At 44.9% G+C, this 144,179-nt stretch overlaps 1 protein-coding gene across 1 annotated transcript; it reads right to left on the bottom strand.

The window, feature by feature from the left end:
- Positions 1-44,946: 44,946 nt before the first annotated feature.
- Positions 44,947-139,263, bottom strand: LOC146786073 (dehydrogenase/reductase SDR family member 4-like). The gene is made up of 11 exons (XM_085635504.1): positions 139,158-139,263; positions 128,372-128,544; positions 112,006-112,183; positions 103,009-103,110; positions 84,256-84,326; positions 83,572-83,623; positions 67,642-67,776; positions 66,858-66,920; positions 64,691-64,746; positions 49,093-49,554; positions 44,947-48,411 (listed from the first exon to the last, which is right to left on the bottom strand). The coding sequence occupies exons 2-10, from the start codon at positions 128,515-128,517 to the stop codon at positions 49,440-49,442; spliced, it is 918 nt and encodes a 305-aa protein (XP_085491630.1). The 5' UTR covers positions 128,518-128,544; positions 139,158-139,263; the 3' UTR covers positions 44,947-48,411; positions 49,093-49,439.
- Positions 139,264-144,179: the final 4,916 nt, after the last annotated feature.

Raw genomic sequence — 144,179 nt, 5'->3', positions numbered from 1 at the left:
CACTCCCCCTGGCATTTTGGTGAATTGACGTTCATGGGTGACTTTGCAACAGGCCACAAAAGGTAGAAGGTTTAGTTGCTTCAGTGCAACGCAATGGGGCAGGGTCAAAGTAGCTTTTGGATAAGACAGAGTAAAAGACAGGCTGTCATTTTTAAAAGGTTTATTGCACAGCTTTCTCTTTTAATTTCAGTAGATTTTTATTAAAATGTTGTTTTTTTCTCCCCAAAACCCATGACATATAAAATATAACATAAACCATACATAAAACAATTAACGATTAACATGCACTCTGCATCGCTTGTTGTTACAGGGTCGCCACCCACTGCACTCTTATGGTTCATAGAAAGCACAGAGAGGGACAGGGGGCCAGAGCAAGAGAGAGAGAGGATGGCATAGAATGAGAGTTAGCGTATTCGCTATTGTCTAATGTGGGTTGCTATCCGGATAGTACTACTGGTCCTATTCAGGACGGATCATACGGGTCTAGGTGTTTGTCCAGGGTTGCCCACATTTTCCTGTCGGGCTGTCTCCATGGTGAATCTCGTAGGGCCACTGTATCCGCTTTCCTAAGGTATGTCACCCAGTTGAGCCATCCTTTAAACTTTGCCTTGGAGGTGTCTTTCCAGTTATTGAGTACCATTTTTAGGTCTCGCCTGAGACAGCACTTAAGCGCTGCACTCGCGAGAGCTTTTGTAAATGGGGGATCTGGAAGTGCAAACAAGTGCTTTCAGGCCTCCAAATACCAGTGCATGTGCGCCGTGCGCGCGCACCATTTGGCAGCCTGCGTGTACATTTCGCGGGCGCTTTGATGTTCTCAGTGAGCCGCGCGGCCACTGCGAACATCAAAGCGCCCGCGAACTGTACACGCCATTTGCCACCCCCTCCCTTATCCCACTTCCTGCTTGTTCTTCAACGAGCCCGTGTACGTCTAACGCAGCCATGGCTCTGGCAAAAGGCAAGAGGGTGTTTGTCGTGGGAGTTGGAATGACAAAGGTACCTTTTCATCCACGCATAGCTACCAAGTTTTCACTTTGCTAACGTGTGACGTTTACATGTTTTCAGGGTACTAATGTGTGGCACTTAAATGCATAACACGAGACGCTTTGAGTGAGAATCTCACGTAATGATATAAATATCGGAAATGACCCCCTTTACCAATTTTTCGGAGGCAACTTGGATACGATTGTAATGTTCCTGAAGTGTTTATGGCAGGCCTTTTACATGCATTTTTTTATCATGCTTTCGGCAGTTTCGGTACTAAAATGTACTTCCAGCTGTGTATTCTAGCACTGACCGAGTTAATGATTTCGGACCAGTAATGTGAGTGACATATCCTGTCCAAAATAAACATGCACACACTCAGCAAATGACTGCCCATCATAATGGACCCTGACATTTGCACATGTACAGCACTCCAAATGAAACTTTCAATTGCTCAGACTATCTTAGGTTCCACAGGTTTACAAAACATGTTAAGGAAGTAAAGGAGTCTTGTTTTGTCTCTGGATGTGGCAGGCCTAGGATTTGATTTAGAACTGAAAAAAACGACCGCTTTTGATTGAAGTGCCAAAACCGGAGGAGAATGCACCATTGGCACACATCCTCCCATACTATCCTTAGAAAAAGAATTTTCAACAGGTATCCCTTCCATCATCGCAGACTGAGCACCTCAGCTAGGAACTGTAGGATTACCTCCTCCAGCCCCAGCTTCAAACAAGTCCCCAGATTGCAGGACCACAGCAGCACTTAGACAACGTGCTGAAGTGACAAATGTAACATCTCTGGGATCGATACATCTCTGTAAAAATGAATTGACTAATTTGTATGTGAGGCCATATCCGCCCTCTTCCTGTTATTGCAGACCAGGGAACTCCTGACACCTTCTGTCCAGCTTTTCTTCATACTTTATGAACTTATCTCCTCCTTTTGTTTCCCACTTTCCTCTCTTTAAACACTCCCTCTCCCTTTCTGCTTCTTCTTCCCCTGCACTCACTACATTTTCACTCATCAGTCTTTTCACTGTTGTGTTTTCTTCGCCCCTTCATTACTCCATCTCTCTGCTTCTTTATATCTCTTCTCCCCCTCTTATCTTTGCAGCTCTCTCCTTGAATCATTTCCCACTTATCACTTTGCAACGTTCTCTGTCCTGATTTTGTATTTCTTTCTCTTCCCCTCACCATTTGTCTTTTTTCTCTCTTCTCTCTTTTTTTTCTTCATACTTCCAGCTCACCATACTCTCCCCCCCTTTATCTCTCCACCTCAATGTTCCCAATGTTCAATTTTTGTTTTTTGAACATAAATAAAAGGCATTGTCATTTACATTGCCAATTGCTTAAACTCGTGTAAATGAGAGACCTATTGCATTGCAAATGCTTGTTATTCCTGCTGTTAGAAGGAGGTCGAGTATGTCTCTGTCTTGTTGGGTGTCTGCATCTCTCCTAATAAAAGCAGTTACCAGGGTGGCGAACTCAGGGGCATATCAACAAGAGCTTTATCTCTGCTTTTTTGGCAGTTACAGTTCCAGCACTGGTCATTGGGGTTCAGTCCCAGGGCCGCCAAACGCGCTGGGGTCCAGTAGATTTTGTGTAGTGTCCAGAGCTTTGTCTGTGCTAGTACCAGGGTATTGCCCAGCTTTCTCAAAGTTAAAATATTGGATAAACATTTTGAGGCAATCGAGCGGCGAGAGAGGATGTGGTGTTGCCCCAGTGCTGCCGACTTTGAAACTAGTGAACGAGGTTCTGAATCCCAGCGTCGGGATTGTGATTTTGGGTAAATCACTTAATCGCCCCGTACCCCCAAAAAATAAGTTGACCATGTGTAGTATAACTGGTGCTCATTTAAAACGTGCCAATGCCATTGCGACGAGCCGCTATGTATGGAACTGCAAAAAAAAGTTGAAAGAGATATTGTTGCGATTAATGTGCAGGAGGTAAGTATATATTCTGCAGTGGTGCAAGACGGCCTTCTAAGATTCAGCAGACTAAAATCAGATGTGTGTAATATATAGATACTCTTGAAATAAAACGAATTGAATTGAATTTGCGAGTGAACAAGGCATTTTCAAACAAAGCGAAAGTCCAAGGTTACGTAGGAATACAATATACGGGAAACAGTCACTTTGTCGAACGTTGATGAAATTACATTTTGCCCTAGGACTATTTTTGTGGATGAAATAACTTTTCTATTATTGGAATATTTCCGAAGGCTATTGTTGCAAAAAAAAGAAAAAAAAAAGTTCCACCCCCTTGGTACTGACAAACTCTCCGACTTCATTTATACGACACTGCCACCTAGTGTTCAAATATTAAAGGTCAGTCGTAAATCAATGAAGGGGAATATTTTCTATTATCTTCTAGAATCTAGATCATCTCCGTCAGAATAAAAACTATGGGTAAAATAATACCATGACTAATTACTTCAGAATGGGGTGTTTCTTAAGTTTTCTGCGGGTTTATTCCAACCCCAGAGCGACTTCAATATCTTGCTTTATCGTGGTTGCCAATTTGCATGCAAATAAATCAGCCCACACCTCCTGGTTGCAAGGTAAACACGCATTTGCAAAGCCAATAGGGCTAGCCTATGGGGAGCTAATGGCATCGGCAATTTGTTTTGCCGATGCTTGGGGGGAAAAAAGACAGATCTGAAACAATAAGAACAAGCATTGGCAAAGCCAATAGGTCTCGCTTTTGGGACCTAATTGTTTAGGCTGATGTCTCAAGAAATCTGTGACTCATATCTAAATGCGTGTGTCGAGCGAATTGTGTCCATAGTAGGGTGACCAACTGGCATGAGGGGAAATTCAGGACGGTGAGTGTAAAAATTCAGGACAAAGGGTCAAAATTCAGGACAAAAATTCAGGACAGATGGTCAAAATTCAGGACATAAATTTGCAACAAAAGGTACATTTTACAGACACATCAGAAGAGATCGTGCAATGGTATATAAGTAAATAGACAACCAACATAAGTACAAGTCAAAATAAGTTTATATTAGTTTGAGACAATCATGCACTTCACGTTTTTTCAGTATGCGTGTAGTTTTGAGCAACTCTACAGGTCTTTTTGTGTTATTTTATATGATCATAATCTATATGGTTAGTGCACTGGGTTGTTCAGTCTAATATATTTTGTTTACAGTTCATGGTCCTGAGCAAGCATTTGTGGTTAGAGAAGTGGTCTGGAAGATTTGTTCGGATGGACTTTATTACTAGCATCTCATATCTGAGTGCCACTGTGAGATATAAAGCAGCACGCATGGGAAGTAGCTAAATGGGTCTTGCACTGCTGGACTAGAGTGCAGTCCGAGTGAGCAGCTTTGTGTCAGATGTCACTGGATTCAAGCTACCCTGGGTGATGAGGGGTTTTACCCCGAAACCGGTACCAGGATGCTTGTTTCTGGTCCAGTGAGGACCTGGCTTGGCAGTTCAGGCTGGACTGTTCCCATGAGGCAGAGGGTTAAGACTGATTTGCATATAGCTGGATCTGAACTGGGGTGGCGAAGTGAGCTAAAGAATGATGATGGATTCAACCCAGGTCTGTGACTGGGGGTGAGTGTCGAAAAGTTTCAGCTCTCCATCGATCATTTCCTTGTGTTTGCTTTGTTCTCCCTAAGTTGGCAGGGTATGCCCAGACGTGGGTCCCTTGCTTACTTTGCCACTGGATTCACGCTAGCCTGGCTAATGAGGGGTGTTACCCCGAAACCAGTCCCAGGATGCTTGTTTCCGGTTCAGGGAAGACCTGGCTTGGCAGTTCGGGCTGGACTGTTCCCATGAGGCACAGGGTCAAGACTGATTTTCATATGGCTGGGTCTGAACTGGGGTGGCGAAGTGAGCTAAAAAATGATGATGGATTCAACCCACTGTGACTGGGGGTGAGTGTCTGAAAAGTCCATCATCTCCTTGTGTTTGCACTGTGAGATGTAAAGCAGCACACATAGGATGTAGCTTAATGTGTCCTGCACTGCTGGATTAGAGTGCAATCCTCCGAGTAGACAGCTTTGTGTCATATTATACATATAATTTTAGCAAAACCAAAAGGTCTTGGCTAATGTGAGACCTAATAAATTGAGCCAACGTCCATGGGCAAGTACATTTGCCGTTAATGATGATGACATTGCACCCTAGTCTGAAATATGAAAATTGCACCAAGTCACTGAACTGCTGTTGTTCGCATATACAGGAGAAGAGAGCACAAGGATAGTACCACATCTCTCCTTCCCCGTGCGTTCCTATTTCCAGAGCACTGGAAGTATGCTTTGTCTTAAATCCATACATTGTGCATGAGAAAATGAAAGCAGACTCTGGGAAAAATAAAACAGGCACAGTCTCTTTGTAAAATATCTAGCAAGGCAGTTTATTTTCTTTTTTTCAGTTGTGCAGACTCCACTCAAACCGGCTTGAGGGATCTGTAAAAGGAATATGGAAGGGTAGGGGGAGCACATGATGAAACTATTACAGCGCACTACACAATAGATTTCACATAGCAGGAGTGTAGAGAAACTATTTGCGGAGCGCCATATAAAGTGTTGTCATAACAGGAGTAAGAATCGCATTAGCATAGAAACAATAATCATTGTAGCATGTCCACATAGATGTGCAGAAGGTGTATGACATGAAAGCATGAAAAGGGAATTGCCGATCAATGCTAACCTTGAGATATTGAAATGTCGACAGTATAAAAAAATCCAGCCCAAAAAGATGCCAGCAAGATATACACTAGTAAATCTGAACGTAAGCAAGAAGAGTGGACGAAAGCAGGGTAAAGGTAGAAGAGCAGTATAGTTATACCAAGAAGTTGAGGATCACAGGTGGGGCAGTATAACCTTAAATGTCAGGCCCCCTTCTTTGTAGCTTGTTTTATGTGTCAGAAGCTGTACTGAGGTGATATCATGCAAACCCCTAAGGTTTACGTCTCCACCGCCTCTAGCTTGCAGGACACAAATGACCTCAAATGGTGCATGATATGTTTCTGCTGACTGGTGTAGTAAAATGATGAAGAAGAGCTACAGGACAGCCATATGTAACTAGTACAGGGCTTTAAGTGGGGTGAAAAAACTGGGGGGTCTGTCAAAGGGGCTTGGCCGATGTAACTAAGGGTGTGGCTTAAAAACACATAAGCTAAGAAATCTGTGCTTAGCATATTTTGCACCCGACTGGTAAATTTGCTGCTTCTGTCAGTGCATCCAGATAAATAACACCATAATTAACAATCCACCTAGAAGAAGCCAGGACTTTTGGCTTTGTCAATGGTTGTTAGTTGCATAAGACAAATAAGCAACAACGTTGGCTTCATTGTAAATAATATTGAAAATGCTTCAGTTCTAAAATTATGAGACTGTGAAAGAACTGTAACCAGTCTCTTTAGAGTTACATCAAAGGCAGGGAAGGGTGGAAGTGCAGCACAGTTAAGATTTTGTTTCCACCCTGAGGATTAGGGCAAAAATAGAGAGCCCAATAGGGACCCATCTCAGCACCTGCTTTTTAGAACTGTACCCGGCACTGAGCACAGGCAGGACCCGGCCCACTTAAAGCCCTGACCAATATCACATCCCATCTGTGATTATTTTGATGTTAGTTGCAAAGGTGACATTGATATATGTATTTTACTGCAGCTAATACACTATCACTATCCAGAGCCTGCATTTCCACAGTTAAAAGCGCAAGAAGGAAAAAATCATGTTTAATGCAAGGAGAATACGACAGGTCAATCCACCAGGGGCCGCATGTCATAAAGATTTTTTTTTTAGTAGCAAAGTCTTTGAATCACGCTTCCATAGCGAAACAAAAAACCTGTTTTAAGAGTGGGGAAAGAGGTTCTGAATTCTGAAAGGGGGTTTGCGACACCTTACGAATTGTAAACATGAGACGGTATGAAATAGCAATGTAATGTAATAGTGGTTTGTGACCTCAGTTGTAGTTGCAAAGTACACACTTCACAGTTCAGCTTGGAACACCTTAACAATACCATGGAGAAAGAAGAAATCTTTCACCTCAGGCAGTTTAGGTCAATTAACACCTATTTATTTCTCATTCAAGCATCCTTTACATCCCCAGATTAACCAGTCCCCACATTTACATTCTTTGAAGCAGCCCGGCACCCTGGCTGCCCCTCCCTCTGAATCACTGCACGGGAGATCCCCATTCTGCGTGAGCTGAGCCATCTCAACAGCTGAACATTTGCCTTTTGGCCCCAAGGCTAAAATTACGGACAAATGCCGTCCGTGGAAACTTCCTTCACGGACAACGGACACAACAGTAAATTCACGGACTGTCCGTGAAATTTACGGACGGTTGGTCACCCTAGTCCATAGGTACCGTTGAATAGGGCTAATGATAATTAATCCTTCATGTATTGTGTACAGTTGCCAGTGTGTCCAGTTGTGGAGATGCCAAAGTAGGCGCCACGGATGGTGGGTGTGATCGCAAATAAGTGCACACTGTAGGACAACCGCGGTGTGAGGCGTTCAAGAGAAAATATATAGAAATTGGAGTGTCTGTGCACAAACCAGGGCGTACTGGGCCTCACGCCATGGGATGAAACTATAGTCATTTGAGGCAGGAACTATGTACATGGATGTGAGGGATAAGGGAGCACGTTAACCATCTGGGGCCATTACGGTAGTATTCAAGAGGTGTATGGGGGAAAAAACATAAACAATACATTGTGAAGTAGGTGGTGTCTCAGAGCTGGATGCTACATACCGTGTCTATCGTATCAAATGTTTGCGTGGAACTCCAAAGTATGCAGGTCTCCTAGTGGGAATAGACCGTGTCCACGATCGGGCGAAATCACGTGTGTGATGGCGCATCCATGGCCTCCTTGATAAGGGCCCAAAGATGTGTGTCTGGCATGGGGGAAAGACATAGGGGCATATCAGCAACGAGGCGATAAAAAATTATCGCCGCTTTTGCGTCCGTTTTCGGGCGAAAAGCGGCGATAATTTTATCGCCTAATTAGCAAGGTCACGCTATCGCGTGAAACCTTGCCTTAGCGCCCAAATTCTTAACGCCCAGCTTTGCATCTCTAATGATATGCAAAGTGGGCGTTCCTGCCCTGACATGACTGGAGAAATGTCGCTAAGCGACATTTCTCCTATCATCAAGCCCCACGCTATGAAGCATAGCGGCAAGAAAAGTAGCGATAACCCCTGTTATTGCTACTTTCCTTACGCCTGCTTCAGGACTGACTTAGCCATGATATCCTATGGAAGGTGGATATCATAGCTAAGTATGTGAGGCCCTATCATCAAGCTAATGCCAAACTTCGTGAGATTATCGTTGGGTTTCCAGCGATAATCTCACGTTTGGCAGTTAGTGCTAGGATTTTTATCGCTTTTGAGATAAGCGTTGCTAATCGCACGCTATCTCAGCGATAAAAATACACGTTAGCCAGCGATAATTATCCTAGCGCTAAGTGCGCTTAGCGATAATTATCGCCGGTCCTTGATGATATGCCCCATAATGAGCAAAATCCCACCAAGATTCATGGGACAGAGTCTGGTAAAAGCTGGTGCGAAGGTTAGGAACACAGTGGGCAATAGCGATCTGTATTCAAAGATACTTCAGAAGTTGTTGGTGGGAGCAGAGGTCAAGAAGTAGACTAGGTCGCCCTGACGGAAATAAGGCTGGCGAGTACAAGGGTCGTGGGTAGCCCAAAGAATGGTCCTCAGTGTGTCAGGCACATATCAAGGGTGAAAGCAAGGAGTCAATTGAAACAAACACAGACCCACATGTGATTATCAGAGACAATGGGGGGTGGGTTGCCGTGTGGGAGTGTAATCAGAAAAAGGCGTCAAATCACAACCCGCTGTATCCACGTTGGATCTGAGACATGCGGGTATTGAAGAAATAGGAGACCCAGTTAAGGCCCGGTGCGCCTAAAGCAAGTAATGGTCTGGGATACAAGTGCACAGAAATTGCACGGGACAACAGGGGGCTAGTTTGAGACTAACGGCGATGTGGGCCGTCATGCTGGGGTGTATAACCACTGTGTCAATAATGAGTCTTACACGTGCAAGCGCAAAGGGAATGGGAGACCCGGCCACGGCCTCAGTACGCCTATAGGGTGCCGTGGTCTAGAAGTACGGTGAAAAACCACCGCACGGGGACATAAGAGGCTAGTAAAGGCCCTACGGGGTATGGGCTGCCGTGTAGGGGTATGAACTCAGACAAGGGACAGCAGGGAGGTAAACGTGGGAAGATGGCATGCAGGACACAGACTGCAAAAAATGTCCAAACGTGGAAGTCTTGGGTGACAGAGAGGAAAGCCCAGATTCAGTCCCCCAAGGCGGAAACTACCAGATAAGGTGTAGTGACCAATTGGAGATTGGAGAAGGGCAGAAAGGTAAAAAGGTGGAAGGGGGCAACGGTAGGAGGCCTGAAAACAATAAGGACGGACAGGCGTGGGTAGCGGAAAAGCGTGATGGTAGGCATGCACAAGAACGCAGGCAGAGGAAAGCGACTACTAGGAAAGAGTGTCGCATATAGGTGGGGAGGCATCCTGCTTACCTGGAGCCGTGAGCGACCTTAGCTCCTTTCTGGAACCGCCTTAGGGTAGAGTGGAATCCACTGGCAGTGAGGTGGGCCGGTATATATAGCGCATACAATCCCTGATACTCCTGAGGCGAAAAGCCGGGAGCCGCTTGTTACTCTATTTTAATCTTTGTGTGTCACTTATTTGCATAATTGACGATTTTATCAGCACTCTTTACCTGTGTTATTAACTTGTGACTGCCATCCCGACCGCTTGGTGGGCTCAGCGCTGCCTCCGCGCTGACAGCCGATTCCAGGGAAGGTAACTCGGCGCCATTGTCGGCGTGCGACTTAACCACGCCCCCTTGGTGGCCACGCCCCCCCCACGGTGTACTTAAGCTGAATGCTTAGCTTTACCTGCCAGAACCCCTGATACTCCTGAGGCGAAAAGCCGGGAGCCGCTTGTTACTCTATTTTAATCTTTGTGTGTCACTTATTTGCATAATTGCCGATTTTATCAGCACTCTTTACCTGTGCTATTAACTTGTGACTGCCATCCCGACCGCTTGGTGGGCTCAGCGCTGCCTCCGCGCTGACAGCCGATTCCAGGGAAGGTAACTCGGCGCCATTGCCGGCGTGCGACTTAACCACGCCCCCTTGGTGGCCACGCCCCCCCCCACGGTGTACTTAAGCTGAATGCTTAGCTTTACCTGCCAGAACCCCTGATACTCCTGAGGCGAAAAGCCGGGAGCCGCTTGTTACTCTATTTTAATCTTTGTGTGTCACTTATTTGCATAATTGCCGATTTTATCAGCACTCTTTACCTGTGTTATTAACTTGTGACTGCCATCCCGACCGCTTGGTGGGCTCAGCGCTGCCTCAGCGCTGACAGCCGATTCCAGGGAAGGTAACTCGGCGCCATTGCCGGCGTGCGACTTAACCACGCCCCCTTGGTGGCCACGCCCCACCCCACTCCTACATAAATCATGTGTCACTTCCGTACGCGCAGCGGACGGGCGCAGCGGGCGCGCCGTTTGCGCGCCGAAGGCGCGCCTAAGGCAAGCCCGTCTGCGCCCGTCCGCGCCTGGACCGTGCCCAGGGCCAGACCCCCTGCCAGTTCCGCTGATTCTACCCGCACGTGCTGGACCAACACCCAACTACATCTATTAAATTCCTCCCCCTGCTCGGCCACTATCCTCTGCAACCCTGACCATTTGGAAAATGTTCCTTTCCGTTGCCCTCAATGTAACTTCACTCTCCCGTCCTACCTACCTCGTTTGCCTTTTTATCCCACATCGCAGCTCTCTTCGTCTCACCATCGGACGCTGAAAGCAGGCCTGGTCAACTGCCGGTCACTCCCCCGTCATGCCAACGATATCTGGATGTCAATTTCCTCTGACGAGTGGGATATTTTATTTCTCACCGAGTCCTGGATCACTGATTCCTCCTCTCCGGATATCTATCTGGCCATCCCCCCAGGCTACGACATAAAATGCATCAACCGGGCTGGAGGAAAATCTGGAGGCGGACTAGCCGTCATCCTCAAATCCCATCTTCAGCTGACCATTACCAAACTTACCAACATCGGTATAATTGAAGCCATGTACTTCTCTGTATCTGACTCCGCGGCAGTTATACTGGCTGGCACCTTAGTCTACAACCCCCCAACTGCCGCCTCCCCTTCTCTTACTGCACTTACCCACCAGCTGGCTGACCTATCCCTTAAACACCAATATTTTCTAGTCCTAGGTGACTTTAACCTCCACGTAGACAACCCTCTCTGCGTGAAGGCGAACAATCTGTTGGAAACCATGGATAGTCTGAACCTCACACAATTAGTCACCGGTCCCACTCATGTGGCTGGTCACACCTTGGACCTTATTTTCGCCAACTTTTCGACTATCACAGTCTTCCCCCCCCTCCCCCTTACTTGGTCCGACCACTATCTTATCCCCTTCTCTCTTGCCCTAGGCCGGAAATCTGCCCCCCTGGCCCCCAGGAAGGAGTTGGGAAGAAAGTGGCATAAGGTCACATGTGCCACCTTGGACTCGGTATTCCACTTCCAGACGGAATACCTCTCCACTGATATTGACGGTAATGTCTCTAGGCTAAATACTGCCCTTATCAAAGCTATTGACACCATTGCTCCCCAGAAAATCATTGCCTCCACTAGATCTCGCCCCTCCGCCCCCTGGTTCTCCACCTCCCTCCGTGAGGAAAAAAGCAGATGCAAAGCACTCGAACGTAAGTGGAGACTAAACTATGACCCTGAAGCTAAACTTACTTACAAATCTGCTCTGAAAAAATTCCTCAAACAAAAAAAAATCACTATGAAAGACCATTTCTCTCTTCAAATTGCTAATGCCAAAAACTCGTCAAAAACCCTCTTCACCATTGTCAAAGACTTCATTAATCCTCCGGCTAGGGCCACTCAGAACTCTGCGAGTCAGGCCCTATGCGAGGGACTCTCTGACTACTTCCTTGAAAAAATAAACAAACTCTGTATCTCCTTCCCTAAAGGGCTAGCCTCCCTGCCTCCTTCCACAAGTCCCCCTGCTTCTCCGTCCTTCCTCTCCTTCAATAAACTCACTCTGGACGATGCTATTAGGTTACTCACCCACTGCAAATCTGGCGCCCCCTCGGACCCTGTCCCTGCTAAACTTATGGGAGAGCTGGCTCCCTCGTTAGCCTGCTCCTTCCTTTCCATCTGGAACGCCTCCCTCCTCCATGGCTTTTTCCCTACCACTTGGAAGGAGGCTTTGGTGATTCCCATCCTAAAAAAGGCTGATGCTGATCCCACTATCTTCGCCAACTACCGCCCCATTTCCCTTCTCCCCAAACCCGCAAAGGTCCTGGAAAAAGCCATACAGCTGCAACTCACGGAGTATTTGGAAAGCAACTCTCTACTGCACGACTCACAATCCGGATTCCGGGCGGGATTCAGCACAGAGACGGCATTGCTGGAAGTATCGGAAACGATCCGGGAATGCGTGGACAGGGGCGAGGAGGCTATGCTGGTCCTCCTCGACCTGTCCGCTGCATTTGATACTGTCTCCCACCTCATCCTCCTTGACCGACTCAAACAGATAGGCATTGGCGGCACTGCCTTTAGCTGGATCGAGTCCTTCCTTTCAGGAAGAAGTCAGAGGGTGTTGTTGCGGCCTTTCAAATCGGAGGATAAACCCTTGTCATGCGGTGTGCCACAGGGCTCCGCCCTCAGCCCTCTATTTTTTAACATCTATCTTGCCCCACTGGCCGACGTTGTGGAGTCCTACGGAGTCAGGGTGGTCTCTTATGCTGACGATACTCAGCTGATGTTTTCCTTCAGAGACCACTCGGACTCCGCGTTCACCAACTTCCGCCAGTGCCTCAACAACATCAGTGTCTGGATGACTGATAACCACCTTAGACTCAATGCAGACAAGACAGAGGTGCTGTTTTTTAACCAGAAAATTCCCATCCCTTCCTCTTGGTGGTGGCCCACGGCACTTGATCCTGCTCCCTCTCCCGTTCACTCTGCTCGTAACCTGGGATTTCAGTTTGACGACTCCCTCTCATGCAAAACTCAGGTCAATAAAGTGACCTTTGCCTGCTTCCTGAAGCTGCGCATGATCAAAAAGATACTTCCCTATCTCCCACTGGACTCCCGCCGTACAGTTACCCATGCCCTCATCACGTCTCACCTGGACTATGCCAACAGCCTTTATGCTGGTGCCCCCCAATATCTGATAGACCGGCTTCAGATTGTCCAGAATGCGGCGGCCAGATTGATTGGTAATATCCCCTACCGTCAATCAGTCTCCGCTTATCGTAAGGAACTTCACTGGCTACCGGTGGCCAGCCGTATCCAGTTCAAGGTCCTTACCCTCGCCTACCGAGCCATCAACGACCTCGGACCCAACTACTTGAAAAAACGTGTCTCAATATCCCGTTCCATCAGATCCCTGAGATCCAATGACCTCCGCCTTCTGATCTCTCCCCGTTTTAGACTCACTAGAATGGGTGGCAGAGGGTTCAGTGTTATCGCGGCAAAATTGTGGAACGCTTTGCCAATCGATCTTAGATTCTGTCCTTCTGAATCCATCTTCCGGGCCAGACTCAAAACTTGGCTCTTTTCTGGACTCTGATTCTTATCCTGCTGTTTCCCTCCCTGCCCCTTTCTTCTCACCTGGAGGTTCAGGTTCTAGCGCCGGGACACCCCCTCGGGGGTAGCTGTGCGCTCTACAAACTACATAAATAAATAAATAAATAAATAAATAAATACAATCGCGCGCTCACCGGAAAAAGTGAAAGAAGAGACACTCTGGGGGCGTGTCATTCCCGGGATGTTATCGCTGTCTGCTAGTAACACTGCATGTAAGGAACGTCAGGAATGTGGCAAAAAACCTGATCCTGCGTGGTGTCTGTTGTTGTCATGGAAACCGGGCCAGAGAAAAAGTCAGGGAAGAGAGACTGCCGGAAATGGCAATAAGTCTAATACCGCGCCTTCGCTGGGGGTCGCGTAACTAGTTAGCATGGAGGGGTCTCGTTCGTTATTGGAATTAACCAGACAAATCGCTCCACCAACTAAGAACGGCCATGCACCACCACCCACATGTCTGGTTAATTCCGATAACGAACAAGACTCCTCCATGCTAACTAGTTACGCGACCCCCAGCGAACCTCACTCCTGGGAGTTTCACAGATTGACTCTCGGTTGTTTTATATTCATGTTGATGCGCATTGTTCATAGTAATCGCATTGTGAGTAATCATAGAGCTTTTATATTTAAATCCCGCTGCACGGCTGCTCGCCGTGCACGGACTTGCATGTGTTCCATCCACTTCATCCCTACCATTAGTGATACTCACGTTTGTTTATACGTTACACTTCTTTTTACCAACACACGTTTACCGTGACGCACAACTACCATTAAGTCGCATCACTCGAGCTTGTGGTTTAACGTTTTGAGGTCCACCTGTTCACTCTGATTTCACTACGCCCGCACGTGCACCGTTTTTCTTAACAGACTTAGAACTTCTTTTTCGACACGTACACATTCATGGTTTCAACCACTTGTTTAGATGTTTCAGACTATTTGTTATTTCTTTTTGCAGATGTGGGAGATAAGGTTTTACATTCTCATTGTATTGTCATACACCCCCTTGGGGTGTTTTCTTCATGTAAGCGCTGTTTATTTGTTTCATTACAGATGTTTCCCCCTGATGAAGGGCACTGGGTTGCCCGAAATGCATCGGGATTGATGTATTAAAAAGTGTATGGGCTTTCGCCCCAAAAAAGCCACAAATTTGATATGAAGAAATATCGTATATTTGTTTGTGTAAATGAACATCACAGAAAAGAGCAAATTGTTTAATTGGAGGACTATTTATCTTGATCAAAGCTTTACCCATTCATTTGGGATTAAAAGTTGTGCACAGGGGGACATCTCCTAACCAGGACATGCAACTTGGTTGTTTACATGTTAAACACTTTTTAGAAAGGGAATCCCCAGTAGCACACTACACCCTTTCAAAATTTGAAGTATCCTGGTAGTGCGTGTCATAAACTTTTTTGCTCTCTACAGAGTACACAAAACGATGGTAAACCCTTCCTTTAAGGTAATCCATGTCAGTTATGCAGTCCAGGTTTACATTTCCTTTGCTTACGTTCCTAAGGGTACATGCTTTTTCCATATTTTTTTCCTGCACCCTGTTATTCTTGTATAGTGCATAGTCTGTGAACTGAGTCGTCTCTATGTGTCTGGATAAGTTCAAGTTTGGGTGGGTGTACATGAAAGGGCTTGACTGAGTGGGCTGGATTTGAGGCAGAAGTCAATTAAAGTTTCTCATAGTGCCTGTCGATGGATCAAAGTTGTTTCGACTACATGCTCATCCATTCTGTAGCCTCTCCTCACAGCTCATAAAGTCACATGTGCCAATTGTAATTGAAGGAGTAAGCAGGTGGTACACAGCTGTGGAAATATTGACAGCACCAAACTAAAAGAAAATGCTGTCCTTACAGATGAGGAGCGAGAGAGAGAGACTGTGAAGAGAGAGAGTGTGGAGAGGTAGTGTGTATGTGTGTGTGTGTGTGTGTGTGTGTGTGAGAGAGAGATAGAGCAAGAGAGAGAGAACATAGGCAAAAGGGTGGCACAGGGAAGTACATGCAGAGTGAAAAGAACCTGAAGAAGTGGAAGGAGATGCAGTGTGAGATATGCAGATGGTGGATTTCAGAAAGATCTGAGGTGAAAAATGGCATTAGTGGCTAACAGAGTGAGAAACTGCAGAGGAGTGAAAGTGATGTGAAATAAGAACATGAATGACTGAGACACTCTGAAGACAACAGACCCTTCCACAGGTCTAGTACTGTTGAATTCACAATTTAATTTTCTCAGAACTGAAACATTTTCAGTATGAATTACTCACAACTGCATATTTAATATTACTCATTTATCTGATACTGCTAAGGAGCACTAGCAACGCCTATAGGCCTAGCTTGTTTTAAGCGCATGTTCAGTGTTGTGTGATATGTCTGAATATATGGTAACAAATCCCTCAAAGAGGTACTCAAATACTGGCCATTGGTTTGATTTACTTGCGAGAAAGTGCCATTCGAAGTGTCACACCTTTGACAGTAGACTCTGGCCCTGGATTCCACCTTTTATGGAGGCCCCCTCTTTTAATGATGGGAAAAAGGCTTGCACTTACTTTAGTTTTGCTTACCCTCCAGCTCATGATCTCATGCCTCAGTTATCCTTGCTTATGTGTGCAGCATGGGTTAAAGATGACACTGTGATAGAAACAGTCGTTTTGTGGTAAGGCCTGGGCATGCATACTGGTACACTACTGTGCCAATGTCTAGGACAGTCTCATGGCTGTCTTTGTGGAGCGTGGAGTGCCTGGCTATGCTGAAGTGACATCCCTTTCAGTGTCAATCTAGTATTTATGGAGTGATCCAACTAAAAAGTGGGTATTCCTAGACTATTCTAGTAGTAGGGATGTACTGCCATTTCCAGACACTGCTTGACTTCCCTACATGTCAATGCCTCTGGGGCTGGAGCAGTCATTTTTGTGCCAGTCTAAAGTTATTTGATTGGCCTTGCTTCATACCTTTGGGGTCTTTCAGCTGCACCAGTCTACTGGGAAAGTACTCAAGAGCTAATTTACGAGAATGTCATGGAGCGCAGTGCAGTAAGTAACCTTGCTGCGCTGCGTGGCTGGGAAAAGGCAGGAACGCACCATATTTAAGGCAATGCGGCACAATCCAGCCTTTTGGCTCAAGGGTGCCTGCATTGCATGCAGGATTGTTTTTGTGCAGGAAGAGGCACCCACCTGCACAATAATTATCCTCTGAGGCATATTCCTCTTTCTATGTGTGCCTCAGAATGAAGTGAGGAGAATTAAAGATATTTCTCCTCATTACGCCTCGCCTGAGAAGGCATGTCTTTTTGGTGCATTCCCATGTCTATCAGTTCTGGTAAATCTGGGGATGTGTCAAAAACTGTTGGAGTTGCATGGGAACACCCATGCAACGTCCATGGAAGGTCTTGCCAGGGCAGAGTAAGGCAAGACAGGGATTTGCGCTGCGTTTCCTTACTTCAGATTTATAGAGCCACTCAAGGCCACACAAAGTGACCTTGGAGGCTTCATAAATCACTGGGTCATAAATTGACCCCCGCTGACCTCATGGGCAAATCCACTTCTGCATGCCCACGGAATCAAATATTGGATTGCGAGGTCAGACCCATGCTAGTATTTTCAGCATTAAGTATGTCAATGATTCACCTTTGAAATGACTGAGTATCAATCGGTTCCAGTGATAGCTGGATAGTTAAAACATTTGGCTGCAGCCGTAGTCCACTATTAGACTCCCCTGCAAGAAATACCAAAATGTAAGACACATAATAAGCAATACTTTAAAGCTCTAAATGAATGACAACTCAATAAGTAATACAGCGTTTCATACCACACTTTGTTTCTAAGCACTCATATGTTCCTGTTATCCACCGTAATGATGCTCACTTTATTGACCTAAGGAGGATGGACAGCTGCATCGGCCTTGTTGGGAGTCAAACGTATTGCCAGCAGAACATGGCAGGTATCCACGTTTTTCCTACAGTAGAACAAAGAGCTCTCAGTCGAAGACTAATGACCTGTTTTTTATTTCGCAAATCGAATTAAGTATTTAAGACCTCTGTTTTTAAAATTTGGTACTCTCCATAGGGGGAAAGCTACAGAGTTGTTTTCAGAAATGCGCTATTTAGATGGGGTTGTCAGGTAGTACGATGTGACCTTTTTATTGATGTTTATTGTGCTTTTTAGAATGTTATATGGACAATTGTCTAAATTAACCCTTTTTTCTACCTACCTACCTAAGACTTATGACCTGGGGTTGAGTGGACTAATCTACTCACTGCATGAATCCATCACTGTCACAGATTCCAATTCTGGGAGTACGGTCACCCTTTGCTCTTTCTGAAGTAATATTGAGTTAAGTAGCATTACATATATGTTATTTATCATCAAGGTGTATACATGTGCTTTGCACATGTAATATTACCTAATGCAGCTACAATACAATACACCTGACATGCGTATGCCCCAATTGGTCACTGTGCTTAAGCTCCTGCTGCTAGTGACATCTAATCTGCATCATGCTGTTGGCTTTTCCTATTTCCAGCTGCTGTGACATCTAGTACTGGGGGAACCGCGATGCTGGTCATACAAACCTAAATCTTGACAAAAAGAGTGAATTTTGGAGTGTTTACAAATGTATTAGCACCAGTCAAGATCTGTGTAAACAAGTCTCTGCTGCATACTAATGCTACGTTTGCAAATGGGCTAAAGGAAGTGTACCTATACATAGCTATGAACATCACCTTATTTCTTGCTGTATTGTTATCTAAATAATTATGTAAATGCTTTTTTTTAAAACTGTTGCTGGATAATAGGAAAAAAAACATTAATGCCCAGGAAAAAATTAACCATACTGCTAACACTTGTCTAGTGTTAAAGGGCCGAGCTGGGAGTGGGACTTTAATGGCCGGTATAGCCGTGGGCTCTCGGGCTATTACAAAATTCTGCCCCTAGAGGGTAGAATGTTCTAATATTAAAATAAAGGCCTCACGGAGCTCGAGGGGGTTGAAATCCCTTCAGGCTCTGTGAGGCCTTTGTTTACAGCAAAAGCTGTGAATGGAAAACATTGGAATGTCGAGGCTTCAGGCTTCTACCAGTCATTAGCAGCCCAGAGCACTCCATTCTGTTCAATGTAGTGCTCAACATTCCAATGTTCTAATTGGTCTTAAAACCTTTGTAATACACTATGGTGCTGCTGACGGTCTGAATGGGAGACATTGGAATTGGTACAACTGTTTCTCAAATTTATCATTGGTCTCCACCGTTTGTCTTTTTTCCACTAGAAACAATTTACTTACAAATTTCTTATCTTCCTTTCTTATCTTTACTATTGCATCCTTCTCTATCTCCTGTCCCTCAGGCTGAGTGGTCGCTCCCCAGTGTCCCCTCGTGACACTCGGTATCGTTGTGCTGCTTTTGCCCTTGATTTCTGCCTAATTGCATTTACCTGCTGTGTGCCTGCCTGCCGAGTTGCTCTTTTTGTTAATTAATTAATTATACGTGCCGCTTTCACTGTACTCGGTATCGTTGTACCGCTTTTGCCCCTGATTTCTGCCTAATTGCATTTACCTGCTGTGTGCCTGCCTGCCGAGTTGCTCTTTTTGGTATTTAATTAATTATACGTGCCGCTTTCACTTTCACTATATTTGCGCGTTCTGACTAGCGCGACGCTGTGCTCCCCCATCCGCCTCCATTTTGTTGTTGTTGTGATCCCTGGAGCCCGCCCCGCCTCCCAGCTGAGCCGCCCTCCCACTGACCTGATCAGCGCTGCAGAACCTTAGAGCGCCGTGACTCGCTCCTGTCCCTCAGGCTGAGTGGTCGCTCCCCAGTGTCCCCTCGTGACACTCGGTATCGTTGTGCTGCTTTTGCCCTTGATTTCTGCCTAATTGCATTTACCTGCTGTGTGCCTGCCTGCCGAGTTGCTCTTTTTGGTATTTAATTAATTATACGTGCCGCTTTCACTTTCACTATATTTGCGCGTTCTGACTAGCGCGACGCTGTGCTCCCCCCTCCGCCTCCATTTTGTTGTTGTTGTGATCCCTGGAGCCCGCCCCGCCTCCCAGCTGAGCCGCCCTCGCCCCTCCCCCACCACTATCCATATATGACAGTAGTTACCGCGCGCAGCGTTCACGCGCAGCGACCGCGCCCCAGCCGCGCCGAAGGTGCGCCAAAGGTAAGCCCGTCTACGCCCGTCCGCGCCTGGACCGCGCCCAGCGCCAGACCCCCTGTCCCTCGCGCTGCCCAGCTCTCCCGCATTACTTACGATGCCGCCACCCTCCAAGCCCTTAACCCCGGTCGCGCCCCCAACTGCGTCCAAGCCGCTCCTGGACACACCCATGGTCCTTTCTCCTGCTACTCCTGCAAATTCAGCGGCACTTACAACATCTCCGCTACGACTACACCACAGATTCCCGACCCTAACCACCTACAATGCATCCTTCTCAACACCCGATCGGTGCACAGGCACGCCATTGACCTATGGAACCTACTAGACACCTTCTCTCCAGACGTCGCCTTCCTTACGGAAACATGGATGAATGCTTCCTCCGCACCAGACATCACCATTGCCATCCCTGAAGACTATAAGATCACTCGCAAAGACCGTACCAGCCACACAGGAGGAGGAATCGCTATCGTCCATAAGAAATCAATCCGCATCTCAACCAGCTCTGACACCAACCTCGCCAACTCCGAACACCTTCACTTCCAGATCCACATCGACCCCAAAACCACACTCAGAGGCACTCTCCTCTACAGACCACCAGGACCCCGCGCAAAATTCAGTGAAGACCTCACGGACTTCATCTCTCCACACGCGCTCCCCTCCAAAGACTATATTCTTCTGGGAGACCTCAACTTTCACCTCGAAAAGATAAACGACCACAACACTGCCACCCTCGTGGACAACCTCGCCAACCTCGGACTTAAACAACTAGTCACTTCCCCCACCCATATCGCAGGTCACACACTCGACCCCATCTTCACTTCCAGCAATCATGTCTCCTTCAGCCACACTACGGATCTCCTCTGGACTGACCACAGCTGCGTTCACTTCACCTACAACAAGCCAAAACCCATCAACCACTCCCAACCTACCCTGCAAAGAAACTGGAACAAAATCACCACGGACCAAATCTCCGCATCGCTCCTTCGAAGCTCCCCAGCCCTCTCCTCTAACGCCAACGAAGCCGCCGCCAACCTCACCCTATGGTTATCCAACACCGCCGACACCTTAGCACCACTGAAAAAACGTCAAAGCAAACCTGGCAGCAAGAAGGCCTCATGGTTCAACGATGATCTCAAGAAGTCCAAGAAACTCTGCCGCTCCCTTGAAAAGGCCTGGAAAAAAGACCCCACCACCAGCACCAAGGACACCTTCAAAAGCGCCACCCGCACTCACCACCAACTGATCCGAAAAGCCAAGAAAACAGCATTCAAGGATCGACTTGACAACAACGCCCACAACAGCAAGGAACTTTTCAACATCGTCAAGGATTTTTCCAACCCCTCGGCCAACTCCAATGACATCACCCCCTCTCAAACCCTCTGCGACTCCCTAGCCTCTTTTTTCCACAACAAGATTGCAGACATCCACAACAGCTTTGACAACCAACCCGGAAACCAACCCACCCTACCATCTGCTGACCATCTTCCCCCCGTAAACACCCTTAACGCCTGGAACCCAATCTCCACTGAGGACACCATCCGCCTGATGAATTCCATCCACTCCGGATCCCCCACAGACCCATGCCCTCACCACATCTTCAACAAAGCAGACTCCGTCATTGCACCGCACCTCCGAGACATCATCAACTGCTCCTTCAACTCCGCTACCTTCCCAGAAGACTGGAAACACGCTGAACTCACCGCCCTCCTGAAAAAACCAACAGCGGACCCCACCGAACTCAAAAATTACCGCCCCATCTCGCTTCTTCCATTCCCGGCCAAAGTCATCGAGAAAGCCGTCAACAACCAGCTCGCCGCCTTCCTCGAAGCCAACAAATCCCTCGACCCCTCACAATCTGGCTTCCGAGCAAAACACAGCACTGAGACCGCCCTCATCGCAGCAACAGACGACATTCGAACTCTACTGGACAATGGAGACACAGTCGCCCTCATCCTCCTCGACCTCTCTGCTGCATTTGACACAGTCTGCCACAGCACCCTTCTACAACGCCTCAATAACATCGGAATCCAAGGAAAAGCTCTTGAATGGATCACCTCGTTCCTCACCGGAAGAACCCAGAGAGTCCGCCTTCCTCCATTCAAGTCCGAGGCCTCTGAAGTCATCTGCGGCGTACCTCAAGGATCCTCACTCAGTCCCACCCTCTTCAACGTATACATGAGCCCCCTCGCGGCCATCGCCCGCCAACACAACCTCAACATCATCTCTTACGCGGATGACACTCAAATGATCCTTTCTCTCACCAAGGACCCCAGCACCGCCAAAACTAACCTACACGAAGGAATGAAAGAAGTCGCCGAATGGATGAAACAAAGCCGTCTGAAACTGAACTCAGACAAAACAGAAGTCCTCATCTTAGGTACATCACCCTCTGCTTGGGACGACTCCTGGTGGCCGGAAGCCCTCGGAAAAGCACCCATCCCGACAGACCACGCACGGAACCTTGGCGTCATCCTGGACTCTTCACTCTCAATGAACAGACAAGTCAGCGCCGTATCCTCTTCCTGCTTCAACATTCTTCGCATGCTCAGAAAAACATTTCGCTGGATCCCCTCCGAAACAAGGAAAACAGTCACCCACGCTCTGGCCACGAGCCGACTGGACTACGGAAACACCCTCTACGCAGGTACCACCGCTAAACTCCAGAAGAAACTCCAACGAATCCAAAACGCCTCAGCCAGGCTCATACTAGACATCCCACGCAACAAACACATCTCTGGTCACCTTAAAGACCTCCACTGGCTACCCGTCAATAAGAGGATCACTTTCCGACTGCTTACCCACGCACACAAATCACTCTACGACATCGGACCAGATTGCCTCAACTCTCGACTGTCCTTCTACACCCCCTCCCGCCAACTACGTTCTTCCAGCCAAGCCTTCGCCACTGTACCTCGCATCAACAAGACCACCATGGGAGGCAGATCCTTTTCATACCTGGCTGCTAAAACATGGAACTCACTCCCCGCTTACCTTCGCCTCACCCAGAACCACCTAGCGTTCAGAAAGCAGCTTAAAACGTGGATATTTGACAAATAACCCTCCTCCCCTTCCTAAGCGCCTTGAAACCCTCTGGGTATGTAGTGCGCTATACAAATTCTATGACTTGACTTGACTTGACTTCCTGTACAACCTGTTCTAAATCTTTTTGAAAGACTAATTCATTTTGGTTCTTTCAACTGGTATGGTTCTGTATCAAACTCTATTTGATAACCTTCTGTTGCCTGTAATACCCATGTATCCTTTGTTATTTCTCTCCATTGTTCTTTAAAAACCTTCCTCCTTTTTTGTTGGGATAGAACCGGAAACAGTTAGTATACTCACCTTGATTCAGATTGGTACTCTGTCCTCTTCCTGTACCAGTACAACCTCATCCTCTCCCCTTCTGAGGATAAAAATGGGACCCTGCTTTGTTCCCTCCATAATTTCCATATCCCTGGTATCCAGTTTTCTGATATTGGGACTTAATATTTGTCTGGCTGGAAGGGTGATCTCTCCTTCCAGCCCTGCCATAAAAGCTGTTACTCTATTCATGGAATATTGCGCCTCATCTAAACTTGCGAAAGTTTGAATGTATTTTCTCAGGGATTTAACCATCCCATCTCTGAAAAGCAGTCCCTCTGCCTCGTCACTAGATTCCTTCCTGGTTAAATCACCTTTATTTAGGATTAATGTGCATAAGTACAGTCCTGCATCTTTCCACCAGAAGGCCTGCGTTTGCAATGCCCAAAACACAAATGTCACATTGACAACATCCTTTCAATAAATGAATATCTAAATCGATTCCCATCAAATAGGCATCTTCCATTGCATCAAAAACTCTTGCCATTACCAATGGATCCCAGCTATCCAGAACTCTTTCCTGGTATTGTTTAAGTGATCTCTCCAATCCTGGGCCTCTCCCCATCTTAAAGAGATATGTAACCAGTTCAGGATCTATGTTTGGAGTCATTGTCACTTTTCGTTCTATCAATGGTCAACGACATGTTCCTCTCCTCTCCTCTTTTTCTAAGCGTCTTGCTAATCTCGCTTTAATATAATTAGAAACGTGGTCTAAAGGCCATCAACCCTGACCTCTTGGGTGTCTAATATCCCTATGGTCAAATAACCTCTTACTCAGTATCTAATACTGTAGTTAGCTACTTATGTTTAATTTTATTGCTATCATTTGTCACTTCTAGAACTTCCTTATAGTCCAAAACTAGGCTATACTAATCCATAGTGGACCTTTCTTCTGTCACTTCCATCTCCTCTTTGCGATCAAAATCACTCTCAGTGTAAAATTGACTTTTTCGTGTGCCGCCGTGGACACCAACTCTTATTGAGCCACTTTGGGCTCCTTTCTAACTGGATATTCCTTCCATATAGCAAAAACCAAAGGAAATGATGGACGGAGTGTTGAACATTGCAAGCACTCACCCCCAGTCAACTGATCTGGGTTTAATCCATCACCGTTCTTTAGCCCACTCTGCCACCCCAGTTCAGACATGGCCATATGCAAATCAGTCTGACCCTGTGCCTCCTGGGAACAGTCCAGCCCGAACTGCCAAGCCATATTTTCCCTGGACCGGAAACAAGCATCCTAGGACCGGTTTCTGGCATTTCAGCCGTCTTCAGCCAGGCTTGCTTGAATCCAGTGGCAAAGTGAGCAAGGGACTCACGTCTGAGCATACCCTGCCAACTTAAGGCGAATAAAGCAAAAACCACTGGATTCAAGCAAGCCTGGCTGAAGACGGCTGAAATGCCAGAAACCGGTCCTAGGAAGCTTGTTTCCGGTCCAGGGAAGACATGGCTTGGCAGTTCGGGCTGGACTGTTCCCATGAGGAACAGGGTCAGACTGATTTGCATATGGCCATGTCTGAACTGGGGTGGCAGAGTGGGCTAAAGAACAGTGATGGATTAAACCCAGATCAGTTGACTGGGGGTGAGTGTTTGCAATGTTCAACACTCCGTCCATCATTTCCTTTGGTTTTTGCTTTGTTCGCCATAAGTTGGCAGGGTATGCTCAGACGTGAGTCCCTTGCTCACTTTGCCACTGGATTCAAGCAAGCCTGGCTGAAGACGGCTGAAATGCCAGAAACCGGTCCTAGGAAGCTTGTTTCCGGTCCAGGGAAGACATGGCTTGGCAGTTCGGGCTGGACTGTTCCCATGAGGAACAGGGTCAGACTGATTTGCATATGGCCATGTCTGAACTGGGGTGGCAGAGTGGGCTAAAGAACAGTGATGGATTAAACCCAGATCAGTTGACTGGGGGTGAGTGTTTGCAATGTTCAACACTCCGTCCATCATTTCCTTTGGTTTTTGCTTTGTTCGCCATAAGTTGGCAGGGTATGCTCAGACGTGAGTCCCTTGCTCACTTTGCCACTGGATTCAAGCAAGCCTGGCTGAAGACGGCTGAAATGCCAGAAACCGGTCCTAGGAAGCTTGTTTCCGGTCCAGGGAAGACATGGCTTGGCAGTTCGGGCTGGACTGTTCCCATGAGGAACAGGGTCAGACTGATTTGCATATGGCCATGTCTGAACTGGGGTGGCAGAGTGGGCTAAAGAACAGTGATGGATTAAACCCAGATCAGTTGACTGGGGGTGAGTGTTTGCAATGTTCAACACTCCGTCCATCATTTCCTTTGGTTTTTGCTTTGTTCGCCATAAGTTGGCAGGGTATGCTCAGACGTGAGTCCCTTGCTCACTTTGCCACTGGATTCAAGCAAGCCTGGCTGAAGACGGCTGAAATGCCAGAAACCGGTCCTAGGAAGCTTGTTTCCGGTCCAGGGAAGACATGGCTTGGCAGTTCGGGCTGGACTGTTCCCATGAGGAACAGGGTCAGACTGATTTGCATATGGCCATGTCTGAACTGGGGTGGCAGAGTGGGCTAAAGAACAGTGATGGATTAAACCCAGATCAGTTGACTGGGGGTGAGTGTTTGCAATGTTCAACACTCCGTCCATCATTTCCTTTGGTTTTTGCTTTATTCCTTCCATATGCCTTCTTATTTTCTTCATACCCTTACCCCAGCACCTCTATTCTGATCATCCTCATCTGATATTGAGAAATATTCTTTCTAATCTCTATTTCTAACTTTCCTTTTCCCTACTCAAAACCTGTTTCATTGTTTCTTGCACAACATCATGAAATACCTTGCTTTTAACTTTTCTGCTCAAGTCTTCCTGATTTGGTTCTCATACTTTAGTCTCAGTTATTTTAACTTATTTTTTTATATTTTTAATTAAAATATTAGATCTTTTGTTATTTATTCTCTTTCTTTTCCTATTTTTCCTTCCTCTCGCTAAAAAACGCTTCCCACTCTTTGAAAATTGCAGTAGTAAACCGTTTCCGACAACGAACGCTGTTCGGAAGCATTACGTTGTCATGGTCCCCGTATACCTATCGGCTGTAGAAAAGAGCTTTATTGCTCTTATGTGCCCAACATCTTTTAGAACAAGCATTTGTATTTGCAATCGGTCTCGTATTTGTTTGAGTTAGAGCTATTGGCATTGTAAATTGTAAATAATCTGTGTGTTATGGAGTGTTTGAATGTTGTGCATACTGGAATTATGTGGGTTGGATTGGATTAGTTAGTTGTGTAATTGTGTGGCGTGGAATTGTATGGTGGATTTGTTCAGTGAAATTATGTGGCATGGTATGCTGCGAAATTATGTGGATAGTAATTATTTGGAATGGAGTGTTCTGGAATTATGTGAAGTAGGACTTTTATGTATGTATTTATGTGGAATGGAATTTTGTGTTGTGGAGTGGTATGTAGTGGAGTTTAATTATGTGGTGTGCTGTTAAAATGTTGTTGCTCGATGTGGAATTGTGTGGTGTGGTTTGGATGTATGTGGTGTGTTGTGTAATTGTGTTGTTGACTTATATTGTGTGGTTTGGTGTGGATTAGAAATGTGTGGAGTTGAATTGTGTGGCGTGGAAGTGCTTGGATAGCTATGTGTTTTTGGTGATGAAAAAGAACATATAGGTAGGAGCTAAGCTCCAGATGAATGAATGAATGAGTATATTTATAAAGCGCGGCGTTCACTCCAAGGATCATCTTGGCGCTAGCGGAAAAGACCGACGGAGATTTGTGGTAGGGAAAAGTTGAGGTTAACAATTGGAATATGTGTCAGATGAGAGATAGCACAGTATTATTTGGGGCAGCAAAGATCCATGTTTTCAGCAATTTTTTTAACATAGGTTCAGATTGTGCAAGTCTCAGCTGGGAGGGCAAGGTATTCCAGGCTTTTGTTCCCAGGATCAGCCATTGCCTTCCCCCCTCTAGATTTCAGACGGAAGGTAGGGGGTGCAAAAAAGTTTCCAGAAGATGACCACAAGAGGCGTTGTGTGGTATAGGGACTGATTCTGGAACTTAGATATTTCGGTCCCATTGCCCTGGTGGCCTTGTAGATGATTATTAAAATTTTGAAAAGAATCCTTGTATGAATCAGTAGCCAGTGCAGGGTTTTGAGTGCTGCTGCTGAAGAAGAACCCTTAGGTAGCTTGAGTACTAACCCAGCTGCCGCGTTCTGGACCACCTGTAATCTTTTAAGAACAGTCTTATTCGCTCCTGCATACAGGCTGTTGCATTAGTCCAGACGACTTCATAGGAAGTACATCGAGGAATTTTCTCAGGATCTTTACAGTGCGGAAACACACACCTGCCACAGCAAGAGCTTGCTTGTGGAAAGATAGTGTGGGATCGAACTTGATCCCTAAATTCCTTACAGTGTCTACTGTGTTTGGAGGTGGAGCCGTATTTGGTGGCCACCATGGTTTGGGCATTAAGAGATTACATTTTCCAAACAGCAGGATTTCCGTTTTTGGGCTGTTACATTTAAGATGGTTGAGTTTCATCCAGTCCATGACTGCAGTAAGACAGTGATGACATTTCTCTTCAGCCGCTGTGTAATTCTTGTCCAGGGTAAGAATTAGCGGTGTATCATCCGCGTATGAAATGGATTCAATGTCGAAGGTGTCCATCAAGGTAAGCAGCGGTGTCATATAAAGATTGAATAAAGTTGGGCTCAGGGACGAGCCCTGAGGGCCCCCTGATGATAGTTGTTTTTCTGTGGATTCGTAACTACCAAGTGTTACTATATTACGCCTGTTTTATAGAAAAGATGATTGCCAGACCTTTTTGGTAATGCCACTAAAAAGGCGCTTGCCTGGCTATCATCCTGTGCTTAGGTGTTTAAAAAAATGAGTTTGAGCTATTGGCGTTATAAATGTTTTTTATCTATGTGTTATGAATTGGAGTGGATGTATGTGGTGTGTAGTGGAATTATGTGGGTTGGATTGGAATTGTTAGTTGTGGCATTGTGTGGTGTGGAATTGTGTAGAGTGGATTTGTGGTGTTGAATTATGTGGCATGGTGTGCAGTTGTATTATATGGATAGCAATTATGTGTTTTTGGGTGTTTTGGAATAATGTGGAGTGGGATTATGTGTAAAGGAGTGTAATTATGTGGAATGGTATTTTGTGTTATGGAGGGTTATGTAGTGGAGTATATGTGGTGTCCAGGCCTCTCTTCTTCCATAACCAGCAAATCATAGGTCTGCTTCCACCTCCATGAAAGGCCCATCCTCTTACCCCCAAGGTAAGAGTGTTGCTTTCACACAAACATTTCAAAAGTCAACTATGAGTAAACCAATAAGGATCTTCTTTTAAGCAACTTGTCTGATTTGAACTCCAAATGATTGCTGCTAAGTCCCAAAGCAATTAATGATGGCAACTGTTGGACTTGGCCCTTCTGGCAGGTTCACCCCTGAACTTTTTTGATTTTTACTGGTGACTTGGTGTGGTGATTGTTTGGTTTCTGCGCACTTTCCCTGTGTCCCAGGGTAAAGTGCGTGCGTGCTCTGAGTGCATGGGGTGAGATAGGCCTGCCCTCCCATAGGAATGCATGGGGAATGTATGTGTCCCTAGTAGTTCCTGATGCGTGGGGTGTGCAGGCCCGAGTTTGGTATGTGCGGACTCGTGGGAGTGAATGCTGCGCGATGATGTGTGCGGCGTGTGTGTACCTAGTGTGGAAGTGCCACTTCTAGAAGTGGGCACTTCTGTGTGCAGTGTGTCTGTCGCGTGATTGGCTGGTCATGTCATGTGACGGGCTAGGGATTCCCCAGTGTCAGGATGAGTCACCCAGTGGTGAATGGGGAGATCAGCAGCTAGATGGGTGGGAGGAGTCCACCTGGGTCCTGAATAGGACAGGGTTTTCCAAACACAATGCTGGCCCCGCCCCCTGTGGTGCGACTGACGACCCTAGCCCTTCCAGTGAATAGAGTGAGGGGCTGAGCACATCAAGGGTGCTCCCCAACCAGCTGCGACTGGTTTTCCCCCTCACCCTGAACCCAGAACAAAGGGTTTGCCTGTATAAAAATGGGGCTGTGTCCCCACAGAAACTGTTCTCTGCCAGGATCTTACCTGAGGGGGGCTGCTGCTGCTGCTGCTGGACCAGAGGACCGCCACTTGGACTACCTCCCTGCCTGGAGGCCCAGTGAGCTGGCTCTGGGTCCAGCCTTGCCCCCCACCCCTGCCCTGCTGCATGCAGGGAAGAACATTGCTGGACTTTGGTACTTTCCTGCTCCCCAAAGCACCTGGGAGCGCTTTAATTTGCCAAAGCGCTGGGAGCGCTTTATTTGTCCCTCAAGCGCCTGGAAGCGCTTGTAATTGCCTTTTAGCGCTCAGAGCGCTTTATTTCTCAAAGCCGGTGCCCACCCGGCGTTTGCCCCGTCTGAACAGATTCTGAAGTCCCCTGGCAGGTGCCCACCCTGCCAGGGACATTGCCGTGGTCATTGGCGGGTGCCCACCCCGCTTGTTTGTCTTAATTTCACGGCGGGTGCCCACCCCGCCGTATATTTCATATCACGAGGGAGCCTACCCCTCTTATTGCTGAGAGAAGTCACCGCCGCGGCCGGGCTCGAAGGAAGTCAGGCAGGCCGGGGGCGGGACTCCGGGACAACAGGAAGTGGGAGGGCGGGAGCCTACCCCGCCTCCCTCCGAAGACTCGCGATTGTTTGGTTGGGCCCCGGAGCAGGCAGGAGCCTACCCTGCGCCCCGGTGCCCTCGCCGGAGAAGAGAAGCGGACGTGTGGCAGCTTCCCCTGCAGGGCTCCCGTGAGTGGTGAGAGCCCTGCAAGGTCCAGCGGAGCAGCGCGCCAAGGAGAGAAGCGGAGAGCCTCCCGCCGTCACCGGAGACACCAGCACAGCCTCCGATTCAGCCGGTGAGTGGAGAGGAAGTGAAGGGGGCCCTGATTGTGGCTAAAAGAGTCCTCCGAGTAGGACTCCACCGACGGGGGCAGTGTGCTCGAGCCCCGAGAGGCTCCAAAGCGGGGAAGCATTGTTGGTCAGAGCCCGAGTGAGGCTCCAACGAGGGACCAATCTTTGTTGTAGAGCGCTAGTACGCTCCAGCAGGGCACATTGTTTCACGAGCCTGCGTGGCTCGAGAGTCCCTGAGAGGGACTCCAACGAAGGGGGCAGTGTTTGTTCAGAGCGCGAGGCGCTCCAACGTGGGGACAAGTTCCTCCCTTGATCTTCCCCTCTCGTGGCACATATTAGTTGGGAGCCAGTGCGCTCCAGGGGGTGAAGATTTGTTTAAAGCCCCGAGGCCCCAACAACTGCCACATTTGGTCTAAAAGGGCACAGTGGTGCCCACGCTCAATTCTCCAGCTGCCCAGCACTTAGTGGGAAGCTGCATCGTTTAGGTTGTGCCCCTGTACATTGTGCGCCTGGCTTGCGCAGCCTGCGCAGTCGCGCCGTGACATTATTGGATTGGTCATTTCTGCACCCCTGAGAGGCCAGTTGGCCTGGGGGACAGTTTTTTCTGTATTGTGCCCTCCCCTAGGGTACCTGGTGATTTTTATATATGTACTTTGGCGCCTGCGCAATATCTTTATGATATTCTCCTTCCTAAACTGTGTTTATGCATTGGAGATTGTTTTACTAGTAGTAATTATACTGGTGTGTTCTTGTTTCCTTTCCTGCACCTCTGAATGTGTTTATGCGTCATGTGCTTTACACCTCTAAATGTATTTTATGCATCCTGTGTTTATGTGCTTAGACCCCTACAGGTAGAGTGATACTTAGGTGGTTGTTTTTCCCCTAGTACAGGTGGTACTAGTGAGGTCCTAGTTCCCTGCGTGGTATTCCTAAAGGTGGTTAGGGTTGCGTAGGTGGTACGTTCTGATACCAGTAGTTACTGGTTGTGTGCTACATGTTCTATTTTTAGTGCTACAGTGATTGTATGTGCTATGTTCTAAAATATTATTCCTACGTTCTAAGTGCTATTTCTACAAAGTGCTAATTCCTGACAGTGGTCCATGTGGCCCTGTCCCCTGTATATATAATCCCTTGTAAATTCTGCCCGTGCCTGTTGGCACATTGTAAAGTGTGTGTTTTTATCTAATGTGTTGTGTATAATACAAAGGCTATTTTTATAGAATACCTTGTGTGGAGTTTCCTTTGTGGTGGGCCTTGGGTGTTGTTGCTGGGTGCGTGCGCAAACGCTTTACACATCGCCTCAGGGATAAGCCTGTCTGCTCGTGCCAAGCTACCAAGGGGGTGAGCAGGGGTTATCTTTGGCGTGTAACTTCCTTGCCCTGACTAGAGTGGTGGTTTCTGCCTGACTTTGGCGCAAGCCTTAGCCAACCAGAAATCCCATTTCTAACATTGGTGATCAGCGGTGGGATTTGGACTTGCGTTTGCGCTGTACCGCAGCCGCAACTGGCCGCACTACAAAACTCTGCATTTAGATAAATCACATGGTATAGGGATTATTGTTTTAAAATTGTTTTTAATTGTCATTTCTTTGGAAATGTGTTTTTGTGCACTGTGAGTTAGGTGTCCCTAGCTCGGGAGGGTAGATCATCCCCCTTAGTGCATTGTGTTTCTGGATTCACCAGAGGGTGGGATCCAGTGGTGGCAGCGTAATAGTGTCCTGTACATTTGTCCCCCGCCCTGCGCCCAGAGTTGGTACCTGTGTCACGTGGTGGTCAGGTTGAGGAATCAGGGGTGGTAGAAACTGCCTTACCAGTCCGAGGGGAGGGTTGTGTGTGGATGAGTGGTGAGTGGCACTAGGCAAGTGAGTGTGAGTTCTCTGGGTTAGAGAGCTTGCTGAATCTTTTTGTGAATTGTGTACTCCTGTTAAACTCAGACCCCTAGGTTCCCTGTGTGATCTTTTCTCTAGAACGTCTGCCAGAATGGAGCCTGCTTTTGATCTCAGTGATCTAGTTTATTACAGTATGCAGGAGTTGGAAAGGTTCTGTAGAGAGAGAAACATAGGGGTGAGAGAGTCAGACACGGTGTACGAATTGAGGAACTACATGATTGGATGGCAAGCAGATGAATGGAAACGTGAGCGCAGTGAGGAAGAAAGGGCCCGGGCCTCACACCTGGAGGGTGGTGGGTCTGTGGGGAGCCCTGAAGACTCAGAAGAAGATGACAGTACCTGGACGCCAGTAGAGAGTGAGGACCCCGTAGGTAGGGAGTCCCTTGCTGGGTCCAGCGTAGAAGATAGCGCCTCACCCCTTTCCCTGTCCCCTGAGCGCAGTGGTAGTTTTCTGGATTCCCCAGTGAGGGTGGAGTCCAGGGGGGGCAGCAATATAAAGTGCAGTATAGAGAGTCCCAGTCCCAGTTCCCCGAGTGTGGTACCTTGTTCCCGAGAGGAGGAATGTAGGTTGAAGTTCAGGGGCAGTAAGAAGCTGTCTCACCAGTCTTGGGAGGAGGCTGTGGAGGAATGTCATGATGCCCTGGTGGACTGGTTGGTGTTTAACCCGGAGCAGGATTTGGATGGAGTACTAAATATGATTATCAAGGAGCAGATGCTCAGTAGTTGTTCTCCAGGGTTGCGCCAACACCTGTTGAGGTATAACTCTTTTTGTCCATTTGAACTTGCAGAGGAAGCAGAGCGCTGGGAGAGGGCCAGAGGTTCTCTAGTGTCATTAGTGAGTGATTCCAACAATAGTGGGTCAGAGATCCTCCAGCCCAGCGTGGTGGAGGAGGCTCAGTGTAGCCCAGCTAGGTCCCAGGATAGCGAGGAGGGTGTAGGGGCTCACTGCCTGGCTCAGTGGAGCAGGAGTGAGGGGGTGACCGAGGGTCCCCAGACGCCCGAAACCCTGCCTCAGGACTTGGATGGTTTCATGAGGGAACACCAAGTTGGGGACCTAGGCTGTCCTGTTAGTCCACTTGAGGAAGATCTCTTAGTGAGTGGAGGACCTGGAGCACCTGTAACCAGGGCTCCTGTGGTTCTGGAGTCTGGCGGTACCGCTCCGGTAGGGAGGGTACAGGAGTCCAGCGTGAGTGATTGGGGGATGAGTTCCCCAGTGGAAGAGCCGGTGGGTCAGGGACTTCCCAGTTGGGCTAGGTTCCCGTGTAGTGACCAGGGTGACACCACTTCTGTTCTGGGGGATCTCCGCGCACTGTCAGGTGGACAGGGGACGGGAGATCAGCGCCAGACAGACAGTCGCTCGACATATGTGTCATTTGATAGCCTCAGGGGGATGGAGTGGAGATCCCCAGAAGTCCTGGAATGCCAGGCAATTATTCCACCAAAGGTTCTAGGCCGGAGGTTGGAAGGCCAGGTTCGGGATCAGCCTGACCTGAAGGGTGGGACGTCTGTAATCAGCGTCCCGACCAGTTCTTCTTCCAGAGGTACCACCCCAGTTGGTAGGGAGCAGGGTTCTGGAAGGGGGTGCAGAGGGTGGGAGAGCCCACCTCTGCCCCCGGTACAACCTGAGGGGTTAAACCCTGGGTTGGAATGGCGTTCTAGGTGTACCCCTCGCCAGAGGAGGAGGAACCCTAGGAGAAGAGGTAGGGGGAGGAGAGCCTTCCCTGAGACTCCTGGTCCGCCTGAGGGTGTAGACCCTAGGCTGGAGAACCAGTGGCAGTCTAGTCCTGTCTTTCAGAGAGGAAGAGTGGAGAATGGCCGCTATGTGCCAGGGGTTACTACCCCCCACTCTGTGGTTAGGCAAAGACCAGTGGCACCTGGGTGGCCTAGGGCCTGGTCTTGGCCGCGGACAGCTTGGGAGTACCAGTGGGGTAGCCCAGTTGGTCCAGACAGTGGTGTTAGAAAGAATTCCATGGGTTCACCGTGGCGTAGAACCGGAGGGTGTCCCTGCAGTTGCGGGCCCGCGTCCGTGTTCTATCGCCCCAAGCAGGGAAGTCCATCACGGTGGTGATTGGGCTGCCCTGCGTTTTGGCTGGAAGGGGGTTGTGTTGGACTTGGCCCTTCTGGCAGGTTCACCCCTGAACTTTTTTGATTTTTACTGGTGACTTGGTGTGGTGATTGTTTGGTTTCTGCGCACTTTCCCTGTGTCCCAGGGTAAAGTGCGTGCGTGCTCTGAGTGCATGGGGTGAGATAGGCCTGCCCTCCCATAGGAATGCATGGGGAATGTATGTGTCCCTAGTAGTTCCTGATGCGTGGGGTGTGCAGGCCCGAGTTTGGTATGTGCGGACTCGTGGGAGTGAATGCTGCGCGATGATGTGTGCGGCGTGTATGTACCTAGTGTGGAAGTGCCACTTCTAGAAGTGGGCACTTCTGTGTGCAGTGTGTCTGTCGCGTGATTGGCTGGTCATGTCATGTGACGGGCTAGGGATTCCCCAGTGTCAGGATGAGTCACCCAGTGGTGAATGGGGAGATCAGCAGCTAGATGGGTGGGAGGAGTCCACCTGGGTCCTGAATAGGACAGGGTTTTCCAAACACAATGCTGGCCCCGCCCCCTGTGGTGCGACTGACGACCCTAGCCCTTCCAGTGAATAGAGTGAGGGGCTGAGCACATCAAGGGTGCTCCCCAACCAGCTGCGACTGGTTTTCCCCCTCACCCTGAACCCAGAACAAAGGGTTTGCCTGTATAAAAATGGGGCTGTGTCCCCACAGAAACTGTTCTCTGCCAGGATCTTACCTGAGGGGGGCTGCTGCTGCTGCTGCTGGACCAGAGGACCGCCACTTGGACTACCTCCCTGCCTGGAGGCCCAGTGAGCTGGCTCTGGGTCCAGCCTTGCCCCCCACCCCTGCCCTGCTGCATGCAGGGAAGAACATTGCTGGACTTTGGTACTTTCCTGCTCCCCAAAGCACCTGGGAGCGCTTTAATTTGCCAAAGCGCTGGGAGCGCTTTATTTGTCCCTCAAGCGCCTGGAAGCGCTTGTAATTGCCTTTTAGCGCTCAGAGCGCTTTATTTCTCAAAGCCGGTGCCCACCCGGCGTTTGCCCCGTCTGAACAGATTCTGAAGTCCCCTGGCAGGTGCCCACCCTGCCAGGGACATTGCCGTGGTCATTGGCGGGTGCCCACCCCGCTTGTTTGTCTTAATTTCACGGCGGGTGCCCACCCCGCCGTATATTTCATATCACGAGGGAGCCTACCCCTCTTATTGCCGAGAGAAGTCACCGCCGCGGCCGGGCTCGAAGGAAGTCAGGCAGGCCGGGGGCGGGACTCTGGGACAACAGGAAGTGGGAGGGCGGGAGCCTACCCTGCCTCCCTCCGAAGACTCGCGATTGTTTGGTTGGGCCCCGGAGCAGGCAGGAGCCTACCCTGCGCCCCGGTGCCCTCGCCGGAGAAGAGAAGCGGACGTGTGGCAGCTTCCCCTGCAGGGCTCCCGTGAGTGATGAGAGCCCTGCAAGGTCCAGCGGAGCAGCGCGCCAAGGAGAGAAGCGGAGAGCCTCCCGCCGTCACCGGAGACACCAGCGCAGCCTCCGATTCAGCCGGTGAGTGGAGAGGAAGTGAAGGGGGCCCTGATTGTGGCTAAAAGAGTCCTCCGAGTAGGACTCCACCGACGGGGGCAGTGTGCTCGAGCCCCGAGAGGCTCCAAAGCGGGGCAGCATTGTTGGTCAGAGCCCGAGTGAGGCTCCAACGAGGGACCAATCTTTGTTGTAGAGCGCTAGTACGCTCCAGCAGGGCACATTGTTTCACGAGCCTGCGAGGCTCGCGAGTCCCTGAGAGGGACTCCAACGAAGGGGGCAGTGTTTGTTCAGAGCGCGAGGCGCTCCAACGTGGGGACAAGTTCCTCCCTTGATCTTCCCCTCTCGTGGCACATATTAGTTGTGAGCCAGTGCGCTCCAGGGGGTGAAGATTTGTTTAAAGCCCCGAGGCCCCAACAACTGCCACATTTGGTCTAAAAGGGCACAGTGGTGCCCACGCTCAATTCTCCAGCTGCCCAGCACTTAGTGGGCAGCTGCATCGTTTAGGTTGTGCCCCTGTACATTGTGCGCCTGGCTTGCGCAGCCTGCGCAGTCGCGCCGTGACATTATTGGATTGGTCATTTCTGCACCCCTGAGAGGCCAGTTGGCCTGGGGGACAGTTTTTTCTGTATTGTGCCCTCCCCTAGGGTACCTGGTGATTTTTATATATGTACTTTGGCGCCTGCGCAATATCTTTATGATATTCTCCTTCCTAAACTGTGTTTATGCATTGGAGATTGTTTTACTAGTAGTAATTATACTGGTGTGTTCTTGTTTCCTTTCCTGCACCTCTGAATGTGTTTATGCGTCATGTGCTTTACACCTCTAAATGTATTTTATGCATCCTGTGTTTATGTGCTTAGACCCCTACAGGTAGAGTGATACTTAGGTGGTTGTTTTTCCCCTAGTACAGGTGGTACTAGTGAGGTCCTAGTTCCCTGCGTGGTATTCCTAAAGGTGGTTAGGGTTGCGTAGGTGGTACGTTCTGATACCAGTAGTTACTGGTTGTGTGCTACATGTTCTATTTTTAGTGCTACAGTGATTGTATGTGCTATGTTCTAAAATATTATTCCTACGTTCTAAGTGCTATTTCTACAAAGTGCTAATTCCTGACAGTGGTCCATGTGGCCCTGTCCCCTGTATATATAATCCCTTGTAAATTCTGCCCGTGCCTGTTGGCACATTGTAAAGTGTGTGTTTTTATCTAATGTGTTGTGTATAATACAAAGGCTATTTTTATAGAATACCTTGTGTGGAGTTTCCTTTGTGGTGGGCTTTGGGTGTTGTTGCTGGGTGCGTGCGCAAACGCTTTACACATCGCCTCAGGGATAAGCCTGTCTGCTCGTGCCAAGCTACCAAGGGGGTGAGCAGGGGTTATCTTTGGCGTGTAACTTCCTTGCCCTGACTAGAGTGGTGGTTTCTGCCTGACTTTGGCGCAAGCCTTAGCCAACCAGAAATCCCATTTCTAACAGCAACACAAAAAAGTTATTTCACAAAACTGATGGCTAATCATATATGTAGGTCCACACAAATCACGTCCACCACTCACTGCCTAAATCGAACACTAGCAATGGATGAGCCACTCACAGATGTCACGTGAAAACCAGAGAGCTCCGAACGTCAAGTTAGTGGCTTTCACAGGCATGCCTTTCTATCTTTCTGATGTCTGAAGTCCAAAAAATATGTGAAAAGCTTTACTACAGACCTGGAACTAAGGAAAAAAGCCAGATATTGTTAACTAACTAACTACATCAAACTGGCCATCACTATCTGATGTTCCGCTCCATTTCTATTTATTGGGACGTTATAGACAGAACATCAGCTTTACATCGCCGAATCACAATTGTCTTAACCACAGCTCCATGGTCTGAGAGGGCGGGATATGAGCCTTCAAGCATCCAGAAACCCATGTTTACGGAGTTCACTTATTTTGAATACCATAATCTTGCAATACTTCAGTTCAATTCAGCTGATGTTAACTAAGACTACATCTCCCAGAAAGCTGCTGTTACTGGAACAGGGATGCACTGGTCTACCATAGACAAGGGAAAAGAAAACAGGAAGTAGGGCCATATTAGATGCCCACCACATGCCATAATGCTGCACCAACTGTCCTACCTGCCCTCTGATAGCGGTGATGAGTGCTATGTTTCTGGGATTTCCGTTGCCCCCTGGGGAACCGCTGACTGAAGGGCTGGATTTCTGGTTCTGGGCCATGATGGGTGGGCTTTCGGAGCGTTGGTGGAGGGCACAGGTGCAGAGCTCTGTTAAGAGTCTGCCAGGTAGAGCTGTGGTGCGTGCAGGAGAGGAACCCAGAGAGCAGACTGGAGTTTAATGAACTTTTCTGCATCACAGGGTGGTACTGGTGGAGGCCAAGTCTCCTAGTTAAGCACGAGTAGCAGGATGGACCTGGGCGGTGCCACTCTGGGCTCCAGGAGTGGGGCAATCAGGAGAGCTATGGAGCCATGCACCTAGCACACGTTCTGCTTCTTTCAGATTGAAAATAGCCGCTCTGCAGCAAGCAACCAGTGACAGCACAGGATGGTGGCGTGAACGCGACAATACTTCCGGGTTGGCGGCAGCAGCTCAGGGACTCCACATGGCCCCGCCTCTGGGTACCTCTCTCTGCAGCTCTACTGACATTCCCTGCTCGCTAGTTAGAAAATCTAATCACGTAGCTGTGAGGTAGGGGCTTATTCTCAGGTATTGTAGTTTGCATTAGATAAAACTGTGGTACTTTGTGCATTTAATGAGTAATACACATCACACTTGCTCCAACTTCATGACCTGTAATGTTTCTGTTGTGTTGAACAGACACTCAGCTGATTGTGTTTGACCCTCACACCTTTGAACACAACTCCTCCACATTTAATCAGAAACTTCAAATATGACTTCCATGGCCTCTGGGACCTTGGGACCTACTGTGTGACTTATCCAATGGGCAGTATTATTAGATATTAAACCCTATATCTTGGTTCAATCGGGCAGTTCCTAAGGGATAAACTGTACTGTGGCCGAGCATACTACATATCTGTCAATAAAACATTTTATGAACAAGGCTGTGTTTGATTGATTCCCACACGTGATTTTAAAAGAGTGCTTTTAGCATCCAAAGTGGCAAGACCACTGACACCAGTGTGGCTCATCAGGGTGTGTGCCATTCTATACCAGCGATGAGCTGTACAGAATAATGATGTCATTGTTGCCTTCTGACACCTGAGAATCTATTTTCCTTCTTCACTGTGTTTACAGTGGAATCTATAACAAAGCATCCTCGTCCCCACTCATCAAGCGGCTGTTTTAATGAATAGAAGTAATGGAAGACAGTCACTATACACACCCTTCCTGTCTCCCATTCCCAGGCACAAGATGACATCAGGGAGGCTCGCGTTTTACATGATTTGTCTAGTGTTGTACAAGAAATGGGAATCAGTTGTTTGTCCAGCCATCAGTCAACCTAGATGGATCTGTGTTTTCATAGAATCAGCATGCCACATTTCCGCCCATTCAGACCGCCATTAAACACAGCAAACTTTATAGTTGGTGCTGAATGTGGCTGAATGTCGCTCAACCTATAGAGTGGCCAGCTTTGGGACTGGAGACCGGGGTTCGAGTCTCGGTATCGGCTCTCCCCTCCTTGATGTAACAAATTAAATACTAATTCAAATTAAGCAATATCACAACATAAAAGGAAATGAAACAATGCCATATTTGTAAATATTTAAACTTGCTGAAGCTGAGAGAGTTGGGATAACAAAAGAAAGCTCTTCATGAGGAAGTATTACGATGGGATGGCCAACAAAAAGATGGGATGCATTCCCAGATGGGAGGAGGGGCTATTATGGTGTGAAGGAGCATGATGGGTTGAGATAGACCTGCTTGGACCACCAAAAGAAACACTTTGTGAAATCGCCATGGGGCGGGAACAGACAGAGAAAGGAGGCACAAACACCAATAAAATGCCAAGGTTTCAGAATGCCACGGGTAACAGCCAATGGCAATTCATGGGTGTGGCACAAGTCAACAGAGGAGATAACAACAGGGCTTAAAATTGCATATGTGCTGACAAGCTGATCAGACGTGTATACACAATCTTGATGAAAGGCCAATCGCCTCTTAGAAACAAACATCATATGTGTCCAATGCTCCTAGTACCTGCTTGCATGGAAACCATAGTTGTCGTTCTGCATTGATCAACAGTTGACATGAACAGCGTTCAGGCCGCGAGATGGTATGAACCGTTGCTCAGAAGTGTTCATTCATCAACCATTATAAAAAAAAACTCTAGCACCAAAATAGACAAGTACGTCTATTTCTATAATTTTAAACTGTATATTAACACAAAATATTTCAAGTGTATATGTAAATTACTGTCATTTCCCAAATTACAATTTTACTCTCACTTTAAAAATGCTATGATTTATTGTATTAAAACAAATAATTTCTAAACAAATACTTTTACCCATAAATTGTGTATAAATCTTAAATTAAACTTTATCTTTAATTATATTATTAAAAAATGTCAACTAAATCTTTCAATCAATCATATCACAAGACTAAAGCATATCTTCTCAGAAGCAGCAAACAAAAGAGGAAGAATATGGAGAACAAGGAGTATTTATGGGACTGAGGATTCTAGGTTCATTATGATGTATAACATTTCTGTTTTGGAAGCCTTTAAGAGTTGCTGCTCAGAAGGAGTGAGTAAAAGTTCATGCATAATGCTAGCCTCCTGTCTTGTCATAAAATCAAAAAGAGCACAAGTCATGTAGCTTCTGCAGACTCACTAAGGGGCATATTAACAAGCCAGGCGATAAAATTATCGCCGCTTTAGCGGCAGAAAACTGCCGCTAAAACGGCGATAATGGGCTTGATAATATGCTCTATGGAATTCCAATTGAAGCCCATGTTAAATGTGAAGGACGTCTAACATGGGTTTCAATTGGAATTCCATAGAGCATATTATCAAGCCCATTATCGCCGTTTTAGCGGCAGTTTTCTGCCGCTAAAGCGGCGATAATTTTAATCGCCTGGCTTGTTAATATGCCCCTTAGGAACATGCGGAGCTTGTCTCTGTTGATGCAACAGTCAACACATGACCTTAAAACTCAGAGTAGATAATTCCTGAAAGTTAGAACTAGCGATTGCAGTGGAATTCCATTAAAATAATAGAATAGGGGTTAGAAGATTTTCTTTTAAATTAGTTACCAGTTTGCAAAAAATATGAGTGATCCTTGCATTACAAGCGATTCAATACACATGAAGGCTACCACTCATACTTAGGCAATCACTGTTAACTGGAAACGGGCACATCCTCCAGGTCTAGTTAATGTGTAATCCAAAATGGCGGTGGCTGTGGAGTACTGCACCCAAAATCAAAGAGTGGTAAAAAATAAATGTGGTCTTAAACAGTTTAAAAAATAGTTTAAGATGCTGGAGACATTAGTATGGAACAAGGGAGACAGTCTCCACTTCTCAGAGCTCATCACTTATGCATGTGGACTCACAAGAAAGAGGCTAAGTGATTTCACTCATAAAGCGGTTAAGAGCGAAGAATGATACACATTGTTTTGAATTGAACAGTCAGATCTGGAAAGTTTTGGGATCCACTAAAACAATGTCTGTGGCAAAAGGATTAACTTGAAAGTCCTACAATTATACCCTTGCAGAGGAGAGTACACCTGTAGTAGTAACTTGTCATTGGTGTGTATCGTTACATTCTGGGAGTGAGAGAGTCTCCATTGTTGTTTTGAATGCAACTAATTGTCTGTGGGTTATATGAGGAAAATAAAGAATAAAAGAAAAATAAGCTTCATGATGAATGACACCAAAATCACCAAATGGCTGTCATGTGGGCTTCACAAAAATGTGAATGACATTTCCATCAGAAGAATAGCTAATGGGGCGTGCAGATGACATATACGCACACATGCAGATGTATATGTCGGAATGCTATGTCTGTCTTTTTTCTTTTATATTTAATGCACCATTCCAAGATGTTGAATGCACATCTTGGAATGGTAAAAAAATATATATAACAAAACAAGCATTGACAAAGCCAATTTGTATGGCCTTGGCAAGCTGCTGCAATTGCGTTTTTTATTGCTGGTATACACCACAAATCAAAAAAGGAAACATATTGCCACCTAAATATGGTGACTGTATGCTTACTATGAAAAAAAAATGTAACATTAGAACAGGTATACAAACTCATTCAAGTTTTAACGCACATCAGAGGGAAATATGGTTCTTACTGGTGCAAAGAAAAGACGCAATTGACTTTGTAACCTGACAACATAGTTTAAACATACAAGGATGACTAGAAAAAATGATAAAAAAGATAAATAATGGTAACAAATATAATTGGCAATATGATGCATTGGCTTGGCTCACCAATGCTGACACTGAAGTTCACTTTTCTGTAGTTAGCCGTGCACATGAGACAAGACAAACCGCCATCACTCCCAGTCCAAAGGAGCCAATGAGTGAAGTGGGCTGCCCATTTCCACATATTGTACGCTATCGTGTGCGGAAGCAAAATATGATTGACAGGGATGCTGGGAGTGTGATTGGTGTCAGCGTGAAGATGCAGGTGTGCTAGTACAATGGCACTATGTGACGTGGTGAGGGTGATGTGGTGTAAGAAGGCAGTGGATGTGATAGCAGTGAGTATGATGGTGTACTTGTGATAGTGTCATGGGGTGTTGTATGATTAGGGTGATGCCGTGAGTGACTGTATAAGGAAAGCAAGTGTGATGGTGTCGGTATAATGACAGTGAGTGTGATGCTGAGTGTGTGGGATCGCGTAATGGTGAGCACGACAGTAATGAGAGTGATGGGGTCACTGTGATGACAGTGATGTTGATGGTATGAGTGCGATAGTGATGTGGTTAGTCTATTCATCAGTCAATGTGGTGACTGTAGTGATGGTGTCAGTGTAATGAATGTGGCAATGTGAGAGTGTAATGGCAGTGGTGGCTCTTCTGCTAAGACGGCGGAGCGTCGCCCCACTGCTTTTAAGCAGTGGAACTAAAGGAAACATAACATGAAAATAACTGAATGTTTTTATCATTGTATTTGTTCCTGCTGCTTTGCAGCCGGTGCTGGTGTGGCTGCTCTGCTCTCAGAGCAGGACAGGGGAGGAGTGGTTTGCCCAGTCCAAGTGCGCATGAATGCTTGGACGGTGCTCAAACCAATCACACTGCTGCATTGCAGCATTGTGTTTGGTCAGGGGAGCCTGGATGCTTCCTGGTTCTTGTCCGGCTGAGTCCTGGCACGGAGGAAAGACTGGAGATAAGGAATTCTTTTTAACATTCCGCCCTCTCACCTCCGATCTGTGCCAGCCGCCACTGTGTAATGGTGAATGTGATGCGGTATGATGGCAGTGAGTTTGGCGGTGTTACGTAATAGTCTAATGGTGAGGGTTCTGTTCTGAGCAAGTAGCTGAAAATACTGTTTCTCACAGGCCTGAGAGACATTTGTGTACAATCATGGGGGCTCTGCATATATGTACCCTCGTTGTTTGCAAAATTAATTTTCCAAACAATGTAATTTGAACCTTGAGCAGTTAACGGCTTATTCTAAAGCCCTGTGCATCTAATTGTGTATTAAGGGCATCACCTTCTCTTCCGTAGTATCTGGAAACTACACATTTTTTAACTTGAGTGTCTTTTAGTGTTTTCTAAAATTGCTTTGCCCTTAAATCAGAACTTTAAAAAAAGATTGGGGCATTAAAGGACAGAAAAACGCAAGTCACTTTGATGTTATGGACAGCAACACAAATAATTTTGCAGAGTAATGCAAACGATTGCACAGGGTTGTTGTTATTGAACAAATATTCAACACTATTAACCAACCTTTTGGTTTTGCTTCTCATCAAAGAGAAGTCTACTTTCAGGTGCAAAGTTAGATTTCTAGCTGATACATCAATAAAACTTTTCACAAAATATGAATTCCGCTTCGAATTAGCGATACCATGGCTAATGTAGGCGCAAATTTTAAAATGTCTAAGTTTGGATGCCATCTTTGCTTTGTGACACGTGGATACTTTATTTCTAGGCAAGCTGGTATTCTAAGTGTCGGATATGAAGTTCTTTTTTCTTCTCTCCCATGTGAAGAAATGTTTTCTTTTCTTTGTGATTGTCCTGGAATGTTCGAATGAATAGCTCATTCAAGAGACATATAGTCCATATACCTTATCTAGTTGCAGCTGGTGTAAATTTTAAGGACATAGGGCCCGATTCACAGAAATAACTTAAGACAAAATCCTAAACTTACTACTTTTGGTATTCACAGAAGTTAGGATTTTGTCTTAAGTTTGTCTTAAGACAAACTTAAGACAGACTTAAGACAGACTTAAGACAGACTTAAGATAAACTTAAGACAAACTTAAGACAGACTTAAGACAGACTTAAGACAAACTTAAGACAAACTTAAGACAGACTTAAGACAGACTTAAGTTAGGATTTTGTCTTAAGTCTGTCTTAAGTCTGTCTTAAGTTTGTCTTAAGTTTGTCTTAAGTGTGTCTTAAGTTTGTCTTAAGACAAACTTAAGACAAAATCCTAACTTCTGTGAATACCAAAAGTAGTAAGTTTAGGATTTTGTCTTAAGTTAGTTCTGTGAATCGGCCCCATAGAGAGAAGCTCGTATTATGAGAAACCTTGGCAACATATTCAGTATGTAATTGTATCGTTCATGTTTTAACCTGCTTTGATGGCCTTCTTGCACACTAGCTCCCTTCCCAGAAGGATCGAATGCTACAGACCAGCACTGGTTTTCAGTAATATTTATATTAATAAGCCAAAATAGACCCAGCACATTTGGGCTCGTAACCTCAGGCCTTGCTCACAGATAGGCATGGATCCAAAAAGAAAGATGCACGTGTTACAACAAGATAACAGAAATACAATATAATTTCCTTACAAAAGTCTTTCTTCATGCGTGTTTCATACAAAGAGGTTTTAAACCCTTTATACCCTCACAGCCACAACATGGGGTCTCATTACGATGTTGGTGGGACCGACACAGGCGGCACAACAGTGTCGGTCCCACAGACAGCTGAAGCAGCGGTCAGACCACTGCCTTACGATGCGGTCGATCCAGCTGCATGGGTGAGGGACTGACAGCTGCGCTTCCGAAGGGGCTCAAGGAGCCCGTCGGCCCAGCAGTGGGAATGTAATCCCTACAATGAGGGTGTTGCCATAGGGATTACAATGGCCCATTCCGACGGCCTTTCAATGGCGAACCGACCGCCATTGAAAGGCTCTCGGAAACGTCCATACCCTGTGTGGCAGGCACCATGAGGTGCCTGGCACATATTTGGTGCAGGGTTTTTAAACATGTCTCTTGGCATTGGGGCAGCACAAGCCTTAATGCAAAGAGGCATGATTCTGACTGCCTCCATGCCGGCCAGATCCTAATTTGGCGGTCGGGACTACCGACTACCTTTTAGCCAGTCCCTTTATCGCAACTGCATCCGACCGGAATTATAATCAGGCCCATACTTACTAATTTCAATCCGTGTGTATTCATACAGCAACTTAAAATTCCTTTATTTGCCAAAAATGTGATCAATACCTTAATGAGAAGATAATGATAAATACATATTACATTTATTTTTGTCATTGACCACAAGTTATAAGAGTGTACACACAAATAGAAATAATATACCTCGTCTTATCATAGTATATATTTGTAAATAATATAAAATTCTAGGCATTGATAGCCTCGGCATAGATAGCCTTCATTTTCACCATTCATCTCATCGTTTGAAGCCCAAGTGGGCAGGAGCACACATTGTTATGTTCTGATGGTCATAGAATGCCTTATCAAAAGAGAAAAGGGGGAAAATGCAAGGAGGGTGAACAGGAAAACAATAAAGAGACATACTAAGAAAATATTTTTTATATAACCTTGAGACATGTCTCAGTATCAATGACTTGAGGGCTCATCGGAGGGGTAGCAACCACTGAGGGTACAAATATGTTCTGATCATATCTCTAGGTGTATTGCTAGGTCCTCACTTACATTCCAATGTCCGGGTGCTAATGTTTGTACTTCTTCCATATATGATGCTTTGTCTGTTCCCTATGTGTTTATCTATGGTATGCTCACTTTTCAAAATTGCTCTATTCTTTGTCAAGATATTGGTGACCTTTTTAGAACCATTGTTGAATGTTGTGATAACCCTGAATTTATTGGCAATTTCCTTCCCTTCTCCGGGGGTGGTACTTTCGTATTCCCTCATTCCATAGAGTAATTACTCCCTATCTTTAGGTTCAAGGAAGGCAAGCCATAACATTAGTAATACAATTAGATTGAAATGAAAAATAACAAGCAGTAAGCAGGGGGCTGACCCAAAATCCATTATAGGTAATAATCTTGCCCCCAAAAGTTCTTCAACATCAGATAGATAAGAAGTGTCAATAGATGAGAACTAAAAAGGGAACTATTCTGAAAAGAAACAGACTTTTCAAAAGAATTAATTATGAAAAGTACATGCTGCGATTGAACACCGTAATGCAAACAATTGCATGGAAGGGACTCCTCTTCATGAGTGTGTTGCCAAATGTGCATAGTGTTTCCTTGTATCGGACAGTACCCTTTTAAAGATCTGCATATTTTTGAGTACTGTTTTTCTTCTGTGCTGGCAGTAAAATGTAAATATTTCTTTTGTTTCATCAGCAAGAGAGAAGCTCTTCTTTTGCAGCCGGGGTATATCCCAGTAACAGATTTACAGGTTGGTGGACAGGGTACACCATCACAAATGCACAGGAGTACCCTGACCACCAAACCTCGGTCTGCCCGCTTCATTTAAAGATTGGTAGTTCTGAAGTATTCTGTCAACAGTCTCCATTTGCTCTGTCAGTAAAGTACTTCCCCTGAATGCCCGATGGAGTAGGGGCCATAGGAGGCAGGACATTAAACCATCCGTCCTATTTATGGTTGATGGTGTAATTGCATTTTTTTCTTTTCAGCACTGCCAACATGAATCTGCTGGTGAGGGGCAGTAGTTGGCATGTCGACATCCACTGGAAGTACTAATCAGTGTAGGGTTCCACCTGGTACAGTTGAAAATCTTCTACAGGGCATAATACACAAGAACAAGGTTGCACCACATGGGAAAGACGGACACAAAAATGTCTGAAGGGATGCGGGCAGTCAGAAATGCTACCATGTCCACTATTAGGCTGCCAGAGGATTACGTACTACCGGGATTTGGTGGGGGGGGTGGCTCTGTGAGGCCACAGGGAAAGAAATAACTCTGGGCCTGGTGATGGCAACCTTAGGGATTTGGGGAGAGCAGACATTGACCAATGACATCTTGTTGTTGTGCAACAATGACCACACTGTAGCTAGAAGGGACATAGCGCAGCTGTGGGACAGCAGAAATACCCCAACTGTGGAACAACTGGTGATCAACAGGGACTGGTGTATGCTAGCACAGCAATCAGTCTACAAAGCTAGAGGTTGTCGGAGGAAATTTGAGAAAGTATTCGGCCTGTGGGAAGAATACAGTAAAGGAGACTAACTACCCCATGTGCGGGAGGAACACAAAGAGACTGTGGTCGGTGTGAATCCGAGGGCCGGGTGAAATACACTGTGAACCAAATCTGGAGTATTGAAGGGACCCATTGGGGGGCTGGGCATTGGTCTGTGCAGTAACCAAAATGTATGCCCGCTACAGACACTTGTCCACTGTTGAAGAGGATTATCAGAAGGAGAAACTAGACCATGGGGATATCCTTCATATGATTATGGAGCCCTAACACAGATTCATGCTTCATCATCGGACCTGCTCCTCACAGTGCAGTCGCTGCAATGCCAGAAGGGCACCCACGAGGGTGATCTTTTTCCTATGTGAGCCCGTAGAGGTGTGCATCATCCTACAGTGAAAGTTAGTGGTGTGTGATGTGCTGCAGGGTGTGGTGAAACACAATATGAATTAAAATAGGCTCTAAATCCCTGAAAACGTTTTATCAAATTCAGGAGGAGGTAGGTCTGATTGAAAACAAAGTGTAAACTAAATAATACATAATGTGCCAGACGTTTGCCATATCAAGGGAAGGTCAACATGTTTCGTGCCATTGTTGGTCCCTGAAGGGATCCATGGGATTTCATCAGGACCATAAACAAAGTACCTCAAGGCACTCTCATCAACGCCCCCAGATCGATGGAGGTAATATTAAATCCAATGATAAGTACTAACACAGGTAACCATTACCAACACTTTGGTGGAAGAGATCCTGGTACCCCCTGGCCAGTTAAATGGGTGCCCCATCAGCTGAACCCGACACTATGTTTATTATCGTATTTTCAATTCAATGAAAGCCCAGCGGTCCTCCGGGCCAAGTCTTAGTGTTCAAGGTAGAATACACATTTGTCTGTGTAATCATCAAGAGGAGAAGTAGAACGCAAAGTGGCTCCAAGACATCTCTCATTGAGTATTGTTGTTTTTGTGAAATGTAAACAATCCTAAAAAATACGTTAAAAAAAAGAAAAATCGCTAATTACCCTCACACCCTGGGAGGAAACCCAGTGGGTGTGGGGGTAGTTTGTTTATTTGTTTTTCTAAAACAAACTCCCTCTCTGGCAGGTTGTTTTTGAAAAAAACAAATATAATGTCAATATTTCGATGTATGGCTGTCAAAAACCACTGCAACCAAATTTTAGCACCATGACAGTGCTTTCTTTGTATGTACAGAGATGACCGCAGGGCCAGCAGTCATCTCTAAACAGACATTATTCCATCTGTCAAACTTGAAGTCGGGCCCCAGTTCTAAATATTAAAAATATGATCACTTTAGCCCTGGCATGGATGGCAGGTTACATATGAACCACACTTTATCCACAAAGGTCTGTGATTAATGTTATATCCTAAGTATTACTTTTACTTGTAATCAGCCTAGGTCCTCCTAGCTGCTCAGCCATAGTGAGAGATGGTAACAGAATGTTGGTGTGACTGTGATGAATGGAATGCCTGGGTGCCTGAGTGGATGAGTGGTGACAGCTGGAGATGGGCTGAGCAGCTACGCAGGCGGCTCCTGGTGGGGCTGGTACATGACTAGTATCTGACTAGAACTGGCTGGACAGAGATTGATACTACCCTGAACTGGAACCAATAAAGAAGACTTGAAATATACAACATGGTTTCCAGTGTCTCTATGTGCAGGGTACAACATTTATTTTGGTGACTAGGGTGGGATGGTAAAAAGATAAAAAGTAAAACTCACCATACTTTTGACAGCTCAAAACTAAAGCTCCCTTCTGCCCCTTCTGCCGCCTTCTGCCACCGTTTGTGAGAGCTCACAGACAACATGTTACCGCTAGTTTCCATAACATGTATGACACGCCTCACAAATGGCTTGAACCCCCGGCACCTAAACCATTTCGATAGATCAAAGCACAGTGTAATTTCTTGAATGCAGAGATACACACGAAAAGACAGCACCAAAGTCAGACGTCACGTTACCTTTTGCTGAATATCCTCTGATACCGCGCTGACCAAAACAAACAGAGAGACATGTCCCACGCTGTCCATGATAAATGTATGCTGCAAACTCCAATCCAGGTTGTGGAAATGTTGAGGGTCAAATCAATATTGACTTTGTTAAAAGTCCTTAGCTGCTCAGCCCATCACCAACTGTCACCACTCATCCACTCAGGCACGTTGCTCCTGGTGGGGCTGGTACATAACTAGTACCTGACTAGAACTGGCTGGACTGGGATTGATACTACCCTGAACTGGAATCAATAAAGAAGACCTCAAATATACAACATGGTTTCCAGTGTCTCTATGTGCAGGGTACAACAATTTCTTTGCAGGTTTTTCTTTTGCTGAATTTTGATTTCTTTTGAGTCTGTTATTAAGTGGCATTAGCAGTGATGAAAACAGTCATGATTATTATATTTGGAAGTACACAAAAGAAGTATTTTGGTGTTAATGGTGGTACTTGGGGAGACACATATATTCCTGATACGTGGAGGGAAAGTTTGAATGATGGTAGTTGTCTGTTTCATATTCTTGATTTGTACCCACCCCCAACCACAATGATCTCTCCGGTGATATAAGAGGCATCCGATGACAAGAGAAAAGACACTAGCCCAGCACATTCCTCTGGCTCTCCCAATCTGAGGGGAAAAAGAACAGCAGCATTATTAACAAACATTTGCAAAACCAAACTTTTGTATTACATTTGCAAGCAGAGCCACTAAACATTCCTGGATACATTGACAAAGCTCAAACAGACATGCACATATGCAGACAGAGAAACATACTTACCAACTTTCATGCACAAATAATCACATCTACAGAGACAGACATATAGACACACACACAAAACACCAGCCCTACATACACCCAAGCACTCGGAGTTTGTGATGTCAAGTCCATGCACAAACCAACAGATATATAGATACTCATAAACACAAACCATCAAACCTACAAGCACTCATGTTCAGCGCTATCCAGACATCTAGTCACCTAAGCGAACCCACCAACACACTATTAATGTACATAGAAGAACACATGGAGATTCACATACTATTACAAACCAAAGTACTGGTCTGCACAGTACACTTATAATGAGACAGAATATGGCAGGGACACATAGATGCATGGGTTTGTCAGACAGGCAGAGGGACAAATGGAGAGACTGGATAAAGCCGCCATGGGCACCTAAAATGCAGCCCTATTAGGCAGGGACATCACAGTTAGGCCAATGAATGCCCGTTGAATCCTTCCCTTCCCATTGGAAGACTCATCTCTTCTTCTACTGGCTGACGGAAGACTTCGGTCTGCAAGTCCTATCAGCCTGCAGGCCTACTCAATGCTTGTCTTGTCTACAATGAAATATTTGTAACTCTCCACGACGAATCTTTATGACTCTATACCACATTTAGATTTGGCATGTATTCCATGGGCACTGAATTACATACATTTAATCCAGGAATTTGTTATTATCAGGCAAGTCACTACATGCTGCTCAAATAGAAGAAACAAAGACTGCAACTTTCAGGGTGCATTTATTTTTAAATGAAATCCTGAGACTCAAAATGTTTTATTTCATCTGATTGCCTCTACGTTTATAGGTAAATTCCAACAGGCACGTGAAGAGCCCCATGGTATAAGTCAATCAAACATGCTGTTGACAACAACATATTGTTGTTAGGTCTGTCAATGCACTAACTTTGACATTATTATATTAGAACAGACTATTTCTTTCTAGTAACTCCACCAATGTAAACTCCAGATAGAGAATTAGGGTGGTACACAGTCTAAACTCCATTCCTGAACAAGACATGTGTATTTGGCTCTCACTTAGACAATCAAAACCCCCACACTGCACCAAGAAACCTGTTGGTGAAAGAGCGCTATATAAGTTCTGATTAACATAACATAACATAACATAACACTTGCACATACTGCTCCAGGGTTCCTTATACTTAAGAAGACTCCGCCACCAGAATACTGCAGGCAACGTTCATGGAGCCAGGCCTAAAAACAAGGCAAATCTCAAAGGCAACATTGCTTGTTTTTCCTTTATTATATGTAGATTGATGTACATTCTTGCAGCTTGATGCATACATTTTATTTATTTATAGAGTTTTACATAGCGTGAACATGACCCAAGAGGGTATTAGAGCTCTCTACAAATATTCAGGGACAAAAGAGAGGGAGACGAGCAGGGCAACACAACAAGAACATGCGAGATACAGGAGTTCACAGGAGGACTGATAGAGCGCAACGCCGAAAAGTCAATATACAAGAACATATATGAGCAATAACAAATAAGGGTTTAGAAAACAACAAGTTCAGGAACGAAACAGGATGTAGGAGGGCCAGACTGGGAGAGGAAGCCCTTAAAAAGAGAAAAAACAAGTGCGAAGAGGAAGCATCATAACAGGGTCCCAAGGGCGGAGGAGGAACATTTCTAATTGAATTGGTATGACCTTTCCTTGACCTTGTGAAGGTGTATTCCTACATTCAAAGAATGAAAAAGCGACTGGCCTTTAACAGGAGTTCTCCTGTGTTACTTGCTGTCTTCTTCAGATTTCAATAATTATCAACAACCGGGGTAGCCCTGAAACCAAAACCAGGGGCAAACAATACTAGAATCCTAACAGAGGTTCAAGTTTAACAATTAAATACACAAAGCATACATCAAAAAACTTTTATACTATTCAAAGCCACTTTTTTGATTACACATTGTATTGTTTATTCTATTGTTTGTGTACCACGTTGAGTGCCAAAGTATTATATGTTTTTGGATTTAATCCTTTGTTAATATATTTTATACAAATTGATTTTATTTATGCATGGGTACTTTATATTTGAATGTTTCTCTTTTTATATTCATGATTCTTTTTCTTTGAATAGCATAAAAGTTCTTCAGATTTCACTCTTACTTATATGCTCCTACCCCAGGGTACCATGGAACACTATTTGAAAAGTAGTGATTTTTATTCGTGTTGAATTCAAAATTTACTTTGATTGTCCTGACTCAAAGAAGACCATGCAGAGGAATGTCAGAGTAAATGTGATCAAGAAAGGTGCTCTGACTAGCAAAGAGCACTTGCAAGGTTCGAACATATATACAAGATTGCTCTTAGGAAATGAATTTTGTGAAAAGAAAAAAAAGGACAAGTTTCTTTGTTTCTGCAAAGCTATTAAATGTGTAGATCTCGGACGGTAGTGCTTGTAAATAATGTGGGGTATGTAATCAACCAGACACTAGGTATGAATAAATATAAGCCCTCTACCTACATCATAGGACTGGCACCACTAAAACTAAACAATAAATAACACATTGTCTCATCTCATCTTTGAAAGCAGTAAGGGAGACTGAACCCGCAACCTTACGACACTGACCTCACTCACCCAGTCAGTGTCCAGCAATCAATGATTTAATTTCATTTGAGGAAAGGGGAATTACATTTTATGCTGTCTTTGATCCTTTGTGTGCCACCATCTATCACTATGGGGTATTTCATGAAGACATGATGGTGCAGTTCAAGTTGAACTGTATGACTTTAGATTTATAGTAACTGCCCCCTAAACACAAGGAAGTGGAAACACTCAGCGTGAATATCCATGGACATCTGTGTAGCTGCTGCATTCAAGAAAGCATGGTCTGTACAGCTCTCAGACTGAACTTCTCTTTCTCTCCAGGTAAATGGTTTTAGAAGATGTAAGTCCAACATCATCAAATGCCCATTTGATTGAGAATGTTTGGGTTTAAAAGTCCACTGGTGAAATACCTTGAAGTTCTGTTGCATTTTATTTCTAATTTTCGAAGTTTGTACACTACTATGACTAAGTTACGCGACGTTCTCAATAGTAAAGTGCCACATGGGATAAAAGGCTGTAAAACAGGAAAGCCAGAGAAACTCAAATTCAAGATCCATGTATTCTCAAGCCTCCCAACCCCTGTGAAGGCCTTCAGTGGAGAGGAATGTTGGAACTGACCCTCTCTGCAGGGCCACCCCCAAACCCTTTACCTTCATCCATCCTGATTTGCTGAGTTTGTTTTTGTTGGCTTTTGTGTAATTTCCCACTACTAACCAGTGCTAAAGTGCTTGTGCTTTCTCTCTAAGCCATAGTAAAATTAACTTACACATAATTGGCACATTTAATGTACTTGCAAGTCTCTAGTTAATGGTTCTTTAGGTGCCCAGGGCCTGTAAATTACATGCTACTAGTGGGCAGCAGCACTCATTGTGCCACACAACCTGCCAAATTAAATCTTTTCTAAGGCCTAAACATTCCCTTTTAATATTATAAGTCAACCTTAAGAAAGGCCCTAAAAGCTCCTATGGCAGGGTGCATGATATATGAAAAGTCAGACCTGTGGGTTTACGTTTTACATGTCCTGACATTGAAAAAAGTCCTAAAGTTGTTTTTCACTATTGTAAGACCTACCTCTGCCCGGGATTAACACTGGGCTACCTTATTACATGTAATCATTGCTAACTTTGGATGGGAGCAGGTTTAAATATACTTCTTGGTCCCTTTTGAATTGCAATTTAAAATCCAACTTTAATGGTAAACTTTGAAGTTATAATTAAAGAAATGTCACTTTTTGAAAGTTGACATTTTTGTGCCCAAATCAATTGTGCCTTTCTGCCAGTAAACTAGGCCACATGCTTTTGCTGTTGTTGGTTGTGTATTGCTGCCAGAAAGTGAGACAAAGGAGCCTAGTTGTGGGCCGGATGAACCATCTTGATAGGATGACTTGGGCGGAGCTGTGCTGGGTATAAAAGGTGGCACTCTCAGACCCCATTTCAGAACACTCCTGTACCCGTGGAAGATTGAGGGGCTACATTACTGCCTGAGGAAGGAAGATTGGCCTTGCCCTGATCACAGGCTTTACGATTCATGACCCGTACCTCAGGGACTCCACCAACACAAACGGAACTCTTTGCTCCGGACTTGAGAAAGTAACTTCAGCCATATTAACCTTGTCTAGGTATTCCGCCTGTGCTCCATCCCAGTCAGTCTCAACTTATGACTTTCCTTTGGTCTGGTGTGACCAGATAACCACGAGTGTTGCCTGTTTGCACCTTTTTTTACAAAAAACTTTAATAATCCAGAACTCCGGTTCTAGTTGTTTTGGTGTCAATTTATGTTTTCAAATGTACTCTATTTTCCAAAATAGGTTTGGGATTTTTCTTGTGGTGTGCTCCTATTGTATTATTACATGAGTGCTACATACATACATTACACATTGCATGTTGGACCTTTCATCCTTAGGGTGGCCTTTTCCCAAGTTTTTCCTCCCATTTTTGCTGATTCTTTTTGTTGACCTTAGGACTCTGGGTGCTTTATCACTGCTGACCAATGCTCAAGTGCATGTGCTTTTCCCCCCTAAATATGATGATATTGGTGTATTCCTGATTGCCATATTTTCTATACTAGGAAGTCCCTTGTAAAGTGGTATACCGTATACCCAGGGCCTGTACTTCAAATGTTATTAGTGGTCTGTTGCACGGATTGTGCACCCCAGAGAACTAGCTTTTCAAATCTGTCTTAGGCCTGCCACTACGGTGCCTGTGTGTGTCACTTCGATTCAGCATTTAAAACTACTTGCAAAGCCTTAAACTCCCCGTTTATGACATATGATTCACCCGTAAGGTATGCCCTAAGTAACCGTAACGGCAGATTGCCATGCAAGTAAAAAGTAGGACATGTACTTGCATGTTTTGCATGTCCTGGTATTGACAAACAGCCTATTTTGATTTTCATTAGTGTGAGGCCTATCCCTCTCGTAGGCCATAATTGGGAATTTCATTACAAGACCGGAGGCAACCATTATCCATATTTCTTTTAATGCTAACTCCAAGCAGCCACTTAGAAGCAATATATAATAAAGTAAAATAATTCCAGAACAGAATCTTCATAATGTAGAATAGCCATGAGCCAAGAACAGTCTGCCTCTTTTAAATGCGGCACCAGGCAGATAAGTGTTATTTATATTACTCCTTGTCTCTAACGTTTTTTAACAAGAGCGACTGTTTAATATGTTTTTTTCCTATCACAACATACTTATGCTCTAACTTGCTACCTCTACAGCAACACATATCCAATCTCACCCGATCTCCGATTTACGGAGATCAATCTGCACCCAAATGCCCTCCCCCCTCCGTATCGACACTCTCAGCCCGATAATATTTCATAATCATACCTTTCAAAATTAGGGCAGTAAGCCCTTTTAACGTCCATTACTGTTCCCAGTGAGCGCACGCTCACAGAAGGCTCATCTCCTTCCTTGCCTACACGGTGACACGATACGTGGTTATCGAGGCGAGCGCATCATGTCCACCCTTCTCCTCTCCAGGGCCGTACCCATTTTTTAAGGAAAGAACCATGGACACGGTCTTGTCTACGCATGATGCAGACCCTTCTCAAAGAAATAATAAAGACTGCATTAAAACAAAAAAGGAAAGAGAGAAAATGGGCTAAATAAGAACTAAGTCCGCGTGAAACCTCTTCCTTTCTGAGGTTTTGTACGGCGACATAGGCAACAGCTGATCGCTTGAGCCTATGTTTCAACGTTTGTTGAATCGCCTCGATGATCAGCTGCTGCCTAACGACCGCAAGTACCTTTTCTACCACTAATCCAAGTCAAGCTTTCATGCCTGGAAGCACACAAACCTTTCTACCCCAAGATTTCTCAGCCATTCTGTGCCAATTTTACCCCAAAACTTGACTTTTGAGCCACTCCTGATTAATTGTAGCCGCCAACAAAAAAATGGGGGGTATACCTTATAACAGAGGTCTTCAAACCTTTTTAGGTTGAGCCCCCCCAGCTAACTTTTTTTAGATGTTGCCCCCCACCCCCGCACCACCTGATAGAAATGTTTGGAATCTGGTACACTACATATTCGACCACCATATTCAGGGGTAATTACAATTAAATAAAAGACATATCCATCCAAATGCCCTGCCCAAACACCTATGGATTGTTATTTAATGCACACCTCTAGGGGTATAATCTATGCTTTGGTAACATGCATCCATCACAAAGTAGATGAGAAAAAAAGTGAATTGAACATACTAAATGAAAATGAAATGAAAAAGGTGAAAAAAAAGAAGTGAAGAAAAAAAAATTAAGCGTACACAAACATCATTTCATGATGCACATAAACTAAAACCTTTGACCTCATCTTGATGCTACTCGACATGCTCGGTGTCAGTGAACCATCACCTGACATTAAAACCAAAAACGTGCTAATACATCTCTATGATCAACGGGAACAACATCATTACAACAACATGTTTCTCAATCGCAACTTAAATGTGCAATATACCTTGAACCGTATCCGTGCCCCATCTTGCCAAACACAGAAGTGCTAATGTACGATTAAATGACCATGAGCATCTCCAGAGTATTTGAATCATCCCACGTGACAAAAAAACCATGTAACTAAACAAAATATGATATCTCATTACGTGCCCCTGCTCCAACCCATAAAAAATAAAAACAGTGAAACATGCAAACATTTCTCCTCACCAAATGTTTAGTTTAAAAAACATAATCATTAACACAGAAACAAAATTGCTTTAAAATGCAAACTAATGATAAATGTGTCCATTTACAAAGTGCCTAAATGTTGCCAACTCAGTAAATGTCCACACTATCTTCATGAAATCATTGCATAATTGAAACTGTAGGCAAAGCCAGCTGATGTGCTCAATGCGTTAATTTCATCAGAGTAGTGAATCTCCAGTGTTGTATTTTCCTTTAACAGTTTCTTTCACAAATGTTCATTTTCATCACAATTTTAACATAAGGGTGCAAACTAACTGATTGGACAGAAAGAGGTACGTCAATTCTTCAGAAATTCGAAGGTGGCACGCGACAATTACAACGCATTTGAGCATCAAATAAGTTTATAACACAGGCAATTAAGTGTGCATTCTACAAATTCTAAATAATTGACATACCCATACTAATGTAATTTAAAGAAACTTTGCCTCCTTTTTGTGAAGAACTAACCGTTCCGGGACTGTTCAATCCGACAGCTGACATGCTTCCGCTGCAGTGGGAGGCAGGGAGTCTCCTTTACTGTGAAACCGAAAGCAAATCGCTTTCACTTTTTTTCAACAATCACAGAAGTATGGGCATGTTGTGCTCCATCCATTAGGAAAGTGGGAAACAATGAAATGCTAGAGTGGAGTGCGCGCCCCCCCTGAGATGGTGAGGCACCCCCCCAGGGGGGCACGCCCCACAGTTTGAAGAACTGTGCCTTATAATGTCTGACACTGACTCAGATGAAGCTGAGGCTTCATCCCCAGCACGAATAATGATGCCTTTAAAAGGATTATTAAAAGAGAGATGCGCTCCTGCATGCTTGAGGCCCTTAATCAAGTTAGGAGTCGATATTTCATGTTTGATATGTTTGGCATGGTAATTATATATCCTCTTTACTGGTAAAGCTGGATTTAACATTACTGTTTTAGAAATGTCACTTTTAGAAAGTGGACATTTCTCTGTACTTACTGCTCTTTATGCCTGGCATCCTGTCCGTCTGGGCTGGGTGACAGCTACACTTTGTGCATTCCCTCTAGACAGCCACAGACACAGGAAGGTGAGGCTCATCTGCATTCTGAGCACTCATTTGCAATCGCCTGCATTCTGACGGGTTTTCCTGGGTAGAGAGGAACGGGAGGGACTGACACTTACACTTCAATAGACAGTGCCCTGTCTACACACAAAGCACTGTTTGGAGAAGGCAATAGCACGCACGCGCGCTAGGCTGCTGAATTGCAATATACAGAGCTGCTTCTTTTTAAAATATCCCGTTTTTGCATTTTGTTTGTTTTAAATTGTGTTTGCCCTTGCTTTTAGTCCACCTTTGTGCGCCCACATACCTGCACCTTAAATTGGGCCCCTCACCGCGCTTTTTGCGGACCAGCTTCATCTTTCCTTGCTCCTTCGTGTTTGGCGCCGGTCGCCATCTTGGGGGTGGCGAGTAGCGAGTGTGCCACTTGTTTGAGCGCTCTAGCGCTCACTAGGACCACAGGTGAGCCCTATTTAAGGTGAGCTTGGTAGTAGCTCGTCCTTGGAGAAGGCAATAGCACGCACGCGCGCTAGGCTGCTGAATTGTAATATACAGAGCTGCTTCTTTTTAAAATATCCCGTTTTTGCATTTTGTTTGTTTTAAATTGTGTTTGCCCTTGCTTTTAGTCCACCTTTGTGCGCCCACATACCTGCACCTTAAATTGGGCCCCTCACCGCGCTTTTTGCGGACCAGCTTCATCTTTCCTTGCTCCTTCGTGTTTGGCGCCGGTCGCCATCTTGGGGGTGGCGAGTAGCGAGTGTGCCACTTGTTTGAGCGCTCTAGCGCTCACTAGGACCACAGGTGAGCCCTATTTAAGGTGAGCTTGTTAGTAGCTCGTCCTTGGAGAAGGCAATAGCACGCACGCGCGCTAGGCTGCTGAATTGTAATATACAGAGCTGCTTCTTTTTAAAATATCCCGTTTTTGCATTTTGTTTGTTTTAAATTGTGTTTGCCCTTGCTTTTAGTCCACCTTTGTGCGCCCACATACCTGCACCTTAAATTGGGCCCCTCACCGCGCTTTTTGCGGACCAGCTTCATCTTTCCTTGCTCCTTCGTGTTTGGCGCCGGTCGCCATCTTGGGGGTGGCGAGTAGCGAGTGTGCCACTTGTTTGAGCGCTCTAGCGCTCACTAGGACCACAGGTGAGCCCTATTTAAGGTGAGCTTCGTAGTAGCTCGTCCTTAGAGAAGGCAATAGCACGCACGCGCGCTAGGCTGCTGAATTGTAATATACAGAGCTGCTTCTTTTTAAAATATCCCGTTTTTGCATTTTGTTTGTTTTAAATTGTGTTTGCCCTTGCTTTGTGCGCCCACATACCTGCACCTTAAATTGGGCCCCTCACCGCGCTTTTTGCGGACCAGCTTCATCTTTCCTTGCTCCTTCGTGTTTGGCGCCGGTCGCCATCTTGGGGGTGGCGAGTAGCGAGTGTGCCACTTGTTTGAGCGCTCTAGCGCTCACTAGGACCACAGGTGAGCCCTACTTAATGCTCGCCTTCTGCGCGCAGCGGTGACGCGCAGCGGTAGCGCCGGACTCGCGCCGGAGTCAAGCCAGAGTCCTGCCCGTCTGCGCCCGTCAGCGTCCCGGAGGCGATCGGAGCGGCGGGTAGGATTCTATACACCAGGGATGTGTCCCCCTGCGACTCCAGTGCTGCATTATTCCCCTGGGGAACTGCGTTCCTTCGACACCCTGGTCACAGGTTGTCGCACTGTCTTTCCCGGACGCCATCGCGGGAAACTCGGCTGCCCTGGCTGTGGCTGGCGCCCTAACCGCGCTCAGTTATCACGCCCAAACAATAACATCCTCAATGTGGGTTATCGCTGCATGCTTTTAAACACCAGGTCGGCATGTAAACATGCGCAAGACATATTTGAGCTTCTAGATACGGTGAAGCCACTATGTCTTATGCTCACTGAGACGTGGTGGGGTGAATTTTCCAATCCAGATGTCGCCATGGCAATCCCGCCTGATTATAACATCTTCAGGAAGGATAGAGCCGAGGGGAGGGGCGGTGGAGTGGCATTGGTGGTCAAGAAAGGCACGCCCTGTGCGATTTTGCCAGGGAAGGACATCCGAGGCTCGGAGACTCTCGCTTTTTCTATCACTCTGTCTCCACATCAATCTGTTAAGGGTTTACTTGTGTATAGACCACCTGGTTCACCCGGTACGTTTTTTGAAGATCTGGACTCCGTGTTGTTGGGGCTGGCCCTGAAAGCGGAACACTGCATCGTGGCAGGGGATTTTAACTTTCGGTTGGATGATCCGTCTGACCCTGCTGCCATTAAACTTTCTGAGGCTATGGCCCCGCTGGGACTGATCCCTCATTTGCAGGAGCCTACGCACGAGAAGGGGCACACTCTTGACCAGGTGTTCTCGTCTTCCCCTCTTGAGATGATTGAGATTACACCAGTACTATGGTCTGACCACTCGCTTGCCAAATTTACGATCAAAGGCACAGTCAAATCGGTGGCTGCCTTGGCACTGCAACAGGGTCGTGTCCATAGGGCATATCATCGTGTGACCCCAGAGATGCTGGCCCAGGCTGCTGTGGATTGCCCATGTTCCCTCTCTGGAGATCTGGATAAGGACTTGGAGACCCTGCAAGCTTGGCTTCTAGACAGGCTGAATGACCTTGCCCCGGATCTGACACCCCGTCTGACACCGAAACGGGTCTCTGCGCCTTGGTTTACCGCTGCACTGTCGGCTACGCGGCAGCAGTGTAAGGTGGCCGAGAGAGCGTGGCGGGCTCATTATGATACTGCAGCCAAGCTGACCTATAAAACGGTGGTCAAGGCCTATCACCGGGACATCCGCCTGGAAAAAAAAGCATATCTAGCCAGGAGAATAGATGCGGCTCCTAACTCCTGCAAGGAGATTTTCTCCATTGTGAGAGAATTTATTTCCCCACGGTCTAACATCCTAGACGAAAAACCGTCTGGTACCTGGGCTTCGGACCTTGCTGACTTTTTTACGAGCAAGATCCAACGCATACAGGATTCTTTTCCATCGCCTGGGCTTTTGGCCCAGACTAATCCTGAGGCCACCTTATCCCCGCGGGCAGGGCCTGGTGTGACGCTGAGTGTGTTTCCTCCGCTCTCTGCCCCTGACTCTTTAGCGCTAATGGGCAATCTTAAATCGGGTTCGCCCCTCGACCCTTGCCCTGCTAAATTTTTAGCGAAAGTTGCGGAGGTGATTAATCCACTGGCAAATCCGCTGTTAAATCTTTCGCTGAGTCAGGGAGTGGTCCCGTACGCCTGGAAGCAGGCAATGGTGATTCCATTGCTCAAAAAGCCAGGCCTGGATCCGAAGGCCCCGGTCAATTATAGGCCTATCTCTTTGCTGCCGGCTCTCACGAAGATTTTGGAAAAGCACGTTCAGGTTGTGCTCTCCAATTTTCTTGAGACCAATGAGATTTTGCACGCCACCCAGTCAGGTTTTCGTTCCCATCTCAGTACAGAGACTGCGCTCCTTGAGGTCTCAGAAACCATTAAAGGGGTTCTGGACTCTGGGGGCAAAGCCATGCTGGTGTTGTTGGACCTGTCGGCGGCGTTTGACACCGTCCCCCATGATGGCCTTCTCGCAAGACTCTTTGAGATAGGTCTGCGGGGGACGGTGTTCGGCTGGTTTTCCTCCTTTCTAGCCGGACGCCGGCAAACGGTCTGGGCCTCGCCAGATTCCGCCGTGATGCCGCCTCTGGGAGTCGGGGTCCCACAGGGCTCTATTTTGAGCCCGACCCTATTTAACATCTTCATGACCCCGTTGGTGGAGTCGTATGGGGCCCGGATCGTATCCTATGCCGACGACACCCAGCTCCTCTTCTCATGTATGAGAGGTGGAGACTTTAATGGGGAGAGCATTCGGGATTGCCTTGGGGCTGTTTTTCAATGGTTCCAACGGAACAGCCTCAAGTGCAATTCCGATAAATCGGAGGTTCTCTTCTTTGGGTGCGACACAGAGCCAGACTGGCAGGCCTGGTGGCCGATTAATATGTTTCCCCCGTCTTGCTCCTCCCAAGTAGCCAAGAACTTGGGGGTCAAGATGGATAAGGGGTTAACATTGAAATCCCAGATCCTGGGGGTGTCGGGCATCTGCTTCGGCATCCTTAGGATGCTGCGGAGATTCCTTCCCCTGCTGTCGGAGGAGCATAGGAAGCTGACAGTGCAGGCTTTGATCGGGTCCAGGTTGGATTATTCGAACATTCTTTACCTGGGGCTGCCGGAGTATTTGCTGCAGCGGCTCCAAGTGGTGCAGAACGCTGCTGCGAGAGCTATCTTCGGATTAAATAGACGGGCCAGTGTATCGGGCCTGTTGAAAATTTTGCATTGGCCCCCGATCCGGAAACGGATTGTTTTTAAGGCTTTGACTCTGGCCTATAAAGCCCTCCACGCGGTGGGAGCAAAGTACCTTCAAAAGAGACTGGTCTTCTATCATCCGACCCGGTCTTTGAGGTCGGAATCCCTGTTTTTGGCGGTTGTTCCGCGTGTGAAGAGAGCTCGTCTGGGTGGCCGCTCTTTTGGACTACTGGCGCCACAGTTGTGGAACTCTCTGCCACTCACTCTGCGGGGAGCTACCAGCCTACTAGCGTTTAGGAAAGGCCTTAAAACCTGGCTGTTCACCCAGTAGCCTGTTTTTTTCTTGCATGTATTTGTCTGGCATTCGGTCTTTTTTTCTTCTTCTAACGTTGTTATGTTATTATGTTGCAGCACTCCTTCTCCTAAAGCGCCGGGACACTCTTTTTGAGTAGCCGTGCGCTATACAGAAGAATAAATAACATAACATAACATAACTGTTTGATTGTTCCTTTGAAGTCAAGCCCTTCATCGAAGGCACTTTTTAGACACTTCTGGGACCTGACCTGAACCTCTGTCAGAAAGACTGCTGTGTTGCTTAAAGGACGCAACTGGAGTGCTTTTCTGGAAGAACTGCTTTTCTGCTAGTTGCCCTGCTACCTGTTGCTCCCTGACTTTGCTGGCAGGACTCTGCCTCCCCTCCAAGTGATCTCCAAGGGCTTGCAGGCTTGCCTCCTGTTTTCTAAATTCTCAGTGACAGAAAAGACGTCCTACAATTCTGCTGGTGCTGCTGGACTTTGCCTTCTGTGAGTCCTACCCTTGCCTTAGGTGCCCCCTCTAAACTCTGTGCCTCACTAGTGGGTTCTGCAGCTGTTTTCATCAAAAACCGATGCATTGCATCGACTGCATGAGAAATTCCGCTGCATCGCCCTTCAACGCAAAGGCTACATAACAACAGTGGTTGCACAGCCTGCGTGGTTAGACAACGATGCTCTGTGTGGCTCGACGACGTCGCATTGCCTTCAGTTCAGGAAAGCTCGACGACGATGCAGCGACCCGACTGCGTAGAAAATATCGACGCATTGAGCCCTCAGCGATGATACTTTGCTCCAGCCAAGGTACTTTCTCAGCAGGCCCATCATGGGTCTTGTAGCCGGCCTGCCCTCCATCGCGGTCAGCCTGAACTTTGGATTTGCACCCATCCCCCGCAACCTCAAGTAACCTTTTGACCGCTAGTAACTTCTAAGCACTATTTTTGCATTTAATCTTCAAAAATTCATACCTCGACTTCTACTGATTGAATTTTGTTGTTTTGGTCTTATTTTGCTCAGATAAATATTCTCTATTGTGGTGCTGTGTGTGTGTGTATAGCACAAATACTTTACACATTTCTTTTGTAGATAAGCCTGGCTGTTCAGTGCCAAGCTACCAGAGGGTGAGCACAGGCTATTTTATTGTGTATCTAGTTTACCCTGACTAGAGTGGTGGTTCCTGCCTTTCCTGGGGACATAACTCAGCCAACCAGGAATCCCATTTCTAACATTGCCTATAAGTTAAACCTGACTGCTTTTGTGGCAAGCCACAAAAGGGTTACGGAGAGGTTAATGTAGTGTCTGTTTTTGGTTCCCCCTAACAAGTATTGCATTTATCATTTAAGTGGGGCTTCCAAGATATGCGAGTTTAATATAAATAATGAAAACAAATGAAAATCAGATTAAATTAGTTCTGCTGTCTCCCTTACACGCAACACGGCTCAGCAACTTCACTTGCTGCTATGCATCAAATAGTTGTAAATCTGGCACCGGGGGGCATATGTATAAGAAGGTGGCAGAGCACGGGTAAGCTCCAAAATTGCTAACGCCACGCTCCGTCACTTAAACACAGATATGTGCCGTATTTACAATATTAAGCGCACCCCCGAGTTTCTCTCTGCACTGACGCTAAATTCACCTGCCTAGCTCCAACGCAGGTACCCTTGCACCACAGTGAGATGGTACCTGCATTGTGGGGAATGATTGTTTATGTGCAGGAAGGTAAACCCTTCCTGCACATAAACAATCCAGAATGGTGATTTGTAGCATCTATGTGTACTGGGAAACAACCTTTACAATGCAGTCATTACATCGCACTACCTTTACATAGCAGTCATTACATCGCAAGATCCTTTACATCGCATGCCATTACAACGTAGCCATTACATCGCATGTTATTACAACGTATGTCATTAAATTACATGTCACTACCACACAGGCATTACATTGCAAGTAATTACAGCACATAGTACCCTTACACTATCCAACACTTTCCCTACTGTTACACTCACTGGAATTAGAATAGTAATTTTTACCCCTACACTATCCAACACTTACCCTACTGTTGCACTCACTGGAGTTAGAATAGTAATTATTACCCCTATACTATCCAACACTTACCTTAAATGCGATGTAATGGTATGCATTGTAATGGTATGCGTTGTAAAGGTATAATGCGATGTAATGGAATGCGTTATAAAGGTAGTTTCTGAAAATGCGATGTAATGGCATGCGATGTAAAAGAATGCGTTGCAAAGGATGTTGCGATATAAAACCGAGTTGTAAAGGCATGCATTGTAAATGTATGCGTTGTAACATCATACATTCATGTGCACTGCATTGGCCAGCACACATAGAAGTTGCAAATCGTCAATATTTAAATGATTGGTTACGTGCAGGAAGGGACACCTTCTAGCACATAAACAATCATTCGTGGCAATCTGCTGTTTCTATGTGTGCTGCATGCAGCAGACATAGAAAGATCATTGTGAGTCGATAGACCTTTCTCTTGTGATTTATAGTCTTTGCCTTGCCTGGCGCTATGTGGTATCACTTTGGGTTTGGGTGCAAGCTGATGAAACAATTAAGGTATAAGAAATGCACTTTACCTGCTGAATCCAAAGATTGACTTCAAATATCCAGTTAAGGCTTCTTCGTGCCAATTCTTTTCATGAAAAGACAGAAAATATTTTTAGAAATGAATGCGGTCCCAAAAGGTGGATGCATATCCCCATCATCCATAACAGAACTGTCTTCCATCTGTTTATCATCTGCCACTAAATAATTTGCTAACCCCTGGCTCAATAAACAAATAATCCATTTATTAAACTAATCCATAACTACAAGTTCAAACATTTATCTGCCCAGGCCAATTAGAGATTGTGGATTCGGACTTTGAAGACATTCCTTTATTCACTAGGATTGGACATCCACTCAGCGCATGCACACCATTCACTCACATCATAAACTGCCCTCATGCATTCAATGCACTACATTTAATAATAATAATAATAATACCAGCATTTGTAAAGCATGCAGCTACATCAGGCTGGGGTGCGTCGGGAAGATTAAGCGAGCTATTGCCCAGAGTCACAAGGTGCTGGGCTAACCTGCCGCCGGCGCCGGGGATCGAATCATGAGCCCCCGTATACTTATATATATATGCATATATACAACTTTATATGGTCACATAGTGCGCTGTACAGAATTAGCCATCTCTTGGACACTAGTAATCCACAGTCTTTGCATTCAGAATAGACAAGACCCCTATAGCAGAAGACCTTCAGTGCTTTTCAGAACTACATTCACTTGAGATCTTGGCAACCAGACCCTGGGCCTGATTTAAAATTTGGCACATGGCACATGGCCTCTCATCCACCAGTGTGACAGAGTAAATTACTCCATCTCCGTGACAGAGGTGCCACCCACCAAATGTTGTAATGCCCACTCTCCCAGTGTATATTTCAAGCATTGACAGGAACTGTCATGGCGGCAGTTCTTGCCAAAGCTTTGTAAGTGTGACAGACGGCTCCATCAACAAGATCAAGCCGTACGTCAAACATAGTTTTTTTCAATTTTCACAAAGAAAATCCTAAAACAGGATTGTCTTTTTGAAAATAAAAAACGCAATGGCCCCTCACTATGGGAATTTCCTCCCATTGTGAGGGGGGCATTGAGAACTTTTCATTGCCCCTTACTGACAGGTTGTTCATTGAAAAAAGGCTGTATGTCTGCCCATCTGAATAAGGTGGTCAGACATTCAGCCAAACCTCTGATGGCCCTTATTCCATAGTCTCAGTTGGCTATGGTCTGCCCGAATTTAATACGGGCGGGCAGACCATTATGTTGGTGAGGAGGGAACTCTGTCACCCTTGCATTGGAGTTCCCTCCACGCCAACATATAAATCAGCTCTATAGCCAAGCCAAGTCTGACATCCAAGGCCATTTAAAAATTGTGTAAAAATTGTGATTTTGTAGCACGGCAACTAGTAAGCAATGAGGGAACAAACATGATCTGCCTATGTCAGCCCAGCAACACTAATCCAATGTTGTTTTTATCCGTTGTTGGCTGCCGGGGGCAAACTTAGACCCAGTGGTCCTTACTGGTGCACCGCCATGTTCCCTGGGAATCGGACTCCCTCATGCCATACCCGTTCGACCAAGACGTGTCGGGGCAGTCCATGCTCCTGGACATTGAGGCTGGACTGGGGGCAGTTCGAGGATTCCTTGAGGGAGTTCCTGTCCCCACTGACATGGTCTCGTCTCGACTCCAAGGTATGAACCTCTTAGAGCTCACACATGACATCAATGGTTTGTTGTCTGTTTGTTGTTTGGATGACAGTGGCATCCCTGATGGTTTGATGGTTGGGTGACTAGGGCCTTACTAGGATTTCCACAGAATAGAGATTCTGGCCCTTCAGAGCTCACATAGATGCTCCTGCTCCTTTGCCCATCATGCTCGACAGTAAATAGTTTATAGCGTTTAGCTTTCAGGCAAGTAAATAGCAGAGAAAATTCACTATTTGCCCAGCAGCTGGGTAAATGGCTGCTAGCACATATAAAAACCTGCCAATATTTTTTCCTTCTCTATTTAGGCATCAATATTGTAGTAGAATGGCATTTAACACTCTATATTTCCGGCCTACACCTAATGTGGTTATACCGGCATCCATGAACCCCTACATTACTCTGCCACCCTCTCTTGCTCTCTTTGCTCCCGGCGCCTCTCCCTACATTACACTCAGTCACAGTTACACTTTCAGTGTAAAATCTTACCTCTGGTAAGTCACTCTCTTTCTGCACCGTGGGCTTCAGCATCGCTGTGGCATCCTCTAGCCCCTAGACACAATTCAGTACATTTTATTTATTGTTCAAAAACTTTTAGCACAATATTAACAAAATATGACTGCTCAAACTTTAAGAGATTTGTCCTTTCTCTGTCACTAACTAGCTATGAATGAGCCACTATTAGACCAGGAATCTCAGCTCAACAACGCTCAGTCAAAGATATCAGTCTGTCTGCCTCATTCCAGACCAGATTCAACACAGATCTGCGACTAGGGGTGAGTGTCTGAAACGTTCAGCGCTCCATCCATCACAGTGCTTAATTTGTAAAATATTAAGTGCCAGGGCTCTGACCGGGAGGCCACTGCAGCGTGCACCACCCATCGTTCTTGTCATCACGGCACAAACAAGATACTAATCATCTCTCATGCATGAAATTATGACAGTTCAGATTATTCCAGGTCCCCAAAGCTAAAGAAATGGCTGGGGAGGCAGGTATTTGCAATTTTAATGTATATTGTATTCCTAAACAACCGTTGTTCTGCTCATCTCTAAATTAGATGAGCAGCGCCATCATGTGGTAGACTGTTCTAGGTATGGTGTTGACAATTAGGTACAGGTGCTGAGCACCGGAAACCAATTAAGTGCCGGTGCTTAGCACCGGAAAGCCCCGGCTCAAATTAAGCACTGATCCATCATCTCCTTGTGTTTGCTTCATCCCAGATCTCAGTTTGCAAGCCTTTCTCCCTTCTCTTTCATTTCGTCATAGACTTACCCTGGCACTGAATGCAGTTCTGATAAGGCCTGGTGCCAGGGCGTTCACTCGAATATTCATAGGGTCCAATGCTGGGGCCAGCACCTTGATCAAGCCATTTACAGCTGTCTTACTGACACTGTATGGACCAACATTCTGTGGAAGAGCCGGAAAAGAAAGTGTTACATAAGGAATGTTCACACGTGACATCATTCACTTACCACTAGACATGCAATGCACACCGTGCTCCATGAATGCTGTACATGACAAATTAACAAAGCATGATTGAGAAGCACTGAATCTTTCAGCATAGCAGTACCACCAGTCACTGAATGAATGGGTTAGTAACTCTGTTGTTTTGTTACTGTTCTACATGGTCTGATTACGCCATGTTCTGCAAACCAGATATTGCAGCATCAGACAACATCATCTCACAAGAGGGCAAAATAAGACACTCCAACTGCGGCTGTAAGCATGATCAGATACAAGGGTGCTTAATTTGTTAAACAATAAGTGCCAGGGCTCTCGTCAGGAGGCCACTGCAGCTTGCACCACATGTTGCCCTTGCCATGCTGCCAATGATATGAACACCAGAACTTCTAACCACCACATCCCTACAAGTGTGACAATTTGGACTATTTCAGGCCCCCAAAGCTACAAGAATGGCTTGGGTGGCAGGTAATAGCCATTTTTGTTGTATATTAAATTAATTATTAACTGTTGTTGCGGTCATCTCTAAATTAGCCAGACAGTGCCACCTTGTGGCAGACTGTCTCAAACGCAGGTGTTGACAATTAAGTGCCAGTGCCGAGCATCGGAAACCACCGGCTCAAATTAAGCACTGGCGCAGCTATGAATAGTGTAGCAGGTGCAATGGACCCATGGCCCAAGGATCTTAGGCCCCACTGACCCCGACTCATAGCTGTTTTTTTACTACCAAACTAAATGAAATAGGTCCAAATGCCTACGTGTTGTGATGTCATTGGCACGTGGCTGACTTTGGCTCGTGCCTGTCACATAGAGAATGTCATTGCGTGTTCAGAATGTTATGAGGTCAGATGAGGACAGTGAAGAGCGGAGGACTCGGAGGTTGCGAGAGAGCCACTCTGACTCCGCATGCTGTGCCAGGATTCTTCCACTAAACCTTAACTGCATGGAAAACGACCACTGGTCTTGACACTACGCTTGCATTAAGGTCAGGGCCGGCTTTAGCACTGGTGGCGCCCGGTGCAAAAATCATTTTTGGCGCCCCCACACCCCATGACCACATCCTCGGATTCTCTCACTACCACCGGGCAAAAGTGCCCCTCATCTCCCCAGTTATAAGTTATTGCTAAAGACAGCACCACCACCGGAGGTCAGCGCCCCCTCTACAGGTCAGCGCCCAGTGCGGCCGCACCTGTCGCACTGCCCTAAAGCTGGCCCTGATTAAGGTGTGTGGAACCTTGACACTGCTGGGCTGGCACTGATTAGCCTCATGTACCACTAAAGCATTGTGCTGGAGAGACTGGGCCTCCTGGCTCATAGGACACGAGTGCAGATGAGTTTTAATATGCTAGTATTTAATGATTCATTCAGAGTTGTTTCAGTTAGCGTATCTAGGCCACATTACGCCACATTGACAATCATTCATGAAATGCTACAGAAACATCAATGGTGTACAACAGTTCCATGTGCATGTGTCTGTCTCTGTTACAGAAAATCAATGAAAATACAGCTGCAGTCATGGTCTGTCCTAGTACAACTGTATAATATTTATTCCCACCAGAGGGAAGGATGTTCTTACTGTTACAAGTTTCAAGGCTGCTTACTGATCTGCACTGCAGTATTTAACAATCTATTGTATTTGTGTGTTTAATAATGGTTATATGATGGGAGAATGAACGCCTTTTCCCCAACTGCTTATGGAACAAATGTTTTAGAGTGACGCTGGCATTAGCACGCCAGTTTTTTGTATAACATGCTTTATCACGCCGTTATTTGCATACAGATTGTAAACACCTTTATAACGAACGCCTTGCTAACGAGTCCATTTATGCCAATTACCATTACAACGACAAATGGTTATCAGCTGCAGAAATTGATGGAAATCAACGTGCTGCTTTAAAAATATACTTTACATACCGTTCCCCATGATAGAAGACTACCAAACAGGTAAAGGACGTGCCGCTTTGGGGAAATGATTAAATTTGATTAAGTTTGATAAACAGCACCATTCCAAGGTTCATGCAAAATGTGTGTAGTATTGCGGTTCTGAGCCTAGTGAGGAGGACACAGAGAGGTGTACAACATGCTTTGGGTAGTGGCCAGTAACTCACTTAACCACGCCCAGGAAGTCTTGGCTATTTATTGGCACTCACACGTGCTGGCCGAGCATACGCCGGGCCAGCCCATTATATTACTTAGCAGGGTCTAACTAGGGAAATACCCCTTACTCAATGGGCAACGTGGAGCGGCCCTATGGGACAACATTACATTCCTCCTTTACCCGAAGAACAAAACAATTACAAAATAGTGAGAACAGCCAACACTTATAAACATCAGTCCATGATAATCTGGATATTTATGGAACATTCCTACTTGGTCTGCAGGTACCACCGTATCTTCTGCCTGGAGGAGGTCGACAGCAGGCTACAAAGTCCTGATACTTCTGGGACGGCTTGGGGTAGGGCCACAGGCAGTATCGAGCCTGGCTGTTTCTGGCAGGGGAGGTCGGCGAAGGCTCTGCAGGGCTGTCATTGTCTCGTGTTGGCTGATCACCTCTGAGTTCCTGGTCATGGGCCCTCTCTGGAGCTGGAGTGCTTTGGTCAACTTCCGTGTCGTCTGCTGGGACTTTCTTGAAGAAGGATACCTTGCGGGTTAAACTTTCGTGTCCCCGTGATGCCGTTACGATCACTGTCCATGGATCTAGTTCAAATGGCAGCCTGAACTTTCCTCCGGGATGGCGGTCCCGCACAAGCACTCGTTCGCCGATGGTGATTGGGCGCTCCGTCGCATGCCTCCTCTGGGACGCCTCATGGTTGGTCTTCGTCCGTCTTGCCAATGAATGGTTCGGAGGGTTCGGGGACTCTGCCCACAATGGATGGTGTGGGATGGTGTCTGTCACCGCTCGACCGAAACACAGGCGGCTCGGGGAGATGCCGGTAGTGCAGTGGGGGGTGAGGCGGTATTCTCGGAGAAACTGGTATAGCGCTTGTTCCAGGATGTGGCCATCGGCTAGGGCTATTTGAATTGTCTTGTTCAAAGTCCGCATCAGACGTTGTACTTCCCCATTTGCTTGGGGCCACCTTGGGGTTATCCGGCGGTGCTTGATCCGGTGGGAGGTCAGGTACTCGAGTAGCTCAGCACTTGTGAACGGCGGACCGTTGTCCATCCGGAGTTCTCCAATCAGGCCATGGGTGGCCATAATCTTCTCTAGCTTGGGAATGACTTCTCCTGCTGACGTAGAGGAGACGATTTCGATTTCCGGGTATCGAGAGAAGTCATCCACGACTACCAGCATGTACTTCCCTCCAGGTAGGCTGCCGAAATCTGCGCTGTCTCTCTCCCATGGGGCATTGGGGCCTGTTTCAGTGATTACATTTACATAAATAACAATTGGTTCTGTCGGGTATAAGTTATCTCTTAAACCATTAAACCAGTCATTGGTGTATTCACAGGAAAGACAATTTGTCATAAGTAACACACATAGAGACCATAAAGGGTATTCAAAAGTTTTATAAATTACGTCATTTATAAATACCCACAATAATTTGCATGGCTGTCAAAACATAGAGGTGAATTGTAATTTGTGACAAGGTGACATGTGGTGCTCAGTGCTGTAGTGAGGGTGCGTAATATATACAAGGTGACTTTTGGCAGTATTCTCGTTTTCAAAAGGCCAGAAAAAACACAGATATTTGAATCGGTCTGCACACTGAATAAGTAGGTCTTCGTGCAGAGTCTTTCAACTGGTCCAGGGGATATATGTCGACGTTTCAACCCAGGGGGGCATTACTGTCTTAGTCAATGCGGGTCTTCATCAGGACAGGGGCAAAGGGGACAGCCTAAAAGAGCCCAGTGTGGCTCAAAGGACGTATAAAGTCTCTTCGTTTGGTGTAGTAAATACTCGAACAGGAGCAAAGGTCTCCTGTGCAGCGTTAAGTCTTCCCCTCCGGGGGTTCCAAGTAATGGGAACCGAATCCCCTCTTCCAATAATTCTTGAGATTCTCAGTATAAATGGGGTGGGGGTGGAGCGCATGCGATTGTACTGTCTCCTCTGATCGTGAGGTTCTTAGAATTAGACCCAGAAAAACAAATTATTCCAAGCAGGAGGGCGCAGGCATACGTCCTGTCTCATCCGTTTCTATCAGTGATTACAGGCACGGGTCTGCTGGGCAGACCAGTGTTTGGGGATGTAATTTACCTATTTTAACTCAGTAGGGGGCATTCCATAGGGCAGGAGCTGGACAGTGACTGCAGGAAGAAATTACTATTCTAATTCCACCAGGGGGATTCCACAGGGCCGGTGCTGGACAGTGACCAGGGTTCAAATTACTATTCTAACTATACAGGGGACATGACCCAGGGTAGATGCTGAACAGTGACCAGGGGCCTGAATTACTATTTTAACTCCACAGGGGGCATAACTCAGGGCAGGTGCAGGACAGTGACCAGGGGCATGAATTTCAGTTCTAACTCTGCAGGGTGCATACCTCTGGGAAGGTGCTGGACAGCGACCATGGGCATATATTACTATTTCAACTCCGCAGGTGGCATAACTCTGGGCAGGTGGTGGACAGTGACAGGGGGCATACATTTCTGTTCTAACTCTGTAGGGGGCATAACTCTGGGCAGGTGTTGGACAGCGACCAGGGGCATAAATTACTATCCTAACTTTGCAGGTGGCATAACTCAGGGCAGGTGCTGGACAGTGACTGGCGGCATGAATTACTATTCTAACTCTGCAGGTGGCATAACTCAGGGCAGGTGCTGGACAGTGACTGGGGACATACATTTCTGTTCTAACTCTGTAGGGGGCATAACTCTGGGCAGGTGTTGGACAGCGACCAGGGGCATTACTATTCTGACTCTGCAGGTGTCAGAACTCAGGGCAGGTGCTGAACAGCAACCGGGGGCATGAATTACTATTCCAACTCGTAGGGGGCATAACACAGGGAAGGTGCTGGACAGCAACAGGGCAATAAATTACTATTCTAACTCTACCAGGGGAATTCCACAGGGCCAGTGCTGGACAGTGACTGGGGCGATAATTACTGTTCTAACTCCATAGGGGGCAAAATAAAAAGTAGGTGCTGGACAGTGACTAGGGACAGGAATCACTATCTTAACTCTGCAGTGGGTATAACTCAGTGCAGGTGCTGCACAGTGACCGGAGGCCTGAATTACTATTTTAACTCCACAGGGGGAATAACTCAGGGCCGGTGCTGATCAGTGACCAGGGACTTGAATTTCTGTTCTCTCTCTGCAGGGGACATAACTCAGGGCAGGTGGCGGACTGTGACTGGGAGCATTAATTACTGTTCTAACTGAGGGCAGGTGCTGGAGAGAGAGAGGTGGCATGGATTACAATTCTAACTCCGCAGGGGGCTTATATCAGGTCATTTGCTGGACAGTGACCGGGAGCATGAGTTACTAGTCTAACTCCCCAGGAAGCATAACTCCGGACAGGTGCTGGACAGCAAACGGGAGCATGAATCATTGTTCTCACTTCGCAGGGAGCATAACTCGAGGCAGGTGCCAGTAAGTGACCTTGAGCATGAATTAGTGTCCTAAATTCATAGGAGGCATAACTCAGAGCAGGTGCTGGACAGCGATCGGGAGCATTAACTACTATACAAAAATCCGCAGGGGGTATAACTCAGGGCAGGCGCTGGACAATGACATGGGGAATGAATTACTATTTTAACTCCACAGGGGGCAGAACTAAGAGCAGGTGCCAGACAGCGACCGGGCATGAATTACTACTCTAACTCTGCAGGAGGCATAGCTCAGGGCAGGTGCTGGACAGCGACCGGGGGCATGAATTACTATTCTAACTCAATCAGAGGGATTCCACAGGGCCGATGCTGGACAGTGAGCGGAGTTTTGAAATACTAGTCTGACTCCACAGGGAGCATAATTCCGGGTGGATGCTAGACAGTTACCAGGGGCATAAATTACTATTAGAACTACGCAGTGGGCATAAGTCAGGGCAGATGCTAGACAGTAACAGGGGGGCACGTATTAGTATTCTAACTCCGCAGGGGGCATAACTCAGAGCAACTGGAGTACTGTGACCGGGGGCATGAATTACTATTCTAATACTGCAGGGGACATAAATCAGGGCATGTGCTGGACTGCGACTGGTGGCATGAATTACTATTCTAACTCGAAGGGGGCATAACACATGGCAGGTGCTGGACAGCGACTGGGGACATAAATCACTATTCTAACATCACAGGGGGCATAACTCAGGGCAGGTGCTGGACAGTAAATAGTATGATAATTACTATTCTAACTCTGGAGAGGGCAGAATTTGGAGCAGGTGCTGGACAGTGACTGAAGGCATGAATAACTATTCCAACTCCACAGGGGGAATAACTCTGGGCAGGTGCTGGGCAGTGACTGGGGGCATGAATTTCTGTTCTATCTCTGCAGGGGGCGTAACTCTGGGCAGTTGCCGCACTGTGACCAGGGGCATAAATAACTAGTTTAACTCTGCAGGAGGCATAACACAAGGAAGGTTCCGGACAGTGACTGGGTGCGTAAATTACTCTTCCAACTCTGCAGGAGGCATTTCTCAGTGCAGGTGCTGCACAGTGGCGGGGGGATTACTATTTAATCTCCGCAGGCGGCATAAATCGGGGAAGGTTTGGGGCAGCGACTGGTGGCATTAACTACTAGTCTAACTCAGCATGGGGGCATAAATCAGGACAGGTGCTGGACAATGACCAGGAGCATGGATTACTATTCTAAATCTGCAGGGGGATAACTTAGGGTAGGTGCTGGACAGCGACAGGGGGCATGAATTACTATTCTAACTCTGCAGGGGGCATAACTCAGCGCAGATACTGGACAGCAACCAGGGGCATAAATTACTATTCTAAGTCACAGGGGGCTGGTGTTGGACAGTGACCGCAGGCAGGAATTCCTATTTTAACTTCGCAGGGGGCATAACTCAGGGCAAGTACTGGAAAGTAACCGGGGGCATAAATTACTATTCTAACTTCACATGGGGCATAAACTCAGGGCAGGTGCTGAACAGTTACCGGGGCAATAATTACTGTTCTAACTCTGCAGGAGGCATAATTGAGAGCAGGTGCTAGACAGTGACTTGGGGAATGAATAACTATTCCAAATCTGAAGTGGGCATAACTCAGGGCAGGTGCTGGACAGGGACAGGGGGCATGAACTACTATTCTAACACAGCAGGGACATAACTCAGGGTATGTGCAGGACAGCAACTTGGGGCATAAATTACTAATATAACTCCACAAGGGGCATAAGTCAGTACAGGTGCAGGACAGTGACAGGGGGGCAAGAATTAGTATTCTAACTCCTCACTGGGCATAACTCAGGGCAAGTGGTGGATAGTGACCTGGAGCATTAATCACTATTCTAACTCCGGAGGTGGCATAACTCAGAGCAGGTGATGGAAAGCGAACGGGGGTATAAATTACTATTCTAACTCAGCAAGGAACATAACTCAGGGCAGGTGATGGATGGAAACTGGAGCATGAATTACTATTCTAACTACGCAGGGGGAATAACTCAAAGCAGGTGCCGGATAGTGACCGGGGACATGAATTAGTATTCTAACTCCGCAGAGGGCATAACTCAGGGCAGGTGCTGGACAGCGACCACAGGCATAGCATCAGTGGCGACTGGTGACATTTGAAAGTGGTAGGGCGTAAATGTTTAGGATGAGTCCCCTGTGGCGTGCGAGTGTAACAAATGTGCCTGATTGTCATAAGGGGGAGTTGCCCCCACCCCGGGAGTTATATTTTTTAAAGAGTGGGCAATGGTGCATTTTCAAGCAAGTTTGATAAAGCAAGAAAGTTAATAAAGTAATTATAGTTAGGCTATCATTAGGACACAAGAGAATTTAAGCCTGTAACGCGTGACACAGGCTGATACTACTTTGCATATTATGGCGCTTCTGGTAGTTGTTTAATAAAAACGCCTCTAAATTCTGAGAACGTCCACGGTCATATCATAAGGTAGAATACAAAAAACATTTAACTATAAGTATTACAGAAACATACTATGAAACAGCTATGACTTTATGACTGTTAAAATGCTGTTCCTGATGTCCAACCATCAGCTCACTGAGCGATCATTTCAGTGACAGTCACCCACGTAGGTAGCTTACGATTCGAAATATTCAAAGACTCTTCGGAGTTAAGACTGAAGTAACTTGCCTGCAAGGTTTGACATTTATGAACCAAAGGAAGAAATCTCATACGTTCACCATGCCTGGCCTCATAAACGTTCTAAGTGACAGCGTGCACTTGTAACGGATTATGGCCACTAATTACAAGGAGCTGAGGAGAAATGGACTTGTTTCATTCTTTAATCTGGAACGCGCGGTCGGGCTCTGAATAATTGCCGGAATCACTGTTGTTACTGCTGGCTGCAGTTTAAGCATTGCGGCAGAAGGTGACTCTATAATTATATCGTACTGAGTAAACTGTGCATTGTTCAACTGAAAGGCAATCAAACTAAGGCACTTACGATAAACAGGCTAGTAAAACAAGCAATGTGCAAGTCTACGGCCTATAAGAAAATACTTTCCTTTCCCCAGCATGCAAGGAGGGCCAAACTGAGGCTGGAGTTGGGTTTGGCAAGTGCAGACTTCGACTGTCTAGGTGACTTAGTGAAACGATACATCCGCATCCTGCGTGCTCCTGCTCAATCTTTGAAAGCATAAATACAATCTATGTTACCTATTGGTACACTAAAGATGGTAACTACAAACCTGTCTAATCCAGACATTCCCTTGCCAATGTGGAACAGAACAATAAAAAACAAATTGTTCAAGGTTCATACGAGAGAGCAAAAGCCCCTCTTTCCAGCCCTGGACGCCTCCTACATTAAGGGGAAAGACCAACCATACTTCAAATTTCAAAGACATGTGCTTCACCAAGAACACTGCTAAAACCCTAGGGAGGGTTGGGAAATTCACTAACAACATTTTAACTGTCCTGGACACAGCTCAGCTCCATGACCTCTGCTGAAGGTTACATGAGGGATATTCGAGGACAATCTAAGCATTCCCAACACGCACGGATTTTACCAAATTGAAAACGTACACAACCTTTGTAATTGCAGTGTCGCAGGAACAGCAGCAGCCTGGAGCAGCACCCGGGACAGTAGCTGAGACGCATTAAAAGGTCATGCAGGTTTGGAAAAGGTTATTAGCACCTCAGCACTTTAAAACGTTGCCTTTTATAACTACAGGCGCGGCCGGCATGAGAGGAGGGGGGGGGGTGGGGGTATGGGGGGGGAGGAGGGGGGTACGCGCGGGGGGAGGGGGGGTACGCGCAGGGAGGGGGGGGGTTAATTTAATGAATTAAAGAACTTACCAGGCATCTCCTCCGCTCCGGTCCCGAGTCGCATCACGTCTCTGCAACGTGGTGGAAGAAACTTCTCCCCGCTCTTTTCATTTGCCAATCAGGAGACTGGGGGGCCGGGCGGCTGAACCTTCTTTACTTTCCTGGTATTTAATTGGGCACGGGGCGACTTTGCGTAAAACGCATCACCGCCCGAGCAGGAGCCTATCTACAAACTCCTGCTCTACACAGGGCATGCGCAGCAAACCTAATGGTTTGTGAATGTGAGCGAGGGGCTTTGCTCCTCGCTCACATGCGCAGACCATCTTTTTAACTCCTGCTCATCTCTGCCTGCGTGCGCTGTGCGTGACATGCGCACAGCGCACTTTCACCGGCATTGAAGCGCACAGGCGGCCCGAAAATGTAAACAGACGAATTGTAAGCTGTCAATTCGTCTGTTTACATTCCATCCTGTTCACTGGCCGATTCATTTGTGGGGCGCTGCCCCAACGCCCCTAATGGACCAGCCGCCACTGCATAGCATACTATTCTAAGTTCACAGGGGGCATAACTAAGGGTAGGTCCATGACAACAACGGGGGATTAACCCCTTCAGCGCTGCGCGGATTCCCGCGCGGTGCTGAAGGTTCTGAGCGCGGGCGGGGCCATGACGGAACGGTTCCGTCATAAGCACAGCCCAACCGACGTGCATGACGGAACCGTTCCGTCACAAGCGTCGAAGGGGTTAATTACTATTTTAACTCCGCAGGCGACATAAATCACGGCAGGTGCTGGACAGGGACCGGGGGCATGAACTGCTATTCTAACACAGCAGGGGGCATAAACTCAGGGCAGATGCTGGGCAGCAATCAGAGGCATTATTTACTATTCTAACTCCAAAGGGTCATAACTCAGGGCAAGTGCTGAACTGCAGCCGGAGGCATGAATTACCATTTGTACTCCGCAGGGGGCATAACGTGAGGCAGGTGCCGGACGGCGACAGGGGGCATGAATTACTATTCAAACTCCGCAGGTGTCATAACTCAGAGCAGGTGCTGCACAGTGACATGGGGCATGAATTACTTTTAATAACTCTGCAGGGAACATATATCGGGGCAGGTGCCGGACCGGGACCTGGGGCAAGAATTGCTGTTCTAACTCTTCAGGAGGCATAACTCTGGGCAGCTGCTGAACAGTGAACAGGAGCATTAATTACTATTCTAACTCTTCCGGTGGCATAACTCAGGGCAAGTGCTGAACAGTGACGGGTCATAAATTACTTTTCTAACTCTGCAAGGGGCATAACTCAGGGCAGGTGCTAGACAGCGAACGGGGGCATGAATTACTATCTAACTGTGCAGGGAGCATATAACTCAGGGCAGGTACAGGATAGCGACCGGGGGCATGAATTACTATTCTAACTCCGCAGGTTGCATAGCTCAGGGCATGTGCTCGACAGCGACAGGGGGCATGAATTACTATTCTGCATCCGCACTGGGCATAACTCAGGGCAGGTGCCGGAATGCACCTTGAGGCATAAATGACTCTGAAATTGGCATAACTCTGGACAGGTGCTAACCAGTAACTGGGGGCCTGAATTTCTATTCTAACTCAGCAGGGGGCATAATTGAGGGCCGGTGCTACACAGCGACCGGGGGCAATAACAACTATTCTAACTCTGCAGGGGGCATAATTCAGGGCAGGTACTGGGCAGCAACCGGGGGCATGAACTCGTATTCTAACTCCGCAGGGGGGATAACTCAGGGCAGGTACTGGACAGCGACTGGGGGCATGAATTACTATATGACTGTGCAGGGTGCAAAACTCAGGGCAGGTATAGGACAGCGACTGAGGACATGAATTACTATTCTAATTCTCCAGGTTGCATATCTTGAGGCAGGTGCCGGACAGCGAAGGGAGACATGAATTACTATTCTAACTCCACAGGGGGCATATCTCGAGGCAGGTGCTGGACAGCGACGGGGGCATGAATTACTATTCTAACACCATAAGGGGCATAACTCGAGGCAGGTGCTGTACAGCGATGGGGGCATGAATTACTATTCTAACTCTGCAGGTGGCATAACTCAGGGCAGGGGCAGGATGGCGACAGGGGGCATGAATTACAATTCTGCATCCGCACTGGGCATAACTCAGGGCAGGTACCAGACTGCACCTAGAGGCATAAATTACTATTCTAATTCCGCAGGTGGCAGAACTCAGGACAGGTGCTAAACCGCGAATGGGGGCATGAATTACTATTCTAACTCTGCGGGAGGCATAACTGAGGGCAGGTGCTGAGCAGCGACCGGGGGTATTAATTACTATTGTAACTGTGCAGGAGGCATAACTCATGGAAGGTACTGGACAGCAACCAGGGAAATGAGTTACTATTCTAATTCCGCAGGGGGCATAAACTCAGGGCAGGTGCTGGACAGCGACCTGGGGCATGAAATACTATTCTAACTCTACAGGGGGCATAACTCAGGGCAGGTGCAGCAACCGGGGGCATGAATTAGTATTCTGCCTCCACAGTGGACATAACTCAGGGCAGATGCAGACTTCTCCCAGAGGCATGAATTACTATTCAAACTCCGAAGGGGGCATAACTCAGGGCAGGTACTGGAGAGCGACTGGGGGCATGAAGTACTATTCTAACTCCACAGGGGGCATAACTCAGGGTAGGTGCCAGCCAGTGAATGGGAGCATGAATTACTATTAATAACTCTGCAGGGAACATAAATCTGGGCAGGTGCAGGACAGGGACCTGGAGCATGAAATGCTGTTCTAACTCTTCAGGGGGCATAACTCAGGGAAGCTGCTGGACAGTGACAGGGGGCATGAACTAGTATTCTAACTCCGCAGGGGGCATAACTCAGAGCAGGTGCTGAACAGTGAGCATGAGCATGAATTAGTATCTAACTGTGCAGGGGGCATAATTCAGGGCAGGTACTGGACAGAGACTGGGGACATGAATTACTATTCTAACTCGCAGGGGGCATAACTAAGGGCAGGTGCTGGACAGCGACTGGGGGCATGAATTACTATCTAACTGTGCAGGGTTCAAAACTCAGGGCAGGCACAGGACAGCGACTGGGGACATGAATTCCTATTCTAATTCTGAATGGTACATATCTTGAGGCAGGTGCCGGACAGGGAAGGGGAACATGAATTACTACTCTAAGTCCACAGGTGGCATAACTCAGGGCAGGTACTGGACAGTGACAAGGGGCATGAATTACTATTCTAACTCCGCAGGAGGCATAACTCAGTGCAGGTGCCGGCAAACAAACAGTGGCATCAATTACTATTAATTACTCCACAAGGAACATAAATCTGGGCAGGTGCCGGACAGGGACCTGGGGCATGAATTGCTGTTCAAACTCTTCAGGGGGCTTTTCTCAGGGCAGCTGCTGGACAGTGACAGTGGGGCATGAACTAGTAATCTAACTCCGCAGGGGGGCATAAACTCAGGACAGGTGCTGGACAGTGCACAGGGGCATGAATTACTATTTTAACTCTGCAGGGGGCATAACTCAGGGCAGGTGCTGGACAGTGAACGGGGGCATGAATGATTATTCTGCGACGGCAGGGGGCATAACTGAGGGCAGGTGCTGGATAGCGACCAAGGGCATAAATTACTATTCTCCCTCCGCAGGGGGCATAACACGAGACAGGTGCCAGACAGCGACAAGGGGCATGAATTACTATTCTAACTCCGCAGTGGACATAATTCAGGGCAGGTGCCAGACAGCGACAGGGGGCATAAATTACTATTCTATCTCTGCAGGAGGCATGACTCAGGGTATGTGCCGGACAGTGAACTGGGGCATGAATCACTATTAAAAACTCTGCAGGGAACATAAATCTGGGCAGTTGCAGGAAATGGACCTAGGGCATGCATCGCTGTTCTTACTCTTCAGGAGGCATAGCTCAGGGTAAGTGCTGAACAGTGACAAAGGCATAAATTACTTTTCTAACTCTGCAGGGAGCATAACTCAGGGCAGGTGCCAGACATTGACTGGGGTAAGAATTACGATTCTAACTCTGCAGGGGGGCATAACTGAGGGCATGTGCTGGACAGCAACCAGGGGCAAGAATTACCATTCTACCTCCGCAGTGGGCATATCTCGAGGCAGGTGCCAGACAGCGACTGGGGGCATGAATTACTATTCTAACTCTGCAGGGGGCATAACTAAGGGCTGGTGCTGGACAGCGGACAGGGGCATTAATAACTATTCTAACTCCGCAGGGGGGCATAACACAGTGCAGGAACTGGACAGCGACCAAGGCAAGAATTACTATTCCAACTCAGCAGGGGGCATAAACTCAGAGCTGCTGCTGGACAGCGACCGGAGGCATGAAATACTATTGTAACTCTGCAGGGGGCATAACTCAGGGCAGGTGCCGGACTGCTCCCAGACGCATAAATAACTAGTCTAACTCCGCAGTTGGCATAACTTACAATTTTAAGTCTGCAGTTGACATTATTCAGGGCAGGTGCCGGACAGTGACAGGGGGCATAAATTACTATTCTGTCTCCACAGGAGACATATCACAGGGTAGGTGCCGGACAGCGAACGGGGGCATGAATTACTATTAATAATTCTTCAGGGAACATAAATCGGGGCCGGTGCAAGGCAGGGACCTGGGGCATGAATTGCTGTTCTAACTCTTCAGGAGGCATAACTCAGGGCAGCTGCAGAACTGTTACCGGGAGCATAAACTACTATTCTATCTTTGCAGTGGGCATAACTCAGGGCAGGTGCTAGACAGCAACTGGGGCATGAATTACTATTCTAACTCCGAAGGGGGCATAACCGAGGGCAGGTGATGCCCTATCTTGAGGCATATCTTGAGGCAGGTGCTGGACAGCGCCGAGGGGCATGAATTACTATTCTAACTCCGCAGGTAGCCTAACTCAGGACAGGTGCTACACAGCGACTGGGGACATGAATTACTATCCTAACTCCGCAGGGAGCATAACTGTGGGCAGATGCTGGACAGCAACCAGGGGCATGAATTATTATTCTGCCTCCGCAGTGGGCATAACTCAGGGCAGGTGCCGGACTGAGTCCTATTTACCAATAACTTTGGCGTTGTTTAAGTAATCTTTGCGACATTTTCAAAACTAGTTTGCCGCTCACTTCAGCTGCTGTCTTGTAAATTTCAGGGAGAGCAGGGCATGAGAAAAAGGGAGGGAGGGCAAAACACGCTTTCCCCATTGTAATTCCCATTGGACCTTTAGACACGGCTACATCACGAACTGCTAAATGGAATTGCACCAAATCAAATTTGTCAGGTAGATAGATGTTAGTCCAGGGAAGTGCCTTTTTGTTTGGTGTAAATCCATTCAGTAGTTTTAGAGATATTAAAAAAAATCCAAATTTGTATATCTGGGGACGCGGTGGCACCACAATCCCTCCTGATCTCGTGCTTAGATCTGATTGGCTGCCAACACTTCAAACCAGGTAGTGTGGGCAGCAATCTTGTGACCTGACTTAACCCAAATCACACAGAAAATGTTTTTAAAAAAAAGAAAACGGGGCAGGGTCTTCAGGCTCCCCCCTCGGTCCCCGTTAGTCATCAATCTGCATCCAGAGCTACCATTGGCTGCATGTGAAGAAACTCATAGTTTTTAAAGCTTTGTGTATAGCCTAAAAGGCTCTGCATGGACAGGGCCCTGCCATCTTGAAGATGGGTCTGAGACGGTAGACGCCAGGGAGGACTCTTTGTTCCAGCTTTGCCAGCAATTTGGTCATTCCTCTCTACGAGTGATCCTCCTTGGGAGGTAGGAGCTTTGTCACTTGCACTGCCAAGAATTGGAACCAATTGCCCCAGGACCTTAAACCTGCCCCTTCTCTTTTAGGTTTTAGGAAATCTTTAAAAACCTGGCTATTTAAACAATTGAATTTTTCTGGGCTCCTCTGATCTCATCAGTTTAGCGTCAAGATGCCCCCGGTTATACGTTGCACTTAACAAGTTATTTAACTCATTCATAGGTTTTCTGTATACGTTGCGCTTAACAAGTTATTTCATACATTCATAGGTTTTCAGTATTTAAAATGCGGTGAGAGGTGACAGGTGATTATTAGAGTGATCAGGATATGAGCGTACGATAATAGCAGCTGCCAGCTCTTATAGGGCACATGGTACATGGGACTAGGTAGAACAATGGATGCCAACATTTAGGAATCCAATTGGATGTAGACGAGAGATTAATAACGTTAAGTATAACATGCTCATGTGGGACAATGATCTGCAGATCTGGCATACAATTCATGAGTAAGCTGGGCTCTGATAATAAAATATTATATAAAACATTAAGGCCTTCAAATGTTTTGTGTTATGTTGTTTGCCACCTTCTTAACTTCCTAAAATCATTTCAAAACTTGTGACAGTCTAAGATCTTTACTTACTGAAATGCCTGCAAAGCCGAGAACAGATGAATTCAGGACAATAGACCCACCACTGCAAGAAATGAGAGCAAAAGATGTCTGTGTGGAGTTCTGAAAAGTGGGTTACATATTTCATATCCCAGTCAATATTTTGCCAATGATTTCTCTCATGCCTTTGATTCCACATCCCTCTTCATTGATTCTTGATTAAAGCAATACTTTTCTACATAGTGTGCCATAACTACTTCAAATTCTCCCACCACAGTTATAGCGTTTTACCTCAACATCATATACCTACCATCAGTGTTTATGTCATCACCCACTGTCTTTCCATTTATCAGTATTCTTTTCTCATTGTTTGATCATTTACCGGTTTTCTGTCATAGACCCACTAGACTAGATCTCTCACTGGTCACCCTGCTCCCACAAATGTTAATTCTTTTCTTCCCTATCTACTCATATCTATCCCTTTGCTCCCTTCAGTCATTCGTCTCAACCTAACTCTTATCCCCTCCTTCGATACCCAATCACTTTTTTATTTTCTTCCATACCACTCTCCCTCCCATCAGCCTCAATCACCCAACCCTTTCTTTGGCACAGATGGTTATTTTTTTATTTGCTTCTCACCATCGTCTTAGCCTTGCAAGACCCTTCAGCTCTTTCCCCAGCAGTCATATCCTACAAACTGTCTTTCATGATATTTACCCACGCTTCTTCATGTGAGGGAATGTTTCTTGCACCAAAAAAAACATCGCCTTCAAGTTCAAGTTCAAATTCTGAAACCACAAATAAAAAAGAAGCAATGAAGAGAAAAGCATGAAATTCTTAAATGAGAGTCATTATATGAACGTATAAAATAAATGGTTATTTCTATATGCTCAAGAGAATTGAAAGTAATGGTCCCTTTCTCAAAATTAAAATCTTTAGCTATAATTACATTGGTTAATATCTGTGATTTAGCTTGTATATGCAATATAGTGGCAAGAGAAATGAATTCCTCAGGAAACCCAAAGTATTCTGTACAAAAAGAATTGCACCCTGTCACATGCTTTTTGCAATTGAGGGTTACTTAACTCTTGGGACTCCTGAGTTATTGAACACACCTAATACATCAAATAGGGTGCATATGTTTTTATAGCACAACCTTTTTTTAATGAAACAAGTCTGGATGTGATGGCTACATTTGTGGAATAATGTTCCAATCTTAATACTAAAATGTTAGTAAGAATCTTCAAATCTGCATTAAGTTGGAAGATGGGTCTATAATTGGTACACAAGGCTAGTTCTGTATCAGATTTTGGAATTAGTATTTTAACTATCGTATATATCATGATTAGTTTACAACTTTTCTGGGGCCTTTATTTATAATCTTGTGCAAGAAGTGATGAGAGTTTTATATTGCAATTATTACAGGATTTAGTTGGAGAGTCATCCACTAGAAGCGTTTAGCCTTTTTTAAGTAGATATACTGTGATTTCAACTCCCTTATTAGTTATTTCTAATATTATTAAAAATGATCTTCTTAAGTTAAAGTTGGAAATTATGCTTCTCTGAAAAAGCATAATTTCCAGCATCATCAGTTAGGCATTCCTCTCAATATAATAGTTTTTAGAACATTGGAATGTGGAGCACTCCATTGTAGACAATGGTGTGCTCCATGCTTCTACCGATCGGTAAAGGCCCGCAGAGCAACATTCCAATCTTTTACAAAAGCCTCTCGAAGCTCGAGGGGATTTAAATCCCCTCGAGCTTCGAGAAGCCTTTGTTTAATTTGTTAGAACATTCTGCAATCTAGTGGCAGAATGTTCTAATAGCCTTATAGCCCTTCGTAGCAGGGCTATACCGCTATTAAAGTCCCGCTGCTTTTGTCAAAGTCCCTCGCCTTCGGCTCGGGCCTTTAACGCTGCAGCGGGCCTTTAATAGCCGGTATAGCCCGCTACGGCGGGCTATAAGGCTATAATAGTAGTCACCAAAATATATTGTTTATACGTTTACCATGGATAATTGTGTGCCCAAAGAATAATCAACTGGCACAATTATACAGAATTATTTTTCTTTCACCAATTAGTTAACTAAAAGTTAAAAGTCGAGTTAACCAACTTCAAGTAGATTTGCTTACTGCATATGTTGGACTTGGCCCTTTCTGCAGGGTAAATCCCAAAATGAAGGCCTTCACATTCCTTTTTTCTGAACCCATTCTGGTTGGCTTTTCAGACTCTGCACACCTTACCATCGCTAATCAGTGCTAAAATGCTTGCACTCACTTCTTCAATTATGGTGAACTGGGCTTACACCCATATGGTACATTTAATTTTCTTGTAGGTTAATAGTAAAGTGTACTACATGCACCCAGGGCCTGTAAATTAGATGTTACTAGTGGGCCTACAGCACTAATTGTGCCACTCACTTAATTAGCCCATAAATCATGTCTCGGTCTGCCATTGCAGCCTGTGTATACAGTTTTAAACTGCCATTTTGACCTGTCAAAAATGAACCTCGTCCCAGGCCTAAATCTTCCATTTTAATACAAATAAGTGAAACCTAGTGTAGGCCCTAAATAACCCTTAGGGCAGGGTGCAGAGTATTTAAAAAGTTGGGCATGTACTTTTAACCTTTACATGTCCCAGTAGTGAAAAACTCTAAATTAATTTTTCACGACTACAGGGCCTGCCTCTTTCATAGGATAATAATGGGTTACCTTATTGCAATTAATAAGTGACAACTTTCAATTGGGAGCAGGTAGGAATATTGAGTTTGTTGTCTAAAGAATTGTAATTTAAAACCCTTGTTAATGGTAAAGTTGGATTTCAGTTACAATTCTGAAAATGGCAATTGTTGGAAGTTGCCATTTTCTTATCCCAACCTGTCTGTAAAGTCATCTTTAGTTGAGACTATATCTGTGTTTGTAGTAGACTTTATTTCAAAAATCTAATTTTGATTTCTGTATAACAGCACTTGCAGGGGACAAACTAATTATATTCATGATACAAAAATAGAAAATTATTCTGTGCCAGGATCTTTTTAAAGCCTTCAATCCAATGAATCATTCTGACTATAAAAGTTATAAGGGTTGAAGAAATCCAACACTTTCTTTATTTTTATTTATTTATAAAGCGTGACATTTATCCGAATGGATATCACGACGCTGAAGGAAAACCCTTTCGGGTGAGAAAACTCGGTGGGGAGGGAAGTTCGGTAGCTGATCAAGCCTTGGGGAATAAATGCGTTTTCAGCTTTTTTCTAAATAATAGGTGGCAATCAGTAAGTCGAAGTTCGGTTGGAAGTTTGTTCCAGAGTTTTGCCGCCAGATGTGAGAAGGGACGACCCCCTACTCTGGACTTTTTAATGCGTTTGGTGGTTGCACTGGCCTGATGGCACAATCGCAGATTCCGGTTGGGAAGATAGAACTTGACTCTGCTTTGGCGAATTTTAGGTCCGGCATGATGCAGAACCTTATGTGCATGACACCGTAGTTTAAACATGGCCCTTTGTCTCATTGGGAGCTAGTGTAGAGTCATCATGCATTCCGAGGCTGAGCTATACTTCCTCTCATTGCAAACCGCCTTGGCAGCCGCATTCTGGACTAGCTGAAGTCGAGAGAAGAGGTAGTCCACCATGCTGACAAAAAGAGCATTCCCATAATCCAGCCTGCTGATAAGCAGTGCTTGCACCAGGGTCTTTCTGCACTCTAGCGGAATCCACTGGAATGTTCTCTTTAGCATTTTTAGGATAGCAAAACTTTTCCCGCAGAGTGCATGAACATGATTTTGCATGGTAAGTGTATTATCCACGAGAATTCCCAGATATTTTGCCACCTGTTTGGGGGCTGGAGGGTTGCCCAGGGTAGAGGGCCACCAAGTTGTATTCCAGATTTGGTGAGCGCCCCCAAACAGTAGGATTTCGGACTTGTCTGCATTAAGTTTCAGACAGTGGTCAGACATCCATGCAGCCATTTCTGTAAGACAGCTAGTAAGTCCTAGTGGTCCTAGTGTCATCTTGTCCGTCTAAAGTAACCATCAGTTGGGTATCATCTGCATAGGAGCATATGTTGATGCCCCATTTTCCAATTTTTTTTGCCAGAGAGGACACATAAATATTGAAAAGCGTGGGGCTCAATGATGCACCCTGTTGTACGCCGTGTTTGATGGGAGATGGAGTGGAAGAGAAAGTACCTAGCTGAATAGTTTGCGTTTGATTGGTCAAAAATGAATGGAGCCATTGTAGGGCTTTGGAATGTATGCCCTTGGTGGATAGTGTTTTCAGCAGGAAGTTGTGTGAGACAGTGTCGAACGCTGCTGACAGATCTAATAGGATCAGGGAAGCGGCTTTGCCCTGGTCTACCACACACCTAATGTTGTCCAGTACTGATAAAAGTGTTGTCTCAGTACTGTTGTTAGTTCTGAAGCCCATCTGGGAAATATTCAGAAGTTCATTGGCTTCAAGATAATGAGTCAGCTGCCTATTTACTAATTTCTCCATCACTTTAGATAGGTAAGGTAGTTGGGATATGGGACGGTAGTTGACTGGGTTGAGAGCATCGGTACCTGCTTTTTTTAGCAGAGGAACTACTATGGCCTTCTTCCAGATCTCCGGAAATACTGCAGTGCATAATGACTGATTAAGGACTTGGGTAACATAGGGGCAGATGATTGAGGCAATCCGAGAGAAGATATAGTGGGGGCAGGGGTCCAGTGGGGATCCTGATTTCACTTCCATCATGGTTTTTTCCACCTCTTGTTCGGTGAATGAGACAAAACTGTCAAGGTGGACTAGTGCATATGGATTAGGATTGAACAACTCCTGTTTTAAATCGTTAGGTGGTTGCTGTACATGAAACGAGGCATGGATCCCCTCAATCTTGTCCACAAAGAACCTGCTGATCGCCTCACAGCCCTCATGCGACGGAGTCAGGGTTTGCGACAAACTGGATGGGTTGCAAAGCTCTTTAACTATCTTATATAGTTCTTTGGATGAGCCGCTATTAATGGCCACACAATTAGAAAAATAGGTCTTTTTTGCATTCTTAATTGCAATGTTGTAGCTTTTCATTTCAACCTTATATGACTGTCTGTCTATGTCTGTTTTCGACATCCTCCATTTATGGTCGAGGGTTTTACATTTTCTTTTCAGTATCTTGAGATCCGTAGAGTACCATTTTTCCGATTTGATTCTGGCCTGATGCTTATTTCCTATATGGTGGGTGCAGAGATCAAGGGTATTCAGAATTTTATCATGAAGATTGTCTGCACTCATCCCTCCTATTATTGGTTCGGGATCATCACGGTCCCTGGCGTTAAAATGCCACTCAAATTTATCCGGAGTGACCTGCCTCCAAGCCCTCTTTACTCCTGCTACCGTAATTTGGGGTCGGAAAGACTTCTTAGGGAGACTAAGGGTGAAGGTGATCAGTCTGTCCACAATAAAGGTCTCATTTCTTTTATGTCGATAGACTCTATATTGGAGAAAACAAGGTCCAAGGTGTGTCCTGCAATATGAGTGGGTCACCTATCCATTGTTTTAGCTGCAGGATCTCCATATCACTGCTGAGGTGCTTAGTTGCATAGTCGTTTGTTTTCTCATAATGAACATTAAAGTCGCCTGTTACTGGGTAACTCTTATATTTCAAACATGCGAGGAACAGCTGGGTAAGAAGCTGGGTGCTAAAGTCTGCCTTATAACCAGGAGGGTTGTAGATGATCGCACCTCCAAATAGGGTGTAAGAGCCCTTCTGTATTTCAAACGCTAAAATCTCTTGTTTCCCTAGCTGAGTCACAGATTCATGTAGGCAGGAATAGCAATGCTTAAAAAGTATGGCTACGCCCCCTCCTCTCCTGGCCACTCTATCCTGTTTCAAGATTCTGTAACCCATAGGCAGGGCAGTGGCATTATCAGGAGTATTATTGGCATCTAGCCACGTGTCTGTAATAAATGCAAAGTCTGGCTGTGTTCCTATACTATGTTCAATACACTATTCATAAAAAACTTGCAAACAATCCATCTAATTATAATAAAGTAAGAAAAGATTAGTCTATTACAACATACATTTTTATGCTTACTTAAGGCTGTATTTACAAAGGTGTAGCTTGTCCATATTTATGTCCAAGCTGCATATGTGTAAAAGTGTACTATACTACCCAGGTACATTCATATAAATCACAAAGCCTGCAGATTTGAAATCCTTCTGCTATCTTTACATGGGATGCCATCCTGTTTACAATTTATAAATCACATGTATTCCTTCATGGTGTCATTGAGCTTGGTAAGATGTGTGACTGAGGGATCACAGCTCAGAACCCAGTCCCAAAAAGCCATGTCTTATATGCTTTTAAAAAGCCTGGCAAAGATGGCATGGCCCATTATCCAGCATTTGCAAATCACTTTAGCTATGGCATGTGGCATGTTTAACACAGTCAGCCTCTGCATGCTTTGGTGTCTTTGCAAAGAGCCAATCAAACTTACTTCTGTGTTGTTTTTCATTTATTTCCTTAACCCTTTTTTTATGAATTGCAATAGAGGGGCAGATGCCTGTTAGGCAGAGGGTGGGATGAGATGCTTTACTCTCAGTGGACACGCAATTGGTGCCAAATAAATATCAGTATTGATGTTGTTATAAAAACATTTGAAAAAAGCAAGGATCACCAGGACACAAGTTCAGGTTATCATCATTCTGAGGTTGGTAAGTTAATTATCACTAAATCAGACACAGCAGAAATGTGGTATAGAGAACTTTATAAAACAAATTATTATGATCATAAAGGCGGCACACAGTGAGCTGAGATTGCCTTAACCTTATCCGGTGAACTGTTCACAAGGTATAAAAAACATTCTCTTTTTAAATTACATGACCAAACCCCGGGAAGGAACTAATAATATCATATCTACCAACCTGCACTGCGAATCTCTGGCACACTACTTCATCAACAAAGTAGAGTCTATCTACAACGCACTCGACTCTAGAAGGGCTGCATCTAAATCGGGGCCGTCTAACTGCTCACTTGATCTGCCCTACTCTCTGCAAGACTTACCATCTATGTCCTTTAAAGAACTGGAAACTCTGGCAGCAAAGGTGAACTCAAGCTCTCCTGATGATCCAATAAAACCGGACATCTTTAGGAAATTTCAGGACTGTATTATGTCTTTGGGCAGGGAATTGATCAATAGATTGCTCCAGTCGTCAGTAATTCCCAAATCTGGGAAACATGCCAAGGTTGTTCCCTTACTGAAAAAGCCAGCACTGGATGCATCTGTGCGGGAGAATTCCCGGCCAATCCCTCTACCTCCTTACTTGGCCAAGGTTATGGAATCCCATGTTAATATCATCCTGACCAAGTATTTGGAAGCCAATGAGATTTTGGACAGGTCACAAAACAGGTTCCGGCCTAAGCATAGTTCGGAATCCGCCTTGTTGGCAGTTACAGAGCAGCTGAAGGCATCGCTGGACGTGGGTACCTCGGTCCTGATCTTACTCGATCTGAGTACGGCCTTCGACATGGTCTCCCATGAGATTTTGCTCCAACGACTCGGGGAGATCGGGGTCAGTGGTAAGGGCTGGGCCTGGTTTGAGTCTTTCCTCTGATCGCTCCTTTCAGATCCATGCCGCTCCCTACCTGTCCAGTACCTATCCCGTCAGGAGTGGTGTCCCCCAAGGCTCTGCTCTGAGCCCCACGTTGTTTAACGTGTACGTCTGCCCTCTAGCCCTCCTGGCCAACGCCCGGAAGATTAACATGATATCATACACGGATGACACGCAATTGATATTCACTTTCACCAATAACCCAGCCCAAGACCAACTGAAATTCCATGAAGATGTCCTGGCCATCTCAGATTGGATGGCAAATAACTATCTTCAACTTAATTCCTCAAAAACGGAGGTGCTTCTGGAAGGCTGGGATTCACATAAATGGGACTATCAGTGGTGGCCGGCGGCACTGGGCACACCTCCCCAACCGAAAAGCGCAGTTAAGATCCAGGGGTTCCTGATGGACAACTCCCTCTCCTTCGAGCTGCATGCCAAAAAAGTGGCAGGTACATGCTTTGGCCACCCATGGGGCCTGCTGAAACCCATCTTGGGGTTGTTTGACGCTTCCACCCGACAAGTGATTATTCAGTCGGTGGTTCTGTCACGTCTCGACTATTGTAATGGGCTACCACTGGGTGTAAATAAAACGGTCACAAAGAGACTCCAAAGGGCACAGAATGCAGCTGCCCGCATTCCTTTTGCCCTCACTAAGCACTGTCACACCTCCCATCTCCTGTACCGTCTACATTGGCTGCCCATCGAACAGAGAATTGAGTTCAAAACTCTCTGCACCACCCATAAGATCTTACACGGCCAGGGCCCCCAGATACTGCAGGGGCTCTGTACACCTTATGTCCCAACGCGAGCACTGCGCTCTGCAGACCTGCATCTGGCCTGCACTCCTAGGGTGCGCAGGAGCGGAGCGGAGGGGGCGATCTTTAGGTCCCTGGCACCAGCCCTATGGAACTCTATTCCACTCACGGCGCACAGCACACAAGATCACTGGGCATTTTGAAAACAGATCAAAACCAGGCTGTTTTCATCCATCTAGCACACGTTGTGTGTGCATGCTGCACTCTTGCTCCCTTGGCTTTTAGAAACTGATTATACCTGGCTGTCTTTCCATCTGGCAAGCAACACTTTCCCAGGTCACCCGTCCGCGAGTGCTGGGACGCCCCGATGTTGGGGCAGCCATTCGCTATACAAGCACTCCTAACATAACATAACATAACATAACATTTTAAGCTTGTTCATTTGAGCAGGCATTTCAGAGGGCCATTTAATCCTACCGAGAACCAGTGGGAATAATGTGATTCTGCGTCCATGCCATTTTTCTCATTATGATGGATTTGCCGCATTTTTCGTACACTCTAACATCTGCTGCATAATTTGCAGATTTTAGCAAAAAACTTTCTAGTTTAAACGGATCAAAGGTTACTAAAAACACAGTGACAAGTGTTGTTGACTGGTCACCTTCCAGATGCTGATTGCTGTATTTGACTGTTAGGTCAAACGTTTGTCTATACTCTGTTAACAAGCGTGAAAATGACAAAATAATGAACCGATATTATCACAGAATGTGATACACCGCATAAATTATATTTTATTGGCACACAATTTTGGTCCTTCCTTGCCGCATAATTCCAGTGGCTGCGATCATACGTCTGGCTGGGTCTCACTTTATCCATCTATATAAATACTACACACAAGGGCTATCAGAAAAGTGTTTTGGTGTCTAGCTAGAGAAATTAAGTGCTATATAAATCCAATTAAAATTGCTGATTGCAGGACTGTCCCTCAAATTACATACAAACACAAATGCAGTCATTTTTGCAATACCCATATGTTTGTTGTGAAGTCACATAATTACATAAATTGGCACTGATAAAAAAAGATTTCTTGGCCCAAACATACAGCCTGTTCTTTGCGCAGAGAGCAACGTGCCTGAACAAAGTCGAAGTAAACATTTGAAAATAAATTATTGAGATATTTTCTTGAAGCTTAGAGTCATGAAAGGTAGGGTGCCTTCCAAACTTACCCGATCCTGGAATTGTGGACTGAGTGCATGTCTCCACCGTGAGGTTTACTGCACGCTTCATCGTTTTTGACTACGGGCAGGAAAGTAGGGGCATGCACATGCTGAGGAAGTCTGTACGCAGTAGACAAGGAACTACTTTTTATAACACTCCTGATAAAACTGTGCCTGTGACACGCCTGCAGGCTTGGGTAGAATCGGTCTGGGCCTTTCTGCTTGCTTTTGTATGATTTTGTATTTGTAGACCTAGGGTGTGACGCCATTTCTTGGTGTTGTGATTTTGTGAACATGGGCGGACGTGAGCCCACTAGGCCCCTTTTCTCTCTTTTGCGTTTTATAATTTTTCATTTGCAGCCAAAGTTTGGGTGTGTTAATAAACTTCTACTCTATTTACTTACAATGATAGGAGCTTTTTTTCATTGGAAGCCTGCAACACTACAGTTGCTCAACTCACAAATTAGTTTTATTGTATGGTTATTAACCCGAGTAGTAAGGGAAGTGTAGTTTAATCTACTGAAACTTCATAGGGGGGCCTGCTAGTAGACAGTGGGTAGCTGTCTTGTAAGTTTATTACGCATGTGGGGTCTTTGTTTTTCAAAGTTTTTGATGGGTCACCCAGTTAGTTTTATTTGTACGCTCTGTGCATAAAAGGAGAGATGATCTCGATAACGAGGAGTATTTTGGAGTGCTGCCGGTGCTGTCTCGTCATTCTCTGGCTGCAAAACTAGGGGGCTAAGCGGTGATTGGCTGGTGGAACTATTTCACCTGCCGAATCGGAAGCATGCTACCATGGCAACTGCAGAAGAGTTGATGGGCAGAGAGTTTAGGAAAATGGGGATTTATAGGGAGAATCCGCGGACAACGTCCGATCACTATGACCATCGGCTTAGACACCAAAGAGTCCCTCGGAGGGACACGCGCAAGGACACTTTTACATGAGATGTTCCTCATCGAGCTGCACTTGAGTGTCCTTTCTGCAGTAAATCAAACCATAACAATACCCTTTGTAGTGTGTTGTTTATCTCTTTTTTTTTTTTAGCATAAGAGGAGGTGGGAGGAGGTCCCTAGCAACATGTATCACTACTCGCTTGCTGCCAAGATTTCAGTTTGCTCATGTGTGACATTTCCATAGTTTCAGTGTGGTCATGTGTGACATTTCAATGCTTCTTGTGTGACACTTTGTGTGAAATGTTTCCGCGGGTCAACCAAAATAGGTACGTTCACATAATTTGATAAATATGAGACATTACCACCTCCTGCACAATGTTCAGGTCTAGAAGAAATATTGAATCTTAGGCAATGCGCAAGACGTTCCTATGAAGTTCCCATGAAAACTATGTCTCTTTTATAGACAGTACGAGATGAACACAAGTCAGGGCATATAACATTCTCTTGTTCTGCGAAGAGCTCAGTTTATTTATACCATTTGCTGCAACACGTCTGGCACCATTAAGACCTGACAGGTTAGCTGCAAACCTCTGAGAAGTAACCCTATCATATGTGACACCTTCAGCCAGTCACAGCTTTTTCAGCTAACACCCCGCTGCAGTCTGGGACATGCAATTTACTTTTTATAAGGGCTGTTGGGTTTGGGCTGTCACCCATGTAAAATGTTATCTTTCAAAGGTAAAATGTCCACATCTTTTTCAGACAACTCTTTCCACTCTTCTTTAGTCATACTGGGAAGAGTCACTTGCAACACAGAATCATCTGTACAGCTAATCTCTTCCTCATCTTCCCCTCTGCAAGGTAACTGAGAAAGGCAATCGGCCACTAGATTCTTATTTCCCGGTACAAAGTCAACTTTGAAGTTATAACCCTCTAAGCCTAAAATCCACTTAGCTATCCGAGCGGTGGCATGCTCTCCACCTTTAGTGGATAAGATGTACATTTGTGGCTTATAATCAGACCTCAGGGTAAAAGGTATCCCCATAAGAAAAATCTAAAATGTGTTATAGCCCAATAACAAGCCAGGGCCTCCCTTTCAATCATGGAGTAATATACTTCAGCAACCTTGAGGCAAACGCTGACTCTTTCTTTGCCTTCCACCACTTGCACCAGGGATGCTCCTATCCCCTTCGGTAAACAACGTTCATAACAAAACTTTTTTTCCGCAGGGAATCACAACGCGGTCGTTACAACGACCGTGTTGTGATTCTGCATACCATTACTCCGCAAGTCGGAACAACGACTTGTGGGGGGGGGGGGGGGGGGAGCCGTTGCATTTAAAGTCCAACACCTTCCCTACTGTCCGCACAGACTGGAGTTGGAATAGTAAATGATACTATTCCAATATCCAGCGCCCCCCCCTCCGCAAGTCGTAGTTCCGACTTGCGGAGTAATGGTATGCGGAATCACAACACGGTCATTGTAACAACCGCATTGTGATTCCCTGCGGAAAAAAGACTGCGGGATAAGGAGGCATATTCATACCCTTCCCAATAGCATCTGTGGAAAAAAATGGTTTTCCTTGTTGTGTCAAAATGTCCTAAATGAGGAGCCCCCAATATGGCTCACTTAATCGAATCAAAAGCTTTTCCACAATTACTATCCCACTCAAAGCAGACACCTTTTTAAAAAGATGCCTCATGGGCGCAGTGTGGTCAGCAAAATCCTTCACGTATTTCGCCATATACTCTGCTAACCCCAAAAACGATTTGAGTTCCTCCTTATTCGTGGGTGAGGGTGCCTCTTTGACTGCAACCAGTAAGTCATCTTTTGGTTTAATTCCGTTTTTGGCAATGTTGTGACCCAAGTAATTCACAGATTGAACACAATAACTGCACTTGTCTGCCTTAATGGTCAACCCCGCATTCTTCAGAGTATTAGGAACAGCATCCAAAGTGACATTATGACTACTGACTGAATCACCAAGAATCAACATGTCATCTTGGAAACAAGGAACATGTTCAATATCGTTCAACAACTGATGCATCACTCTTTTAAAGACAGATGCCAGACTAAAAGGCATTCTGCAGAACTGAAAGACACCAAACGGCGTGATGAATGACGCAAGGGATTTGGATTCAGGGTGGGGTTCATTTTGTTGATAAGCTGAGGAAAGATCAAGAACGCTGAAGTATCTCGCGTTAACAATCATACTTATCATGTCATTAATCTTTGGCAGGGGAAACCCGTTGACCCATATGCTGTTGTTTAGATCTTTGAGGTCCACACAAAAATGAATACCTTTCCCGCCCATCTTCTGTGCGAGGACAATGGGGGCAAGCCAAAGCGAACTCTCAATTGGCTCGATTACAGCTTGTGAAACTAATTTGTTCAATTCATTTACCAAAGGCAGACACATCAAATTAGGAATGTTTTCAACTTTATGTACCACAGGCATTGAATTATTTTTTAAATTATTCGGTGTTGTAAGTTTTTTAAAAACGTCTGGAAACTTTCCAAGCATACCATCTTTCAAATGCGTATTGCCAATAATCATGGCCAGTTCTGAGCTACTGGGATCTAATTTAATGGCAAGTTCTTATTGATGTTTCCAGCCAAGTAGGTTTCACTGTTTGATTTGTTCAGCATTCTGTCCATCATCTGTTGTTTTTGCATGCAGATGCTAATCTCCTCAGTATCCACAGGGTTATGCGAGTCGAGGAACCACTTGTTTGGGATTGTGCCGCAAGGAAATAAAACATTCACTAGCGCTGCTACCTGAACCAAGGCACGTCTTGCTGTTTCTTTGACTGTAAGATACCCGATGATCAAGTTTTACATGATGTCAAGTGACTGAGAGGCCCAGGCCCACTCCTGATAGTAGTGGATACAATGTATCCAACTAGAAATCAAGGACTGCGTCAGCCGACTCCGGGTCCCCAATGCAACAAGTGAATTCCTCCAGGCCCAGTTTGCAGGCCATCATGATGTGAATGTGTGGTATCTTTATATGAGTGGTGGAATGCAGAATGTGTGGTGAAGAAGGTTCCAGTGGTGTTGATGGATGGATTGTGGAATGTTGGAAGGTCATTTGGGGCTGGGACACTGGTGGACCTGGAGCCATAGCTGTGAATAGATCCTGGATTATGGAATAATCCAACTTCTTCTTAAAACGGTTGTCCTGCGCTTTATTTAGCGGGTGGGATTGTCAAGTGACAAGGAGTTGTGTTTAGATTTACTAGGTTGATTCCCCCAGAATCGGTAAAAAGGATGTTGGTGAAGATGGTGCATGAGGGTCATCAGGGAATTTCTGGATAAAAAGAGCTTTTGAGAACAGATTATTGGGGCCCACAATGAATAGAGAAGTAGAGAGAGAGGTGAGGGAGTGTAAAGAGTGCTGTCTGAGTGACAGGGTAGGTAAAACAAGGGATCAAGGCATGATAGTGAGGATGTTGCCTAAGAAAGCGTGGAATGAAGTGAAGTTAGATATTTTAGGACCTCTGAATGACAAGGGGCTAATGTATTATTGCTTTACTGGATCGTTATTACAGGTGGCCGGAACTGATGGTTGTGAATGAAGTCACTTCACAGAAGGTGATAGACTTTTTATATCAGGTGTTTGCAAGAGAAGGGCTGTCTGAATCAGTGTGTCCAGTTTGTTTAAAGAGAAATGCAGGAGTTTTTACACAGAAGAGGGATTATACACAAAAAATGTGCATTTTATTAACCAGAAATCAATGGCACAGTGGAAAGGATTAGTTGCACCATTGAGAAGGCTATATAATTAGTAAGAAGTTCTGGGAAGGAGGGGATGTCTGAACATTTGAAGTGGTTGGAAGTTTATAGGGTGACACCACAAGGTACTAAGTGAAAGACTCCTTTTGAATTATTAAAAAGGAGGAGAGCCAATTCTGTGTTGTCACCAGCATGGGTCAATCACTGTACTGGAGTGAATGGGAAGGATAAGGATGGTGGATGGATGGAAAAGGTGATAGAGAGGAAAATAAAGACAGTGAAGTGGAAAGCTGAGAACCCCATGATGGTAAACATTGGAAACATTGCTAGGGTGGAAGCTCCTGTCACACATAGTTTTTTTTTCTCCAAAATTCAGTTATCCCAATTTGGCCAGCTTCTTTGGAGACCAGTATGCCCTATGGAGTGTGAACAGATGGTTCCTCTTAAGATAGGCAGCTTTGACCACATTCCAAAGAGTGCGCATTGATACTGAAAGGTTTGTCCGAAGTGCGAGTCTGATGATGCGGATGATCTGCACATATTTTGGCAGTGTCCTTCTATCCAGGGCTTCTGGCAAGACATAGGTAAGACTGTCTCGGAGGTTCTGGGACGAGAGATTAAGGTAAGCTTAAGTCTGGTTATATTTGGGGTCCTACAAGAGGAGGGTATTAGTTATAACTTGTCTAATTCACAGGCTTCTCTTTTATTTGTGTTGGTCCTTCTAGCTAGGCGTGAAATTTGCCTAAAATGGATTATACCACAATCGCCAGTAGTATTAGATTGGGTGGTTTCGGTTAGGCACATTTATAATTTAGATATGGCTAGCTCATCAAGAAAAAGATGCAAAATATGGAGGAATAGGGTTGATTGGGAGAATATGGTTTGATAAAACTTATTTTGCTACTTGACTTCTCACACATAAAAGTCCAATGATTATTAAATAAGTGAGTGAGGAGTCAGTGCATCTGTTTTGTGGTGGTAAAAGGTATGCACCCGCTACACTTATCACTATTCTCCATCAGAATCTTGGCAACTGGTTTTGTTGGATCCCCGGGGGGCCTAGTAACCTGAAGGTATCAACACATATGTACGGGAACCCTTGAATAAACCCTTGGTTTGCTTAAAGATTTCTCACTTATTTATGTTAAATGAGGACATAAAAAAAAATTACAGTTATCCGATGAAAGTAATCAAAATGTGTCTGCTTTCGAGGAACTAAAGAGGTGGGGAGTTTCAGAACTGTCCCCCAAACTTAGGCCTCAGTAGCCTGCAGAACGTGGATGCAACCAGTGTGTCTCTGACCTCTGCCTTCCGCCTGCATCAGAGTGGATGCACGTGAGACAGGGTGTCAAGGTCTGAGGCTGTTGTTGTCCCACTCAGTGGGCCTACCTCTGACAGTATGTCAGTAAAGCCTCCAGAAACATCGTGTCTCCAAACCCTGAACAGTGAGTAAGAATGATGCCAGGATGGAAGCATGCTGAAGGTAATGGCAGTTTTGCACAGTCTCGAACAGTGCACGAGACCTGTCTGTTTGTACTCTACTGGTCCTGTAGATTTCTAGTGCTCGCTGTACCTTTAGCTGCTTTACTTGGAGGCACATGATATAAGGAAAGTATTTGTGCTGCAGTATATTTCGGGTGAAAGCACTAGGACCGGCTAAACCTGAAATAAACATTGAGAAGTCTACAAAAGACTGAGCTAAGGGTTACTCACACAGGTTTACATAAACATGGTTTGATAAAATGGAGTGGTTTACTGCCAGCAATTCTAAAAATGCCTTGCTGTGTTTCCCCTGCTTGTTCTTTAGGGGTGAAGTTAGCTGAACTAGAACAGGGCTTACTGACCTAAAACATCTGGCGGAAAACCAAGAGACACAATTCCAGTGATTCCCACTTGATCAATGTAGTAAAGTTATCTTTGTTTGGAAAATCAAATATTGCACTGCAGATAAATGAAGCCTACTGCAAAGAAGTAATCAATCGTAACAAGGAGGTTCACAAGAACTGTTATATATTATCAAAATTAATTGACTGTGTGAAATGTTGTGGAGTCTTTGAATTGGCATTGGAGGGTCACAATGAAATGGAAGACTTTCTGGATATAATGATTAAAGTAACAGAGAGGCATTTGGATGAGGAATTATACACAAAATCCACAACAAGAATACCCTGTTACATTACTCTAGCTATAACCCTAAATCACAAAAGGACAATATACCCTTTGTGCAGTTACTCCATCTCCGGAGGAACTGCTCCTCTTTGAATGAATTTTATTAACATACGGACAGCTTAAAGAAGAAACTAAGGGAGAGAAGGTATCTGAAGAAACGTATAAACCACTCCAAGAACCTCTTCTTCTATACCACTGAGTGTTCTACTGGAAAGTTGAACAATGAGTGCTGTCCTTATCTGTAATATCTTTAGCTACTGGTCCTTGTGTATGCTTGAGGGTGCTGGTTTCTCCTAGATTGAGTCCCCCAGGGCTGCCCTCTCCCTCTGTTTGACTAATTTCTCTGGTCTCTCCTCTCTCTTTGTTCTAAAAAAATATTATATTAATTACTAGAAGTTTGAGCTACATGTTCCACTCTACTCTGGCCTTCCTCCTCGCTGCTGGAACCAGAAGACGCAGAGTAGGTCACATCTTTGGGCCTCCTCGGAAATGGGAATCTTCCACATGGCTGTCTCTCCCATCCCTGTTCCTGCTTCTCCATATAGTAGTCCTTGTTGAGGTATGGGTATGTCACTTCATAACTGAACCTATTTATATCCTTCTGTAATTTCCTGGTTTTCTTATTAATTAAGTATTCCCGATATCCATTCATATTTTGATTTATTTCCTCCAGTTTCCTTTTTGCCTCATCTAAGGCAGTGCCTTCTCTGAGACTCGATTCAAGTTCCTCAATCACTTGTCCTTCTACTATGAAAACTTCCTGAACCGTTTCTATAATCAGCAGCATCCAGTCTCGGTTGAGCAATAAGGACATCTAAAACTAATGCACCCTAGGTCGATCACTTTGTGGCGGAGGGGCATATTGCCAATGCATTTAGGTGGTTTGTCCTAGAAAAAATCCAATGTAGGAGAAGAGGAGGTAGTGTACAGGCACATAGGAAGATGAGAGAACAGTTGTACATGGTGAGGTTTGAAGCATTACACGAGGCCTTAACAACAGGGAGGACAGGGACTGGTAAAATATGGAACCCGTTTGTAATAATAGAAGGGGAGTGTATCCTTCACTAATCGGTGGACTGAAAGAAATATGGAACACAAATGGTAGGGATGCATACCATTCACCGAGCTAGGAGTGGAGAAAGCCAATTTGCATGCATAGTCCGGAAGTCGGTTCGGTCCTATAGCGGCAGTAATAACCTAGTGGAAAGTGATAATAAAGCTCAACACAAGTAACCATATTGAGTACTGTGAGTAGGGGTTATTTGACTTTCCTCAAAATATAACCCTCATTCAAAACAAGAAGCCAGATAGAGGATGTAGAAGCATTGATTGGAGTGGAGTGGGGTTTTGTTTGACACTCCAAGATGGCCCACATGCCCGTTCTATTGATTCTGACATATACGCAAGACAATGTTGAGCTGAGGGGGGTGCAGCTTTTTATAACCGTGAAACATGGTCCACGTTCCTTTTGGAAGAAAGTGCTGCAACCCTGACCAGGGTATGAGGTGAGAACTGCCAGGTGTATTTAGCTGTAATATTTAATGCCGGAGTTAAGCGAAGGGGTCCAAGAAGATGAGAGAATCTCTGAAAGAGGGGGCCTAGTTAGAGGACATGAGGTCTCTGACACTGGGTGTGGGGTGGTCTCTACCAACAGGAGCCTTCCTGACCCCCATAGTAATACTAACAGGGACTCGTATAACACTATAGACGACCACCGTGAGCCCTGTTATGGTTTAAAATGAGGTTAAAAAATCAGGAGTGCAGATAAAAGTGAGAGAACTTAGGCCTCTAATGATTTTATCACCCTATGCTTATCAATAGAGGGGGCTCATGGGATGTTTCCTATATACGATAGTAGGATAGTATTGGTACAGCAGAGGACTTTAATACAGGCCTCCTTTGCTTTTCAGAAAAAGAAGTAGACGTCTCCCACGTATCAATTTGGGTGTCTCATAAAATTCATTTTGAAACAAATTGGGGTAACGTGCCCGTTTTTTTGAAAAAAGTGGCTGCCGGAAGTAAGGAAAGACTCGGGCTGGTGGCTCAGCTCTTCCGGGGCTGCCGGTCCGGGCCGCTGCTGGTTTACTCCGAGGACCCAATGACTTGGCCCTCCTTCCGGCGGTCTCAGTCAATCTAGTGTATGATTTGTACATGTTTTGCACTTGTTAGATGATTTAATACTTACAGGATGAGCTGTTGTTCAATACTCCTGGAAGAAGAGGAAATCTCACACCTCTCAACTTGTCAAGGCTCTATATAGCAAAACACACAAGATGATGGACGGAATGTTGCACATTGGCAAAACATTCACCCCCAGTCACAGATCTGGGTTTAATCCATTGTTATTTTGCTCACCACGCTACCCCAGTTCAGACATGGCCATATGCAAATCAGTCTTGACCCTGTGCCTCATGGGAACAGTCCAGCCCGAACTGCCAAGCCATGTCTTCCCTGGACCGGAATCAAGCATCCTAGACCGGTTTCGGGGTTTCACCCCTCTTAAGCCAGGATTGCTTGACTCAAGTGGCGTAGTGAGCACGGGACCCACGTCTGGGCATACCCTTCCCACATAGGGCGAACAGCAAAACACACAAGAGGATGGATGGAATGTTGCACATTGGCAAAACATTCACCCCCAGTCACAGATCTGGGTTTAATCCATCGTTATTTTGCTCACCACGCCACCCCAGTTCAGACATGGCCTGGCTGAAGAGGGGTGAAACCCCGAAACCGGTCCTAGGATGCTTGTTTCCAGTCCAGGGAGGACCTGGCTTGGCAGTTCGGCCTGGACTGTTCCCATGAGGCAGAGGGTCAAGACTGATTTGCATATGGCTGGGTTCAAACTGGAATGGCATGGTGAGCAAAAAAAGGATGGATTTAGGCCCAGATCTCTGTATTGGTGTGAATGTATGACTTTGTTCTGCATTCTATCCATCAACTGTTGTTTTTGCAAGGTTCTATATAGAACCTAAACCTTGAAGGCAATTCATTACACAAGAATTTCATTTTCGAGGAATGTGGTAAAAGAACGGAGCACTTTTTGAAGCCCAATATGGTACAGTGAAAGCCAAACTCTCCAAGTAGGTTGCAGTTGTGACCCCTGTTACAGTACCGCATCCCAATCTTCTTCTGTTGTCTCCAAGATGTCCTTGCTAAGTGGTTCCATGGCTGCGCCCGAGAACAGATAGTCAATTCCGCCATATTTGTCTAAGGCCTGCACCAAAAACAAAATCAGAAAAAAGGAAATTTAACTACGTGCTGTTGATTCATTAAATACCGTCAAATATTTTATCATCTTAGTATCAAATACTGCTCACATTTGACTCCCCTTACTGCGAACATGTCTTTCTCAAGAAACTCATTAGATTGCTCAAACAACCATCTGGATTCAAATACACACAGAGATGAAAAATCTGAACAAAGATAATATCAGCTCCCTTATAGCTAATAGGAACACTAATACTAGAAAAAAATATAGAAATTGGTGGCCTGTCTAATCTTCATACCCCAGATAAATCTGAATTCCTCAAAACTATTACAAGAGCACAAAATCCACAATATTCAAACACTGGTGCTCACGAAATAGAAATTTCAGCAAAATGAGGGTGACAAAATAGTTTGTCTTGTTTCACGGGGTCCAGCAACTCTAAGCCTTAAGGCACCCTACTCCAGATACCATATATAACAGTCACAAATCCCTCACAAGCTTTTCTCAGCACTGTAAAACACACAACATAGCAGAAAAACAGATCATGACAAATATGACTTTTATGAGGGCTAGTTGGTGGTTGTATTCAAAAGCCTACCCTATCTGGCCCTACTTAAGAAAACATTTCAATGTTTCAAAACAAGAAATCAGGTGCATGGGGTATTGTTAAATGTTGGTGAAGAGCAGTGACGAGGGCCAATTGAGAAATGAATGTAAATAAATATTGGTGTAATGTGCCATAAAAGAAGTAATCAAATAACCCATTCCGATTTTGAAAACGCTAAGTATTAGAATCTTGCTACAGTTTCCTTTCATAAAGCAGTTTATAGGAGGATAGATCAGAGACATTAATAAGCAGCCAATGGCTCATAAATGACAGTGTCTGGCTCAATACCCCATGAAACATGCACTATGTCAGTCATCATGGCACTCATATAGTAGAAATAAGTCAATATTTTATCAAATCTATTTATCTACAATTGCTCCACTATTGAATTACAAAAAAGTGAAAACAGATACATTAATTTAAAGTACAACAACACTTGAAGGTCTGAGTTTAATAAATCCAAATGTAATCTACATATTTTACATGCCTTATACATATATATATATATATACATATATACACACCTTCCATGCACTTATGCATCTTTATATTTATTATTTTGCTTCTAATTCAGCATATCCAATGCACTACGCCTATATCTCACCCCATAACTCTTGCAAGATATCCTCTACCTCCACTCTCACTCATCTCAAACCTCATTCTACTACTACAATGCACTACCCCATTTCTCACCCTATACCGCTCTCAATATATACTCTACCTCAACTCTCTGACTCATCCCAAACCCCATATCACTACTATGATCCCCAAAATAACCCTTTCTAGACTCTTCCCTACCGTACCTATCCGTTCATCATATCATACCTCTTTTACTATTCAGATCTCCCAAACAAGCCTTTCTAAACCCTTCCCTCTGACTCTTCCCCCTCCACCTCCCCTTTACTCATCCCAAGCCCACTCCTATCGCTATGAACTCCACAAAAATAGGAATTCTAGACCCTTCACTCTTCTATCCCTCTACTATTCCTTTTCAATCCAAATAACAGACTAAAATGTCCACCACTCAAATTAATTTCATATTTCCCTATACTAATTCCCCACTAATCCTGTTTGGGTTCCAGAGTAGCGTGCTACCCACCAAACAGCGCTTAACATCTCATCAGGGGTAGCAAACATTATATAAATGCAAACTCTTCCCTCTTACATCCCTCCACTTTCCTTTTCAATCCAATCAACAGACTAACATGTCCACCGCTCAAATTAAATTAATATTTCCCAAGACTAATTCACACTAATCCTTTTTTGGTTCCAGAGTAGCATGCTACTCGCCCAAAAAGCGCTTCAACACCTCGTCAGGGGTAGCAAGCGCTATAAAAATGCTAACTTTTTCCCTCTTTTATCCCTCCACTATCCTTCTCAATCCAAATAACAGACTAACATATCCACTGCTCAAAGTAATTTCATATTTCACTATACTAATTCACCACTAATCCATTATGGGTTCTGGAGTAGCATGCTACTCACTGAAAAAGCGCTTCGATGCCTAGTCAGGGGTAGTAAGCACAATATAAATGCAATTACAATACAATACAATATAGCCATTTATCCACCAATTAACCCATTCCTACGTTCACCACTCGCACATCTACAGTAAAAAACACATTCAGAAATTCACCAAAAATGTGCAATATAATAGAAAAGAGGTGATATTCTACTGGATAAACAAGGCAGATGTGCTTTGATATTAAGAATAAATACAAATTAAACATATAGGTGAGCAGCCATTTTAAAATTGCATATGTGTATTGTGATAAATTAAATCACTAATCCAATGATAATTTGCTTCGGAATGTGACTATCAACGTGAAATGGTAAAACACTGACACAATATATATTATGAAGATGGCTGCCTGGTTTAGAATTAGTGGCCAGGAAGGAAAATGGTGCACTGAAGATGAAATAAGCAATAAACAAGGAGCCCATTAGAATTGTCTATACAGCTGCTGAGTGCTCCAAAATGTAAAAAAAAAGATAGAAAAATGAAGGAAAGAAACAATAGGGGCGTATAAAAGGAGAAAACAAAAACCTAATGTGACTGGCACACAAGCCCTGGCACTGGAGCACACTTACTTAAATGCCATTAGTCAGAGGGCAATAGAACCAATTGGTGGTTAGCTAAAGTTGACTTTATTTATTATTTATTTATAGGTTTAATATAGCACTACCTAGACCGGAAGGTATCAGAGCACTTTACATAAAATGAAAATAAAATAGGTTTACATACAATGCAAGATATATAGGTTCAATTACAAGAATAAATAGAGACAAAGAGAGTCGTTAGGCAATTAGGGAGGTTACAGTATGCGAACAATTAGAACAGCATGAGTTAAAGGAGTACCTGACATATTAGACAGCTGAAACAATCAAACAACCAACTGCCACAAAGAGTCATAGGGAGAGTGAGCAATTGGAACACAATTCAGTTATCGTGTGTGTCAAATTATTTGTTGAGGAGAAGGTGTTTCAGGTCCCTTTTGAAGCAGGAGAAGAAGGTATTGCATCGGAGATCTCTGGGGAGTGAGTTCCAAATCCTAGCTGCATTTCCAGGAAAATAACTAGTTATGGTGGATTTCCTTTTCAGTGTGGGAGGTATGAGAAGAAGTGTGTTGGAGTTTCTCAGAGTTCTCGTTCTTTCTGCTTTCGTAAGTTTGTTGTCTGGATAGTTGGGGATATGTGTGTGAAGGGCTTTGTATGTGATGCAAGCTGTCTTGTAAATACATCTTCCTTTGATGGGAAGCCAGTTGAGGCTCTTGAGGACTGGTGTGATGTGCTCAAACTCTTTAACACCTGTTAGGAGCCGGGCCGCCATGTTTAAAACTGATCTTGGGGTGGTGGGGAGGAGGTGAATTTCTGGCGTCCCAGTGATAATTGCGTTCAGTTTAGAGAGGACTAGTGATTGTACTACCATCTTGAAATCATCGGTGAGAATGAATGGTTTAAATTTCTTGAGGCGTTTTAGTGTGTACAGTGCTCCTTTAGCTGCGTTTTTGATGTGATCCTTCATTGACATGTTTTTGTCCAGAGTGATGCCTAGGGACCTTATGGAGTTGGACAGAGTGAGGGGGGATTTAGGGTACCCAGTTTGAACCAGTCTTGGATTGGTAGAGGGTTATTTTAAGGGGAGAACAGAATTAGTTCAGTTTTGTTGGGGTTCAACTTTAAGTGGTTGGTATTAAACCAAGTTTGTATCTTGATTAGTGTGGCGTTGAGATGTAGGATGTCACTGGGTGATTTGATTTTGTAGTAGAGTTGAGTGTCATCTGCATATAGGTTATATTTGACCACTGCTTGCATCAAGATGATTGTAAGGGGTTCCATGAAGCGATTGATAAGGGAAGGGGAGAGAATTGGGACTTGGGGGACACCAAGAGTAACTAGTGTGGGTTTGGAGACAGGAGTTGATTTTAATTTGTTGCGATCAGTGTTGCAGGTAAGATATGAACCATTTTAGGATGTGCCATTAATACCAGAGTGAATCTTAAGTGTCTCAAGTAATGCTGGGTGATTTATGGTATCAAATAGGATAAGTAGGATAAGTAGGCATGCGTCACCTTTGTCTAAGGATCTGTGGATGTCTGCTGAGATATTGAGCATGGCAGTTTCTGCTAAATGATTTATCTAAAGAGTAGTGAATTCATGGGTGGACTACTACAAATGTAATTTTTATTAATTTTCAGATACCTCCCTAAATATCCACATAACACATATTATGTAAATGGTTGGTCCTGAGGAAGGTGGATCAAAATCACTCAAACCACCGAACAGTGCGTCGACCTGTTGATTTGGAATCCCAACTTACAACACTACAATGGCAATTGCTTGAACTTTTCTACCCGTTGTTACCACCTGTGTATGTAGTTCCAGTTGGGAAGGTTATGTATGAGAGGTGAATGTGAAGTGGCTGGGGGTACAATTATAGATATGTATCTCGCAAGTCTTTAAATGTTCGTACAGTTGGCAATTTGTTTTTTTCAAACAAAGACAAACATTTTATGTATTAAAATGTGTGAGAATTATGCATTTGCATTAATGATCAACATGTGGTTATTAAAAATGTTTTTAATGTTATATAATAAAATAAGAAGAAAAAAATTGAAACATTTAAAAAAAAATTACGATAATACAAAGATCAGCATGTTTATGTCTCTTCACATGCAGTGAGTTTAGTGGTGGTTAGCCCATAGAGGTTTTTCAAGCCTACAAAGAAGTAATAACGGTCGCAAGGGAGCTATTCTGTTTAATTTAGTTTCTGTGCTACAGCATTGACTAAATCCTGATTGGAAGGTGTCATGGAGGTTGAATTCCCATATATGTTGGTTAAGTTGTTGTAGGATGCACTTCTCCATAGTTTTGGCTAGGAACGGAAGGTTGGAGATAGGTCTGAGGTTGTTGAGATCATTAGGGTCTGCCCCTGGTTTTTTTAGTATGGATGTGAGTTGTCCTAGTTGGAGGGAGTCAGGTACACAGCAAGAGAAATGTATTGATGATTTTTGTCCCGAACGGGGCAATGATGTGGTTAAAAGTTTGTACTATTGTGGATGGGAGGGGATCCGTAGAGTGGGACGTAGGTTTTAAGTGCGCAATTATATTGAAGACTTCATTTTCAGCTATGGGTTTGAAGTCAGACCAATAGGCCTTGTTTTTCAGTTGAGTGAGATGATTTGAAGAGCTCCTTGGTTCTATTCTTAGCACGCCAAGGTGGTTACGAAAGAAAGAGGGTTTGTCTAAGAAAAAATGCTTTTTATATGAAAGCCATGCGGTTCTTAGTAGTGCTAGGTGCATTGTCGAGGGGTTCTGTCTCCATATCCTTTCTGCCTGTATGAGTTGTCACCTCTCATTGTTAAGATCTGAGTTGAACCAAGATTTAGATTGGATTGATCTTGATTGTTTTCGTTTGAGCAGTGGCACTTGGTTGAGAACTTCTGTCATCATTGTATTATAGTGGACAGTGAGGTCTGAGTGAGAGTGTGACGCGGTAGTTGGGCCCAAATCCCAGATTCCAATTCAGTTATTGGGACTTGTTTGATGTTCCTAGTCCAGTGCTTAGGTTTATCTGCTAAGGCTTAGTGGGATCGGAGGAGGATATTGCTATTAAACAGTATGAGATGGTGGCCGGACCAGTCAATGGGTGAGATGGATCTAAGTGAGACAAGCTCATTATTAGTGATCATCGCATCTAGTGTGGAGCTTTTAATATGTGTCGGTCCTTTGCAGAGTTGTTTAAGGTAATCTATTTCAAGAAGGTTTGTGAGGTTCCAGACTATGGAGTCTTCTGAGTTGTTCCAGTGAATATTGAAATTGCCCAAAAACACATCCTTTGTCAGTTAAGGAGAACCGCGTTACTAGCTCAGTAAGCTCTTCTGCGAAGAGGGCGTGATCACCAGGAGAGTGGTAGATGGTGTGTAGTTTGATAAGAGAGGAGCCTTTGACTGCAAGTTCAACTCCTAGGTATTCAAAAGTCAGGTATTCTGCATTTTTTTAAATGGAAAGGTGTATTCCTTCTTTGTGAATGATAGCTAGTCCACCACCTGTTCTTTTTGGTCTGTCATGCCTAATGGTGGTGTAACCAGGTGGTGTAAGCAGGTTTAGGATGGGGTGGAGTGGTCATTAAGCCAGGATTCGGTGAGGAAAGCAATATCTATTTCTTCACCGAGTATAGCTTCAGCGATATCTCTAGCGTGTTGAACTGCTGATCTACAGTTGAGGAGCATGCATGATAGAGGGCAAAGATTATTGTTAGTGGAATGTAGTGTTTGAATGGTGGTGTATTGAGCAGGAGGTCTGGGTGAGTAAATAATTCTATGGATTCTGTTTGTGCCCATTATTACTGGGATTATGGAGGGAGGCTTTTTAACCCTATTCTGGTTCTTCGTGAGGTAAGGTTCGCTGATAGGATCAGCTTCCAATGCTGACTAACCATTGTTCCATCATAAATATTGTCATGGACAGAAACAGAATGCGAATGATATTTAAACAGACAAATCGCCTAAAGTAAATGTGCCAATCAGGTGTATTCCAATTTAAGTATGTTTTAAAGAGAGAGCACAAGCCCTTTGGCACTGGTTGTCAGTGGTAAAGTGCACAGAGTTCTAAAGCCAGCGAAACTGAATGTAGCCAAATTTGGGGGTGATCCTGCAGAGAAGGCCATTTCAAACAAGTTTAATAAGAGTGAAATGCTCTGTAATTATGTATGAGAGTTTCTAACACCTACTATCACTTAGGACAATGCGTGAGTCCTTGACTCACAGAGGGCTAAGTGGAATCATTTGGTTAAATAAAATTACATGGAATAATACAGAAAGCCCTGGAGCAATAGTCGTAAGTGAAAGTTCTGGCACAGGACTATTCACATTATCCAATGATTGCATCAGGTCCTGAGGAAATGCCCAGATATAAGTGACTGTGGTTTTGAGTCATCTGGCTACTGAGTTGAGTGTGGAGTCCCACGAGGATCCCAAGACTCACCTGCATTTATCTCACCCCGCTTTGAGACAGTGGTAGATGCTATGTTTTAAAAGTCTTGGGGCCAAAAAAAAATGACATTAAATCTGTTAAAAATTAAACTTGCTTTGAACGATGATCTTCTGCAGCACATTTGGCTTCGTAAACTCTCGAAGTTCGTCCTACCTAGCGCTGCTTCCTGGAGAAGACCATCCAAGTCAAAGCCAAGTGATTCCCTCTTTCTGCTAACAATGCATAAGAGCAGTGCTAGGATTGGTTGGAGCAGGCAAACACAACGCTCCATTGGACACTTATGGGTCTGTGACTCTGCTTCTCAGCTGCCTTTCGGCTGTTGATTGCAGAAACCTGAACTGCGCATGTCAGGCTCTCCAAAGAGAAATCACAGCCCAATCTGACATGTGCTGTTCAGCAGACACAGTCTCAGGTCCTCCCACTGAACTGCTGTGATGCAGTGGGGAGGTCTGGGGGTCAGCGACCCCAAGACCCTACTGACAAACCGCCCCTGCTTTGAGACCTCTTTAATAACACTCAAATGTCCACTGAATCATATGCTGATGACACATAGGTCCATGTTAGATTCTCTGAGGAAGCTTTTCTTGCAAGGACTTGAAACCTTGAATAACAATCAGTCATGGATGATTGCAAACCCCCTAAAACATTATCATTCCAAAACAGAGAGCAACACTTCAGTGGCTAAAGAGAGATACACACTTACACAATGAAACCCCCTCCATTCTTTGGTCCATACATCACTGGGTTATACGTTTATAAACCAGTTCTATTTAGCCTGGCTACCTATAAATGCATCCACTATTTGGCCCTGAATGTAGTTCAGATATAATGTCTACTTACACTTACACTAGGATCCATCAGAGTTCCACTCAGGTTATGTAAAATAGTTCACTCTATAATCTCAGGACTAATGATGGTTCATATTTCTCTGTTCATTCCTCTGTCATATAGAATACTCTCCCACTATGTTAGGCTTTCAACTATCTTGCCAAAATTCAGAACAAATCTCCAGACTTTGCTGTACGCCTCTTATGCACTCAGAAGAGCACGATGAGACTGTCAAATTGTAGTGGACTATATAAATGCAGTCACTCATTAAACTGAACAATAAGATCCCCTGCGTTAGTGGACGTAGAGATTAACCATATCAGATCCTTCTGACAAACGTTTGCATTTGCTTTCAGAGGGAATATAATAGTCATTCAGTTCAATTATACTTATAAATTCATTTAAAAAAATGTCAACCTGAGCAGTAGTGCAAACAGGTCACATAAAGCTGGAGGATAAGTGGAAGCTGTCCGAACTTGTTAAATCAGTGCGAAGGAGCCCCCTTTGTGATCCTTCTCTTGCAATAGTTGCTTTGTGGGTAGGTGACTAATCTACCATTTTCTATATCCCTCTGGATGGAGTTTCCAGAGCCTAGCTGTTTCTTGTGTGCCACTGATGTGACTCATGTCTTAGCACATGGCGTTGGCTACTGCCAGAACAAATATCAAAAAACTGCCTCACCCTTGTGTCAATTGAATAAACCTAGGACAAAATAATCTGGCTTAGTTGTGGGAAACAAAAAAATTCAATCATGATATGCCAGACTGTCCACCCATAACTATGGCAGATTGTGTGCGCATTGCATATGTTGCTGCATTTGTGGGTCTGGTGTATACAGTTTCGGACAAATAGAAGTTGAAGTATACATGTGTGATGTTATCTGTCTACATAAATGACCAGACTGCAATACACACTCTGTCAAATCTCCTATGGTTTACAAGAAGCAACCATGCTGTTGCGGTTCTGTTTACCAGTTGTACTAGACTCTTCCTGTCTTCCTTCTTTCCAGCATCACAAACAGTTCCTGTCACAGTCAGGTTCTCTGCTGCAAGCTGCTTAATGGCTGCATTCACGTTCTCTTGCTTTCGGCTACTCAAAACCACTTGAGCACCCTGCTGCGCGAGGCGCCTTGCAACTGCAAACCCAATCCTGAAAGAGAGGAATATAAGAGGAGACTGTCAACAGGGCAGTGGTAATACTTTATGTACAAGGTTTTAGAACTCCTTGGGTCTGATTCACAAAGGTAAACTTAAACTTTGGTGTAACTTTACTATTTTATTGCTTTTCACAAATTACAAGTTTTTTTTTTTTTAAATTTCTTTATTAAAATGTTTTCAATTTTTCTCCCAGGGTGTCAGCACAGTAACATTGACCAAATAAACGAGACACCAGAAATGCAAGGTTTTGGGAGAGGTAAGAAATAATTCACAGGGTCAAATAGATAGTTAAGCGATGTACAAAGAGAGAGACAACCAAAATATAGATGAGCAAGAAAAGGTAACCAACTATAGCGACAGAAAGTATAGCCTAAGTCAAATTACACGTAGTTTGATTATACATGACCCATTTATAACAACCTGCTATTAGATTTAATCCACTAATAATTTTCAGTCAATCAGATTATTTTCTTTCCATCTTATTATAGGAGCCCAGATATTCCGTCCAGCAGCTTCGCTTTCTTCCCCCTCCTTTCATAAATTGCCCTCTCTAGTGTGTATATAGAGAGTAGCTGAGCCAACCATTGCTGAAAGGTCGGGGGGAGAGGATCTAACCATGCAGAAGCAATATTAATCTTCAGAACCGCCATAGCAGTAAACAGGAATTGACAAACTATCTCATTAGAACTCATACTGCTGAGTCCTAACAAAATTAGTTCCGGGGTTAATGTAATTTTTAGCCCAAGTGAGAGGTCTATAAATTCCATAATTGCTTCCAATAATCCTTGCAACCGAGGGCAAGATGCAAACATGTGCACTAAATCCGCTTCGGTCCCCCCGCATCTAGGACACGAGGTCCCCTATAGTCCACCCCACTGGGCTATTTTAGCCAGAGTATAATATAGAGAAAAAGCAGTTCAATAGTGTTGCGCCTGAAGCCCAGCAGAATATAGAACAGTCTGGGCAAGCTCTAGAGATTTTATAAGTGCATCAGGAGTGGCCCCTACGCGTTCAGCCCATTTAGACCCATGTTTAATTAAATTATCCGGTATTAAGCTAATCAGTTCTGCATATATTAGCTTAATAGATCCCTTAACGTTGCGTTGCATAATATCAATGATTACATTGGTGTTAAACCCGCTCACCCCACCAATTTTTTTACCAAAAAAACTACGCAGCTGCAGATAATTAAAAAAATTACCCCTTTCAAGCCCGAACTCCATCTGAATATCGTTAAATTGGCGAACCCCTTCATTCCGAATTAGGTCCCCAGCCTTTTGAACACCCTTTGTGGCACATCCTGCCATAGTCTCATCTGAAAACAATTCCGGAAGGGTGGGATTTTTGTAAAGCTCCGTATAATGACTGAATCTCCCCAGACCAATCTTCTTTTTTAGGGCCCCCCAGATCTTAAAAGCCGATAGGAAGGTCTTAAATGTCCTCTTATAATAGCTGGGCTCTGTAAATTTCCAAAAGCAGTTCTCGGCATTTTCACCCAATAGTAATTTATAAACATCTGGGAGCTCAATTTCCCCTTCCATATCCCCGGAACATAACCCAACTAAAATCCCCATGTATTGCAAAACGGCTGCCCAATAGTAACTGCGGAAATCAGGAACTGAAAACCCCCCTTTTTCCCGTGGCATAGACATGAACCGTAAAGCCCTCCTTGTTTTCCCCTGTGCCCAAATAAATCGATTAACTAAACCCTCCAAAATAGTAAACCAGGATTTTTGAAATTCCAAAGGGATTGCCCAAAACAAATACAAAATCTTTGGCAAAAACATCATCTTAATGACATTACACCGTCCCACCAAAGAAAGATGAAGATTATTTCACCTGTCAAAGTCAAGCCTCGCCTTCCTAATTACAGGTTCCATATTACAAATTACAAGTTAATAGTAAGTTTATGACAGCAGAGACCCTGCAGACATTCAGGGCAGAGAACTCCACACAATATAAGATAGGCCTGTCTTATCTTTTTATGTGCAGAGTTCTGTGCCTACTTAGGCATAATGATGGTCTGTTCAATAAGACACCTTCAAGATGCAACTCTTTGTGAGACTAATTGAATTAGATATGATGAATTTTTAAGGGTGCTTTGAAGGGAAATCATCAGAGCATTCATGTGATTAAGGAGAAAGCTGTAAAAAAATATAGGGAGAAGAAATAAGCGGGTAACCGAATCAAGAGGAAAGACTGGAAATTGTGTTCTACCAAAGTCTTGATATTTTAATATTGACCTACTCTTATATCAACTTCCTGCTATCGAACATCAGCATATTGTCAATGTGAGAAGATGAGGAGTATGGAATAGTGAATCTAAACTTCCTTATAAATACTTACCTTGATGATCTGTTGATGTCCAATAATATGAAGTCAGTACATTGATATATGTGTAAATCAATTTTATTAACCTTGATACTTTGACATACGATGAACGCTAGAATCACATAATGGAACAGGTGCTGAATACAGAAATAAAAGTTGGGTTAAGAGGGTATAGTGGAAATAACTTCCTGTGGATTGGAAGGAATACCAGAAACCCCGGACCAGATGATGGAAGGGGTGGAAATCGGGTCAAGGAGTGGAGACTTCAAATCAAGATATTAGACAAAGATGTGTGGGCCAATTACATGACATTAGCTTGGGCTTGTGAGTAACTAAAATAAAGACTTTATATTATGAAGAGAGAAATCATGACATGGAATGGATATTGTTGAGCATGAGTGAAAATCTTAACAGGGGAGGTTTCAATGCCAGCCAATATACACAAATACAAAATAAAGTCACAGTTCTCTATCATTGGCCCATAGATAATTACTAACAGTACAGTACATGTGCATCAAGGAATTAAGCACTCAGTTCACCAACCCTTTATGTCTCAGAAAAGGAACACTTTATTCTGTTCTACTGATGGTAGTCACATCATGGTCATTCTATTTTCACCAAACCTTCACTTGAGCACTTGCCTGAAATTAGCCCTGCCATGTTGGCTCTAGCTGAAAAAGTAAAAACTTTCTTATCCACTTACATACACACAAGCACATACACACGTGCACCCACACACGTGCACACACACATGCACACAAAATGGTCTTAAATAACAATGACAGAGGGTCAATTCTCAAATTGCAAACCAGTCTAGAAGTACAAAATGTAGTTATATATCCTGCAGTGCACCAAGGTCCTGATTACAAATCTGGCAGTCAGAAGACCACCAGACTCGCGAGGGCAAGGCACAACGGTGGCGGTCCAGCCACAGCGGCACCAGCGCTTTGACCACCCTATTATAACTAGAGCGGTCAGACCGCTGTTGCACTGCCACAACCACCAGGGATCAGAGATCTCTGGCGGTGGTGCGGCTGCAATATGCTTGGCGGGACTGCCTCAGGGCCATGGGGTACATGCAGGGGGGCACAATATGTGCCCCCTGTGTGCATGCACCCCAGTTCCAGCACGGCATAGGCTTTACAATGGCGTTCCACTTGCTGTGCCCATTTTGAGAGGCACCGTTGTGTGACCGCCCAAAAAAGCCTGCCAGACACAAGGTAACTTGTCATCGGGTGGGCGGACCATACAAAGGTTTGGCAGTGCAAGAGGGGGCTGCCGACATGGTGGTCTGCACCCACACCGCCAAACTCGTAATCAGGCTGAGTCGTCTATAGCGGATACTCTTCATGGCACATTACACAGTACAGTTATCTGGAGAAAGTCTTTCAAATACATCTCCAATAGAGTTATCTATTTGCCAGCACACGTTTGCCCACCACTAGCTTCTTTAGCCACCAGCACAGTGACTGCCCCACAATTGTTTGGTATAATGGAGAACCCCAATATACCTACTGTAATCCCCTGTGCACACTTTCCCAAACTCATTGTAAGAGTTGTATGAGGGTTGCATCTCTGGAATCATAACTTTCTGAACATCCTATCCTGCCACTGAAGCAATGTCCCACATCTTAACTAGAGAACATGCCTTCAGGTTCTCCCTGTGATGGACAGCCAACCACAATCCCAGCATTCCTGTTCCCAGTTCTAAAACTCTTCTGCCCCTATACAACAGAATGTAAGCTTTCCATAGTATGGACTGATGGACATACAAATCCTGTCAGAAGGCAGATATAAGGTGCTTACTTGGTCAGACTAAGTGCGGCAAATCATGGAGCCATTCAAGCCACTGGGCACAAAATATGGATCAATCACCAGTGAACATGATCAGCCACTGCTGACAGCATATCAGGCGCCACTCCATATGTTAAACTCTGCACAGGGTTGTGCACAAGTATTTATTCTCTATTTTTCATTTTTTATTGGAAGTGTAATCCATCATACAAATTTCACAGTGAAAAATGCATCTCATTAAATAAAGCAAATAATGATGAATATGTTGAGAAATATATGATTATACAAAGTTAATGAGAGTTAATGGGAAAAATACCTACAATTAAAGTTGTACTGGAGTCTAATAATTCATCCTTCTAGTCATTCCCCCAGCTTCGCCAGTCTAATCTACCCTTCCATTGATACAGCAAATGTTCCAGATAATAGCTTGCTAGGTTTCGAGCCTTCCATTGATGAGCAATAGGTGGTTTGCTATTGATCTAGGCCGCAGCTAAAGAGAGCTGGACTTAGACCAAGGCTCCAAATAGAACGTTGCAATTTGTAGTTGATTTTTTTGCGCCAATATGGATTCCAAAGAACATACGTTTTGGAGTGATATCATTGATCCCATCAAGACACTACTCATAACGCCATTTGTCTTGCCCCAAAATGGTTGCAGATGGGGGCAGTTTGGGAACATATGAACTATGTAGGTTTCGTGTAAGCAACAACTTGAGCACTGCTCATTAGATCTGCGTCACCCATTTATATAAGTTAACATGAGTATAATACAAATCAAAATAATTTTTAAATTCTGCAACTTTTAAATTAGCTGATAGTAGAAGGGTGTTACCTAATTTTATTATTTATAAGAGTTCATCCATGGTTATATTGTTTCCAAGTTCAATACTCCAGTTTGGAGTCTAGGTGCCAGATTTACGAAGATTAGACACTGCGCAACGCATCAAGACAACTTGCTGTGCAGCGCAGCATCACATGGAAAGGGAAGAAGGCACCATATCTACTAAGATATGGCTTATTCCTGCACTCTCCCTGTGCTGGTGTACCCAGTGCAGCCTAGCACCAACACAGCCACTCTTGCAAGGGTGCCTGCATGATGAGGTTTATGAACCTGAAACCGGTCCCAGGATGCTTGTTTCCGGTCCAGGGAAGACATGGCTTGGCAGTTCGGGCTGGACTGTTCCCATGAGGCACAGGGTCAGACTGAGTTGACTGAGGATGAGCGTTTGATTTGCTCAAACGCTCTGTCCATCATCCCCTTTGGTATTGCTTTGTTCGCCCTAAGTTGGCAGGGTATGCCCCCACGTGGGTCCCTTGCTCATTTTGCCACTGGATTCAGGATAGCCTGGCTGATGAGGGTTATGAACCCGACACCGGTCCCAGGATGCTTGTTTCCGGTCCAGGGAAGACATGGCTTGGCAGTTCGGGCTGGACTGTTCCCATGAGTCACAGGGTCAGACTGATTTGCTTATGGCCATGTCTGAACTGGGGTGGTGGAGTGAGCTAAAGAATGATGATGGATTTAACCCAGATCAGTTGACTGGGGGTGAGTGTTTGATTTGCTCATACGCTCTGTCCATCATCCCCTTTGGTATCGCTTTGTTCGCCCTAAGTTGGCAGGGTATGCCCAGACGTGGGTCCCTTGCTCACTTTGCCACTGGATTCAGGATAGCCTGGCTGATGAGGGTTATGAACCCGAAACCGGTCCCAGGATGCTTGTTTCCGGTCCAGGGAAGACATGGCTCCATCCATCATCCCCTTTGTTATCGCGGTGCATTCAAGGCAGGATTCTTTTTGTGCAGGAGGGACACCTCCCTGCACAAAAACAATTCCTTGAGGCTTTTTTCTTTATGTGTGCTGTAAAATTACACATAGAAAAAGGGAAAAACAAGGAGAAATAAAGTTATTACTCCTCATTGCGCTTCACCTGGGATGGCGTACCTTTATGACCATTCACAGGGCTACTACTGATAATAAATCTGGGAATGTGTCAAAATCCATGGGTGTATGCATAGGAACACCTGCGCTCCACCTATGGAAGGCTTTCTCAGAGCTGAGTGATGCAAGGCAGCGACCTGCCCTGTGTTGCATTATTCCAGATTTACTGTGCAATGTGTAAATCTCCCTTAAGGTATGCATTGCCCTAGCATCACCTTGCATATAGCTATGTCCAAACTGAGGTGACATGGTGTGTCTCCCTTAGGGCACAAATTCAACCTCAGGAGCACAGGAGCAATGAACTAAGGGAGAGCGAGCGGCTGCTGGCTGCTGCTGGTCATGTCCAGTAGCTTTTTAGAGCTATTTTCTTAGCGCAAAGTACATCCCTTTACGGACATAAGGGTGCATTTTAGGCTAAGAAAATGGCGCTAAATGTTGGATTTCGCTTCTTACATATTTACGTGTATTTTTGAAGTAATTACACTAGAGATAATTACACCAGTTACACCCACCCCTAATAACAATCCACAGTTAAAGGCCTAGTCTCTTTAACTAATATGCACTGCCTTTGTCATATTTTTTCATAATAAACAGATCAGACCTACGGCGTTGGACATGACTGGTCCCAGTGAACCAATCAGGCTACAGCCTTTATCATGGGCTTGTCACCATAATCAACCTACTGTATTACTCTCTTTTTAACAGCCTATAACGGAATGTGAAAACTGTTCTTCCTTTAACATCACTGTACCTATCTAGCAGTGCATTATTCAAAATGTTTGCTAAGGCATTTTTTACATGTTTAGTGTAATGACAACATTTTAAATCAGGATTTGTTGGGCTATAGGGACTTTGGACCTGTTACAAAGCATAATATGGTGTGTGACGGTATACTGTGGGCTCATGTAGAACTAACATGTCTTTGATAACACATTTAACCACCGCCATACAACAAAGAGTGCCCCAGGGTGCAATCTGAGTTTGCACCCACCTTTTCACCCAGGGCGTTTTGGTATTACAGAAGGAACTACAGGTGCTTGTAGTAATATGGATCGTGCTGCACCCAAATGTAGACCAGCATGATCACAAGCGGTCCTTTACTTATTTACATGGGGTCACAGCCAAATACACAGGATGGAATGCCTTTGCTCTTGTGCTTGCGTTGTATTACAGATGTAACTGCCTGGAAGAAATAGACAAATTACTTAAAATAGTTTACACTTTAGAGGTGTCTGTGGGACGATAACATAGCTTTCAATTCTGCTTTGCACAATGACTTGACCTTGGTCCGCAAAACCCAGACATGTATTTAAAATTAAGAAGCATGTTAGGACGTCAGGATAGTCCTCTGAAAACCAGGACTTTACGGGGAAATTTGGAACGTTTGGTCATCCTAACCTTAGTGCAAGTGTCTGTGCCAGTCTAGCGTAGGTTTTGTACTGGAATTATATCTTTCCAGTGGAAAATTCTGTGCTTAGACTAAGTTTTATAGTTTTCCTACTTTTTATTTGTGCTGTACAGTGGGGCACACATGCAAAGTTGGAAAAGCTTGGAGAAATAAAAACATTTCTCCTCTAAAATGCCAATGTCAAAAGAGAGATATTTTTTATGCAAAACCCTGTGTACTAGATAGAGTTGTGCATCAGAAACCATGGGTGATTGCAAGAAAACGCTCATATACCACCCATAGAAGACAACTTTCACACAAAGTAACGCAAACGAGCAGTAGGTGGTGCTTTGCATTACTTTCAGGTGCCATAAAATTGTAGTAATCAAGCCAGGATCCAAGAAGTAGTTTCATGTAGATTTATTGAGGTTGATTACAAGATGTAGATTAGTTGTAAATAAGCCAGTATAGAACAGGTATTCAACAGGTAATTAGCCCCACCAGGAGCAACCTTCCAGGTGCTCAGCCCTTCTCCAACTGTCCATTCCCACTCCCAACATTCCATCCAGCATCACACTGTCAGCATTCCACTGGCACATCTTAACCATACCAGACCAGGATACTACACTTTCCAATGCAAAACAAGTTGTGCGCCTGAAAGTACATTTCAAATAAACATGCTGCACTAATTTGTGTCACTTCTGTGCAGGGCTAACTCTAAGGCGGTGCGACTGGAGCCACAGCATCAGGCGCTAACTTCGGGGCGCCCTTTTTTCAAATATATTGTGGATGTAAAAGCACCTGCTGCAGCCTCTTTGCCTCCAGCAATAGCCAGACAACAATAGAAAAGCCAAGATAACTCTGGTAATCTGTTGGAGAGAGATCAGAGGCTTGTCTAGTGGGAGTTTTGACTCATCATAAGGTAGCACAGAGGGTTAACATGCCTGCTGCAAAGAACGTGCCCCATGCAGATCACAGAAGTGCATATCATGTAAATAGGACAGTAGGTTACTGCTTTTGTCACAGAGATCCTCTTGTTACTTGCAGTTTATAAGTTAAAATCCTAATATAGAACAGTCACTTATCAACGGTCATCAAAAAGCTGCATGTACACTGCAAGGTATAGGTTAGAACATTGTGTTTTCTTGCCCAGTCTTTCATTATCCTAATGTCACATAAAGGTTGATTTGGGTAGAAATCAATTATTATAAGTTAAGACAACCCCCAACCATGGGGTTATGTTTTGAATTCTGAGTTTGTGCTTCTCCAGACCAAGCACTTTTAAACTATACAGCCTACTAGTATGGATGACACGTGACTTCTACACCTTGTAGTGTTCCTATACACTGATTTATATGTGATTCATGGTTTCTGTGTGTGTGATGTGAAGTGTTCTGACACCCTGCACTTACATGAGTGTTCCTATAAAACAAAAAAAAGCATGTGGGAGAGAGTTGTTATGGAGGCTTGATGCGCACTGTTAAAGGGGGGTAGTGAGGGAATCAATAACGAAGGAGGTTATTGGGGGGCGCAAACAAACACTGTGCCCCCATTGCTAAAACCAGCCGTGCTTCTGTGACGCAAACTCAGTGCAAAATGTTAGTAACAATGCCCACAGACTCTTCCCTTCTCTCACTGATTCTGCCAGTTACAGACACTGCTCTTCTTCCCCAGTTTCCTCAAGCTTCTTGCTCTTTGTTGTTGTTCTGCCCACATTGCACTCATCTCTCACCTTTCTGCTGTACTTTTCCCCTGTCACCTCGCCCCACCTTTTATCTTGTTTCTTTCCTTTGTCTTACCACCTTTATATTTACTGCACCTCATTCTCTGTTCTTACCCTTGTCCTTCATCCTGGGTGAGTAGGATTGCAACTTGGCCGGTTTTATACCAACACCACCGGTTTTTAATGTCCCAGCCTGAACAAAAAGAAGCAAACTGTCTTAAAGCGGGTATTTTTAACCCTTACCTGTACATACTTCAAACAGCAGGTATGAATAGAAAGTACTTTTAAATGTGTTCTAGATCTACGTCAGTGATCCCTGTGCCTCTGCCTGGCAGAGGTTGCCAGATGGATGGACATGAATTGCCTCAAATTGAATGGGGCAAAGACAGAGGTTTTGACCCTCGTCAATCAGTCAAACACCTGGTCTACAGCATGGTGGCCTAAGGAGCTGGGTCCAGTACCCGATCCTAAATCTAAGGTCAAGAATTTCTGCATCTGGGTAGATGAAAAGCTGTCTTTTGACAGTCAAATCACTGCAGTTGCTGAAAAGGCTTCAGACTTCTCAAAATGCCGAGGAAAATGTTGTGTGTCTTACCAGAGTCGGCTAGAAAGACAGTAGTGCGGGACTTGATTGTGTCGAGGCTCGACTACTACAATGTTGTATATCTTAGAGTTACACAGGGTAGGATAAAGAGACTCCAGAGAGTGCAGAACGCGGCGGCCCAGCTCCTACTGGATCTGTCAAGGCGTGATCTCTATAGGGGCTGCACTTAAGCCGCTTCATTGGCTGCCACTGAGACAGAGAGCCTCATGTGAAGCCTTGCATTATTGCTACAAAGCTCTGAATAGCTAATGCCCACAGTACTTGAAATCATTGGTTAGACCTTACATACCGGCGAGGAATATGATCGACAGGAGATGGGTTGGCCATTGTTCCCAGAGGTATGAAAGTGGGCACGGGTGGGAGCTCGTTTGGCTACTTAGGGCCAAAACTGGGGAAGACGCTGCCTTTTTTCTTTTCAGGATGTAAAGGGGCTTAATACTCTAGACAGGCTGGCGGATACCAATACCTAGTGCTGGGACACCTCATATGAGGTAGCTATGCGCTCTAGAAATCTCTTTATTATTATTATTATTATTATTATTATTATTATTATTATTATTATCCCTGACTAAAGTTAAACAGAGGTGGAAAAGTCATGTTACAAATGAATACATACAAATGTTTTAAAAAACTATTTTGTAAATTGTCCTGCCCTTTGCAGACTCCTACAAACACAACAAATGGTGGTTATTTTTAGGTCTCGCGAGCCAAAGGCTTGAAGAGACATTTTATATGTGGGATTTTCAAAGTGCTACCCACAGTCTTTTGGCTGGCCTAAACCTTGAGTGCACGATCACATGCACGTGCACAGCTGCTCCTCTGCTCATTGCATTCCCCCCTCCCTTCTCACCCAGCCCTTTGATGCTCTGCTCGATTACTTTCACTTTAGCCGCTTTGACCCTTGCATTCCCCCCTCCCTTCTTACCCAGCCCTTTGATGCTCTGCTCCATTACTTTCACTTTCGCCGCTTTGATGTTTGATCGCAAACGCAATGTTTTTAATTACTTTAGTTTACTTCACTTGCAGGAAATGTTCTAATTTTGTGTTATGTAAAAGCGGGTAACAGGTCTGTCAGCACCGGGCCCTCTACCAGCCGAGTTCTTTGATATGCGTTAAACATACCGACATTAATGTGTGGAATACTTCCGTGTTTACACAACTGCATTTCTCCCCCCCCCCTATGTCCTCTAGCCATTCTCTCCTCCCTTTCCTGCTCGTTCTCCCTCTTGTATGTCCTTTGGTCCTTCTCTCCTCCCTTTCCTGCTGTTTCTCCTTCCCCGCTGTCCTACTGTCTACGCTTTCATACTCTCCTGTGTAGTGTCTTCTGTACAGTTTGCTGACGATTGCCTAGTCCCTTCTAGTCTCTATTCTTTTACCTTTCCCCTATGATCTGTCACCCCCTATGTTCGTCGCTTGCTGCTCTGTTCCACTCCCGTCACTCCTTACTCTTTCAGTTGCAGCAACACTCTAGTGCCCGAAGTTACATATTACATAGCATAGCCTAATCCTTACACATGGCACTTTTGCACAGCGTTCTGATCCCGTTCCCTCGACGCCGAATGCCTCCCTGTTCCTCTCAAATCTCATTCTCTGAAAACTGCATCTTATTTCCTCTGTTTTCTCTCCTGACTCGTTCTCATTCACGTATGCACTCAAGAGGATACACAACTTGCCGTCAGCCAGCTTTGCCTTTGACATAATAAAACATAGCCTAGCGTTGCATACCATTGCCTAGCATACCATAACTTAACATAACATAACATAACATAACATAACATAACAAAACATAGCCTAGCCTAACATAACATAACAAATCTTAACATAGCATAGTATAGCATAATATAACATAGTATAGCATAACAAAACATAGCATAACAAAACAAAGCATAGCATAACAAAACACAACAAAACATAGCATAGCATCATAAAACATAGCATAGCATAACAAAACAAAGCATAGCATAGCAAAACACAACAAAGCATAGCATAACAAAACATAGTATAGCATAACAAAACACAACAAAAAATAGCATAGCAACAAAAAATATCATAACAAAACATAGCATAGCATAACAAAGCATAACAAAACAAAACATAGCATAGCATAACAAAACATAGCATAGCATAACAAAAAATAGCATAGCATAACAAAATAAAACATAGCATAAGAAAACACAAAACATAGCATAACAAAACATAGTATAGCATAACAAAACACAACAAAACATACCATAGCATAACAAAGCATAGCATAGCAAAACAAAACATAGCATCACAAAGCATAGCATACCAAAACACAACAAAACATAGCATAGCATAACAATACAAAACATAGCATAGCATAACAAAACACAACAAAACATAGCATAACAAAACAAAGCACAGCATAGCAAAACACAACAAAACAGCATAGCATAAGAAAACATAGCATAGCATAACAAAACACAACATAGCATAGCATAACAAAACATAGCATAGCATAACAAAAGACAACAAAACATAGCATAGCATAACAAAGCATAGCATAACAAAACACAACAAAACATCATAGCATAACATAACAAAACACAGCATAGCAAAACACAACAAAACATAGCAGAGCATAACAAAACATAGCATAGCATAAGAAAACACAACAAAACATAGCATAGCATAACAAAACATAGCATAGCATAACAAAACAAAGCATAGCATAGCAAAACATAGCATAGCATAACAAAACGTAGCATAACATGATAAAACACAAAGCATGGCAAAACAAAACAAAACATAGCATAACAAAACATAGTATAGCATAACAAAACACAACAAAACATAGCATAACAAAACAAAACATAGCATAGCATAACAAAACACAACGTAGCATAGCATAACAAAACATAGCGTAACATAACAAAACATAGTATAGCATAACAAAACACAACAAAAAATAGCATATCAACAACAAATATCAAAACAAAACATAGCATAGCATAACAAAGCATAACAAAACAAAACATAGCATAGCATAACAAAACATAGCATAGCATAACAAAAATAGCATAACATAGCATAGCATAACAAAATAAAACATAGCATAGCATAAGAAAACACAAAACATAGCATAACAAAACATAGTATAGCATAACAAAACACAACAAAACATACCATAGCATAACAAAGCATAGCATAGCAAAACAAAACATAGCATAACAAAACATAGCATACCAAAACACAACAAAACATAGCATAGCATAACAAAACAAATCCTAGCATAACAAAACACAACAAAACATAGCATAGCATCATAAAACATAGCATAGCATAACAAAACAAAGCATAGCATAGCAAAACACAACAAAGCATAGCATAACAAAACATAGTATAGCATAACAAAACACAACAAAAAATAGCATAGCAACAAAAAATATCATAACAAAACATAGCATAGCATAACAAAGCATAACAAAACAAAACATAGCATAGCATAACAAAACATAGCATAGCATAACAAAAAATAGCATAGCATAGCATAACAAAATAAAACATAGCATAGCATAAGAAAACACAAAACATAGCATAACAAAACATAGTATAGCATGACAAAACACAACAAAACATACCATAGCATAACAAAGCATAGCATAGCAAAACAAAACATAGCATAACAAAGCATAGCATACCAAAACACAACAAAACATAGCATAGCATAACAAAACAAACATAGCATAGCATAACAAAACACAACAAAACATAGCATAACAAAACAAAGCACAGCATAGCAAAACACAACAAAACAGCATAGCATAAGAAAACATAGCATAGCATAACAAAACACAACATAGCATAGCATAACAAAAGAGAACAAAACATAGCATAGCATAACAAAGCATAGCATAACAAAACACAACAAAACATCATAGCATAACATAACAAAACACAGCATAGCAAAACACAACAAAACATCGCAGAGCATAACAAAACATAGCATAGCATAAGAAAACACAACAAAACATAGCATAGCATAACAAAACATAGCATAGCATAACAAAACAAAGCATAGCATAGCAAAACATAGCATAGCATAACAAAACGTAGCATAACATGATAAAACACAAAGCATAGCAAAACAAAACAAAACATAGCATAACAAAACATAGTTTAGCATAACAAAACACAACAAAACATAGCATAACAAAACAAAACATAGCATAGCATAACAAAACACAACGTAGCATAGCATAACAAAACATAGCGTAACATAACAAAACATAGTATAGCATAACAAAACACAACAAAAAATAGCATATCAACAACAAATATCAAAACAAAACATAGCATAGCATAACAAAGCATAACAAAACAAAACATAGCATAGCATAACAAAACATAGCATAGCATAACAAAAAATAGCATAACATAGCATAGCATAACAAAATAAAACATAGCATAGCATAAGAAAACACAAAACATAGCATAACAAAACATAGTATAGCATAACAAAACACAACAAAACATACCATAGCATAACAAAGCATAGCATAGCAAAATAAAACATAGCATAACAAAACATAGCATACCAAAACACAACAAAACATAGCATAGCATAACAAAACAAAACATAGCATAGCATAACAAAACACAACAAAACATAGCATAACAAAACAAAGCACAGCATAGCAAAACACAACAAAACAGCATAGCATAAGAAAACATAGCATAGCATAACAAAACACAACATAGCATAGCATAACAAAACATAGCATAGCATAACAAAACACAACAAAACATAGCATGGCATAACAAAGCATAGCATAACAAAACACAACAAAACAAAACATCATAGCATAACATAACAAAACACAGCATAGCAAAACACAACAAAGCATAGCAGAGCATAACAAAACATAGCATAGCATAACAAAACACAACAAAACATAGCATAGCATAACAAAACATAGCATAGCATAACAAAACAAAGCATAGCATAGCAAAACATAGCATAGCATAACAAAACGTAGCATAACATGACAAAACACAAAACATAGCATAGCATAACAAAACAAAACATAGCATAACAAAACATAGTATAGCATAACAAAACACAACAAAACATAGCATAACAAAACAAAACATAGCATAGCATTACAAAACACAACGTAGCATAGCATAACAAAACATAGCATAACATAACAAAACACAACAAAACATAGCATAGCATAACTAAACAAAATATAGCATAGCATAACAAAACAAACATAGCATAACAAAGCATAGCATAACAAAACATAAGAAAACATAGCATAACAAAACATATCATAGCATAACATAACAAAACATAGCATAGCAACACACAACAAAACATAGCATAGCATAACAAAACACAACAAAACAAAGCATAGCATAGCATAACAAAACATAGCATAGCATAACAAAACAAACAGCATAGCAAAACACAACAAAACATAGCATAGCATAACAAAGCAAAACATAGCATAGCATAACAAAACATAGCATAGCATAACAAAACAAAACATAGCATAACAAAACATAGCATAGCATACACAAAACATAGCATAGCATAACAAAACATAGCATTGCATAGCATAACATAACATAAGAAAACATAGCATTAAGTTTGATAAACTCATAGTAGCGGGCTAGCTAGCTTTAACGGCCAGTGAGTGTAAGCAACTCCGTCAACCCAGAAGCAGTCACTCGATCACCTTTGCTCTTGTATTGCAGTGGCTTCGTTTATTTAACAGTGCCCATATTTATACTGTTAGCACTTTACTTGTGCAAATTTCAGGGCTCACAAAACTTTAATGAATCGAAATTCACAACTGAGGCTGTTAAGTAAATTGTCCTGCCCTTTGCAGACTCCTACAAACACAACAAATGGTGGTTATTTTTCTCTTTGAGATGTGACAACCCTATAAGGTTAGCAATATTCATTGTGATGCAATGTGATTCTGCCTTGTAGTTTGAGACCTGCAGGATACCCTGCTTTCCATTCAGGCAGGGTCTGGTCTCTCTTCACACTAAAGGGCACTTCGCGTCCGCATCTAATCGCTGTTCCCATGCAGATGCAACAATTAGATCACTTAAGCCTGTTCGGCCCAGGCGAGGGGGCGCCCTCCCCTAGACCTCACAGTCCCGCACCACCATTATAACAGAGTTTTTTTAAAGGCACTGCTGTGAGGCCCCACTTGCATGTGAACAGACGCAGTGCCCTGGGCAGTAGCCCACACTGCCCATGCCTAGCGCCCGCCCTGAATAGGATGCATAAAGATTGCTGCTAGTTTTGTGTGAGCATCAGGAATCAGTCAAGCTTGTACCCACATGCACTTTTATTATCTCTGCCCTCTATCCCAATGATCTCATCACAACATTCAGATATTTTCTCTTTGCAGTGGTTAATTACCCCTTAGTGGAGGCCGTCATCACCGCCACCTTCCCAGCATGCATGGCGCTCCCCTCTGCTGCCCTGCTGCTCCTCCTCGATGAACAGCAAAGACTTGTTAGCGTTGATAGCCAAAGAGTCCCCTTAGATTTGATCAGTGAATACATCTCACCCCTGAGACTGGTAACCTGTTCCTGTGGAGTAAATACAAAATGTCATTATCACAATTAGATGCTTGGTTGAGAACCACAACAGAAACAAGTACACTATAACTGCAAAATGCTACAGGATCTTCTGAAAATATTAAGTGATAATTGCTCTCTTGTCCCCTACCTGCGGTTCTTCTCCTCGTTATTCCCCCTTGCAGTTTCTCAGTTTTGATATACCACCCAAGGTGAGAGTGTTGGAAAGTCCAAAACAGTAATGTAGCAAGGTGGTTGTCCACAAAGTTGAGAAGACGCTGTTATGATCCAAAGCAGATTTATTGGCCATACATCCAATAAAGCAAATTACAGGAAAGCAAGGCTGACAAGAAAGCGACTTAACAAGTTTAAGGTCAGCCGATAACTGCCTTGGCAGAACCCCACCATACATGACATAACCATGGTTCTAACCTAGAATCATGGCAATTAAAGAAACAGTACAGAATAACAAATAATGAAGAATACTACAAGTAAGTGGGACTAATCCACTTAGAAATGGAAAGCACAGAATATCTAAGGGGGGAGGGGGCACATGATAAAAGCAACACAGAAATACAGCAATTCCAGTCGACTTACTTCTGCCAGATTGTCAGGTTATCCCCTGAATACAGAGTCATGCTCCCAGCTCCTTTGAAACTTATATAAGGAAATTTGGGGGGAGGGTGGATGCAGCAGTAGGGAAGCAAATGTGTGCAAGAGTCTGCCACAGGGCTCTCCACCTGCAACCATGGCCAGACAGACTGTGGTGTTTGCTTAGTTGTAAAAGCTGGGAGAAGCAGCTTCAACCTAACAGTAGAAGGTGTAGCAGGTTAAATCCCAGGGATTGATGGCTACTTGGCCAGAAGCTAGAGTAGAGGCATCATCAGCTTCCCATATAACTCCTACCACTTCCCCCACCAGCAGGGTGACACAGCCCAGAATCCCTGCACAATTGACTGATGCTGGGGGAGAGGGCAAGGAGAATAAACCTTTATTTATTGTCCAATTTGGCTATCTTTGGCAAAGAGAACAAAAGCCTCAACTAATGTCAAACATCATAGGTGTGTGGGGGAGACACATAGATCTAAGTGACAGGGGGTTTACGGATTATGATACAGCCTGATGTAATGGACAAACACTAATTATGGGGTAGGCACTGTGATTTAATATGTAGAAGCTCTGAGATGAAATATGTGTGCACTTAAAGGAGACAGAGACCAACTTTTAAATGGGGAAGGGAGTTGTCATACTGAGTATGGATCTTAGGGAAAATGTATGGCAAAACATATTATCAGCTCATTTGTCTATGGTTTTTATCAGTGTTCAGACTGCCCTTCCAGAAGCATGCCTACTGGTGATGTGTAATTAACTGAGGGCCTCATTTAGAAATTGGAGTAAGGGAAGCACCACCGTAACTCGCGGTTCCATGACTTTACTTAGAGTATGTGGAAGCGCAAGGTGTACACTGGCAGAACCTCCATAAAGTCCTCCATTGCAAACCTCTGATTTAGAGTCCTCTGAAAAATGACCACTAGCTCACAGTGGACCCGATGGGTGGAGAGGTCATATTATGATTTGTTGGTTTTGTGTGAGTCTTTTATAAAATCGATATATATTCTTTAAAAAAGAAAATCTTTGCCGTGTTAATTGAATAATAGACTGAAATGTTGTCATCCTGAATGGACGTTGGACCAAGTACTTGTTTTAAAGACTTGAGTTTCAAATCTGGCCCTAACTCTAAATTTGGCTTCTCCCAACAAAAAGAGAACAGAAAATAGAGATCTCTCTCCTTCTTGCATATGGAACTATCAGAAAATGCCAGATAATTATATTTTCTGACACCAACTGGCAAGACCAAAATGGCCTACATATAGTCATGCTTTGGGAGGGTTTGGCGAATTTTCTGTAACAGTGGTTGCAAAGGCCTGTTTTTTTTTAATACCGAAATAAAATACGAATTAATACCTCCCCCCAGGCATGGGTCCTGCCCCGAAAGGGTCTTCTAAATTGTTGAAATTGTTGCTGCCCCTTTGAAAAAAAAGCACGAATTAAAGAAAGAACAACTGGCGTGTCAAAAAATGCAAAATTGTCTTTATATTGCAGTGATTTCTTTATCACATTTTCAAACCTGAACTAAACAAAAGATATCTTAGAAATGAAAAATGAAGAAAGAACATGTGCTGACTTGTATTGAACTTCCAAGAACTCAGCTACACCTGCCACGAGACAACAGAGCTGCATCCAGGCTGATTTTGGAATAGGGTCATCACCTGTCTGCATGACTTCAAATGGATTTTGAAAACGTTTTGCAACGACTGCACAGTATGAGTGGCATCAAAGCAACATTGAGACTGGATCAGCTCTTTCAAATGACACGTCAATCTTTTATCTGTACTGCCTGAAGACCAGGCATCTTCCAAAGCCAAGACAGAGTGTGAAGACCCGCTGAACAACAAGTAGTTCACTTAGTTATTGCTGCTCCCTCCTCATCTTCAATTTTTTCGAACCCGTATTTCTTTGCTAAAAACCTGGCTGCTTTTCTATGCTTATTTATCTTTTTTTCCAGATGACATGGTATTGCTACATTTACTGGAAAAGAATCAAATATCTGAGAGCCAAAAAACATGCAAAGAAATGCTCCTCAGATTCTTCCATATCAGGAGGTGCAAACCGTAAATTATCTTTTATGTGTGCCAAAAAAAACATTTGATCTGTGTCCTAAAGATATCTTCTGTTTCGTTCATTTCCTTCTGCTGAATCACAAACATACAGAGGAGCGGTTTCGGCGTGATTCCTCGTGCCTTGCTGACCGCTTTATCAATGGTCGTCTGCAACAGCCGAAGAGTCAAGAGATTGTTAGCTCAGCCTCCCGCTCATGCTGAGACTGGCCCCAATGCTTGTGTTTCCCATCACCTCCATGGCCCTTCACAGGAGACGTCAAGCAAAAACAAAAACATTTCGAAGAAGTGCATTCAAATGCGCTTTATTGCTTTGGTTTCCTATGTTTTTCTAGGTACAGAAGGAACAGGCTGCAAGAACTCGGTGTGCCCGGCAGGACAGCTGCAGAGGCTCACGCGAGGGGTGGCGGGAAGTCTGGCGCCGGAGAGAGGGAGGCTCCCTTTTTGCACCAGAAAAAGCAGAGGTGCTCGGCACTCTAATGGGGACACTTAAGCTGAGGCACACACACACACTAATGAACACAGGGTGACCCAGCGGTGTTGGAGCAGATGTCTACAAAAGAGAGAGACGAAACTCACCAGAGCTGTCGCTTGAGCTGCTAGAAGTGCTCCCACATGGAGGGCAATGGGGGAGATTAGAGGAGTGGGAACAGGCAGGAGTATAGATTGGGGACTTCTACAGAGATGGGGAATTACTCACATTTGAGGACTTCAGCACAGAACGGGATATCCCGCAGGGACATTTCTTGCCCTATGGAGCAGTCACAGGAGCAGTGCCAAGACATTGGGGGGCAGGGACGACAGAACCACCGACACATGCTACCTGCAGATACATAGGACTGGCGGGGGCAACCATGAAAGCGGTCACATGTTTATACAGGGCCATTAGGCGCGACTCTACGTTCCCGCTTGAGGAGCTATGGACTAAAAGGGTGGAAGACCTGGGCAGAAAGTTAGAGGACAAAGACTGGGAAAACATATTACAACGAGCCACTAAAGTTTCGCATAACGCCAAATTTTGCCTGATTCGTTTTTACATACTACATAGGGCATACTTTACCCCAGACAGAATTAACTGGTTCTTCCACAGGGAAGATGTGGAATGCCCAAGATGTAGAGAAAAGGGGGCAAATTTGATACACAAGATGTGGAGTTGCCCGTCTTTAGATATCTACTGGCAGGGAGGGACAGGAGAAGTGGCGCGGAATATAGAGCGGGAGATACCACGCACACCAGAACACGTTTTACTAAACATGTTCCCTCACACAGCCAAAACTAAAATTACTGCAGGCTGGTATTTTGCTCCCCCAAGTCATCAGGAAAATACAAAAGGCACCGAACTGTGCCAGCCCTAAACTATAAAGAAGTGACTTTTCCCACCATAAGAGCTCCAAATGCAAAACAAATGCATTCTCACCTGAGGCTAAAAGTATATAATAGTTTTGTGAATGGCACCTATTAAACACACACACCCTCTATTCTTTGAGAGCTCCAGAACTCTACATGACGGGACTTGACTAGATGGTTGTTCGATTTTTTAAGTTAGTTGGAATAGTAAACATTTCGTGGAGCCCAATATCCCTGAATACCTTATTAACATATTTCAGACAGGGTATAGCTATACCCTTGTCTTGCATGAGGCAATCCAAAACGACCTTCTTATTGAAGCTTTGTTTCGGGCTGGACCATACCTTAATTCCCAACGGAGTGGCGCCAGCTTAACTACATCACAACCATATTGTTGGTGAACTCTGAATGCAGAATAAAGTTGGAGGTGGATTTAGGAGTCTCCTACATATTCTGTTTTCCTCCACTTGAATGGGAGAAGTATTATGGAACCCCCACAACCCTGCCCCATAAATAGCTGTAGGGACACACTGCAAATTATAGATTTTCAAGTAAGGAGGGATATAACCCTTGACTTCCTTACAAGTGAGATTAAATTAAGACCCAGCAGCCCTACTTAACCTAAGACGGGCTGTATTAACCTGAGACTGCCGGGAGCCTGGGAATCAAACGAAACATCACGAGAGCTGATATTTTGAACAAATCTCATGGACTGATCTAAAACCCACAAGAACCCTAGATTTCTCTTTCCTGGGCCACATGCTATTAAATGAGATTTCCCAAAATTAGTTGTCAAATCTACACTCCTCATAAATCTGATGAAAGATTTATTCAATATACGCAGGGTACATGGGGTGTGGGCCATTAGGACAGCGTCATCCGCATATAATAATGTCGGAACCAGGATGTTGTGTATTTTTGGTATGTCTGAAGTTGCTGCCCTTAGGTGAACACTTAACTCATTGATGTAAATAATGAAAAACAGCGGAGCCAAGATGCACTCCTGCCTAAGGGAAAGATGTCTGAAGTTTCCCCTGTGTGTTTGTAACCTAAACATGGCCCCTAAGTTCTCTTGAAGTGTATATAGAGAATGTATTGAGGGGACTTCCACTCCCAGATCTAAAAGGGTCAGCCATAATTTAGTCCTGCTTTTATGAGTTTTTTATCTCGAATAAAGCTATAAATTAATTTAGTCCTATTTACACTATCAAATGCAGCTGATAGGTCCATAAAGGCCAGGTAGAGTGGATAGCGCCTAGCAATGGTATACTTCCCCACAATCAAGTGTGGGTTTAGACACTGTGCCGATGTGCCTAACCCAGGGCAGAAGCCATACCTACAAGGGGACAAAATGAGGGGGAAAACATTCAAGAAGTAAAGTAATTCCAATGCAAACATTAAAAAAAGACAGACAGTCCCAGGAGCAGGACTGAATGCAATATAACTCCGGCAAAGACATACAAGTTGAACTTCACAAATCAAAATGCAGCATCAACCATGCTCTAAAGTTGTGTACTAAGTGAAAAGGTGAATATATTGTGCTCATAAAAAAGCATTAAAATGGCACAAGTGAAGCAAGTGAAGGTAGTAGAAAATGCTACAGCGTACTGGACAAGAAATCAAAACGATTTTATGCATGAATCAATACATATATGGAAGAATTTATAAAATCATGTCATATTTCAAAAGTCCACATTTAGCTTGTGCAGGTCGACGGCGTTTCGACCTTCATGACTGGGGATGATCGCCATGACATAAACCACAATGTAGGGTGATGGCTGCCTTTATCAGTAGCATGTTTATGCTTCATATCACGTGTGAAGAATTTTCACTCGTTATGTTTAGGAAGCGGGGCGATGTTCCATGCTTTACTTATTATGTATGATCTCTTGTTTCTTTCAATGTGTCCCACATTCTACTTGTGTTTGTATTTGACTTACGTTCCACTTCCAGAGTGGTGTCTAGGGTCGGGCTGCCAAAGCGGGCTATCAGCCATGGGCCGATCGGCCAGCGACTAAGTGCCAGCAGGGTCCCGCTTTTATTTGGGCCCTTGTCAACTGCCCACAGCGTGTCCTATTGTCCTACCCAGCCACCACCATGCTTGCCTACCTGCCCAGGACACTGCTATATGGGGCCGACATGGACAGGCTTGCAAAACATAGTGCTATGTTTTGAGGCGGGTGCAAGGATGGGGGGTTTGCAGCATCCTCATTGGGAGGCTAGCTTAGCCCTCATGGGGCTGGACCTGACTCCGGAAGCAGTGTCCTTCCCCAGCTCTCTTCCCCAACCACCACAGTGAGACCATGGTGAGTGGGGAGGGGAGGAGTATGAAGAGGCTAGGGGTTGTTGTGGCCTTTGGGCTATTCTCACTTAGCTGTCAGTTCTCAGCTCAATAAAGGGGGAGAATGTGGCTTAACGGCTAGGGGGTCAACCTCGGAGCTGTGGAACCGGGTTCGAGTCTGGGCAGGGACACTCAACTTTCTGTGATTCTGGGCAAATCACGTAATCTCCCCGTGCCTAACAAAAATGAATGGGTCTGTCTGTGATGTAACTGGTGCTCATGTAAAGCACTCTGATACCTTTGGGTCTAGTTTGCACTATATAAAACTCCCCCCAAAAAACCTCTGCCATCAGGGACCAGCAAGGCCCAGAAGTGAAGCAATATCATTCACCTTTCATCTAACCCCCTCCTCCACCAGGACTTCACATTTAGGTCATAGCGGGAGGGGGTGGGGGAGCGCACAAAGGTTGAAAGTTCTCGCTGGAAGGACAGGTCAGGTGTTGTGGACATTTTCATCTCGACCTGGCCAGTTACATTTTTAATTAAGTAATTTACCCAGCACATGCCCAGTTTTTTCTATGCATGTACTTTGCTGAGAGATCTGTGTTTTGTCTAGTCAGGTTTGACTCATCATAAGTTAGCAGAGAGGGTTTATATGTCTGCGGCAAAGCACAACGTGCAGCCTACAGATCACAGATTTACATTTTATGTAGAAAGGTCAGCGGGTTACTGCTTAGAGGTCCTTTTGTTACTTGCAGCTCATATGTTATAACCAGGGCCATTGGAATTATGCAGTAGGGGAGGGCCAAATTATGCGCCACGGTTGACTACATTTTGGGGCAAGAAAAGACAAATTATGAACCTTTTGTGATGGTTTTGCTTCATTATTAAAGCACATTGTAACTCAGTCTGGGCAAACGTTTCATCTCATTAGTTTCAGTTTAACAATCATCTACCTCAATAAACAACTTAAAGATGACCAGTCAACATTTGAGAGGGGCCTTCCAATGTGTATGTAAATGTGCTGCTAAGTTTTTAGTAACTTTTAAACTGACAGAGCTACAAGCAATTTTTCCCCTTACAATCTGCATATTATGCAATAGGTGAAGGATTAAGTGGCAAATGCAAAAAAATTATAATTAAGCAGACAACGCCTTTGCCGCTAAATCACATACTATACATTTACCACTGGTGTCCCATAGACAACAAATTACCTCTGGTGTGCCAGCACCAGCATTTTGCCATGGGTGCCCTTTCCCAAATGCCAAGAATTACCTCCAATGTGCCAATGCCTGCATTTTGCCATAGGTTCCCCTTGTACCAATACTTATGCCCAGTATGTCAGCGGCAGCATTTTGCCACAGCTGTCTCGTATGCTAAGAATTACAGCTTATGTACCTGCATTGTACCTACGGGCATAATATACCAAGAATGACCTCCTTCTCTCGTCTTCATTCTCGCTCTGTCTCCCACTCTAGCTCACATCACTTGCACTCACTCTTTAATTCTAACTTCGTCTCACTTATTCCCACTCCCTCTAACTCACTCAATCACTCTTAGTTACACCATCACTCATACACACACACACATACACTCTCAATCAATCAATCAATCAGGGATTTATATAGTGTGGGTACTCACCTGTGAGGGTCTCAAGGCGCTGAGGGGGAGGGGTGAGGCTGCTGATCCGTCTGGGCGAGGAGGTTCAGGGGAGGAGCCAGGTCTTGAGGTCCTTCCTGAATGGGGTCAGTGATGGGGATTGCCTGAGGTGGCGTTGCAGGGTGTTTTAGGTTTTGGCAGCGAGGCAGAAGAAGGATCTTCCTCCAGTTCTGGTCTTGTGGATCCGTGGGACGGAGGCCAAGGCAGGTTAGACGGAGCCAAGTTGTCTGGCGGGTACGTGGAAAGAGAGGCGGTGGTTCGGATTTTCTGGTCCGGCGTTGTGGAGAGCTTTGTAGGCGTGTGTGAGGAGCCTGAAGGTGATTCTCTTGTTGATTGGGAGCCAGTGGACAACATTCCTCAGGGTTTTATTTAACTTACCTTCAGCTCCCTGACCTGTTGTGCTTCAGCTGATGGTGCTGGGTAGCCTCTCAGGGCAGGTACACGGCTTCTTCCAGCCTTGAGAACTGAAGCACAAAGTTGGAGTCCGGACAGTGACCCATAGGCTATAGATGTCAGTTTCTTGCCTTGTCATCTCATCTTGTCATAAGGTTTGGTCCAGTGAATGAGGATCGTACCAACCCGTCTCCGTCTCCCATGATGGGACTGGAGAGGATGAGCTGACAGCATGACTGATGGGGAGCCTTGGGCACGGCAGGGATTATGACAAAAGCACCCAGGGCTACCTGTACCAGTGACAATACAGCACTAATGGGAGGTTTTGAGGTATGGCAGGATCCAGAGGTTAAGGCTCGGACATAGTTAGTCCTGGTCAATCACGGTGATGGCTGTTGCAGGTGCCTCTGTGAGGCGTTGCCAATAATCAGGCTGATTTACTGCCTCAGGCGGCAGCAAGGGTGAACATATTTATTTTTTATTATACTAGTGAATAATAGGTTATAATTACTTGCTGGTATCATAAAAAAGGGTGCCGAAGCAAAGGCAGCCTCCACTGAAAATGACAGGTCTCTTTCTATGAAACCTGCACGTAGTGAATCGTCACGGGGAGGAATTTCAGAGTTGCCTTTTCTCTTTTCTTTGGAAATTGTAGGTTCTTTTTCCAGGGATTCTGACATAGCCCCTTTCGCCCCTTGGCTTTGTCCTAGATTTCTGATTGATGTGATCTCCACTTTCCTTTTCAACCCAAATAACAGACTCACATGTCCACCGCTCAAATAAATGTCATATTTTCCTACACTAACTCACCTCAAATCCTTTTTGGGTTCCGGAGTAGCGTGCTACTCACCAAAAAGCGCTCTGATGCCTCGTCAGGGGTAGTAAGCGCTATATAAATACAATTACAATTATACTCAGGGTCGAGGACCTAGTTGATTGGGTGTGGGATTCTTGCAACCTTGTAGACGGCGCTGATACTGGAATAAGTATTCAGGGGCAGATTTACAAGCCCCCTGCGCCACCAGTACGTCACTTTTTGTGACGTACAGAAGGCTCATTTCACTTCTCCATATTTACAAGGAGAGGAAAAGCCACCCTGCGTGACTTTTTCTCTCCTTGTAAATATGGCCCCTTCACGCGCAGCACTTTGCGTGGAAGGGGCGTTCCATGAGTGTTCCTGTGGGTGTTCCCATGTAACACCCATGGAACGGGACACATTTCCAGATTGACGAGGAATCGTAGATCTGGAAATGCGTATCAATGCTACGCCTAAGGCGTAACGAGGAGAAATGTTTTAATTTCTCCTCGTTTTTTCCTCTTATAAAGTGTGCTGCATTCTAAAGCACGCATTGAGAGAGGAAAATGCCTGTAGTGATTTTTTTTGTGCAGGAAGGTGCTCCTTCCTGCAGAAAAACAATCTCCCCATGACGCAGGCATCCTTGCACCATAGTGCAAGGGTGCCTGCGCCGGCGCATGGCTGCAGTTTGTGCGCCAGCGCAGGGGAAGCACAGAGATGCGACATATTATTATAAATGTGTCGCATTCCTGTGCTTTGGAAGTGCCGCAGCGTGGCGCAGCCAAAGGGCTTGCGTTGCCGCGCTGCGGCTCCTCCTTGTAGATCTGCCCCTCAGTTTTTACAGCTACAGTATTTTCATTTTTCGCCAAGAATACTGACCGTACAAGCTTTAAAATGCCTAAATGTGCCACACGTTTCTCCAAATTTAACCTCCTCTTACTAACCAATGTTTTGTGAAAGGTCCCGCTCCTCAAATATGGGCCACTTTGGGCCTTTTTTGGCCTCAATCGGACCCTGGTGGTGTCTGCAGTTCTGGGAGTTCAGTTGCAGCTGTTCTTACAGACACCACCAGGCCCTGAGCTCAGTTGTAGAATTAAACTACTTTCTAAGCATTTCTGGTATCCTGGAGTGTTTACCACAAGCTCATTACTGCCCTCTGACCCAGAGCTCTGCTCTCTGCAGCCCGTGCACTGACTCGGAGGGTTTTAGGGTTCACCTACTACGCGCTGAAGAAGAAAACGAAATACAAAGAGGCAGGTGCGCGCGCGCAGCGCAGAGAACGGGACGTTCCCTCTCCCTTCACATGACGGGAAACAGGCCAAGAACCCTGTGGGAATCATTGAAACTCGCTCCTGCTGCTGGAAAAACAAATACGTCCCCCTCTTTTCTAAAGTGTCCAAAGATAGGCTTTATGGCACCTCGAAAAGATAAAAGAAAGGGATAGTGACGTCAGTTGCCCGTCTTTTCTCACCTGTGAGTCGGTGCTGAGTCCACGGCGCGGTGGAGTGAAGATGGCTATGAAACAGGTTATTGGAAACGTGCGCTTTATTACATCGCCGCGCCCTCTTTAGTCCTTCCCACACTCTGGAGAACTCACAACTCTCCCGGCTAGAGAGTGAAAAACATGTACACGTGGGACATCAGAGTGGGCGGGAGAGAGTGGCAGCGATCTCCGGCGCTGCTTGCACCAAGCACGACTTATCTTATCTTATCGGGTCGAGGGTGAGAAAAAGATGTTGCGCTCAGTAGATTCTGTGTAGCTTCATGAGGGTGAAGCTTGCGCGTTTCGTCCCACGCATAGGGGCTCACGGGCTACTTGAGAGCGCCTTTCGTATTTTTTAAAAGGCGCTTTACCCCGTCCTTTTAAAAGGCGCTGTCCTTTTAAAAGGCGCTTTACCCCGTCCTTTTAAAAGGCGCTTTACCCCGTCCTGCATTCTCAACCATGGTGGTGCCAAGTACACTTTGATGTTGCAATGCCCATAAGCTCTGCTTCTCGTCCAGCTTGGCCTATGATGCAGAGCGGGTCTACCCCTTGAGAGAGGATGGCCGGGTGTCCCGGATTTGCCAGGACGGCCCCGGTTTTTCACCAGCTGTCCCGGCAGACTACAGGAAATTTAGCGCATGTCCTGGTTTTTAGAGAGGGGCGACTGAAAACGGCGGGAAGTGTTTTTTTTAAATGTTTTTCAAAGCAGAGATAGTTGTTTCAAGAAAGCAATTTAATTAACAGACAAGCTACTGGGTTTCAAAAATTTATTTTATGTATGTTCTCACTGCCTGTTCTGTAATTCTGTGCAGAGGAGCGCTGTCATGCTGTGCGCTCGCTTGAAGTAAAATTGTAGGCCTTCTACTATTTATTGTGAAATGTCCCGGTTTTTGGCTTTAAAATTCTGGTCACCCTTTAAGAGCTGTTGAAGTTTGGGCATCCTGTGTGCGTCTGAATGTGTACTTAACCCTCAGTCTGGTCAGAGTCAGGGATGAGCAAGGAATTCATGGGCACCAAAGCAAACTTCCTGCAAGGCCAAGAATTAACAGTAAAGACAATAAATTCTTAAAAATAATTTTTGCTGACTTTTTGCCAGCAGGCAAAGCAGAAGGCTTTCACTCAGAAGTGATAGTTAATTCATTTATTTAATAGCGCAAAACAAAAATCAAAGTGATATATACCGAAAAACAAAAATGTGATAAAGTCAATACCATACTAAGTAAAATAATTACACGGAATAAAAAACAAACAAGTGTCCAGCAACAAATTAACCAGGGCATTCAATATTGAAAAGACATGAAAGATAAGCATGAAAACTAGTCTACATGGAGAGATTCAATTTTCAGAGATCATAAGTTACTACCCAGGACCGATTCTAGGCACTGAGGGGCTTATTTACAAGCCCGTTGCACCGATGTTGCATCACTTTTAATATGGTTAAAAATGATGCACCAGCGGCGCAAGGGGCTTGTAAATAAGCCCCTGAGTGTAATGACTATAAGATCGCGAGAGCGGGGCCGAGGGTCTGCTCCGGAAGAACCTGCAAACATTGTAGCACCCTCTGGCCTGGCGTGGCCAGAGGTTATAAATAAATGGGAAAAGACCGCTTGAGGTTTTCCTCCGTACCTTAGTAGTGAGGTGTGTGGGTCCCTTTTTACTGTGCTGCTAGGCCGCGTGACTGCCTTAGATTCTGGCCACTTTACACTGGCGACGACGGTGCTAACCACCCTGCAACACCATCCACCCCCATCACTGTGGTCGTAGACCTACCGTCGGCACAGAGATCACTGCGTGGTGAGCCCGCTGGTGGTGGCGAAGCTGACTACCTGCGACGGAGCTGCTGCTCCACCTCTCCACCCGAAGCAGCACATTGGCGGTGGAGCGTGAGGGTGCAGCTACTCAGGAGCCTGTCAGGCAATGCGGTTCCTCCCCAGACGTCACACGGCCTAGCACGAGTGCTATGCCGCATAACGGACCAAAGAAGCTCCAGAAAGCTGACACCTGAGGACCACACCCACAGTACAGGTACAACGTGAGAGTTCAAGTAGAGGAGCGCGCATCACCGCCATGCGGGGAGGGAGCCAAGAAGTGACTGTGCCAGCAGCTGCACACAGCCTCCAAAGGCTGTCCAGGCCAGAGCTACCAAGACAAAGAAAAAAAAACTTTGAATCACCTAGAAATTAAAGACAAGAAGAGCAGGGGCAGAACCCCCCCCCACATACACCCACAAAGAGGAAACTACAAAGCACCATCTCGAAAAGGCCAGATCACACTGTGCTAACAATACTCAACAACTATGACAGATAACGTAGCGCACGCTGGCCCACAGCAGGCGCTACCAATGGGGCAACGTCCCCGTCGCACCAGCCACATAATACACCCAGGTCAGCACGCTGCCACTGTTTAGCCGGCCCCGCCACTGTCTCCCTCGGTGGAGGATATGGGTTAGCCGCCTGAACAACTATTTTGTCGCGACAAGGGAAGCGTACAACACCATCAAGAGGTCATTATTACTGCACTTCGCAGGGGAAGAAATATACAAACTCTTTGCACACCTGCCGAACATGAAACAGCCAGCAACTACGACGCAGCTGTCAGAGCTCTGAATGCACACTTTGACCCGCAACTCAATCCAGACTACGAACGGTTCAAGCTCTGCCAAGCCCGGCAAAGGGAAGGAGAGTCATTGGACGCATTCCACACATGCCTGAGGGAACTAGCCAGTACGTGCACGGCTGACGACAAAGCTAAAGAAGTGAGAGCACAGGTAATACAAGGATGCCGCAATAAAACCCTTGGGAGCCTTATCCTCCGCCAACCAGGGATCTCCCTTGAGGATATCCTTGTCTTGGCACGATCCCAAGACCTGTCGGATGCCGGAGCAACAGCGATGGATCTCGCCATCACGCAGCAACCAGGAGGCCACCCTCCAAATCCATGAGGCAACTCTCCCCATATGACTATGAGAACCCGAAGACAAGTACAGGATCACAACGGCAGCGTCATCGCCTTGAGGACTCGTCCACCGAAGATGAAGTAGAATGCTTTCTCATATCATTCACCAGCGACTTAAAACGCAGAAGACGCCCACAGCTCACGTGCATAATAGAGATAGCAAGACCTCGCGTCACAGCCTTGATAGACACCGGACGGTCCGTCACGTGATGGGCACCTATCAATACAAGCAACTGCACCTACGCCCTCAGCTAACACCGACCAATATCAAAATCTTCACATATGGAAGCCAAACACCGTTGCCCCTCAGAGGGAAAATTATTATGAAAGTGAAAGCGGAAGACCAAGAAATCACGGCCACATTCCACGTAGTTAACAGAGAGGCCGACATCCTGGTAGGGAGCCACACTGCAGAAGACCTCAGCCTAGTCACCTTTGCCCGGGCAGTCAAAGACCTCCAAAAGGAGGAGATACTTGAACTATTCCCACTCCTCTTCACCGGGCTAGGGTGCATGAAGAGACCGCCCGTCAAGCTCCATATTGACCGATCGGTCAAGCCAGTGGCACTCTATCACCGGTAGATACCGTTCCACCTTCAACCCCTCGTCAAACAAGAGCTGAGTATGCCAGAATGGCAAGGAGTAATCGAAAAAGTCACTGGCCCAACATGAAGGGTCTTGCCTATGGTGATCGCAGAGAAGCCAAAAGAACCAGGCAAAATACGGTTGTGCATCAACATGTGCCTGCCCAATCAGGTTATCAAAAGAGAGAGGCATATAACGCCCACAATGGACGATATTATCGCCGACCTAAATGGCTCCAGATGGTTGTCCCAAGCTAGACCTTAATGCAGGGTACCATCAGCTAAGGCTAGTGGAAGAGAGCAGGTACATAACGATCTTCTTGACACACATTGGGTTGCACCACTTCAAACAGCTCAACTTCGGCATATCCTCTGCTGTGGATCTTTCAAGCAAGGCCCTCACACCCACGGAAACAAGGTATCGTGATCCCAGATAGCCTCCAAGAGAGAGTGACAACTCTTGCACATGGAGGCCAGCAAGGGACCGTCCGAATGAAGTCGTGAATGAGAGAGAAAATCTGGTTCCCGGGGATGGAAGCGGTGGTCGACAACCTGGTGCAGAACTGCCACTCCTGCCAAATTACCCGCAGGCAGGAACCCCCAGCACCAATCATCACCGAAAGAACCTGCGTCTGCTCCCTGGTCCCAAATCAGCCTCGATTTTGGGAGCTTCCCAGATGGGAGAGTGACAGCGGTGCTAATTGACAACTATTCAAAATACCCGGTAGTTGAAGTGGTAGACTCCACAGCTTACACCCATGTTGTGCCAATCCTAGAGAGAACTTTGGCTTTATTCGGACTGCCCCAAGAGCTGAAGACCGTCAAGGGTCCACCCTTCCAAGGTGGAGAATTCAGAGACCTGCTCGCATCCCTAGGCATACAATACCGGCGCATCACCACTCAATGGCCGCAAGCATATGGCGAAGCAGAACGGTTCATGCGCACGCTGAACAAAACACTTTGTATTGCAGTGGCAGAACAGACCAACCCGGAAGCGGCACTACATTGATTCTTACGAGAGTACTGTAGTACCCCCCACTGCACGACACAAAGATCGCTGTGGTCCCTGATACTTGCTGGGCATAGACAGGACACTATTCCCATATCCGACCACTGGACCCCGACACCTTATGAACCAGCCAACGCCCAAGCCTGAAGGACCCAAACCAAAGAATGGGCTAGTAAAAGAGAAGAAAGACCAAACCTCGGCTCTTTGTGCCCAGAAGTCTGGTGCTGGTTCGCAACCGCCAGGTAGGATGGAAGTTCAAGACACTCTATGAACCAGGAACCTGGACTGTAGTTTGAGTTAACGGCACGTTCATCACTGCTAAATGTGCAGAAGAAGTAATTACCAAGAAGGTGTCATGGTTCCGGAGAGTGGAACGCCCGAGCCAGGAACCACCAGATCCGAGCAACAACAAAGTTGTAACTGACTAGGTCTAAGGAAGCTCACAGTCCATCTCAGGAGGGTC

Source organism: Triturus cristatus, chromosome 11 (assembly GCF_964204655.1).
Source record: "Triturus cristatus chromosome 11, aTriCri1.1, whole genome shotgun sequence".
Taxonomy (NCBI): domain Eukaryota; kingdom Metazoa; phylum Chordata; class Amphibia; order Caudata; family Salamandridae; genus Triturus; species Triturus cristatus.
This window is presented reverse-complemented; position numbering and strand designations above follow the sequence as displayed.

What these genes read in the sequence shown, in the direction of transcription:
- LOC146786073 (XM_085635504.1), bottom strand. Translation starts at nt 128,517, where the DNA reads ATGTATTCACTGATCAAATCTAAGGGGACTCTTTGGCTATCAACGCTA. An exon ending in ATGACGGCCTCCACTAAGGG is followed by an intron (nt 112,184 to 128,371) that starts GTAATTAACCAC and finishes CCTCTCTTTCAG; the next exon opens with GATTGGGTTTGCAGTTGCAA. An exon ending in AAGAGAGTGACTTACCAGAG is followed by an intron (nt 64,747 to 66,857) that starts GTAAGATTTTAC and finishes TTTCATGAAAAG; the next exon opens with AATTGGCACGAAGAAGCCTT.